The sequence below is a fragment of the Equus asinus genome, chromosome 22 (assembly GCF_041296235.1).
Source record: "Equus asinus isolate D_3611 breed Donkey chromosome 22, EquAss-T2T_v2, whole genome shotgun sequence".
NCBI lineage: Eukaryota > Metazoa > Chordata > Mammalia > Perissodactyla > Equidae > Equus > Equus asinus.
This window is the reverse complement of record NC_091811.1, coordinates 53701256-53839558: the sequence shown is the minus strand read 5'-3', so window position 1 is coordinate 53839558 and position 138303 is coordinate 53701256. Positions and strand designations below refer to the sequence as shown.

Below are 138303 nucleotides of genomic sequence, written 5' to 3'. Positions count from 1 at the left end.
CAGAATGGACAAAGACCGGACAAAAAGATTCATGAACTCTGGGCTCTAGGACTATTCCTTAACAGGAAAGAAGAACCACGGTAAGTCTCCTCTGGAAGCCTACATTGCAAGTTCATTCTGCCTGTTCCCCCTGTAGTGCGCCAACCTGCAGACTGCCATTGCTGATGCTGAGCAGCGTGGAGAAATGGCCCTCAAGGATGCCAAGAATAAGCTGGCTGGTCTGGAGGATGCCCTGCAGAAGGCCAAGCAAGACATGGCCCGGCTGCTGAAGGAGTACCAGGAGCTGATGAATGTCAAGCTGGCCCTGGACGTGGAGATCGCCACCTACAGGAAGCTGCTGGAGGGCGAGGAGTGCAGGTGGGTAATTCACACAACCTTCTAAACATCTGGGTCCATCTCCAGGATGTCCAGGCAGTGAGCAAGGTTAAGGCACTCTAGTGGTGGCCATAATTGCTACTCTCGGAGAACTATTTAAAGGCATTTTCCCCACTGACTATGCTCAACACCAAGGCTTCCTTCACTGGTCCAGCGGTGGCTCTCTGAGGTCTCATGCCCTCTGTCTTTCCTTCCTCCTAGGCTGAGTGGGGAAGGCGTTGGACAAGTCAACATCTGTAAGTACTTTTCCTTGCCTCCCTCCCTTGCCTTTGTATTCTTCTGACTGGACTCAGGCTGCCAGAATGAGCTCACCGAGTCTTGTGTGTCCTTGTCCCTCTCCCGTCCACAGCCGTGGTGCAGTCCACCGTCTCCGGCGGCTATGGCGGCTCCAGTAGTGTTGGCGGTGGTGTAGGCCTGGGTGGAGGCAGCAGCTACTCCTATGGCAGTGGCATTGGAGGTGGCTTCAGTTCCGGCAGTGGCAGAGGCATTGGAGGTGGCTTCAGTTCCACTGGGGGCGGCAGTTCCACCATCAAATACACCACCACCTCAACCTCCAGCAGGAAGAGCTACCAGCACTGAACTTCTGGCGCCGGCTCTCGGTCCCACGCTGTCTCAGGCCCCTTCTCCAGCTGCACTGTCCCCTCCTCACGCTGCTTCTTCTCTCCTGCTTCCTACGTCTCTTACTCCTTCAGTTAGAACTGAAGTTGCTGAGCACCCTCCTTCCTCCTCTCTGCCTACACCTGCTCCTCCTGAGCTCCCACTGCTCACCATCAGAAGGTCACTGCCTGGGTGCTGCTCCAGAGCTGGGCCACTGCCCCTGGCTCCCACTGGCCCAGGGAGTCCCCGTCTTCCAAGTGTTGAGTTCCTCCCTCACTGTGGTCATGAAAGCACAAGTGGCTAGTTCTGTGATGTACAGGGCCTGTCTCCCTGTGATGTTTCCTCTGCTCTTTCCTCACTTGTAATTGCTAAATAAAGCAGATTTATAATATAATGCAGTTTCATATTGCCTTACTTGGTTGCCAGTGGGTCTTGAGCCTTTCATCTGAGGAATGCTGTTTCCTGAATGAAGGGTATTCCCACTCCCCACGCGCTCACTCCCCTCCTGTAGACAGCTTCAACAAACATCAGTTGGCATCCTGATGTTCAGGATTCCTCCCAGATCAGGTTCCATGAAAATGTGGCAAATGGAGTATGAGGGTTCTAGTCCATCTTCATCGCAAAATCTGTTTTCTGACAGTTCCAGGCACTAGCACCTTAGTCTCTCAGACTTGGTCTCTAAGGCTGTTTCTTGTCCTGCCCCAGTGGTCACCCATAAAGCCCAGAGAAACATATTACTGTCCAATTAGAGTAAAAGAACATTTACAAGAGAATAACATATTTGATTTGTACTTACAATCACCCTCATCACCACGAAACTTGCCTGACAACATGTGTCCAGAGCAATTAACTTGTGCACACTCCTGGGCTGACGTCATACTCCCAGAGATGTATCCTGAGGAAACTGTACAAATGCTGAGGGTGTCTGTGAATCCCAATAATCTTGATAAGATGGAAATATGGGAACACTAGACATGGTCAAATTAACGATCCAAAGACCCAGGCACAAAGCTCAGATGCTGATTTCTCGAAGTGTGAAGGAAAAATAGGAATGGAAATGTCTTCCTTCTCACACCGTAATCCTCTCACAGTGACTCAGAGAGGCAGAGTCCCTGTTGCTGCGAAGAGATGGTCCCACATCGTCTCTCAGGTGCGCCCTGGCCCACTTTGACTTCTATGCATGAGTAACGGAAAACTCGGGATACCGTGCAAGGATGGTCTGTCCATTTCTGCTTCCTGAGGGCCAGCCACTGTTTCCAGTCCGTTTTCTCCATGCGTCTCTTCCCCAGGCTCTCACCTCACAAGAGAAATGTTCATGAATTGATTTACAGAAGGTGTTTCTGGATCCTGCTGCATCAGTATCCTGCTGTGTTCACCTCTAAGCATCCCCCCAGGAACGTGGGCAGCCTCTCACCTTGGCCCCTCTTCACTTTGTGCCCAGAATTTCCCCAAGAGCAGACGGACGTGTGATGAGTATTGTCCGAAGTCTTAGCCCACTCACCACACATACTAATGTGTGTCCATGAGTAATAATTGAAAGTCAAGTCACTGACAAGGAAAATTATCTAGGATATAGAAATACACAAAAATGAGGTTAAAAACAATGTATGTATATATGGATATAAGTTAAATTAAAATCTTACAGTGCATAGACATTATAACTATAATAAGGGAAAACTACAAATAACTCTATGCTGACAAACCTGATAAGTTAGATGAAATGGGTCAAGTTGGAAAGACACAAAACTACCAAAACTTACACTAGGAGAAACAGATCATCAGAATAGCCCTATATCTCTATCAAAGAAATTGAATCAGTAATATATGACCTTCCAAAAAAGAAAGCACCAACTCCAGATATTTTCATTTGTTAATTTTACCAAACATTTAAGAAAGAAATGGGACCAATTCTTGACAAACTCTTTTTAGAAAATAGAAACAAAAGGAACACTTTCTAACTCATTCTGTGAAATCAGCATTATTCTAACACCAAAACCGGATAAAGACATTTAAGAAAGGACATGTGGAGTCCAATACCTCTTAGGAACGTACACAGGAAAATGCTCAGCAAAATATCATCAAACTGAATCCTACAATGTATAAAGAGAATTATCCGCCACAACCGAGTGAAATTTATTCCAGACACGCATGGCTGGTTCTACATTCCAAATCAATCAATGCAATCCATCATATCAAAAGACTCAAGAAGAAAAATCATATGATTATACTAATTAATGCAGAAAATGTGTACAACATAATCCAACATCCATTTGCGATTTATAAAAAACTCTCAGCAAACGACAAACACAGGGCTACTTCCTCATTTTAATAAAGAACATGCAGAAAGAAATCCTATAGCTAATATCACACTGACTGGTGAGAGACTGGACCCTTTTCTTCTGAGACTGAGAACAAGACAAGCATGTGCTCTCCCTCCACTTTTATTCAACCTTGTGCTGGAAGTGCTAAGTAGCGCAATAAGATAAGAGAAAGCAAGAAAGTTATACAGATTAGAAAGGAAGAAATAAAACTGCTATTTATTCTCAGATGATATGATAGTCTATGTAGAAAATCTAAAAGATGTCATCAAAAACCTCCTGGAATGAAAAAGCCAGTATAGCAATGTGGCAGGATAAAAGATTATTAAACAAAAGTCAGTTGCACATAGATACGAACAGATTAGTGGTTACCAGAGGGCAAGACGGTTGGCGGGGAGGCTGAAAGCGGTAAAGGGCACATATGTACGGTGATGGATAAAAGCTAGACTATTGGTGGTGACCACGATGCAGCCTCTACAGAAAGTGATACATAATAATGCACACCTGAAATTTATACAATGTTATAAGTCAATATTACCTCAATAAAATAATTTTTTAAAAAGTCAATTTCTTTCTTATATGCTAGCAATGAAGAACTAAAAGTTGAAATTAAAAAACAATCCCATTTACAATAGCACCAAAAGATTAAATATTTACACATAAATCTAGCAGAATACTTAGACAGTCTATATATGGAAAATTATAAAGTACTGATGAGAGAAATCAAAAGCGTAAATATATGAAGAGATATTCCATATTCATGGGTTGGAAGATTCAATATTGTTAAGATGTCAATTCTTCCCAGATTGATATATAAATTCAATACCATCTCATTGAAATTTCATCAAGCTCTTTTATAGATATCAACAAGTTGATTCTAAAGTTTATACAGAAAGGCAAAAGACCTTTGCAAGGTTACATAAGTGAAACACAAGGGGATTTTTTAGAGTGGTGAAACTCTTCCGTATGATACTGTAATGGTGAATTCATGACACTGCATTTGTCAAAACTCATAGAATTTGTAGCACAGAGTGAACCTTAATGTTTGAAATTTAAAAAAAAAAATTAGGAGGTTGAAGGATCCCAGAATGGGAAAAAAAATAATCTATCTGTATTACAAATGCAGGAAACAAGCTCACTGAAGGGAGTGGAGAGTTAAAAGGCTGACCCAAGTAACTTTGGAAATGAGTGAAATCTGTAAGACTAAATACAAAAGGACCTGTACGTTAATAACACTGCACTCTAGCTGATCAGGTTGTTTCCCTGGGGAGATGGCCTCAGAATTCTGAAGCCACTCTACACATATACTGAGATTGAAAAATTAAGCAAACAGCTGGCAGATGGTTGGAGCCAAGTTTATCACTGTTGGTATGTGAGGTGACAGATAAGCAAAGGAGAAAGCTAAAATGATCCCTACGGTAATGAATTAGAGTTGTAGACATCAGCATGAACTTACGTTTTGGTTTGATATAGATACAGGTGGTTCCATATGGGAATATTTATATATGTGTGTACATACAGAGGCTAAAATATACACATAGAAATTTTTGTTCTATCACTTAATGGTGCCTAGAAACCATGACACCTCAATAGCAACAAGCATATCTTGCACCCAGATCTTGGTTTCTAATACCATTACCCAACATTAGTGTGATGGTTAATTGTATGTATCAACTTGACTGGGCCACAAAGTGCCCAGATGGTCAAAATTATTCTGGGTATTTCTGTGAGGATGTTTTCAGATTAGATGAACCCTCAAATTTGGAGACTGAGTAAAGTAGATTGCCCGCTCTAATAAACGTGGGCCTCATCCAACCAACTGAAGGCCTAAATAGAAAAAAAGGCTGACATTCCACTAAGTAAGAGAGAATTCTCTTGCCTGATTTTCTTCCTACTATGACACCGGCACTTCCCAGGTCTGCAACAACCTCCCAGCCTTCAGACTTGAACTGGGTCATCAGTTCCGCAGATTCTGGCCTTGCCAGCCTCTAAATCACATGAGCCAATCCCCAATAATAAATTTCTTTCTATGTACATCTGTCTTCCACTGGTTCTGTTTCTCTGGAGAACCCTGACTAATCCCATTAGGAAGGAAAGCTTCTTTATCAGGAATGAAGGAGAAAGGACAGATTCTAAGAATGGGGCAGGAAATATATATGATGAACCCTGGAGCTTCTTTCACTGCCAAAAAGTAAGGAAATAGTCCAAAAAACTCACTGAAAGAGCTCCCAATGGCCAAATTAGAATAATTTGAGCCATAAATTAAAAAATAGATACAGTATTGGATCATAATCCAAAGCATAAAATAACTTTTCATGAGCCCATATGAATAAATGATTGAACAAATAAATTAATGAGGGAAGAAAGGCACCTCTCACGCAGAAGAATTCCCAACTATTTACATAGGTGCACCCCTCCTCGAGAGGTAGAGAATAACTCCTCCCCTTAACTGTGGGCTGTGTGTAATGACTTCCTTCCAAAGAGTACAGTGTGAAAAGGGGGTGGAGAATAACCTTACGGTATTGAAATCTGACAAACACTCCCTCAGCCAGTTGATCAAGGTTAACATCAACAGCGATAAGTCATGTTGATAGCATGTACCCTTCATATGATGTGATGAGAAGGGCACATTTCCTCTGTGGTCTTCCTTTCAAAACCCCATAACTCCAGTCTAATCCTGAGAAAACGTCAGAGAAAGCCCAATTGTGGACATTTACAAAATACCTGGCCACGGTTCGTCAAAACTTTCAAGGTGCTCAAAACAAGGAAAGCCAGACAAACTGTCTCAACCAAGAGGAGTCTAAGGAGGCATGATGACCAAATGTAATGTAACATCCTGGATGAGGTCCTGGAACACAAAAAAGGCCCCTGGGTGAAAGCTAAGGAAATCGGAATGAGGTATGGACCAGTCGGTAATAATATATTTATATTGGTTCCTTAATTGTGACAGGTGTACCACACTAAAGTGAAGAATTCATAATAGGAGAAATTGGGCGTGTGGGGTACAGACGAACTCTCTGTACTGTCGTCACAATTTTTTTGTAAATCTAAAACAATTCTAAAATAAAAAGTTTATTACAAAAAGTGCTTAAGGTATGAGGCTCAAAGTGACATCTGTATCTTCAACTAACACTAATTTTGTAAACAAAATTATAAAACAACTAAGATTGAGAGAGAGAGACAGAGAAATAATTGGACACATGCTAAAACAATAATGTTGGTTATCTCAAGTTGCTGTAGACCCAAGTAATGTATATCTATTTTAAGTTGTGTACTTTCTGAATTTTTAAATGTTGAGTATGTGTGACTTTCATCACTAAAACATTTTTCAAAAGAGAAAGGAAAAAGAATTCTCCCGATATGTCATAATTATTGGACAATTGAGAGTAAACGTGGTTACACCTTTTGGCACAAAGGGACAAAACATTTAACCTCTAGATGTAAAGCCCATGAAAATAAAACACTGAGGGCTGAATAGAAGCAATAGATTTCTTTTGCAACAGCAAAGACTTGTTTTTGAGGCAAGGAAGGAGTGCTCTATACCAATGGTGGTTAGATAGTGGATTTGACTCCTCAGGAGGCTAGCCAATTGCCCTCTCCAGTACAGAGTCCAGGCATCTGGAAAAGACAGGAAATACATCTTTTCAATAACACCCTCAAGTAGAAGAATTTATTGCTAGTTAGAAGCCATGTCCAAAGTCCACCTTACCTGAATCTTCTGTGATCCAGCATGATCGCTGGTTAGTCGTCCAGTGTAGACTCTAGCCACATTGGCTAGAATCCCAAGCACACCCCAAAGCGCAGAATCACATCTCACGGTGGGAGGAGTGGGGTCAGCACAGTCAAGGAGGAAAAATTTCAAAGACGTGCTGAGAGCCGGTTGCTCTTCCCTGTCCTGCTCCGTGCCCCAGGAGGCAATCCCTATGGACTTCCTCGCTAGCTAACTCTTCACTGTATTTGGCTTTAAGAAAAGCTGGCAGTAGATCCAAAGATGGGAGGACAAAGGGGTTGAGGCATCCACTTCTAGCAGTAGGTGTATCCCTCTTTGACCATGACTCCTGTGGGGCAGTCCCTTCTCCTCAATGCTATCACTTCCCAGACGCCAGGGTCACCACGGTCCTTTTGGCACTAGAAAGTGGGTGTGGGGCAGGAATATCTTCCTCTTTGGGATTGGAGGTGAGCCCACTCAGAGGTGCCATTTCCCCCAATACTCTTACTGTCCCCAATCTCCTCAGACTCTGGTAGCAGCCCCCTTTTTAAGGCCACTGTCATCTATGCCCGTGCACCTCTCACTTAAGAAACTCTTCTCCATCAATTGTAGTAATGGATAACCTCACTTCCTCTCCCGTTTTTAACTCCAGCCTAGAATGTATCTGGATGCTCATGAAAATTTTCCTTCATCCCCTGTTTCTAACTCTCCACTCCCTTTGCCCAATTTGTTTTCCTTCATGGCACTTGGAGAAACTAGCCACAAAGAAATAATAAACTGCATTCAGTAGACCTATTTTTAACAGTAATGTTGGTATTGATGTTTTGATACTATCATAGGTATGTTCCAGGATAAAGCAAACAAGTAATAGGCTTATGTCATTCGGAGCCAAGCTTTTCAATGTGACAAAAATAAATACAGGTAAAAAATCAGCCTGTGATCTTCTATTTGAATTCGAAATAACAGCATAAACTTCTGTGTTTTTTTTAGTATACCTTAATTTTTTCCTAGCTCTGTCTGCTGAAAATGCTTCAAAGCAAAGACAACCCAATAACAATGAGCAGTCTAGCATCCAAATTCTAGTTTAGGAATATCATTTCCGAAGAAAAGGACCCAGAGCTAGTGGGAGCTATGGCTGATTCCATGTCTGTTGCAAGATAAGGACAAGGTACGCTTGAGACATCTCGTCCCAGACAGAGAAGCTTTCAAAGCGAACAGGGTCCCATCTAGAGGATACAGAAGCCAATCTGAAGAGCTCCCAGAGGCCTAAAATGGGACAATTTACACACCAAAAGGATTAATGATGGCAACGGACTGAAACATATCTAATGTATTTTGTAAAAACTGTGAATTTATAATTATACCAAAAACAAATGACCAAACAAAACACTTCCTGATTACCTTCAGAAATTGCTAGGGTCCCAATCCACTATTCTGAAAAGTGGTAAATAAAGGGGAAGAATCAAGCACTTATTCTGACTTTCCTGTAGGAATTAAATATTAGGTTACTTAAAAAGTAAACGATGAGGAGTCCTTCTTCACAGACAGCTCCCAGCTGATGAATGTAGACACAGGATGGTAAAATCGGAAAGTTGCCATTTTGCAATCCTTAATGAAATAATACATCTGAGAATTGATCAATGGATATTAAAAGCTTAGATGAAGTTTTATTGTGTACTATTTAATGGAGAGATAGGGCTGAAACCATAGAAATTCCCTGACTAGTTTTAACATCACTAAACACTGGGCAACTAGCATTATGTACCTCACGATACGATGCAATAGGGAGTACAGAGCACCAGCTAGTACATACTCCTGCCTGAAACAATGGAACTAAATCCAGTCAACACTAATACAGCCACCAGTACACAGGAAAACTGGGCATAGAAGAAGTTACGTGGCACCAAGAGGAGCCAATGAGCCAAATCTAGAAGACAGACATTCTATAGAAAAAAACAACTTCTCCACAAATCAACGGTATAAAAAAAGAGGAAGGAAGCTGTTAAGAATAAAGAACCTGAAGAGACATAGCCATCACATGTGTGACCTAGTAAGGATGTTGCCTCCAAAAAAACCAGTAAAAAGACATCTTAGAGATAATCAGGGAAATTTGAATATAAGTGAGTACTAGATTTCTTTAGGAAGTGGCTGGTGGTTATAATAGATATAATACTGTTGGGAAGTTAGATTTGAAAATCAGTGACCCTGGCGGTATTTGAAATACTAGTGGCATAGGGTTCAGCATCACAGTCACAGTATGACAACCAATGGACAATTGACTGACGGGTGGTATGGTTCCCTGACCAGGAAATGAACCTGGGCTGCGGCAGTGAAAGCACCAAATCTTAACCAGTAGATCAGCAGGGCTTCTCAGAAATTACCTAAAAAGAAGAACAAGAACAAGAAACATAAAAGTAAACTCCACTCTCAACCAGCAAAAGCAAAGGATCTTACAATCCCTAAACCAAAAAACTAGAGGGATATTCTCACAGAAACAGAGACATACTAACACAATGGTTAGTTGCCCTCCACTGCAGATCTCAGAAGAACCCAGGGAAGAACATTCTCACAGACAAATCAAACCAAACAACATGGCGACCACAAGGAGCACCACACAAGCTGACACTGAGAGTCACCACACCGGCCTCTGCTGACTCATGGAACTCCCACCAGTCAGCGGAAAGGACAGGTCCTCAGGCGCAAATCCAAGAATCACTTGTTTGCACCAGTCAGAGCTGGGTGTGTTGGCTGGAGGCAGGACCCCATTTGTCATGAAGTTTCTAGAAACAGTGAAGGCAGGGTTAAATAACAAATCAGAGTCAAGGCCAATGTCAGCATTTTGTTAGTGAAGCAAAGAAAGCTGAGCTGAACTGTGAGCCACTAGGCAGCAATCTTTGTTGGTTTAGCTGAGTTGAAGAGTAAAAGAATTATTCACACAGCCCTGTGTCATACGGAGAATCCTGTTAGCCTGGATATGGCCTTGGCTCCTCCTCCAGAATACTTTCTTCAAATGGCAGGCCCAGAAGTTGCTCACTTTATTCAAGGATGAGCACGAGTCACAAAGGAACCATTGCAGGACCCACAAAAGATATTTTACATTAAAAAATGCAGGGAATAGGAGAAACAACAAACATGTAAAAAACACTCAACAGGAAAAGTCACAATAAAACAGCATCAAAACTTTAAGGAGGGGCCAGCCCCATGGTGTAGACATTTAAGTTTGTGTGCTCCACTTTGGCAACCTGGGGTTTGTGTGTTCGGACCCCGGGCGCGGACCTACACACCATTCATCAAGCCATGCTGTGGCAGCATCCCACATACAAAATAGAGGAAGACTGGCATAGGTCTTAGCTCAGGGCCAAACTTCCTCACCAAAAGAAAAAAACATTCAATGAAATGAACACACTGTGATAAAATGAGAGAATAAAGGGGCAATGTAGTGAGACAATAAAAGATTAAAACATTAGCTTGAAGAGCCCAGGAAAGGAGCAGAGAAGGAAAAAAAATCCACAATAGAAATGAAGGCTAAATTGAAAACAGCACACAGTGGAAAACACATTGCTGAGTGTGCAATAACGGGCCCACATGTGCAGGTGGAGAACAGCAGCAGTCATGAAAGAGCTGTCACAGCGTGGAAGAGACCAAGAGAAACACAGATACGGGGAGAAAGCAGATACAACACAAGAGTAGTGGGAACAGAGAATATACGTGTGCGTGATATATATGCATAAATATATACATACAATATTTTATGTACATTATGTATGTAAAACACACACACAAACACAAACACACACACACCCCCATGCCAGGAAAAGCACCGAAATATATCCAAGTGAGGTGACAACAAGGACACAAGAAATTGGACACAGCTTGCCTCCAGATATGTAGGAATTGAGTGGCTGGAGAAGTGCCTTGAGCATGTATTTTGTTGCTTAAACATATATTACTTTTTAATTTTAAAATAGTTAACTAACTGTGTATTAACAATATTCAATATATAAATAGGCATTCTACTCCATCCGCATCTGGAAAGTTTAACTATATAGCTTATTAAGTTTCTGGTTGAGCTCTCAGTTTACAGGATTGTGAAGGACACAGTAACGTGTTGTGACGCACCGTAAGCACGCAATTAGAAAACTCCAAAGTACGAAAAGCAGCACGGGACAAATAACCTGGTTTTTAGAAAAATAAACTGCAAGGAAAAGAATGAAGGTGAATTTAATGATTTAAAATACAAATTATGTTAAAGTTATGTCACCAAAATACAACATATATGGAGCTTATTTGGATCCAGATTTAGGAAATCAAAATCTGACAGATAAATAATGCAAATAGCAATATCTGGGGATTAAATACAGGCTTGTTGATGTTAATGAACATAAATTTTTAAACAATAAAAATGGAATTTGGTTGTATTTTTTAAGAGTCTGTCATGTACACATAAATAAAGAATTCTCTACTAAAGAAAAGATGTGATCTGCGGATTGTCATTCAAATAAGTTAGCGTTGGTAGAGAATTGGGTGGGAGTGTGGAAGATGTGAGTGTGGCCATGAGAGATTTTTTAAGGCTGCGTGATAGGTACTCAGGGCCCATTATGTTGTTATTACACTTGTCTATCACTTCTTTTATTACATAAAAGGAAAAAAGTGATATTCAACTTTCATACGTGATGAAAGAGGCTGAGAAGCTTTCTGTTAAGGCACATGCCATCCATGATTTCGATCTTGAGCTACTCTGCTGGATGAAATGCCAGCTGGAGGGAGAGCCCTTCGTCCCTTCTGACACACAAGCATGACATGTGGAACTTCTGTCTGAGACAGTGACTAACTCTGAGCTCAGTTAATGGACAATAGGCTTAGGGTGCTGAGAACAAGTAAAAGCTGGAAGGCAGGAGAAATTTTCCCTGACTAAAGGAAGCCAAAAATGCAATCTTCATACTTTCGTGTTAATCCAGATGTGATCTAACTATTTGTAAAGCCCAGCCCTTCCCAATCTGCAAGCTCACCTTCCAAGACTGAGCCCAGCCCATTTTCACCCTATATAAATGGCTGCCGGGAGGCTTAGCTCACACATCTCCTCCCCTCAGCTCTACCCTCCAGCCTCTCGCGCTTTCTAAAGCCTTCTCATCTTCAGGAACCATGTCTAGCAAATCCATCAGGAAGAGCCAAACCATCACCCACCGCGGCTTCAGCGCCGGCTCAGCCAGACTCCCTGGGGCCGGCCGCTCTGGCTTCAGCAGCATCTCCGTGTCCCGCTCCAGGGGCAGTGGCGGGCTCGGTGGAGTGTGTGGAGGAGCTGGCTTCGGCAGCCGCAGCCTCTATAACCTGGGGGGCTCCAAGAGGATCTCCATCGGAGGGGGCAGCTGTGCCATCAGTGGCGGATATGGTGGCAGAGTTGGAGGTGGCTTTGGCTTTGGAGGTGGAGCCGGGAGTGGATTTGGTTTCGGCGGTGGAGCTGGTGCTGGCTTTGGGCTCGGTGGTGGCGCTGGCTTTGTTGGTGGCTATGGGGGCTCTGGCTTCCCTGTGTGCCCTCCTGGAGGCATCCAAGAGGTCACCGTCAACCAGAGCCTCCTCACTCCTCTGAACCTGCAAATCGACCCCACCATCCAGCGGGTGAGAACTGAGGAGCGGGAGCAGATCAAGACCCTCAACAACAAGTTCGCCTCCTTCATCGACAAGGTGAGCCGGGAGGACCCGCCCTCCAGGAGGATTTCAGAGTCCCCAAACTAGAGAACCACCAACGTCCTACAGGGGGAGACGATGGGAGAGGGTTGAGGGGACCCAGGCTAGCTGTTCCTGGGGATGCCAGGTGGGCTCTGTTTTGAGCACAGGCAGGAGGTGATGGACATGCTCTAGAGATACTGAGCCTTTAAACGTCCCTCATTCCTGCCTAGAAAGAATTCTCAACTGTTGATAACCTTGAAGCAGATATGGGGAAATGAGAGAATGCAATGGGCTGGCTTTACCTTCTGAAGAGTCGAAGAGGTTAAGAAGAAAATTACAATGGAAAACTGGCTAGAGCTCTAGACAAGAGGGAAAGAAAAACAAAAAGAAAATACTTTCTTGCTGGATTAGAAGAAAAGAACTCAGAAGCATTGATAAATCCATAGAAATACTAAACTAGTAGAACCAGAATATGGCCATTGAGGAAGTTTATTTAGAAGACACTAGGGCGCTAAATGGAGAGTTAGATTGGAATCCACTCATTAAGTAGAAAGGAATTTAAAATCATTAGATTCTAAAGATTTGACATCCCTTTAACTAAGGAACTCTCTTAAAAAAATTTCATATTATATCAGGAAAATATTTTTAATTAAATTTGTGATTTAACTAGATTTGTGATGGCACTCAATAAGAGAGAGAGATGAGATGTTGAAGGGCACTGTAGCTTCCATAACTTGGAGGGCAAGGAGTAGATTCAGGTGTAGGTTTCATCAGTGAGATCTGTGGGGGGCAAGGAAACGATGTGGGGCACACGACCTGTCAGCCTGAGCCTCTGTACATGCTCTGTAGAGGCCCAGCATCGCGGTGACCACCAGGCCTGCTTGGGGACCTGATAACTCACATCTCTTGCTTCCTTCCTTTGTCTGGCAAATAACCATCTTGTCTTCCTCCAGGTGCGCTTCCTGGAACAGCAGAACAAGGTCCTGGACACCAAGTGGACCCTGCTCCAGGAGCAGGGCACCAAGACCGTGAGGCAGAACCTGGAGCCTCTGTTCGAGCAGTACATCAACAACCTCAGGAGACAGCTGGACAGTATCCTCGGGGAGAGAAGCCGCCTGGACTCGGAGCTCAGGGGCATGCAGGACCTGGTGGAGGACTTCAAGAATAAGTGAGTTCCAGGAGGGACATGGGCTCAGTTTCCTGAGGCGCACAGTTCAAGACTACTGGGTGACCAGGTCAGGTGTGGGCATGAATCCTAGAAAAACATGTCCATGGACATGAAAAACACAGTTATTGCCCAAAAGCAAACCCCAGAGGGCCAATGGGCCATATAGGTGGATGAGGAGAGTAAAGAGGAAAATATTTAAGGACTCAAAAAATCATCCTTTAGGCTCACTGGCAGGAAAGCTCAATTTGGGTGTATCCATTGTATGGAAAGTTCAGATTCTAGGCTGTTGTTTCAGTATCATCTTCACCACCAGCTCAATTACGCCTCATCCCTTTCTAATTCTAGATATGAAGAAGAAATCAACAAGCGCACGACAGCAGAGAATGAATTTGTCACTCTGAAGAAGGTGAGCTGCTTGAGGTCAGGCGCTCATGTTTGTTTGCAGAAAGAGAGGACACGGGGTCCCTGCCCACATCAGACAGGAGAATAGTAGGGAGACTAAAAGATGGGCAGACTGGGAAGGAGAGCTCAGCTGACTCAACTGTTGGCTTATTCCATAGGATGTGGATGCTGCCTACATGAATAAGGTTGAACTACAAGCCAAGGTAGACAGCCTCACAGATGAGATCAACTTCTTGAGAGCCTTCTATGACGCAGTAAGCATCTCCACCCCCTTGGATTTACCCTGTGGGGCTCTGCAAAGGGTGCAAGACCTTGGGTTGGGTCCCTCTGTAAATGTCACAGGAAGAGATGATCTGACGATCTCGTGTTCCGCAGGAACTGGCTCAGATGCAAACCCACATCTCAGACACTTCTGTGGTCCTCTCCATGGACAACAACCGTAGCCTGGATCTGGACAGCATCATCGCCGAAGTCAAAGCCCAATATGAGGAGATCGCTCAGAGGAGCCGGGCTGAGGCTGAGTCCTGGTACCAGAGCAAGGTGAGCAGTGAGTTGGCAGCTGCTGAGGAACCCTTCTGCCCCCTCTCTCAAGACCAACCAGGCTACAGGCTCGATGGGGAAATCGACTTCAAGGCAGCTGGAGTCCTCTCACAGGATATGTTCCATCCACTCATAGGGTAGACATCTACAGAATTTATGTCCAAGTCTTGTAAGTCAAACCAAATGCGGAGGAAAAGCTACCATAGATAAACAGCTAGTGATCTCTACTTTACCTTCACCCTGATGCTGGCTCAGAAACAAAGTACAGACCCTTGCTGGTCCCAAAGAGAACTAGACAGGCAGTGGTCCCATAACAAAGATGGCCTGAGATTGGTGTACAGGATCCAGTGATCTTATAATGTCAACTCTTCCCAAAATCCCTGGTAGAGAAGGCATTAGGTTCAAGTTTAATACATGTCTGATTCAGAAGTGAAAGTCACCTTTAGTGTGTTAAAGCCCATATACACCGCCTTCTCTCCCTCTGGACTGCAGTACGAGGAGCTTCAGGTCACAGCAGGCAGACATGGTGACGACCTGCGCAACACCAAGCAGGAGATTTCTGAGATCAACCGCATGATCCAGAGGCTGAGATCTGAGATCGACCACGTCAAGAAGCAGGTACGCTGGGGGACTGTGGGGAAGAAAAGCATCGTCGTCTCCTTAGTAGACCAGCAGGCACTCTCACCATCACTGGGAAATTCCTGGGCACTGAGGGAACTGCAGGGAGCAGAGGGCACGCAGCTCCTCCTTAATGAGTTCCCACAGGTTAGGAGAGATGGCTGCAAAGACTAGCGAAAGATGAAGTCACGTGGCAGGACCAATCCCGACTGATCAGAGATGTAAAAATATAGTCTAGAGGCATTGAGAAGAGATTATGTAGGAACTGTTGATTTGGGAATACAAGGAGCAATTGAAAAAGGAAAGGGCAGACCAGAAAGTGAGGAAGATTGTTGCACACCTTCTCGAGAGTCAATGTGAAGAAGACAGTCAAGTAAGAACACAGGATGAAGATCGTTGTTACCTAAAATTGTGAGGTGGAAGGAAGTCAAGGTCTCGACTCTTTGATGTGAAACTCATCACCGCGCTGAGGATGTTTGTAGTTTCTATAAGTTAGTGTGGCATCCATATGAAATGTGGATGTTTCTAAAACTGTCACATTCAAAACGAACCAGTGAGTCCATTTCTTCCAATGTCCCCTGGTCTTATGTCTGCTGTAGTAACTTCCACCAGTCGCCACTCACATCCTCATGCAGGCTGGTTAACACACAGAGGCATAGGTTTTCTCACTGGCTCCCAGACTAGATAGGTTTACAGAATGGACAAAGACTGGACAAAGAGTCATGAACTCTGGGCTCTAGAAACCTTCCTTAATGGAAAAGAAGAACCAGGGTTAGTCTCCTTGGAAGCCTACATTGCAAGTTCGTTCTGCCTGTTCCCCCTGTAGTGCGCCAACCTGCAGACTGCCATTGCTGATGCTGAGCAGCGTGGAGAAATGGCCCTCAAGGATGCCAAGAATAAGCTGGCTGGTCTGGAGGATGCCCTGCAGAAGGCCAAGCAAGACATGGCCCGGCTGCTGAAGGAGTACCAGGAGCTGATGAATGTCAAGCTGGCCCTGGACGTGGAGATCGCCACCTACAGGAAGCTGCTGGAGGGCGAGGAGTGCAGGTGGGTAATTCACACAACCTTCTAAACATCTGGGTCCATCTCCAGGATGTCCAGGCAGTCAGCAAGTTTAAGGCACTCTAGTGGTGGCCATAATTGCTACTCTCGGAGAACTATTTAAAGGCATTTTCCCCACTGACTATGCTCAACACCAAGGCTTCCTTCACTGGTCCAGCGGTGGCTCTCTGAGGTCTCATGCCCTCTGTCTTTCCTTCCTCCTAGGCTGAGTGGGGAAGGCGTTGGACAAGTCAACATCTGTAAGTACTTTTCCTTGCCTCCCTCCCTTGCCCTGTATTCTTCTGACTGGACTCAGGCTGGCAGAATGAGCTCACCGAGTCTTGTGTGTCCTTGTCCCTCTCCCGTCCACAGCCGTGGTGCAGTCCACCGTCTCCGGCGGCTATGGCGGCTCCAGCAGCGTTGGCGGTGGTGTAGGCCTGGGTGGAGGCAGCAGCTACTCCTATGGCAGTGGCATTGGAGGTGGCTTCAGTTCTGGCAGTGGCAGTGGCATTGGAGGTGGCTTCAGTTCCGGCAGTGGCAGAGGCATTGGAGGTGGCTTCAGTTCCACTGGGGGCGGCAGTTCCACCATCAAATACACCACCACCTCAACCTCCAGCAGGAAGAGCTACCAGCACTGAACTTCTGGCGCCGGCTCTCGGTCCCACGCTGTCTCAGGCCCCTTCTCCAGCTGCACTGTCCCCTCCTCACGCTGCTTCTTCTCTCCTGCTTCCTACGTCTCTTACTCCTTCAGTTAGAACTGAAGTTGCTGCGCACCCTCCTTCTTCCTCTCTGCCTACACCTGCTCCTCCTGAGCTCCCACTGCTCACCATCAGAAGGTCACTGCCTGGGTGCTGCTCCAGAGCTGGCCAACTGCCCCTGGCTCCCACTGGCCCAGGGAGTCCCCGTCTTCCAAGTGTTGAGTTCCTCCCTCACTGTGGTCATGAAAGCACAAGTGGCTACTTCTGTGATGTACAGGGCCTGTCTCCCTGTGATGTTTCCTCTGCCCTCTGCTCTCTTCTCATTGCTAAATAAAAGCAGGTTTGTTATATAATGCAATGTTTTATTGCCTTGATTTGTCTTCAGTGGCTCTTGAGCCTTTTCATCCAGCAAACACCTGTTCGGATATGATGGATATTCCCAATCCCCATGTGTTTCACTCCCTTCTTGAAAGAGGCGCGACAGCCAGCATTTTGGCATCTTGACACTCACTCTTCTTTCCCACCGCACATTTCATCTCAGCCTCTGTCAAGTGGAGTGGGAGCAGTCTGTCCACCACTGTTGTATACTCTGCTTTTTATTGACGGTAGCAGATAGTAGTGGCTTTGTCTCAAGTCCTTCATCTCTAAGATCTCTCCCCACTTAACCCAGGGAAAAACCCTAAATGCTCAGTTGGGGACACATATCTCTTTCCAATCAGAGTGAAAGAACACTTAATAAGGGATAAGATATTTGATTTCTACTTAGAATTAGCTTCATGATCAAGAAAGGTGCCTGACAAGGGATGTCAAGCGACATTGATATGTGCATAATTATGAACTGGAATTATACTTCTGGAAATGTATCCCGAGGAAAGAGGACAAATGCAGGAAGACGTATGAATAAGGGTGTGAATCCCAACAATCTTCACAACAGGGAGAAATTGGCAACACTAGAGGTGATCAAATTAAGGATCCAAAGACTCAGGCGCAAAAAGCAGACGCTGGTTTCTTGATGTGTGAAGGCAAAACAAGAATGGAAATTCCCGCCTTCTCGCACCTAAGACTCTCATGGAGATGGATGAGCCTGAGCCCGTGGCTCTCAGAAGAGAAGCTCGCACGACTCCTCTCTGGTGTGCCCTGGCGTGGTTTGACTTCTATGCACGGGAAATGAAAACTCAGGGTACAGTGCAAGGCTCATCATTCAACTGGTGCTGCCTTTTGGCCACACCTGTCCCTGCTTCCTCATGAAACAGCCCCCAGGCTCCCACATTACAAGAGAAAATTTATTGGCTTCAATAATATAGAGAGAGTGCCTCTGGATCCTGTTGTATCAGTATTCTGCTGTGTTCACCTCTAAATGTTCCCCCAGCAACATGGGCAGCCTCTCACCTTGGCACCTCCTCACTCTCTGCCCAGAACTTCCCAAAAATAGATATGTGATGAGTGCGTTCCAAAATCTAAGCCCACTTAACATTCATATTATTATGTCCCCATGAGGAATAAGGCAAAGGAAGCAATTGACCGGTACAATAATATAGGATATTGCATTAAACCAAAAAGCAATTTGCAAAACAATATGTGTACATGGATTTATTTAATTAAAATCTTAGGGTGCAGGTGATGATAGCAAAAAGGCACACTAGGAAACTCCAAGCTCTCCTTCTTCCACAGAAACACCAAACGACAACCAGAAGCTAGCTGAACAAACTTTGTAGGAGCTCTGGAAGATAGTCAAAAGTTTACAACTAAGCAAATACCTAATCAAGAAAATCCATCTTCAACATTACAGGAAGTTGTGTGACATTTTTCTTAGCACTTGTCCTCCCCTCTACCTGGTGCAGTTGTGGTCTACAGCAGGCAGCTGCCTTGTTCCACACTCTTCTCTGACCCCCTTCTCCCCCTCCAGCCCCCTCACTCTCTCCCCACTTCTAACTTCCCCTCCCACACAGCACATGCACCTTGAACCAAAGAGAGAGTTGCAGACCCTGTTTGCAAATTACTGTGGAAGTTTCTCCAAATATATCTGGGGGATTACCAAAGAACTGATGCAAGGTTCTCATCTTTGTTTTACATAAATCCTAATGCAGGCATGAGAAGCAGGAGGCACAGCTAGGAAAAATGAGAAGGCAGACCACAAACCCACAGAGTCCCAGGACCAGGAGACACACAACAGACCATCTGACCATCTACTGTCTATAGGTTAAGCTGGAGTGAGACTCTTGGGAAATTAGGACATTCAAAAGCAGCTGTGTATATGAGAGAATTTAGAAAGCCGTGCATATGTCCAGGCAAGACACATGCTCAGAAGACCCTTGAGAAGATCTTAAGTATTCACCCAGTGCCGGTCTCTGGCTTCCGAGTACGCCTAGCTAAGTGGTAAAGGAGTGTTCCATCACAGGGGCAATGTGCAAACACAGGGAAGGGCAGTTGTTCTCAGTTTTGTTACTTTGGTTTCTTGCTTGTTTCAGCTCCTGGCATACAAGAAAATCTCTGTCAAAACAATAACTGAACACAGGCTGAAGGAGAAGCCTAACCTTGAGGTTTTACTACATGTCAGGCCTTGTTGACCATTTAACACAACTAAGTCAATGGAAAGCACGGGTCCTTGGGTGCAAATCCAAGAATCCCTTGTTTGCAACGGTCAGAACTGGGAGGGTGACCTGAGGTAGGACCCCATTAGTCATGAAGTTTCAAGAAGCTGTGAAGGTAGAATTGAACAACAAATCAGAGACAAGTCCTGTTGGTAGCTTTTTGTTGGTGAGAGAAAAAAAGCAGAAAGACTGTGAGTTGTAGCCCGCTCTGCAGCGATGTATTGGGCTGGGTGTTTTAAGGAAGAAGAGAATTATTCACACAGCCTGACAGCCTGCACATGGCCCCAGCCCATCCCCTAGAATACTTTCTGCAAATGACAGGTCAAGAAGGAGGTCACCTCATTCAAAGGTGAGCATTAGTCAGAAAGATACCAGGTCCCGCAAAAGGTAATAAACACTGAAAAATGAACGGAACAGGAGAAACAACGGGCAGATAATGATCACTCACCAGAACAGAATCACTGTAAAATATTGCCCAAAATTAATAAAATAAACCCTCTATCAAATTAGAGAACAAACATGGAATGAGATAATAAGAAACAAACATTACTTACAGAAGTCAGATATGAAGCAGAGAGAAAAATAAAGCCCCCATGGAAATAAACGTCAGATTGCTATCAGTACAAGGGTGATAAACACACTGAATGCACAATGAAGGACCCACAGCAGAATTTCGAGAAAAGAGGGAAGCGTGACCTGGGGGTCATAGAGTGTTAGAGGAGAGTCAAGAGGACGTACAGATAAAGAAGACAAAGACCATCCAACGTAAGCATAATTGGAACACTTAAAGGAAAAGCATATACACACACAAACTCATACGCACTAACATTCCCCAAAAAGCAGAGAAACATCTTCAACTCGGTGGCTGGGGATTTGCCTTGAGCATTTATTCTGATAGACAAATGTGCTTTACTTACTGATTTTTAAATATGTAAATGTGGTATAAGTAACAATATTCAATCTTATACGCTTTCAATTACACTTACTTCTGTAAAACTTTAAATACATAATATAAACTTAATAGCCTCCTAGACTTAGGCACCAGTTTACAGGAATAAAGAGGAGAGAGTAACCTATTAAACGACAGCAGAGGATCTAATCACAAAACCCAAAGAGTAAAACACTCTATGGGACAATTAACCTAGTTTAGTTAACAAGTTGCAAGAAAAATAAAAGATGAAGGGTTAAGTGATTTAAAGGACATGGTATTGAAAGGATATGTCACCCAAATAAACACTGATGATCTTATTTGGATCCTGAATAGAACAAACAAGTTATGAAAAATAAATAAGAATACAGGGAAATTTGTCCACAAGACACTTCATGATGTTGAAGAATTACTGTTTAATTTTTAAGATCTAAAAATAGTATTTTGGTCTTTTATTTTTAGAGAGTCTATCATTTAGACAGAAATACTGAGTTATTTACTGATGAAATCGTTTCATCTTCTGGAACATCCTTTCAAACAATTTAAGGTGGATGAAGAAAGCGGGTGGAGTTATGGATGAAATGAGGCCAACATTGAGATAACAATTGAAAAAACTGGTGACGGGCATCTAGGAATCTATTATGTTGTTCTTATGCTTTTCTATCTGATCAAAATGTTACATAACAGGAAAAAGAAATCAGACTTAGCATATTTGAAATCGTTGGGAAAATGGAAATCTTTCTGTTAGGACACAAGCAATAGATTGATTTTCTATTTCTAAGTTCTCAGCTGTTACAAAAGAGGAGGTTGGAGGGAGAGCGCTCCGCACGTTCTGGTACACGAGCATAACATATTCAACCTCTGTTGGAGACAAAGTCGAACTCCTAGCCTCAGTGAATCGAGAATAGTTCCACTGTATTGAGATCAAACCAAAGATCAAAGCTAAGAAAAATTTTCCCTGGCTAAAGAAAGCCAGAAAAGCAATCTTCACATTTTGTACCTCTTTTAATAACCTAGGTGAAGTCTCAACATTTTTAACGCCTAGTCCTTCCCAACCAGCAAGCTCACCTTCCAGGAGGGAGCCCAGCCCATTTTCACCCTATATAAACGGCTGCCAGGAAGCTCAGCTCACACATCTGCTCCCCTCAGAGCTGCCCTCCAGCCTCTCGTGCTTTCTAAAGCCTTCTCATCTTCAGAAACCATGTCTAGCAAATCCATCAGAAAGAGCCAAACCATCACCCACCGCGGCTTCAGCGCCGGCTCAGCCAGACTCCCTGGGGCCGGCCGCTCTGGCTTCAGCAGCATCTCCGTGTCCCGCTCCAGGGGCAGTGGCGGGCTCGGTGGAGTGTGTGGAGGAGCTGGCTTCGGCAGCCGCAGCCTCTATAACCTGGGGGGCTCCAAGAGGATCTCCATCGGAGGGGGCAGCTGTGCCATCAGTGGCGGATATGGTGGCAGAGTTGGAGGTGGCTTTGGCTTTGGAGGTGGAGCCGGGAGTGGATTTGGTTTCGGCGGTGGAGCTGGTGCTGGCTTTGGGCTCGGTGGTGGCGCTGGCTTTGTTGGTGGCTATGGGGGCTCTGGCTTCCCTGTGTGCCCTCCTGGAGGCATCCAAGAGGTCACCGTCAACCAGAGCCTCCTCACTCCTCTGAACCTGCAAATCGACCCCACCATCCAGCGGGTGAGAACTGAGGAGCGGGAGCAGATCAAGACCCTCAACAACAAGTTCGCCTCCTTCATCGACAAGGTGAGCCGGGAGGACCCGCCCTCCAGGAGGATTTCAGAGTCCCCAAACTAGAGAACCATGAATGTCCTACCGGGAGGAGACGAGGGGAGAGGGGTAAGGGGATCCAGGCTAGCTGTCCCCTGGGATGCCAGGTGGGCTCCATGTTGAGCACAGGCAGGAGGTGATGGACATGCTCTAGAGATACTGAGCCCTTAAACGGCCCTCATTCCTGCCTAGGAAGAATTCTCAACTGTTGATAACTCTGAAGCAGATATGGGGAAAAGAGAGAATGCAATGGGTTAACAATTACCTCTGAAGGATCTACAGTGAGATACAAAGGCCAGTCACAACCTGCCCTGAGGCTCTGGGTAGAAAAAAAAAGAAAGAAAGAAAAACAAAGAGAAGAAAGAAAAATAAAATTCTTTGCTGTCCATATGAGACAAAAGAACATTTGAGATACACAAACATGTATAATCCATTTAAAAAAAAGAATTTATTCTAAAAACAGAGCATGATGATTTATCAAGAATGTTTTGGAAGAGATACGTGCAATAAATAGGAGCTTAGATTAGAATCAAACCATCAGATAGTATTTAACACCTCTTTTACTGAGATCCTATGCAAAATAAAAGCTTTGTACAACATATCTGATAAAAACTATTTTAAATTACATTTGTGACTCTGCTTGTCAAGAGAGGGAGAAGAAGTGATAAAAAATCACCAGTAGGCAGGATAACTCATAGAGCAGGAATAACACAAAAGCCTGTGGGGGAATTTCATGAGTCTGTAAGTTGAGAAGGAAAAAGATTCAGGGGAGGGCGCCTCCTGATCTGAGCCTCTGTAACATTCCTTACGCAGCCCAGCACCATGGAGCACATCCTGGTCTGCTTGGAAACCTAATAACATAGACACTTCTTACTTTCTTGCTATGTCCTGCAAATAACCACCTTGTCTTCCTCCAGGGGCAATTCTTGGAGCAGCAGAACAAGGTCCTAGACACCGGTGGACCCTGCTCCAAGAGCCTCAGGCTGCCTCCTTTGAATCTTTCGAGGCTGAGTCCTTATACAGACCAACGTGAGCAGTCACCAGCAATGGGTGAGGCATCTCTGTGCCCCCTCCCTGATGGTTATACTCAGCTGCACCAGCCTCCTGCAGCCTTTGAATAGAGTCTGAAGTACAAAGACACTGGACAATTTCATAGGAGGTCCATCAATGCTGTTTTCAAGTAAACAGCTAAAGAATTTACAGTTAAGCTATTGAGTAAAAAGAAAAAACCAAAGGCAGAAGGACTTTAAGGACATTGCACTACCAGGCTTTGCCTTCAGCCTCTTCTTGACTGTGAATCCCGTAGCTATCATGAAGAACATCACTAGTTTATTGAAAACGCAGGTGCTCAATGATCCTACAGAAATATTCAGTTGTACAGAAGAAAATAATGCTGTGCCCTTACTTTTCCTAGATGAGATGTAACACCATTTGGTGCAAGTTTATTAAATGACTGGGAATTGAAAGCCATTGTTCATGTGTGAAAGCCTATACACACTGCCTCTCTCCTGGTCTACAGGATGAGGAGCTGCAAACCAAGGTGGCCAGACGAAGGGACAACCTACACAACATCAAGCAGGAGACTGCTGAGCTCAACCATGTGATCCAGAGACTGAGATCTGACACCAACCGCACCCAAAAGCAGGTTTGATGGAGCAGGTGGGGGAGGGATAGTGAAGAGAAACATCATTTCATTGCCTGACCAGCAGCCAGTCATCAACCATCATTTGGACACATTCCTGGGCACTGGAAACAACCAGGGAGGAAAGGACATGTTGCCCTTGGTGGGCCCCACTGGGTGTCTCTGGGAGGGTGGGTCCAATCCCAAGGGCGTGATCAAAGGTGTGGACAGAAGCATCTCACTGTTCACAGGGGCGAGCATGGGCTGGAGGTGTGGAAAAAGGATTGGTCTAAGAGGAATAGCTGGATTGGGAAATGCAAAGGAACACATGGAAGGAAAGGCAGCCCGTAGAGTTGAGGAAAGATGTCGTAAATCTGCTCGTGATTCACGAAAAAGAGAGAGGAGTGAAAGCAGAGCACAGTGCTTCCCAATGGTGTAAGGGGCTCTGTGGTGGGAGAGGGCAAGTTCTCAACAGTCTCGGGAGAAAACGCACTATCTCAATGGACCATATGTTTAATATTGTACAAATTTAGCTGTGGTCACACAAGACACGATGGACTATAGTCCAGGTTTGACCTTGAAGACAACACTCAAAACAAACCACTGATCCGTTTCTTCCAATGTCCCCTGGTCCTGTGTGCACTGTAGGGTACCATATCAGTCACCACTCACATCGGCATGCAGGTGGGTAACACAAAAGGCATAGAGCTGTGATAACCAGCTCCCAGACTGGAAAAGGTTCCCAGGTAGTCAATCAGCTAGACAGAAAGATTCATCACTCCCTCTCCCTCAATTCTACACTCTAGGACTCTTCCTCACTAGGAGGAAGGATCACGGTTGGTCTCCGCTGGAGGTCCAGATTGCAAGTTCATTCTGCCTGTTCCCTCTCTAGTGTGCCAACCTGCAGGCCGCCACTGCTGGTGCTGACCAGTGTGGAGAGATGGCCCTCCAGGATGCCAAGAATAAGCTGGCTGGTCTGGAGGATGCCCTGCAAAAGGCCAAGCAAGACATGGCCCAGCTGCTGAAGGAGTACCAGGAGCTGATGAATGGTCCAGCTGGCCCTGGGTGTGGAGATTGCCACCTACAGGAAGCTGCTAGAAGGCGAGGAGTGCAGGTGGGTAATTCACACAACCTCCTTAAACATCTGGGTCCATCTCCAGAATGTCCAGGCAGTGAGCAAGTTTAAGGCACTGTAGTGGTGGCCATCATTGCTACTTTCAGAGAACTATTTAAAGGCAGTTTCCCCAAGGACTATGCCTAACACTGAGGCTTCCCACACTGGTCCAGCGGTGGCTCTCCGAGGTCTCATGCCCTCTGTCTTTCCTTCCTCCTAGGCTGAGTGGGGAAGGCGTGGGACAAGTCAACATCTGTAAGTACGTTTCCTTGCCTCCCTCCCTTGCCCTTGTATTCTTCTGACTGGACTCAGGCTGCCAGAATGAGCTCACCGAGTCTTGTGTGTCCTTGTCCCTCTCCCGTCCACAGCCGTGGTGCAGTCCACCGTCTCCGGCGGCTATGGCGGCTCCAGCAGCGTTGGCGGTGGCTTAGGCCTGGGTGGAGGCAGCGGCTACTCCTATGGCAGTGGCATTGGAGGTGGCTTCAGTTCCAGCAGTGGCAGAGGCATTGGAGGTGGCTTCAGTTCCACTGGGGTCAGCAGTTCCACCATTGAATACACCACCTCCTCAACCTCCAGCAGGAAGAGCTACCAGCACTGAAGTCCTGCCATCAGTTCTTGGTCCCCTCTTCGTCTCAGGACCCTCTCCAGCTGCACTGTCCTCTCCTCCAGTTTCTTCTCCTGCTTCTGCCTTCTCTTGGCCTCTGAGCTAGAACTGAAGCTGCCTAGTCCTCATTTCCTCTGTCTACTCCTGCTGCTCCTGAGCTTCCATTACTCACCATCAGAAGGTCAATGATCAGCGTTACGCAGACAAGTAGACATTCCTTCGATGTTCCCATCTTATTATCAATTACGTCAGTCTCATGATTCTGGGAAGAAAAGACCCATGCCCCTGTTGAACACTGAAACTCCATCTGGATCATGCTACAGAATGGGGGTCTTCCCTTTGCTTTCTGGCTGTCCTGTCCATTATAGCCTCACTCAAGAGCTTCCCATAGGACAAGTAGGTTGTGATCTTCCCGTGCAGCGTCCCGAAGTGGTATTGACACAATCCTCTCACCTGCAGAGTTATATCCCTGCATTGCCTTTCTCTGCTCTCTTTGCTTTCTTTTCTTGTGTTGAAGAAAGCAGATTTCGGATATAAGGATTCTGTGTTAGATGACAGTCCTGTCACGTATTGGTTCTGAAAATTCTCATCCCACACACTGATCCTCATCTTTGGAGAACCATCTCTCAGCCCCACTGACAACTTACCCTGCTTCATACCCAACTCTGCCAGTCCATGTTATGTGATGCTGAGTTATCCTGCGGGTGGATGACAACCATTCAGCCCTCTGCCACTCAGGACTCTTTCTCAAAATGGTCTTTAAAAAGCATTAGGCAATGGAGGCTGGATCAGTATAGTCTGATAACTGAAAGGTTTTGTTTTTCCACCTCCATCCTTTGGTAGCTTAGTCCCCACGCCGATCTCTGAGACTCCCTCAGAGACATCCCCACGGCCCCCTCCCACCACCGGGGAAACTGCACTGATCCAGCAGAACAGAGGCGAGTCGGTAGGGAGGCAAAATGCTCGATTCCTCTCTATGATAATAAGGACTATTGCCACAGAGTTGTTGCTTTGACACAACATCTGAGATGTGTCGGTCAAACCATTTGGTACAGACAAGGAAAATCCCCAGATCTTGGTGGATGGAGTTAAAGCAATGTAGTCCTAAATGAGTTGGAATGGATTTCCTTTGCACCCAAAGACACTTGGGTTCCACTGAGGGACATCTCTTAACAAATGCCGGTTAAAATTCATACAACTGTACACCTAAAAACAGTGAATTTGGCTGTCTGTAAATTACATCTTCATAACCTTGAAATAAAATGAAGCTGTCAAAAAGTCAATAAAATGAATTCAGAAAACTTCCAAACAGTGCCGGTTAGAGAGTTTATTTTGAAGTGCTGTTGGCAAAAAGATGTGATGTTGACAGATGACCCTCAGATGAGCAGAGGGATGGCTCTGGCTGGGAACCTTCTCCTTTTGTGATAGGATATCCAAACACCAGTTTCAGTGGAAACTTTCATGCAAATTTCGACAAGGATAAATAGATGTCAGAGGTTTATTCGAATCTTCCCAGATACCAGTGTCAAGGTTATAATTTTGACTTTGGGACAGAAATGGACTCTCTACCTTTTAGGTCATGTTTATACAAGCTTATTGTAGAATTTGGCTAATCAGGCATTCCATACCAGGTCTTACCAGCATGCAAAAGAAAAAGAAGCAAGGAAAAATTCCACAAGATCAACAATAACCAACTCAGTTATAATAATATTTTGCTAATTTTAAGCCACAGCGGAGACCCTCTGCCCTGGGTCACAAATCAAGTTTCTGTCTAGCCTTATTCCATGGTTGTCTGCAGGTGGGCCATGGTCGTCCTCTGAGCAGGCCACTAGGCAGCAGCTTTGGAGCTTGGGGAAGCTTTTGAGGATTAGTGACCTCCCTATCTTCTGTTATGCAGCTTTAGAATTTGAGATCAAGGGAAGGGTGGAAGCAGAGCTTAGGCCCTGCCATGCTGTACAAAGTCCCAAAAGCTGATGGGGAAACTCCCGATGAGCCAGGCTCAGACTCTGGTTCCTCTCCCCACAGGACAAGCTCCACGACCGCAGGCTACCCACAGGCCTCCCTCTGCACCCTTGAGTGGAGGCCAGACGAGTACCCAGTTCTGTAGAGGCCAACTACACGCCAGCAGCCTTGATACTCAGGGCAGGCATTTCTGTCCCCATCACCAATGAACAGGGCCACCCAGACAAACTATAGGACACTCAGTTAACTTTGAATTTCACCTAAATGACAAAAAAAAAAAAAAATTAGTATAAGTATGTCCCAAATATTGCAGGGAACACACTTATACTAAAAAATTATTTGTTGTTTATCTGAAATTCAAACTGAACTGCACATCTTGTGTTTTTATTTACTAAATCTGGTAGCCCTGCTTACAAAGCAGATCTGCCCTCGTATTGAACTACAGACAAGGGCCGTGGTGGGTGGGCTGCTGTTCCGGATCTCTACTGTAAAGGAGCAGACAATACGCAAGGACAAACTTAAGACCCTCCCCTCCAGAGCACCCCCTCTCTGCGACCTCAGGCCTCAGCTCCAGGTGGCAGCGACCCACCTGCCCCGACACAAATCAGCTCGAATGGCCTCGGGCTCCCCTGTGCTTTCCCACAGCTTTGTGGTCATCGTTGGTACTTCCTAGCATCCACGGCTTCCAAGTGTCTCTATAATTTCTCAGGATTGATCCTGGGGGAGGGCGACAGCAGGACCAGCTGATTGGCCAACTTAACAGGAACTTGAGTCATGGATTGTTTTTAAAGGAAATTGTGTTTACTTTTTATGTATGTGATTTTTTTAAGAGATGTTAACATGGAAAAAAGGGTGAAAGCAAATAAACCAAAATATTAATAGTGATGGATTCTGAGGAGTGGGAATTTGGGTAATTGTTATGTTCTTTTTTGTAATTTTCTGCTACATAAAGATAAACATCCTCACTTCCCTTCATTGAAATATCACTTTTATTACATGCCTAATTCAGACATTTTCTTTTGTGTTCCATTGACCTCATTGTGTGATCACACCATTGCAGTTACTAAAGCTGTCTATTCTGTGTTGGTTTCTGATACAGCGATTCTTCCTCATTGTTCGTTTGCTGTCGATGTTTTCTGGTTCTTCTTGTGCATTTTGTCTTCTTCTTCTTCTTCTTGCTGCTATTGAGGATCCTTAGGTATCTGAGAGTTTTTTTTGTTGTGAATCAGAACCCTTTCTTTTCTGTCACATTTTCTAATTACTGAAAGGCAGTGCATGGGAATTATTGATTTCTGTACCCAACCACCTCACTAAACTTTATGCTAGTTATAAAGATTGAGGCAAGGAAGAGGCAAAGCCAGGATCCAAGGACTCATCCGCCTCCTTTCGGGATCTGTGCTCTTTCCCAGGGCTCAGGAGCTGTGGTCTTGCCCGTCAATTCCCTGTCTGGCCATGGGGAGAGGTGTAAGTGTGAAGGAGGAGGGACTGGCCTGTCCTGCCCCCACCACTCCAGCCCTTCTCTGCTTTAACTGCCCTCTGGTGGAGATAGCACAGCCCTGGGGTTCAAGAGCAAAAACAGGAGTGGGCTCCTCGCCTAAATGGGGCATCTGCTGGACAATGACATCAGCTAGTGACATAGCCACCTAACAAGGGCAAACGCCAAGCAGTGTTGTCCCTGAGCTTGAGAATCTCAGCCCACACTGGGAGGAAGAGGAGTGACTGCTTTTGCCCAAGCTGGCACAGCGTACGTGCTCTCCTCCCCCAGCTCTGGACCTGATCCGAGCTCCACCGTGTCTTTCCTCTTCCGGAAAGACTTTACTAGTCTCTGAACCTTGTTTTCCCTTCTCTGACTTTTCGTTTATCCTTCAGTGATGAGGGAGTGATGAGTGGAACGTAACTGTCTTTAGCCTGTATTACCTTCGCTTCAAAAAATGCCTACCAAGCCTCATTATTTGCTCATATATGCCCTCTGTCACTCAGCAACCCAGCAAAGTCACTCAGCAACACAGTTTAAGACCTGTGGCATAGCCGGGTTCTGCAGAAAATTTAAAAGAAGTTAGGTGCATTACTAAGTGCATGTTGGATTCAACTGAATTACGTGCGCACCCTTGAAAAAAATTCCTCTTACCTGGCAGAGCCAGAACTGCAGCCAGACACACACACACACTCACCACACAAATTAAGAGGCAAGGGCAACGCATGCAAAGTGAGAAGCAATGGCAGGTCCAGCTTCAGAGAGGCTAAGAGAGCGTCAGTTCCTTCAAGGGGACATTTTTAAAGAAGTAGAGAAACCGCATTTTAGAACTAAATCCATGGAATGCTGTGATGCCCAAACAACCTCACCAGGATGGAGAGCACAGGTGCTTAACTCACAGACATTACATGCTCCGGAGAAACAAACAAGCAAAAAGAACGCCATGTATTGCAGAATGACACCCTCTAAGCCATTCCAGAAAGAATCTATAGACATCTCACGACTCCCCTGGAAAGAGAATGTCCCTGTTTTCCATTAGACCGTAGACGCCCCTGGATACTGAAGTGAATTCTCCCTGCTGGGTTCAAGTGTATTCTTGTCCTACAGCAACAAGGGAACAGACTGGTCTCCTACCATCGTGCCCTTCCACACACCTCCTGTTTCCCAACGCCCTCGTCCTTTTCATTAGTCTCTGGGCTCACTCCAGGTTGGCCAACTCTTGCTTAATAAACCAGTGCTTGGGGTGAATGAAAAGCACTTTGAAGCATTCCTTTAAAGGGAATGAGTGTCTCTCATTGGCCAGATGGGAGCATATCCAGAATATCCACCGGAGGGAATCAGGCAGAGGGCGCTGGGGCATCTGCCTGTGGGAGCATACGCCATCTTAGCCCTATTCCAGAAGGGGAGTGTCCTGGCTGCTCGATGTAACCTGTTTTGTAGACAACATGCTGGTCTGTTCAGTGGAAACAATTTCATCCCACCAGATTCCAGAAACATCTCTGGTTTTGCACCCTAGAAGCCCTCCTGCCAAGCTGCATAGTAATCAATTGCGCTTTGAGTGCACACAGAGAGCTGGCTAACTGAAAGAGTGCTCTGCTGAGCAGCGTCCTCAAAGAGACAAATTGTTTGCAATAATGAGTCACAGCCCCTAATTTTTCATCCCTCTGTGTCTGGGCTTTCGAATGTTTACCGCTCTTAAAGCAGAGCACACAGAGGTACCCATTCTCCAGTTACCTTGAGTCAATCACTTCCAGATTAATGGCTCTCAGTTTCCCAACTTCATTGTCATTGTCACCATCCTCATCATCAGTGTGTGCTCACTCGGTGCCCACAGGTCAGCTGGGCATCAGACAGCTCAGCGTGACGCCCAGCATGAGGCACGGACTCCCAGGCCAAGGCTGGATGCCTCCTGAGGATGGTGGAAAACACAGCCCCATAGCCAGAAGCTCCTGCCAGTGGAAGCATCCAGGTAAATGATGCACCACTGGGATGTCTCAGACAGGGACGCAGCTTCACAGACAAGGTGGGTGTGCATTCAGCAGATAAACACAGGCGCATCTTGAGTATCTGTGGATGGATTCACCCTGTGATTTATCTGTGAGAAATGTTCAACCCCTTCAGCTCCCCAGCCTCTCCTCCCATGCTCAGGAGGCTGGTCCTCCTGTTTGGGCCTGAAATGTGGCCCTTGGAGCCGACAGGAAGAGCAAGGATCACCTGAAGCCCTCCAGGTCCATCCTGGGATCAATCATGCCACTCACTGTCCAAATTTCAGATTTTTAAATTCTGTTATATGCCATTTTATATGACTTTTCTTGTTTCCTATGTGTCAGTTTTGTGTTCCTCACGACCCAGCAGGCCACTGGGGGTGGGAATCACACAAAACAATGACTTTATATCTGGTGTACCAGGACTGCTGTGACATGGGCACAAGCTCTGTGCCAGGGGACGGGAAACCACGGGCCTAGCTCCAGCTTCACTCTCAACTTCTGGTGGGACTCTGGGCCTCAGTCTCCCCATCCGTAAAATAGGAAAACTCTGTAACGTGCACTTGGTGAACTCTTCTGGAGCAGAGGCGAATAGCAAGGGCTTGGGGTCCAGACCCCAGGGTCACAGCCTGGCCTCCGAGGAGGAGCGCTCCTGCCAGGAGTCTCAGAGCTCCCTGTGCCCATCCTGTGCCTACTCATATCCATACGGTGACACCCTGTCGTAATGGTCCATTCCCCTGAAGCAGTGTTGGTGACGGGGCCTCCATCACTGTCATATCCCAGTGCCTAGCACATCGTAGGTCCCAACAAATATCTGTTGAAAGAATAAGTAAAAGAACAAACAAATGCACCTTGTTTGAAGGCGCAGCTCAGCAGTGCCTCTCAGATATAACTGGGGGTGGGAGAAAGACTAGAAAGTGGGACAGAGGAAAGACTTCCGATGATGTCCAAGTTCACGAGATCCAGAGGCGGTGCCATGCCCAGCATGGGAGTGAGGCTACCACTTCTGGCTGTTACTTCCCAGCTGGTGACACACACCCAACCCTTGACAGCAACCCCAAGCCCGGTACCAAGCCAACGCGATGGTGTAAACAGCCTCCCAGTATCACCCAGCCCACCCAGCCTGAGCCCAGAGGCTATGGCTACATGCCATGTGTGCCTCGCTGGGGTTTCTGGGCACTGGGCTCCTCTGTGTACAGAGGGCCTCTGGGTCCCCGCCTGCCAGGAAGCGCCACAGGGGCTCCCCATTTCCTCCCCCCTCCTCTCCCAGCAGTGCCCCTGTTTGGCAGTTCCTCTTCAGCACCAACCAGAGAGACTCAGGGAAGCACCTCAATCCTGGGAACAAATGAGGCCATTAACATCGTCAGAGGTGACTGGCCAAGACACACTCGGAATCCTTTCTTGTCTAAATCCCTTCAGATGCTCTTTGTGGGGGAGCACGGCAAAGGTCCTTGAGATGCTGGCATCAACCGCCCCCGCCCTCCAAGAGAGCACCCACTGTGCTTCCCAGGCCACAGGGGGCTTTTCTTGCCGGGCTCTATGATATGAGGGATGCTCGAGGCAAACGCGGGTGTCAGAAGGAATTAGGAGCCCCAGCTCGGCCACCACATGGCTGTACGGCCTTTGAGTTCTTGTCCTGGGGTCATCCTCTCTAGGGCTCCTTCAGCCTCTAAAGACAAACTCTGCTCCTTCACTTCACTTCTCTACCCTGACACACCCCGTCGGCACCACATTCTTCTGTGCATAGTCTGTCGTTTTGCGAATCTTTTTAAGACGTGCGTGTCCCCAAGTCGGTACTTTGCACGTGCACATCTGTTGGGTGTGTCTGCAGGACCTGATCAGGGCGGGAGGGGGTTCTCCATCTGGCTTCTCTCAAGCACAGTTTGAACGAAAAGAGCAACCTATTTTGTTGCTAAAATTGACTGAAGGGGACTTGCGGGCTGCCCATCCAGATGCACGAGGCTCTGCACCTGCCCGGCGGATCTGGACCCAAGAGAAACACCTGGCGATGTCGGCAGTGAAGGGAGCAGCTCAGGTGAGATCTGGCCGTGTGCAAGGAGATGGCCCAAGTCCTGAATCTTCGTGGCTTCTTGAGATCAACTGACACGTTTGGTGCCTTTTGGAGAGCAGTTGTTGGCACTGAATGCAGGAAGAAAGGGGGCCGTAAGGTGGAGGCGGGCTGGGTGGTGCCTACTAGAGATGCCAAATATGGAGGAAGTCGCCTGCCCCGGCATGAACAGTCAAGGTTGAAAAGCGTTCCTGGCTGGGATGTCTCAGGTTCCACCACGACAGAATTATCCTGTCTACACTCAGCCCCTAGGAGTCATAAGCTGGGACACCCCGGTTGTGACTGCAACTCCAATGGCCTCAGCTCCCCTTGCACTTTCAGTATAAGCTCCTGGAGGGGGCGGTTGTCTGCTTTGTTCACTGCTGTGTCCCCTGTGCCTGGAGCAGTGAGCCCCTGGCACACAGTCGGGCTAGTAAGTAGTTAGTAACTAAAGGTGGGACTCCTGAGCTAGTAGGAGAGCTCTGTCCAGGAGGGATCTAACGTGTTGAGGGATTGGAGGTGGGTGGCTGGGGCCTGGGTCCTCTGACACTGTGCGCCAGGCCAGCCTGCTCCAGGGGATTGCCTAACCCACTCTGCCCCCATCCAGCCTGTCCCATCCAGCCTTCCCACCTCTCACCTCGGCCTGGTTGGAATCCAAAGCTACTGGTGCGCCCCCTACTCCCTCAGCCGTAGGAGGCCTACCTCCACGCCTTCCCCTCCTCCTCCACCGACCTCCACAGCCCTGGCTGCCACTCCAGCCCAGTGTCCTTGAAATCCACCACAGCCAAGGGCCTCCGTGTCCCTCCGAGGATGGGAGAGACCTCTCTGAGCAGGACAGGCAGAGGACAGGGAAACAGAGAGGTTTGGCACTGCCAGCCTGGGGCACCAGAGCACATTCCATAGCTCTTGAATCCACCACTCCCAAAACCTCAAGAAAATTCCTCCAGACAGACCCAATAACCCTGAGTGGGAGACACTCAGCAGATTTGAAAACAGAAAGGAATACGTAGCTCTTATTGAAATTAGACAACCTGTGTTGGCTGAACTTCTGCAACAGTTCCACGAAGGGTGCCAGGAGACAAGGCTGGGGCCAGGAGAAGCACCCCTGACCCTCAGAGGTAAAGCGACACCCAGAGCACCAGAAAACCAAGCAGGTGGACAAATACACTGACGTGCAAGCCACACACAGGCGTTCACAGGGAACAGGTGTAAGGGGGTTGATACCTGGACACAGTTTATCTCGGAGGGCTTCTTGGGGGAGAGTTCTAGACAGAATTACAAAGGAAGTTAAAATAAAAATAGAAGACCTTCCTTGGCAGAAAGGAAAGAAGAAGGTGTTAGCAGTCTCGAAGCGTTGAGGTTTTAAAGGGGGTGGTGACACAGGCTGTCAGGGAGGCCAGAGAATCCTAGGCATTCATATAGACATCATCCACCAGGGTGAAGGTCACAGAAGAGGGAGTGAAGGAGGAGGAGAGGTGAAAGATTTCTCTATTTCCATCTATCTCACCAAAGTCAGTGAGTGCGACAGTCCAGCTTCAGAAACAAGAGCCCAGGTAGAAAAATTAGAGAGAGGAGGGAGGGAAGGAAGGAAGCGGGCAGCCCCAGACAAGAGGTGAGGGCTGAGAGGAAACAGAATGAGACGGCAATGCCTGGGACCACGGCTCCCGGGAGAGGGTGTGGGAAACGCCTGGCCCCAGCTTGAAGGAGACTGGAGCCAGCTTCCTCACCGAGCCTGATGGGAGAAAGCCGCGGTGGGCCCCACTCCCAAGGGCGTGCCCGCGAAGGCGGTCCCCAGGCCTTGACCCTCCACCAGCCTTTGTTCCATGGAAAACTTCGAAGGGTTTAGTCGGCACGGCTCAGGAAACAAGTGTCCCTTCTTCGGGGAGAAGGATTATCATGCAATGAGTGTAAAACACAAAGACAATTATTCTTCCCACCCCAGCCGCATGCACCACCCTAGCCAGGACACTGGCAACCAGGCGAGAGAGCTCCAGCACTCCTCTTGGCCTGTGTCAACAAAAGCCATGATTCATAGGTTCCCTGTGGAAACTGAGACTCTCAAACAGTCTCTGGATGGAGGAGAGGCCCACCTCCTGGCCTCAGCCCCAAGGAGGAGATAGCTCTGAGAACAGAGAACCACCGGTCCAAGCGCCATTCCAGGCAGGTGAGCATCCGCCAAGCCATTGGTTCCCCATGTGCCTGTGAGGAGAGACCGCGGAAGCCAGCTCTGCCTCTCACTAGCCAGCGATGTTGATCTACTTAGTGTCCCTTTCAGGGCCTCAGTTTCCTCATCCACAAGATGGAGACGAATACATTTCAGCTCCTCTCTCACTCTTCCATCCTTCAAAACTGCAAGAAGCAAAACGTCGCCAGGCGGAAGAAGATCTAACAGTTTCTCTGTCCGGCTGCCCCCACGGGAAAGGCGGGGAGATGAGATGCAGAACCAAGTGGACGAGGAGCTTGTAGATCCATACCAGCTTTAGACTGATGGGGGATGTAGGGCACGGCCCACAAGACGAGGGGAAAAAAGGACTCCTCTACTCAGTGCAACCACTGGAGCTCTTTCCACGAAGGACTCCAGGGTTGGGGTCCCTGGCCCCTAGCAGGTGGGGTGGCTGGTCTGGGACTTCTGGGGTATGGCAGCCTCCCACAGAGTGGGGAGGTAGCACTTTATCGTATACCACCCTTCCCTAAATTACATAACAGGCTTCAGTGCTGCCTTCCCAAGACGATCATGAGCCCACCAGTAAAGGAAAAACGTGTATTGCGCTTCTTTCAAATCCCCACAGGACTTGCCACGGGATGGACACACTGCTGGCGCCTCATTCATACTCGCTTGATGGCATCAGAAGGAGAGAAGATGAAACAAACACTCAGTGCTCACATGTCCCCTGGGCATCACGAAAGTCATTCTCCCACATGAATACTCCTCACCAACCCCACTTCACAGACACCCAAACTGAGACTCAGAGAATTTTCATGACTGGCCCCGGGTCTCACATGGCAGGGCTGGGATCGAGACCCCTGTCCTCCCACCCTCATGGCTTCTCCCCACAGACAGAGGGCCTGTCTTGAGAGTCACGTGAGATTGGAGGAGACAGGACATACATGCGCACACACCCACATGCATGCACATGCTCCTGCTCCAGAAAATCAGTGTCACCACAGAGATGGAAATGTAAGAGTCAGAGAAAGGGGCAACCAAAACTGGATGGATTCCTAAGGAAGATGAGCTAAAGCAGGATTTTCAAGATCTGGAGGGACAGCGTGGGGGGCAGGGGACTGGGCAGTCACTGCCAAGAACACGCTCCAGAATAGGAAGCTCATCCAAGGAGCAGGAAGGGGCAGGAAACAGGGAATCGCAGTCTCTTGTGTTGACACAAGATGTTTGGACAGGAGAGAGTCGGTCCCAGGCCTAAGAAAGCGGCGTAGAAATGAGGCAGTGTTTTTCGAGTCCATTATAAGACGCAAGATTAGGACATGACTGAAAGCAATTAACGTGCTTCTCATTCGTCTGGTGATCAAGTTGCAACTAGAAATGTGTTTCCACATGGGGGAGGGGGGGAGGGGGTGCTGGGGAACCAACCAGCAGCTTTCATCATTTACAGAGGGGAGGTGAGTGTGAGCTCAGGTTTGGCGAATGCCTAGGGGATGCCATCAGAGGCCTCCATTAGCAGTGCCCGCCCCTCCTTGAGGCCCATAAAAGCAGAGGGGCCTGGGGCTCCCCAGATGCCCTGTCCTCTCTATCCGCCTTCTCACGCACCCACCTCAGGAGCTCTTCTCGCCAGCCTTTCTCAGCCACCATGTCCAGGCAGTCCACCATCACCTTCCAGACCAGCGGCCGCAGGGGCTTCAGCACTGCCTCGGCCACCACCCTAGCCACCGGACGCTCCCGTTTCAGCTCCGTCTCCACGACCCGCTCCACAGGAGGCAGTGGAGGGCTGGGAAGGATCAGTGGCGCTGGCACCAGCTTTGGAAGCCGCAGCCTCTACAACCTGGGGGGGACCAAGCGGGTCTCCATGAGTGGGTGTGGCAGCAACTTCCGAAGTGGCTTTGGTGGCAGGGCAAGCGGCGGGTTTGGGGTCAGCGGTGGATTTGGCTACGGGGGTGGGGTCGGAGGGGGCTATGGGGGCTCTGGCTTCCCCTCCTCTGGAGGCATCCAAGAGGTCACCGTCAACCAGAGTCTCCTGACCCCTCTCAACCTGCAAATCGACCCCACCATCCAGCGGGTACGGAAAGAAGAGCGGGAGCAGATCAAGACCCTCAACAACAAGTTCGCCTCCTTCATCGACAAGGTGAGCCGGGAGCTGCCTCTCCTCCATTGGGTTAGGGCGGCATGAACTCTTGGAGAGGCCCTGGCCCAGAGGGCGAGCAGTAGTAACGCAGTGGCCTCCCTGTGGGGAAGCTCATCTGCTCGATAAGTACCTCCCAGGGGCTGAAGCGTTTTCCAGCTTGTCCCACAAGACATTGTGGAAATTTCCCCTCATCCTCCTCGGGAGCCATGCAGCCCGGGTCAGTCAACACCAAGGGAAGAGTTAAGTTCTTCTCCACAGGAGTTTCCTCTGAGCAACCTGACCTACCCCAGAGCAGGCATTGTCGAGACACTCAACCCAACAGCAGAGGCTCCCCACAGAGGCCTCCAAGCCCCACCACACTAGCTCTATGGAAACCCCCAAGAGTTCCAAGGTAGCTTCAAGGGCTTTCCCATTCTGAGCTGGAGTTGTCAATACGATAGTGGACAGATGGGTGTCAGGTGAAAAGTATATTTTTCTTCTCTCCCTTATTCACTGGAGCATCTGGCTCTGCCTCCCTAGTTTCTCAAGATTTCATTCTCTTCTTCCCCCTTCCAGGTGCGCTTCCTGGAGCAGCAGAACAAGGTCCTGGAGACAAAGTGGAGCCTCCTACAGGAGCAGGGCTCCAAGACGGTGAGGCAGAACCTGGAGCCCTTATTCGACACCTACATCAATGACCTCCGCCGGCAGCTGGACAGCATCACCTCCGAGAGGGGGAGGCTCGACGCCGAGCTGAGGAACATGCAGGACGTCGTGGAGGATTTCAAAGTCAGGTGAGTGGGAAACGGGCAGACACATAGTCTGGTGACACACAGTCCTCCCAGGGCTCCTTTTAACGAGGACCAGAGAGATGCAAAGGACCCAATGCAATGTCATCGGGAGGTTTGGAGCCTGCCATCGTTATCCCGTAAGAGGAAGACAGCGTGGTGTGGGTGACAAAGGGACCCTCATCTCATGCCTCACCATTAACAAGAAGCCTATTCTTTGTCTGCCTCCATGACTGCAAAGGGATATCTGTATCATCTAACAAAAGCTTGCTACTCTGGGAAGTATAATATGATTTCACGTTCAGCATGTTATTTAAGTCTCTGGATGTGGGCTGTATTGCTGAGATGGCTTACATTTCCAGGATGTGCACTAGAGTACAAACAAGACAGTCTGGTCCTCCTCGGGGAGGCGAGCTTTGTGCATCATCTGGGCTGCAGAGCTGAGACATCCAGTGGAAACCCCTTAACTGGCTGACCCTTGGTTTCTTCGTTTGGGTTCCACCTAGCTACAAAAAACACACTGCTCAATGGCTGCCCTGAGGTTCAGAGAAAATATATCAAAATCTACTGGGAATAGTGTCCTGATGGATAGTTTACCCCACTGTTCAAGCAGGCGCTTGGGGCAGCAAAATTTTTTTAAGATTGGAATTGTGCATCTCTAAGATAGAGTTGCATAAGTACATATTTCTATTCTTGTAAGTTCCACGCTCACCTTCTAGTCTTACAAAAGAAAGAAGAAAAAAACTTCTGGCAGAAGAAATGATTCCTCTTTTATAGAGGGGGAGATAGAGGTTAAGTGAATCACTCAAAGTCACACGCAGGTCAGGGAAGAGCTGAGAAGGATCTGAGGTCTCTTAAGTCTTCCTGCAGTCCAGTCCATCCTCCTCAGCCTGGGAAGAGTTCAATCGAACCCTTGCTCAACCACACGCCCCCTCTCCTCTGTGCTTACAGGTACGAGGATGAAATTAACAAGCGCACGGCTGCTGAGAATGAGTTTGTGGCCCTGAAGAAGGTGGGTGGAAATGTCTCTCAAAGGAGAAGATCCAAAGCTGAATCTTGGAGTGTGGGGTGACCTGACCCTGAGGCCACCCAAGAAATGTGGCATCAACCTTGAGAGTATCTAGAGAGCTTAAACCTGTCAAAATGCTCCCTCGGTGTTTACGGTCCCACTGACCCTGTTGGCGTTTCTGTAAGACGGGGAACTCAAGCCCCCAGTCCCCAGCAGTCATCCACTCCCGACTGCAGTCCCCAGACACAGAGTTGGCTGAAATCCAACCTAGAAGGGCCAGGGAGGAGCTGCCCAGCTTCTTTTGGACTCACTGCTTGGGGTCAGGGTCTCAGAGGAGCATCCTGTGCTGTCGTTCCAGGACGTGGACGCCGCCTACATGAACAAGGTGGAGCTGGAGGCCAAGGTCAACTGTCTGACCGACGAGATCAACTGCTTCCAGACTCTCTTTGAGACAGTAAGAGCCTGCGAATGCTCGTGTCCCTCCTAGGTCTGGAGCCTGGGAAGGAAAGGGTGCTGCAAAGAGTGCCATCCACGCAGGGCCCCTACCTGACATCGCGTCCCAGATACTCCCAGCTGGGGGTTGGAGGGTCCTAGGAGAACCACTTGAAATCTTGCCACAGTAAACCCTACCCCAGCTCTGAGGCTTCTCCTCCCCCACCGTGGCCTAGCAAGGAGGGAGAGCTGATTCCCAAATTCCAGGTCACTGGGTAACAGTCCCAAGGAATCGAGAGTCACCTCTCCCTTCCCTCTCCTGGAAAAGATCAAAAAGGCACGCTCCCCCTCGGCTCATTGGTCAGGGCGCGTCGTGCCCTCTGAAGATGCCTCGTTCTGGGCACTGCCACACTGAAGGCAGAGAGCCGGGTCTGTGGAAAGGGAGAGAGAGGTAGGGAGTGGTGACGTCATGCTGTGTGGGAGGGCAACAGGGTCCTAAAAACCACACGATCCTGAAGAAATATTTTGTGCTGGCATAGGAATCGACATATGTCGTATTCAAGTCGATGTAATTTGGATCAGAGCACTTTTTCCCATCCTTCCCACTCAGGGAAAGCACAGAGATGGGAGTCTTGGGAAGGACACTGGGGGACACACTCCCGTCACACTGATCTATGACCCAGGAACTTCTCAGGGATTGGCATGAGACCCCCTAAATGGTTGGGAGTGCCCAGGGAAGAGCTAGAAGAATCCTTGCCAGGGATGCCAAAGGGATTCCTGACCTAGATGGCTAGTCAACCGTGTGATTTCAAGATCCCTTCTCTTTATGCCTCGGTGACGCTGAGTTTACTGGCTCTGCAGGAGCTGTCCCAGATGCAGACACGCATCTCAGACACATCTGTGGTCCTCTCCATGGACAACAACCGCAGCCTGGACCTGGACAGCATCATCGCCGAGGTCAAGGCCCAGTACGAGGACATCGCAAACCGCAGCCGGGCAGAGGCGGAGTCCTGGTATCAGACCAAGGTGGGTGTGGGCACCCCCGTGATAGGTTCCAAGGCTAGTGCTCTCTGAAGCCCCAAATCACCATTTAACCATTCGCTACATGCCTCAGGAAACATGCAAGCATTTCCATTTCTTGCATCTTGGCCGAAGCATCTTTGATGCTGTGAAAACTTAGCTTGAAATGCATGTGGAAATCCAACCGTACATACTAATACATGGCCACATGATCTGGGGTGCTCAGGACAGCCACAGTGCCTGTGGCATTTATGATCTGGTTGGGAGCTGGGTGAGACTCCAAAACAACCAAGAAACAGCCACACAGCTATTTCTAAAGGGCTTATTTATTCAATGTGTGTTTACTGAGCTCCCGCTGGACGCCAAGCAGGGTTCAGAGTCGTAAATAAACAAACTGCGAACAGAGACTCCAAGGTCTGGGAGGCCATGAAGTAAATAGACAATCATGGGAGGGAAAAAGACAGCATTACTAAAAACCTTCCAAGAAGAGGTGGGGTTTTGGTCCATTTTGGAAGCAGCAGGGGACAAAAGATTGCCAAGGAGGGGGGAGGTGTTAAGGCTGAGCAGGCAGCCCTTCGGGGCTCGAAGGCAGAAGTGAGCACTTTGCCAAGCAAGAGAGTTTGTATCAGGAAGAGTGAGGAGCGGATGACCATAGAGAGCTGCTGTCCACAGGCGCAGATGGCCAGGAGCCCTGGCTCTGGAGGGTGCGGGCAACTGGAGAGTCCAGCCCCTGGGATCACCTCCCTGCCACATCCAGACCCTTCTCAGGGCAGCTGCTCCCCTGCAAGCTGGCTTCCAACCCTTGTCCTGCTCTGTGCACTGCCTTAGTCCCCACCACTGCAGTGTGGGTGTCAGGGGCCAGGGTGACCAGTGCAGAGCAGCCCCTTGACCCCCAGGTGGAGTGCTTGAAGTTTATAGGGAATGATTCCTTTTGCTGGCAAGGCTGTTGCTCCCTTTAACCATGTGCATCTAGAAATACAGAACCTGAACTAGTCCACACTTTCAAAACCGGGCACATCTTCACTCCGGCGGGCGCTCTGCTTCCACTGGGAGAGGTGTAGGTGTACTCCGTCTGCGGGAGGAGACAGGCTGCATTTATTTCTCCTAAATGAGTGTATCTTGGATATGCGCCATTAGACAAAGAGCTCCCTGAGATAGAGGATTCTGTTATGAAGTCTTCAGAGCTGTGTCCCTCGGCTCCATCCAACGCCGTGTCCTTGCATCTCCTCCCTGTTGCCCCGGCCCTGGGGTCTGGAGGGCTACCGAAATTCATGGTCACAATTGGTCTGGAGGTATGCCCTGTGATCAGGAACTCCTCAGGGACAGTGATCAAGTCACCTCTCCCTCCTAGAGCTCACCATGTCCTTCCTGCCCCACACAGGCCGTTTCCTCTGCCTGGAATATTCTCTCCCCGAGCCGGTCACTTAGATCATTCCTTCCATCTTCAGAGCACAGCTGGAGCACCTCCATCTCTGGAAGGACACCCATGACCCCACCCCCCCAATTCCATATTTGAGTCAGATTCCTTTATTACACTCTCGTAGGACCCTTTTCGTTTCCTAAGAGGTGCTATCTTGGTTTGGAACTATAAATTTGATAATATGCTAATTCGATTAATGTCTATCTCCCTCCAATAAACTGCAACAAGGAGTCTGATTATGCTTTTCATGATTTTCCCAGAGTCTAGTACATGCCTGGCAAGTAGATGTGCTCAAGAAATGTCACCCGAATAAATGAGCAAGTGTAGGCGTGAATGATTGTGCGTGGATATGCCTGCTGTGGCACCAAGGGCCAGGCTGTGTGCACAGGGAGTGCCCAGGTCAGGCGTTTGATGCGGGGACTGGGTCTGCTCTGGTTCTCTCAGTACGAAGAGCTGCAGGTCACGGCAGGCAGACACGGCGATGATCTCCGAAACACCAAACAAGAGATCTCCGAGATGAACCGAATGATCCAGAGGCTGAGAGCTGAGGTCGACAGCGTCAAGAAGCAGGTAAAGTCATGCCAGGGTCATGAGCTGCTCACACACTCATTACTCTGGGTCATTCTGCCATGCTTACAGGCCTCAAGGAGCACCACACCTCCAAGGGCGCCCATAAGGCTCCTGGCTTCCTCCTCTCCCTGCAGTGTTCCAGCCTGCAGACGGCCATCGCCGATGGAGAGCAGCGTGGAGAACTGGCCCTCAAGGACGCACGGGCCAAGCTGGTGGAGCTGGAGGAGGCCCTGCAGAAGGCCAAGCAGGACATGGCCCGGTTGCTGCGGGAGTACCAGGAGCTGATGAACGTCAAGCTGGCCCTGGACGTGGAGATCGCCACCTACAGGAAGCTGCTGGAGGGCGAAGAGTGCAGGTGAGGGCAGAGGCGCTGACTCCATCCTGGCTCCCTGGGCTCAGATTGCTGCAGCCCCCTCATCATCTGGAAAAGGGAGCAAGATGCAGGTGGAACTGGGCTATGACAAAGTACACAGAGCAATTTCTTTCCAGGCTAGTAAATCATTATCAGATTCCCATATTTGAGGTATAACTACTTTTAGCACCCCATGGAAATCCAGGACCTGATCAGGTCTAAGTAATCAAGTTCTATCAAAGGAGATGTTTGGTTACATAGCAGGACTGGAATGTGGTATGAAAGGCTCTGGACTGAGAATAAACTGCCCTAGGATGGGGGCTTACAGGTCTGCCACTAACCAGCGCCGTCACCTTAGGAAAGTCAGTATCCTCTCTCCAGCCCTCAATTTCTTCAACAATGGAATAAAGAAGCCAGGTCACATGATCCCCAACCTCAATGGGAGCTTTGAGCTCTGCCAATTACCCGCTGTATGACCGAGGGCAAATTACTTAGCCTCTCCACTCCTCAGTGTCCTCATCTGTAAAATGGGTATAAGCACAGTTTCTATCTCACATGTTTTTAAGAGGGTTGAAATAATGGAATATACGTGAAGCTCTTAAACTAACGCATGTTACCCAAGTGTCCATCAAATGTTAGCTATCCTTCAGTTTAGGGGCCAAAGACATGGGTTTTGGAGTCAAATGAATCTGGCTTCAAATCCAGCTTTGTGATCACGGGCAAGTTAATTAACCCCTCTGAGATTCAATTTTCCCATCTGTAAAACTGGGACAATAATACCTACCTAGTGGGGTTGTTGAGAGAATTAAGTGGCACAAATGTAGGGAACAGGTCCTCAATAAATGTTAGCTCTTATTAAGGTTCTAGGTATGTGTTTATGAACGAATGCCAGTTCTGTCCTCAAGATGCTAAAACAAAATTACTCTAGTTGCTTCCACAAGAATAGACCGATTATTGCTATTGTTACATTTATGACTCAGAGTCTCTCCACACCTGTAATAACTCAGCGCTGCCCAGTGCATGACAACAGTCCATTGTTGACAGAACCCTTCTTGTTCTAGAACAAGCCCTGGCTTTCCAACTGAGACCGGCGTACGATTCCTTTAATTTTCCTAAGCTGTCTACCTACTTTAAATCAAAACTTCCAAGATTACAGGTTTTACTCCTATGAACCTCAAACTCCATATTATTTCAGTCATTAGATTATTATTTTTAATACTACTAGTATTTAAATATTTCAACCTCCATTACTCCTGCAATAAAAATAATAACGGGTTTTTAAGTGAATTTAAAACAGTTACAAAAATGTCATTTCAAAGGCCCGCAAGCTGCTGGACGCAATAGTAACCTTCTTTCTCCCCCGTCCTCCCAATCAGGTTGAGCGGAGAGGGCGTTTCTCCAGTCAACATCTGTGAGTATGACAGCCCCCTGTGCCATTTGGAGTGTATGTGGTTGGCGGGCTGGGAAGGTGGTGGGCAAGCCAGAGGGTGGAGAGCACACATGGGGCCTTGGAGGGGATCCCACTGGTAAGGTTCATTTTGAGAAGCTTTGAGGTTTTGGATTCTTTAAAAAGAGAGCCATATGGGAAAGAGTATTTAATGTCACCATTCTGACCTCTTTGCAAGAGAGAGCACCACAGAGGGGCCGTGGGAGGTTTGCTGTAACCCTTCTGCATGGGTTTAGAAGACCCATGAGCCACACCTCCCGCCACCCAGGATGCCACACCTTTCTTGCTGGGGCTGCAAGTCCAGCTCAGAGATGAGCGTTCAGTGTCGACAGGATTTATGAAAACTCCCGGTCGGCCTTCAACCTTTGGAGGGAGGCTTCTCAGTGGACACAAGAGCATGGCCGACAGGCCAGCCCCTTCCCAGGACAGTGTGGGGAGAAGCCCCACTGCTTGCTAACTCTCAGAGCATCACTGCAGAAAGTCACCAAGGGTTTGCAAGGCAGCGAGGGCACCATGAGACACAGCAGTGGGGGCAGCTGCTGGAAACGGGTGAGGAGTCAGCAAGCTGGCCCAGCCCCGAGCCAGTAAGAGCAGAAGTCGTCACTCAGAGCTCAGCGCTGGCATCATGAGGCCGACAGAAAGGACTTTGCAACTTACGCTCTACAAGGAAGCTTGGTTTTCTCAGCACAGGCTTCATAATAGCAATGGCTACATTAACTGAGGGTTCCAGAAGGCGAAGGCCTCTGAACCACCCCGGTGTGGTGTCCTCCTTCACTGATATCCCTGTCTAGTGGCTCCAGAGATCCTCACAGCTAATTTTGGGAATAGATAGTATAAATTCTACAGTTTCCTTTCTCTTAAAGCACCTAGAAGTCAGTACTCGCTCCCTAGGCTGCTGCAGCAAAGGACCACACCCTGGGCGCCTGAACACAGCAGCAACGTCTTGTCTCCCAGTTCTGGCGGCTAGACATCCAAAATCGAGGTGTCGGCAGGGCCATGCTCCCTCTGGGACCTGCAGGGGACAGTCCTTCCCTGCCTCTTCACAGCATTGGTGGCAGCTGTCCGTCCTCGAGGCCCTCGCATTGCATCACTGCAATCTGCCCTGTGATCACGTGGCCCTGTCCCCGCGTGTGTCTTCACGTGACAGTGTCCATCTTCCTCTAGGGCGCCAGTCACACCGGCTCAGGGCCCACCCTAATGGCTTTACCTTAACTTAATTACATCGGCAAGATCTTGTTTCTAAATAAGGTCCCATTCACAGGTATTGGGGGTCAGGTCTTCAACGTACTTTTTCGAGGACACAGTTCATCCCATAAAAGAGTCGCTTTCTCATTTTTATTTTCCTTCTGAAAAGCCCATCTAGGGTACTAGATGTTTAAGATGATGGGTGGTGATAAAAATTAGGAAAAGAGCAGATGGAAGGGGAGAAAAGGCATCATCTATCACTTGGTCTATTAATATTCCAGCCTCCCTCTGGGATTCAGAGTGCGGAGGCTGGGGGACACCAAGGGAAGCAATATGTGCCCTGCTATGAGCTTTCAGAAGGAAGGGAGACACCAGAGCCAGGCCCACAGAGGGAGATGGGGACAGAGCAGCAGGGGAAAGGGTGACAGGATGAAAAGGGAAGGCAGGTGGACCAGAAGAGCTTCCTGAAGGAGAGAGTCCCCAGGAAGTTCTGGAAGGAAAAGAGAGGCACCCAGTAGCAGAGGGGAGGCAAGAAGCCATTCCAGACTGGGAGAATGACGGCACTACAGCACAGGGAAAACCAGGCTGGGACAGAGGACAGTGACCTCACCAAGTGGGTGGGAAAATTGAGAAGAGGCAAACAGCTGCCCGACAAGACCATCCTGGCCCCACGCCACGGCCATCAGGGCCCAGGCCCTGACACCACGGGCATCTTCTGTCCTGCCCTAAATTCTGACCACGTCTCCTCTCTTCCGGCAGCCGTGGTCACCTCCACCGTTTCCAGTGGCTATGGCGGCAGCAGTGGCATTGGAGGTGGAAGCCTGGGTCTCAGCGGGGGCAGCGGCTACTCCTTCACCACCAGCGGCGGGCACGGCCTGGGGGCGGGCCTGGGGGGCTCCGGCTTCAGTGCCAGCAGCAGCCGGGGCCCCGGGGGCAGTGGTTCCAGCGTCAAGTTCGTCTCCACTACCTCCTCCAGCCGGAAGAGCTACAAGCACTGAGTACAGCTGCCTGCTCCCTCACCCCTGCCCTGAAGCCAGCTCTGCCCGCTGACCTGGCCTGTCTGCATCACCCTGGACACCTGGGTCCTTCCCCGTCTTCTGCCTCCACAAGGCCCACCTGTGCTGCTGGGAAGCCTGGGGTCCTGGCTAAACCCCATCCCCACCTAAACCAGCCTCTGCCCTCCTGACCGTTCCTGACACCCTCTCTGTGCCAAGCCCGCTGTCTTTCAAGATTCACATTCAGCTTGTCTTGTGGGGACTCTCCCCTTGGCTTCTCCTCCTCACTCCAGATGCACAGGTGGGGAGCCTGTGTCTCCCATCTCACTGCCAGGTCGGCAGCCCGCCTGTCTCACGGTGCTTATAAGCTGTCTGCTGGGAGTGAGGGCTCCCCTCTTCCCTCCCTGGAATGTGTCAATTAAACGCATGTGTAATGTGTTTGGTGTCCGGCCCTCTGTTTGGAGGGGTGATGTTGCACAGAGAAATTCTTCTTCTCCTGGTCTCCTCCCAGCACAGGGCCCCACACAAGGAGAGCTCAGAGCACGTCAGACCTACCCCCTCCCTCAGAGCTAAGAAGGCGGGACTGGGAGATGAGAGGGACCCGAGGGCAGACTGCCAGCCGTCCTCCCTCCTGGAGCTTCTGCCCACTTCCTCCTACCTCTCTGTAGGATGCCTTCTTTGAGGAGCCCAAGGCCCTAGGCAGAATCTCTGCCCAGCCTCCCCACTCCATATGTCATGCAGGTTGACGCCGTCCCCTCCCAACGCCAGACTGTGTTCCGAGGACACTGACGCAGGGTGGGCGGCCCAGCCCTCCTCCAGAAAAGGGGCCGATTGTTCCCTGGCAGCTTCAAACTTGCAGACCTAAGCAGAGAAATAACAGGCCAGGAGAGGAGTTAAAAGTCAGCCCTGGGGGCAACGCTTGCGCCAAGCAGAGGAGCCATTTAGGCCCATAATTGCAGGCAACAGTGAGACACCCAGGGAGCTCCCATGTTCCTGAGTCCACAGTCTCCAGAACCCCTCCCGTAAGGCCTGAGCCCCAGGCGGTGCCCCGGAGGGCCTGGAGGGAGTGAGTTCAGTGCTCAGGACCAGGCTCGCAACTGGTGGGAACCAGGGATCTGAAACACAATTGTCCAGGGTGAAGGAGTGGGAAGTTAAGTGGCAGGGAAGGCACGGGCCATGAACCAGGACGAGAGAAGATGAGGGTAAAGCCAGGAGCTAAAATTTGGAAGGGTTGGGAGAGAGAGGATGGCAGGAAAGAGAGAAATGACACTGGGGACAATTATTAAACATTTCTTGTCCCTAGGGACGAGAAGAGTAGCAGGAACAGGAATTTGGAGTGAAATCTGAGCCTGCCACCCTTGGACAACCTCTTGTTCTCCATCACATGAGCTGTGGAGATGTGAAGGGGGAATCTGCAGTCAGACCACTGGGCCTCACATCAGCCCGGCACTCACCCTGTGGCGCCTCCACCAGGTCTCTTAGCTACCCTATGCCTCGACTGCTTCTTGCGCGAAACAAGAATAATGATAATAGCCACCCCCTGGTGCTGCATACAGATTACTGAGAAGATGGGTGTAGAGCAGTGACCTGTCATAGCTGCTCAGTAAATGTTGGCAATTGTTATTACACATGTCACTGCCCACCCCCAATGTCATTATGAGAATCAAACGATATAATGCCCGCAGTGGGCCTGCCACACGGTCTGGCACACGGTCTGGACCTCAGTAAATGGGGTTTCTTTCCTTCATAACTGCCCGCGCTGGGAGGGGCATAATCAATGCCCGGGTTCGGAGTGCAAGATCCAGGAGTCGAGAAGAGAGGAGTGGATGAGAGGCAGTGGGAGTGCCTGCAGCATGAGGCTGAGAACCTGGGTGGGTGGGGGGCTTGGCCCTGTGGCCTGCCCCAGGCCCGAATCCCCAGGCCTGGTCCTGCCCTGGTAGGGTGTTCCCCGGCATGATTAGCGGGGCAGAAGATGGGCCGTGGCCAGACATGCCATTGGAATGAACTCAACAGAGTGGCCTTTGATCTTCTCCGGACAAGCCCAGTTCTCGCAAGGGATAAAAGTCAAGGAGGGTTTGGGAGAGCTGGACTGTGAAGGCTCCTCATCTCTTTGACGTCTTCGCTCCTCTGACACTCTGGCACCAGCTCCCACCATGACCCAACGGTCCTCTGTCACCATCAAGTCCGGGGGCACCCGGAACTTCAGCGCTTCCTCAGCCAGCCTCCTCTCAGGCTGCAGGCCCAGCTTCAGCTCTTTCTCCGTGTCCCAGGGCGGGAAGAGCTTCGGAGGTGGCTTCGGGGGCGGCTTCGGGACCAGGAGCCTCCACAACCTTGGGGGTAGCAAGAGAATCTCCGTCAGCGGGAGCTACCGCTCCAGCCGTGCCGGCTTTGGTGGAGCTGGCTATGGGCTGGGTCTTGGGGGCACAGGGTACCGAGCCGGGGGAACCTGCAGTGGGTTTGGATTTGGAAGTGGGATGATGTCTGGCGCTGGGGGCATCCAGGAGGTCACCGTCAACCAGAGCCTCCTGACCCCCCTCCACCTGGAGATCGACCCGTCTCTCCAACGGGTGCGGAAGGAGGAGCGGGAGCAGATCAAGACTCTCAACAACAAGTTCGCCTCCTTTATCGACAAGGTGAGAGGCAAGTGGGGTCCCCACCATGAGAGCAGGGGGCTCCCACGGGGATCTCTGCTTTCTGTGCTTTTCTGAGGTCAACTGTGATTTGCCCAGGACCTGCGATCCTGGGGGCCATGCAGACTGCTGATGGGGTGGGGGGGATTGGTTTCCCACCTTGCTGAGGTAGGAGCAGAAAAATGTCTATCTCCAGACTCCAGAGCCATCTGACCCACTGCAAGGACACAGCTCTTTCCATGGATGATGATCATGTACAGGGCTTAAAATTAGTCAGCGGAAGGGACCAGCATGGAGGGAAGGGGATCAAAGAACGAAAGGTTATGAGTTTTGTTCACAGCAACGGGCTGGGGTCCCATTTTCCTGCCTGGTTAACAGGGGCACGTCCTCCCGTGGCAACATCCCTTGTGATTTGGGTATCTGGGAATCTGGGTGGTTGGTGAGGTGGGGGCTCAAAGTGTTCCGCACTTTTCTTGTATTGAGAGGAAAGCTGTGACATCAGTCCTGAGGCCACCCTGCTGTGTGGCCTGGAATCCTGGGGATTTGCCCAGTTCTGGCGAAAGAAATGATTCTCTTTTTGCACCATCACCAGTGCACACCTGAGCTGGTTGTTTTTTGCCTGGGAAGAAGCAAATCAAAGATCTGGATCATTAAGGCTCCATACCTGGGATCTGGAAGGAAGAGGGCAAGCCTACGAGGCCACCAGCCTGGGTTCTGTCTTTGGCTTTACTGCTAGGAGCAGCCATAGCTGCTCGGTCCTCGGTTGAGTCAGACAGATGGACTCTGAGGTCCCTTTGCAGATCTGACGGGCTGTGAAATGCCTCATCCCATGCACCCAGCTCTTCGAGTGGGTAAACCTAACCCACAGGACAGCTGAGGCGCTGGTTCCTCACCTTTATCCCCCATGTCGCCCCACCTGGCCTGGTGTTTGCACCAACAGACGCGAGATTTCCAGGAGCCTGGCTCTGAGGAGAAGATGTGGGCCCTGCCTGTCCTTGGTTCATCTGGAGGGGACCTAGGGAAGGAGGGGATGTGACTAGGGAGGGACTCGGAGCCAGGACTGCCTTCCTTCCTCTGACAATGAAAGAGAAAGCTGGGGCCCCCGAGGGGGTGTTGTTAAAGACCCTCTGTAGGCACTCTGCCACCTCCAAGGTCTGGGAGTCTCTGTTCCCTCGTTCTCTGAGGCTGTCGTTTCAGCTTTTCCCAATGGTAGGACTTTGTTTGAGGAGCAAGATTTTGCATATCCCCAAGGCTGCCTCCCAGACTGAGGAGCAGATGAGTGCAATTCGAGAAATTAGCAGCACAAGACCACAAGGGACCTGAGAGAGCAGAAAAAAGGAGGGGCTTGCCCCAGGCCACACAGCTAGTTGGGGACACAGCTGGGATTGTGCCCAGGTCCCCTCAATGCGACTCCAGAGTGACCCATTCCAGCAACCCTGGAGTCTATGGGCAACCAAGTCCAGATTTTAGATCCAGAGAAAGCACGGCAGAAGGAAAACGCCCATTTAACGGGAACCAGAATCTCACCTGGTAATGTGATGGCCCAGTGTTCTTTTCTTCAGCTCCCACACCTCGACATGGTTTGGTGTATTCAGATGGTTTCCAGCCTCTGTGGCCCTCCTTGCTTCTACCTACAACCCAAGCCACCACCTATCTCCCAAGCCCATTGCACCAACATTTGCTTGGCATTCTACATTCTAGGCTCCTTCCGGGTGGAGGAAGAGGAGGAGCCTGCCACCTGGACTCTGAGGCCTCGCAGGGCCCCACTGCACTGTTGGGGGTCCTGCATCCCAGAGCCCTACGGGAGGCTGCTGCCGGGAAGCCCTCACAGTCTCTCACCTCTGGCGGGGGCAGGTGCGGTTCCTGGAGCAGCAGAACAAGGTCCTGGAGACCAAATGGAGCCTCCTGCAGGAGCAAAAGACCACCAGGGCCAACATCGAGCCCATGTTTGAAGCCTACATCAGCAACCTGAGGCGGCAGCTGGAGGGGCTGGGCGGAGAGCGGGGGAGGCTCGAGACGGAGCTGAAGAGCATGCAGGACGTGGTGGAGGACTTCAAGAACAAGTGAGTGGATGCCCAGCCACCCCCCTGCAGGGCCTTCCCTGAGGCGCCTGGGGCCACTCTGCTCTCCGGAAGTGCCCCGTGCAGCGAGGAAATCGGTTGCACACTTAGGGCATGGAGGTGGAGTCAGAACGAGCACTGGGACCCTGCAGTGGAGGGGAGGAGCTGGGTTACAGGTGCCCATAACTCACATGGGCACAAAGAACACGTTATACACAATGACCTCGTAAACTCTGCAGGTGAGGAAAGTGAGGTCTGAGATAGCAACCCGTCGTCCAAGGTTATACGGTGGCAACAAGTAAGTTAGGAACTCAACTCACTCCCACATTGTTCAGCTCAGTTCCATTGCTGCCTTACACGGTGTTCACGCATCCACCCCAACCCTGGCCAAGGGGCCGGGAACAGAGGAAAAATACACATATTTGCTGCCCTCTCCCTAGAACTACACACACACACACACACACACACCCCACTAATCATACAATTATGCTTGTGCCTGTAGATGTGAGTAATTTCTTATTTTTATTGTTCTAATTTATTTCTAATTGTCTTGATCCAAACAAAATAAGTAACTAAAGAAGGAGTGTTGGTTTCTGTTTGTATAACATAGTAAGAGTTTCAGGTTTGAGAGCTGTGCTAACAAGTAGTCGCTAGCCACATGGCTATTTAAATTTAAATTAATTGAAATTAAATAAAATTTAAAACTCAGCTCCTCAATCGCACTAGCCACCTTTCAAGTGCTCAGTCACCACATGCGGCTAATGGGTCCCCTAGTGGATGCAGAAATAGAGCATTTCCATCATCGCAGAAAGTTCTAGAATTTAGAATCTTGGCTCAACCCCACTTACTAGCTGGATGACCTAAAGAAAACTAGCCTCTCTAAGCCCCAGTCCCTTTGTCTGTTAAAGGGGGTATTAATAGCACCCACCTTATAGAGGGGTTGAGAGCATTAAATCAAAACTTAGATGTATAATACTTGGTGGGGTGCCCAGTGCCTGGCACAGAGGAGATTGTTAATAAGTGCTGGCTAATCTTATTGTATTGATGATGAGGTACATGCTTGTAGTGACGCAGACACAGACAGGAGAAGCAAGCACAGACAGATAATTTATAATATGTATGCAAACATGGAGTAATAGTGTTTCAGTCCAAGAAGGCTTCCTGGAGGAGGAGATGAAAAGTCAAGGTTGAGAAGGAAAGAGGCACAGAGAGGACTATGGGGGGATCTGTCGGAGAGCGTGCTCCGGTCAATGGACGGCAACGTTCCTGTGGCAGGCATGTAAGAGGCCTGTGCAGAGCCACGTGATGCTTGCCCTCTGGCAAAGGGCCTGGGAGCTGGGGAACATAGGAGACAAGGACAGGTGCATGGGATCAGGTGACAAAAAGATTTAACAGAAAGGCGACAGGAGGAGACAGTAAGGAGAACCAGGTCAGTTTTCCCAGAGAACGTGGCAGAAGGCCCAGGACTGAAGACCCAGTGGCAGGAAAGAGCCTTTCTCAGATTCTAGTGGACAGAAGAGCAACCCAAAGGCAGGAGAGATCCTGGCTGTGAGCGTCATGTGCGACAGTATTGGTGGTTTTAAAAGAATATGGACAGGCGGCTTCATAGATGGGAAGGGGCTCCGAGGTTAAGTGACCGCCCGGGGGACGCAGCTGGGCGGTGAAGGAGACGAAGCCAAACCACAGGTGTCCCGAGCTGCTGAGGGGGTGGGACTCACGGACACTCAGGAGGGTTGGATGGGAAGCGGGTCACCTGGAGCAGAAGGGAACCTTCCTTCTCAGGGATCAGTGAGCAGGGGGCACCTCCACGTGCCCCTGGGGGCAGGGAGGGCGTGGGGTTGCTAGGGACCTGCACACTCTCAGGAGCACAGCCAAGGAAACGGCCTCAGAAAGAACAAGGGTGGTCCTGCGCTGCTGTCCTTTGGGGTGTGGGTTTGTCTGGACAGAAGGGGTTGCTTGATTGATTTGGGATGGGGGCGGGCCCACACGTGCCAAAGGAGCCAGGCCATCCTCGCACATTTTCCAAGTCTGCTCTGGAGACGCACCATCGCCTGTCCACTCCAGCCCCTGCCATCTGCCCTCACCCCCAGAGCTCCACTCCTCACATGGGTCCGCTTCTTGATCCCCCCTGCAGGTACGAAGAAGAGATCAACAGGCGCACAGCGGCCGAGAACGAGTTCGTGGTGCTCAAGAAGGTGAGGGGATGGGGATGCTCCCTCCTGACTGCAGGGCCCAGGCAGCCCTACCTGAGTGACAGCTGCCACTTAAGCCAGGGGCCTTGCGTGCAAGGCTTCATTTAATTTCCGGAGCAATCTTGGAGGCAGGCTTTCCATTACAAGTGAGGAAACTCAGGCTCAGGGAGGCTAAGCAAGCTGCCCACGGTTACCCAGATAATCAGGAGGGAGTGAGGATCCAGGACTCCAGAGTCTGAGCTGTAAATCACAACCCCAGCCGCGCCCCACACGGAGTCCAGTGCGGGGAGAGGGAACCAACTTGGCCTCGTGCAGAGTGCGTCTCTGGAGGACAGATCGGGACAGGACAGGGATCCTTCCTGCTTAGCAGGCTGGGCCAAGGGATGGGGAGAACCACCCCCCGGCTAAGCTGGAGGAGGAGGGATGGAGCAGCAGTGGGTGACTGGGAGGAAAGGGCGGAGTGTGAGGAGCAGGGGAGGCCGCGGCCGGGAGAGGCCAGAGGCAGCAGAGGACCAAGTGCCCAGGATGGGGTCATCCTCATCACCGGGAGGGGACATCGGAGATCTCCCCAGGTGGCACCAGCTGATGAGCAGGCGGCATTCCCTAAGAGCTCTAGTCCTCACACCATTTGGACCCCCTGCAAGTCCCACCCCATTGCCTGGAACAGAGAAAGGCTCTCATCCGCGGTTCCTGGGTTCCTGAAGATCTCTCGCCTCACTCACAGACAGAGGGGCTGGTTAAGCGGGAAGGATGGGACCCAGAGTGACAGCTTGTTCTGTGCCCAGGACGTGGACGCTGCCTATATGAACAAGGTGGAGCTGGAGGCCAAGGTGGATGCCCTAATGGACGAGATCAACTTCCTGAGGGCTTTCTATGACGCGGTAAGCGGTGCCAGGTGCTCCCCCTCAGGAGGGCTGGAGGCCGAGGGGCCTCACTGGGCACAGAGGCTCCCGGCTCCTTCCCTGGTCTCCCCGCAGCTCCTCACTCCATCCCTGAGTTGGAAATTCATGGAGAAGATGCTGCCTCTCCTACCAAGGGAGACAATGAGGGTCCCTGGGGCAGCTGATGGGTCAGACCAGGGGAGAAATTCAAACTTGACCGCCTGGACCAGGCATATTCTGTTGGCCAGACAGAAGAACCACCTGTCATTGAATTATGCACGGTTTCCGCAGAACTATCCAACCTACCTGGCTCACCAGGCCTGCTCAGACTTACCTGCTCCTCTTCTTAGAGCAGCTGCAGGGTGAGGCAATTATGCAAACTGAGGCAATTAGTGAGCCCTCAGGTGCTTCTCAAAGTACACGACACAATTGCCCTGCTCTCCTGAAGACAGGTTTTGCCGTGTGCCTCTGTACGCCTGACACTGTTCTCGGGGCTGTGAGTACAGCACTGAGCAGAAGCAGTCAAGCCCCCAAGGTCTTGGAGCTTCCATGACGGTGGGAGGTGCAGGCCGCACAGAGAGAATCAAATAACCACACCATTTCAGGCACTGTAGGGGCGACGGAGAAAAAATACAACAGGGGGCAGAGGCAGGCAGACGGTGGGTGAGATTTGAAGAGAAGTCTGAAGGAATTGAGGACTGAGGAATCCAGAAGGAGGCCCAGGTGGCTGGAGTAGAGTGAGGGGAGGAGATGGGGTCGGCGATGTTGCGGCTGGGGCATAGGTGTACCTCCAGGCAGGCCTGGTGAGGACAGGTGATATGCCCATGGGGTTACATATGTTTGGTGCCCAACAGAGGTGGTCATGATCCAGGAGAAGGGGCATGGGCTCTGTGTCCTCGGGTAAGTTCAGTGACCACCCCACTGCCACCTGGGGCAGAAAAGCATCACCTCCTCTGCTTATTCACTTCAATGCTGACAACCAGTGTGGTGCTGGCTCCTAATTCCGAACAGCAGGCCTCTGGGCTGAGACCCCCTCCAAGCCAGGTCAGCTACTAGGAAAAACTACTCGGGGAAAACAAATTGCCACACAACAACAACAAAATAATTTCTGGAAGCAGGAAATGCGTGAACCAATTGCTAATACAGAAAGGAAAGGGACATTTTCGCTTAGATGTGTGATTTGGACCAATGATTCTCAAATTTTACAGCTCATCAGAATCTTCTAGAGGGCTTATTGGAAAACCAGTCCTGATTTAGCAAGTCTGGGTGGGGCCCAAAATGTTGCATTTCAATCAAGTTCTCAGGTGATGCTGACACCGCTGGTCCGAGGATCGCATCTTGGGAACCACTGCCTTAGGTGACTCTGATAAGTGATTATTAACAAATTAACTGTGGGTTTACCATCTCAACAACCATCTTATATGGCCATGAATTTATTTGATCCTCATAGAGAGCACACGAAGCAGTGATATGACAAGTCCCCTGGGACCCCGCGATGCTATCCAACCCGCTTGGCAGATCCAAGACTTGAATTTTTCGGTCTGGCGCCCTTTGTGCTATTTCCAGCTGATTTCCATTTCCCATGCCCAAGGAGCAGGGAGGAGCAAAGTCGGGAAACAGGACTGGGAGGGAGCAGAGCTTTGTATCTCCTTCTGACTCAATTTTCTTTCACAAGATGATTTCTTCATTTGGTGTGAAAGTCTGTGTTTTCTCAGAACACGAGACATCACGGCATTGACAGGTCACGGCAGGGTGCACTTCCTCAACAATGGGAGTGACTTCTGGAGAATTCTGGCTAGAGTTACCTGTGTTGCTGCTCCCTCTGTGCAGATGACGAGACGATAAAGAACGGAGTAAACTCTGTGACCTCTCTAATGTCCTTCCCAGCCCTTTCAGACCTAAGCAGGATGCCCCACCCCAACAGTGAAAGTGAGACCCTCGATGTCAGGGTCTGTTCCAGCAGCCTAGTGACAGTCTCTCAACATGCATGCACTTGCACATCCACATGCATACGTGTACACACGCACATGCACACCCTGCTTCAGCTCTCCTGTCTGGGCCCCGTCACAGGAGCTGGCTCAGCTTCAGGCCCAGATCTCCGAGACCTCCGTGGTCCTCTCCATGGACAACAACCGCAAGCTGGACCTGGACAGCATCATCGCCGAGGTCAAAGCCCAGTACGAGGACATTGCCAATCGCAGCCGGGCGGAGGCTGAGTCCTGGTACCAGATCAAGGTGAGGTGTCAAGGCCAAGTTCATGAAATAATCGTACAGAAATGGGATTTCAAAGGCAAATTAGGTAAGAGCCTTGTCCTCTCGGACGTCCAGTCTGATGGGGTCGAAGAGATCTGAGTTCAGCTTGGGGCTCCCCCTGTTCTGAGTTCTCCTCGAGCAGTACCGTCAGGCCCTGGGGGAACAGCCAGATGAAAGCAGGAGGTGGCCAGTCCTTCTCCAGGGGGAGGGTGGACACACCTCCAGTGCCCTGTAGAGGAGAGAGGAGGGACGGTACCAGCCATCAGTGCCAGCAGGAGCGAGAGAGGGAATGTGGGAGCAAGAGGAAGGTGTAACCTCCTGCATCCAGAGAAGACAGGTGGAACTGGCTGGGGCGGAGGGGTGGGGGCAAAGGCTGGATATGGGGCACACGGTGAGAGTTTCCAGGTTAGAGCAAACACTCTGAGCTGCGGGGTCACTCGGGGATATGAGATGTGATGCCAAAGAAAACAAACACGAAAGAGCTTTAAAATCAGAAAGCGACAGGCATCCCTGCATGATGCTGAGTTTGTGAGGGTGAGATACTGGTGTGGAGGGAGAAGGAAGAAGGACCAGTACAATTAGAGTCTGGCTGTGAGTGGAGCCTGAGGACACAGCCAGGGGCAGAGCCAAGAGAAAACGCGGAGGGATTTGATGGAGGGGGGCACAGGGAGGCGTCTCCATGCAGCGCCTTGGCAGCCTGTGGGCCCTGGGAAGCCGCCGCCTTCTCTTCTCTGGCCTAACCATCGCTGCCTCCTGCTTCTCCTTCACTCCAGTACGAGGAGCTGCAGCAGTCCGCTGGTCGGCACGGGGACGACCTCCGCACCACCAAGATGGAGATCTCCGAGCTGAACCGGATGATACAGAGGCTGCGTTCTGAGATCGATAACCTGAAGAAGCAGGTGGGGCTGAGCTCCCAGTGCATCCCATCCGTGCCCCTGTCCCCGGGGCAGAGCTGGGCCTTGTCCTAACTCAGCCCGTACAGAGAGAAGCCTCCCCAGATGAGTGACCCTCTGGGAATGGAAACCTGCGGTCTCCCACTTCACCAGGGAGGTCAGGACCTTCTTTCTGAGATCAGTCCAACATCATTCCCTCTAGAAAAGGTTCTGTCCTCTGGACGCATACAGGGGCAAAACGTTGAACCACTTTGCTTCCCCACTGCCCAGAGAAGTTCAGCATTGAAAAGGACCCCCAAAATTGTTCTCTCCATCCTGGCTACATCTCAAATTATCCAAGGTGGACAGAGATTAATCTTATTTTTAAAGATGATGAAGCTCTGACCTCCTTTGCGTGAAATCCATTTCAGGAAGTTCTTCCATATTGTTAACCCAAAGCCCACATCGTACTGCATTCCCTCTGGACAATTTCACAAACTCTTGTGTCCTCCCGGCAGTGTGCCACGCTCCAGGCCGCCATCAGTGATGCCGAGCAGCGTGGGGAGCTGGCCCTCAAGGACGCCAAGCACAAGCTGACCGAGCTGGAGGACGCCCTGCAGAAGGCCAAGCAGGACATGGCGCGGCAACTGCGCGAGTACCAGGAGCTCATGAACGTCAAGCTGGCCCTGGACATCGAGATTGCCACCTACCGCAAGCTGCTGGAGGGCGAGGAGTGCAGGTGGGCAGCCTTCTCTCCCAGTGTGGCTCCAACAGATGCCACCAGAGCACTAGCAATGCCGCAGGGCCAGAACCCCACAGTGTCAGGACCCAGATGGAAATTGCAGGGGCGGAAATGGAGTTAAAATGCAGCTGCTGCCTAGAGGCGTCCAGCAGTTGCAGACACTCCCATAGCTCCTGTTGGACCCAGGGCAGGGGGCGAGAGGAAAGCTGTCAGGGAGAGGTGGCCTGTGACTACCTGGAAGGCCATAAGGGCGTTTCTGCCCAGACCCTTTGACAAAGGAGGCCACACTTGGGACGAGCCTCAGCGGCTCCTGTTTACCCAGAGATGCCTACCCTCTGACAGTCCCTCTGCACCTAATGAGCACGGTCCCTCTCCCCATTTCTCTGTTATATCTTGACTTGATCTCTCTCTAGATGTCCCCTCACAAATCCACAGTAGCTTCCTAAAGCTAATGAGGTGGACGAAACCCTCGCCAAGCACAGAACCCGCACGCAGTCAGCACTCAGTGCTGGGTGCTTCAAACACAAAGAACCCAGGGCCCTTTCACTTCTCAGCAAATGAAATGTCCCTTTCTCTCCCCACCTGCAACAGACTCACTGGGGAAGGCGTCGGACCCGTGAACATCTGTGAGTAAATGTCTTGGGATGATAGAAAAGTGGGGGACAAAGTGGAAGCTAATAGCGTCACTAGCAAGGATTTGGTGAATGATAAAGCACGAGCTGGGCAGGGATGGCACTAAGACCTTCTTAGGGGTCCTATGGGGACCCCTCTCTTCCTTGGCCCTTCCTCCCAGTGGGGTCAAGAGAGATGTGTGGTGACCCCTCACCCCCAGGGCCAGTCCCAGTGGGGTCACATGTCCACAGGAATGACTCCACCCTGGCCCTGGAGGGTTGCAGTTACAGGACGGGACTACCCACAGAGCAATAGGTCCCCAGTCCGAATGCCTGATTTCTCAGCTGGTTCTGGCAGGAATCCAAACTCAAGTAACTAACAAGAGGCTATCAAACAGGCTAAAATGTACAGACCCGTATTTAGAATTGAAGCAAATTAATTGAACAGGTAGAGTAGCAACTGATCCGGCTTGGCCTCAGCTCCCAGGGGAGCTCCCCGTCTGGGGAGGAGTCATCTCACAGATTACCCAGCAGGACTTAGGTGGCATCCGTGGGGCCCCGAGTCCTGGGCAGGGGAAGGAGAGGCCCCTGGGCCCCATGGGGGTCAGAGCACGTGAGGGAGGCTGGAAAACCAGGATTAGGGAGAACCTGAAACCAATGAATAAGAGAAACAGGAGTGCCTCCCCTGGGGAAATGGACACTGAACGGGGCAGCTAAAGAGCCATCTTGGAACATTTGACAGGCTGCGGAGAGCTATGTCCCGAGGTAGTGAGCTCCCCGTCGCTGAAAGCATTGAGCAGAAGCTGAGTGATTGCCTCTCAGGGATGCAGTCAAGGGGATTCCAGCCCTGGGGGAGGGCCATCTGGACGGCCTTCGGGCGTCTTCCAGCATGGGAGTCTGTGATCCCCGCAGAGATGTGAGGCCTCGCGGTCCATCCACTATGAGAGCCCCTGGTCTTAATGTGGAATGAACACAGCATAGGAGCCTAAAGCCTCAGTTCCTGGCAGGTGGTGTGACCCTGGGCGTGTCACTTGCTGTCTTGCACGTCCGTTTACCCCTCTATAAAATGGGGGTGATCTTAGCAACGGGTCCTCTCCGGCCTGTGAGATCCTTGTGATCACAGCCATGAAAGTGCTTTGAAAGTTGCAACGTCCTGTGTGCGATGCTCACATTGAGGCAGCGTGGGATGGGGACGGGGAGTCCTCATCACCCGCTCTGACCCTGGCCCCCGGGGACCGTGGAGATTCCTGTTCCCTGAGGAAGTACCATGGAAGGGAACCGGCCTGGGTGGGAGATCCAGGGAGGGTGGCTCTTGGGAAATCAGAGGAGCCTGCCATGCCCCTGTGCCTTCTCTCCACAGCCGTGGTCTCCTCCTCCGGGGGCACAGGCTACAGCGGGGGCGGCGGCCTCTGTGTGGGCGGGAGCGGCTACAGCGCTGGCTTCAGCTCCACCAGCGGCCGCAGCATGGGCGGCAGCACCTCCAGCATGCGCATCATCTCCAAGACTTCGACCAAGAGGAGTTACAGGAGCTAAAGGCCCCACCCTTGCCTCGGCCGCCTCCCTGCTCAGGCCCCCAGCTCCCAGCCCTAGGGCCTGCCGCTTTGCTGACCCCCCCACGCACAATCAATAGCAGGAGGCACAGGGAGCGGGGAAGTGGCCTGTGAGTTCTCAGGTCACCTCGTCCATCGCTCTGCTTCCAGACAGCTCCCCACAAAGGTACCCCACTCGCTCCTCATCCCAGACCCTCCAGAGTCCACAGGCATCCATTCCAACTAACACTGCCTTGATTGCTCTGTGCCAAGACCAGGGCAAGGAGTTGGCCCTTCCAGAGCGTGGGTACAGTGGCCTTCCTCTCTCTGTCTGACCCCCATCCACTGCGGCCAGAGTGCTTCACTGAGGGGTGGGGGGTTAGAACAGACCTAGTGCCCCTAAAGAAGTAGGCGCAGTCTACGCTGGAGCCTCCACCTGTGTGGCTTCTCATGCAGACAGAACGCTTTCCTACAGGTCGCTCAGGCCAGGGAATGTTGCAAACCCTGCCTCCATATTGCCTCCTCACGTCCTTCTTAGTGTCCTCACCCGGGCCCCCAGCCACTTCCCCTGTCACCTCCCACCAGCAGAATATTTGATGAGAAATCAACGCCCTTCAAAATAGGACCAACTCGATGACTCAGACTGGAATGGAATAATTTTATCAAGAACTCGAAAGTTCTCCATGGCCTGGGGCTGCGTTAGCTGATAGTTCGTAGCCAAATTCCTTCCAAACTGGCCCCATTTAAGCCAACATTAGAATTACTGTCCCAAACCAAAATTCCCATGAGGAAAGGAGGCCACGTGAGGGCGTGTGGACGGCTGCTCTGCACCAGACGCCTGCAGCAGAGGCACCAGGAAAAGGACCCCCCTTAGCCTGTGTTAGGACCCCGTGGGAGAGTTCTCCTGCAAAGTAATCAAGGCTCAGGACCTGTTTTCTTTCCTCTGCAGTAGCCACGTCTCTCTTCTGGAAAGTTCCCTTTCCTCTCTACCTCCTCGTCCTCCTCTACCACCCAGCGTCCTCTTGCAGCCCCTCTCCTTGCCTTTATTTCTCGCCTTTCCCTCTTCCTTTTCTTCCTCTCCCACTCATCTGTTTGGCAATGTTATTTCCTGCTCTCTCTCCTGACCTTTCTTTTTCGATCTGCCTGTCTCTGAAATGTCCGCGGTTTGGATTTGCCCATCCCCACCAGCCCTAGCCAGAACGGAAACTCTTGAGGGCAGTCCACCGGACTCCCTGCCCCACAGGGAGCCAGCTGGGAAGAGGGGCGCTATCTGTTCCTCGCACAGAGCGGTTGCGTTGCTCAGCCCCGTGAAGGAAGCAGAGGTGGGGGGTGGAATAGGAGAGTGGGGTAGGCCGGAGACCTTTGTGAGGCTGGCATTCACGGGGTGATTTCCTTACTTAGTCTGAAGAGTTAGAAACCCTCAAAACACCTGCCAGGCATCAAGATCAGAATGCGTGCCAAGGGCAAGTAGAGACTGGCGCCATGCTGCTGACGTGAGGACAGGAAGTTCACTGCTTCAGAAAAATGTCCCTCCCATGTGGCTCTGATCATTTCAAACCCTCCTGAACTGCCCGCTCCCTGTGCCTGCCTGTTTCCTGAAATAGCTTCAATAAAATGTCACCGAGCTTTCTGGGTCTTGGCTGCGTCTGTCCTGCCTCACCCTCAGAGGGCAGCCTTGGAACTGGTGTTCTCCCCGAGCAGGTGCCTTCTGCCCACAAGCCATCCAGTGAACCGTCCAACATCCACTCACAAGCTCTGGCCCTGGGCTGCAGGGAGCCCAGCACGATCACTGAGACCACCTGCCAGCCCAGGTGCAGTGGGGGAGGCTCTGCTGTGTCCACATGGCTCCCGTGAGCCCTGGCTCACAGCTCTGCCCGCTGTCTCACCCATTCCCTCTGGCGGGAGTCTGCTCTCCGGTCTGGCTTCTTAGGGTCACCATCACTGTTAACACCGTCTCCTGGGCCCACTTCTGTGATGCTTACTCCAGAGGGGAATGAGAATCGCCTTCCCCTTGGGGCCAGGGTGGCATAGTGGTTAAGTTTGCACACTCCACTTTGGTGGTCAGGGGTTCGCAGGTTCAGATCCCTGGGGCAGACCTACACACCACTTGTCAAGCCATGCTGTGGCAGCATCCCACATACAAAATAGAGGAAGATGGGCACAGATATTAGTTCAGGGACAATCTTCCTCACCACAAAAAAAAAAAAAAGAATCACCTTCCCCACACCATGCACCAGGACCCCACCCCTCTCCACCTCTGCACCCCCCCCACTGCCCTTGGTCTCATGTCACACCCCTTACCTCCCCAGGTCCCAACCTTCCCTCCAAGCACTCTAGGACCCAAAGTCAAGACTCTGTAAAAGGGGTCAGTGTGAAATGTCACAAGTAGACTGAGAATTTCCAAGCACAAGAAACTTTTGAGTTCCAATCTCCTAATCTGCCGGCGGGGAAGCCGAGGAACAGGGTTGACGTCATGCATATAGGCGGCAGACCCCCGAATCCTAGTCCAGGCTTCTCTCCACGGGAGCAGCAGAGTCTGGTGACATCAGAAAGAATGAGACTGAATCCCAGCCTATCAGGGACAAGCTGTGTGGCTTGGGGAGTGACGGCCTCTCACTTATCTGTAAAATAGAAACTACATCATAATGTCATGAGAATTAAATGAGATAATGGATGGAGAGCTCGGAGTGGTCCCCACCCAGAGTAAGCACCCAATAGATGTTACTATTACTATTATTGCCTTGATTTTGACCTGGAACAAAGTCACAGTGTGGAAGGGAAAGACTAGGCGGCCACAGCAGAGGTTTCACGGATGGGAGTGATGGAAAGAGGGAGGGAGGAGAAGCGGAGGGGGAGGCTTCAGCATCTCCAAAGAGCTGTGACCCAGGTGCTGGGGAGAAAGCCTGTGTTCTGCACCCACCTGAACAGTTCCAGAGGGCAACGACTGTCCCCAGAGATGTCCTCGGGCCGGAGCAGGCTCTGTCTACCTCCAGGAGGCTCGGGATACAGAAGAAAGGGAAAGGAACAGTGACGTGGAACCCCAACCTAGTGGCTGACATCATCGCATGTTTTGGGCAAGCATCCCTTCTTCTTCGTTGCTCAAGCACAAGGCATCTCCTCTTGAGGCCCCTGCAGCTATTTTGGACCAAACGGGCTCTGGAGACAAGTCTATGTCTGGAGCCTCCTATCGCAGGAGCCCTAGCGAGACGGGGGTGGCTGAGCCAGAGCCAGGACCCCGCCTGGCCTGAGCAGGGGCAGGGCCCAGCCTGCTTAGGGAGGCTTCTCCAACCCCAAAAGCCTTCCTCCCTGGGAGCTTCTAGGATCACCCAGGAGCCCGTGGAAGGCCCTCGGGTCTGGAGCATCTGCAGAAAAACATAAAAACAGCCTTGGGGAAACAGAGCATCCTCAAGCTTGTCTAATTTAGACTCTAGTCCGGAGCAGCAGGGTGTATAATTCATGCTCCCCACCCCATGAAATGGCACAAAGTCCCAACTCTCCCTTTCCTTGAGGCCGAGCCACCGCATACACCCAACACATCTGCCCAGTTGGCCCCTTTCATCACCCCCATAAACAAGGAAGGAGGACAAATGGGCCTTTTATAGGGCCCACCGGCATCAGCCACTGGTTCCTTCCCTTTGCTCTTCGCTACCCTAATTATCCATCTTGGTACTTAGCAGCTGCCAATATCCCAAGCTCATAAACCTGATTTAATGGTGATTTGGGGGTTGACCCAGCTCAGCCCTCTATCCTCTACCGGATATAAGGGTGGAAGCCGAGCTGCCTGATAACTCAGCCTCCCGTTCTCCCCCCAGGCCCGGTCTCTCTTCTGCGCTCCGCCATGTCCTGCCGCTCCTTCCAGCAGGGCTCCAGATGTGGCAGTCGGAACTTCAGCTCAAACTCGGCCGTCCTCCCGCGGATGGTCACCCACTACGCAGTGAGCAAGGGGCCATTCCAGCTCGGAGGCAGCGGGGGCCTCCGCGCCCTGGGCTGCCTCGGCTCTCGGAGCCTGTGCAACGTGGGCTTTGGAAGGCCCCGGGTCGCCTCCAGGTGCAGCCTGCCTGGCTTCGGGTACCGACTGGGGGCCACCTGTGGACCTTCTGCCTGCATCGCCCCCGTCACCATCAATGAGAGCCTGTTGGTCCCACTGGAGCTGGAGATCGACCCGACCGTTCAGCAGGTGAAGAGGGACGAAAAGGAGCAGATCAAGTGCCTCAATAACCGCTTTGCATCCTTCATCAACAAGGTAAGAGGGAGCGCCCAGTGGTCGAGGGCTGGGGGTTGCAGAGAACGCCTTTTGTCTGGTCCAGGGGGCCAGGAAGAGACAGCCATGGAGAAGCCACATTGATCATTGGCCTCTCCCGTACTCCACAACTGCTAATCGTTGAAAGCTGGTCAGATCCGGCTCAGCACTAAACCTTTCTGCTGGCTAGTTGTTTTTTTTTTTTTTTTTTTCAGATTTTATTTTTTCCTTTTTCTCCCCAAAGCCCCCTGGTACATAGTTGTATATTCTTCGTGTGGGTCCTTCTAGTTGTGGCATGTGGGACGCTGCCTCAGCGTGGTTCGATGAGCAGTGCCATGTCTGCACCCAGGATTCGAACCAACGAAACACTGGGCCGCCTGCAGCGGAGCGCGCAAACTTAACCACTCGGCCATGGGGCCAGCCCCTGGCTAGCTCTTTTTTAATATGTCATCTCTCTCTGCATGTGATCTGATAAAATCCCCAAGGTTGCCTAAGGTCAGACTACAAGAAGAACTTCCAAAATAGTGATAGACACTGAAAAGGAACAGCCAAAGACCTTCCCAATGAGACTTTAACAAAAGAACTGCCTTCTGAGTGCATGAGCTGTGGCGAGACCCTTGGGCCTGGGCGTGGGGATGGGCGCTGTGACCCCCAAATTTGCCATTGGCTTAGACCTGGGATGAGGAGAAGGTGGAGCCGTCAGAGCCAAGGACATGTGGCCATGAGCAAAGTCTTACGCATGTCAGCCCCAGAGCCACGGCTCTGAGAGGCTTCGTGGAAGGGGGATGTGTGGTCTGTGGAAGGCACTGAGATGGCCTGTCACCCTCATCTGCCTGTCCCCACCCCCCAGGGAGACCCTTGGGGTCAGAATACCTGCCACGGGCTGAGCCAGTGTTTCCGGTGACCCCAAGGTTTAAGGCAGAGTCCTGGGCCGGAAGTCAGGAGACCTGGGGCCTGGCGCTGGCACCACCCCTGCCTGTTCCCCTGATGCCCTGTGCAAACCCCTCACCCCCTGCCTCAGGGACCCTGCTGCCCGTGGGGAAGGGGTGATGCTGATGGAAGAATTAAAGGAAGTTGTATATGCAAAAGTGCTCCAAAAAGGAATTTGTTTTAGTAAATGGGAACTGTTACACTCCGGGTTTTGTTTTGGAGGTGCATTAAGTATTGATTCTAAACTCACTCTAATGACGTGGGCCCTGGTTGTCAGGTGTGTCACGCCACCTTCCTTGAGGCTGGGAGCCTCCTGGGGACGTGGCCATTGACCAGAAGTAGGGCAACGTCACTTCCTCTGCAGTTTTCTTGAGAGACGACGTGCCATCTGGGGAATCCCAGGGCGAGCCCTAGAGACTGTGCTCCCTCTGCCAGTGACCAGCTAGGGGTTCGTGGTCACCTCGCCCAGCTTCTCGTAATCTGGGTCCCCAGGCCACGAAAACGGAGGAGGTGGGCCAGCCGCTCTCCATATTGCTGTGACAGGGACGTTTTTTGGAGGCAGCCACGCAGGACTCAGCAGAGGGGGTGAAAAGAGCTCATAGTGCCGAGACAGAGCCTTTGATCTGCCCTTCTCCCCTGAGGGCCCCCGGGCCCGACGCCCCAGTATAACGCCACTGGTTTACACTAGTAAAGTGTTCCCATACACCATCCCAACGAGGAGCTGTAGGAAGCAAAGCGAGGCTCGAAGGGATGTGCTGGCTCCGATATGGTTACAAGGCTGCGGGGAGGCAGGCGGGCAGGGCTGGAAGGCAGACCTGCCCTGGGCTCTTCGGGCAGCACACTCTTTCCACTATAACATGTGGACCCCCCTGAGGAGAAGATCGGGTCCTATAAGCTCCCCCAGGCAGGGGAGACCCAGAGACACATCCTCAGGTGCCAGTCTATGCAGAGACTGTAATCTTTGCAAATTTTAGCACATAGGCAGCGGTGCATTGAGAGAGACAGCACAAACTGATTCCATGCCCCCACCACCATTTGCTCTCTCCCAGCCATGGTCCCCAGGGTCGCTGCTGCTCTGTGACATCCCATTCTTGGCTGCAGGTCCGGTTCCTGGAGCAGAAGAACAAGCTGCTGGAGACCAAGTGGAACTTCATGCAGCAGCAGAGGTGCTGCCAGAGCAACATCGAGCCCATCTTCGAGGCCTACATCTGTGCCCTCCGGAGGCAGCTGGACTGCGTGGCCGGGGACCGGGCCAGGCTGGAGTCGGAGCTCTGCAGCCTCCAGGACACGCTGGAGGGCTACAAGAAGAAGTGAGTCTCTCGGCTTTCGCCCCACCAGGGGATCTAGGGCAAGCCATGTCAACAGTCTTGGCCTCAGTTTCCCCATCTATAAAACAGAAAGCTGAAACTTAGTTGCTTAGGTGGCAGAACAATTGGGTGGGATAATGCAGCAGCGCATCGAGTGTACTGCCCGTCTGGCACACGGTAGGAGCTCTGAAATTGTCATTTGTCTTCACCTCCCTTCCCATCACCCTGGCTAAGCAGGCCCCTCGCCCTCTCTCTCAATATAGGACAAGGTCTTTCTCCATCATTTGCGGTGCTCCAGGGCTCTGCTCCAAACCACCTGTTCTGCCTTATTTCCATCCATCCCTTGGCAGATCCTGAACTACTTCTATTCCCAAAACAGACCCCCAAACCCTCTTCCCTCCAAGCTTTTGCTCCCACTGTCCCTTCTTCCTGGTGAGCCCCTCTCAGCATCTCTTCACGTTACATCCAGGCTAACATGTCACATCCCCCCGTCACAGCAGGAAGTCATCACCCCTCCCCTCACTGTCAGGGCTCTGTCTCCCCGGCTCCCTTCCCGGTTCTTTGTGGCTCAGGTGCTGTAGCTGCTAGACTTGTCCTCGCTGAGGGCGGCTCCGGGGCCTGACTCACAGGGGAGAATGTAATTGATAAGCATGTACTAACGCAGAGCTTGCAGGCTAGTAGATCCAGGGCTTGCAAGAGGCTGAGACCCAGATAAATTGCCTCATGGTCCTGCGTGGGTCTCTCTGACCCAGAGTCCCATGGAGCGCACGTTGGTGGGGAGGGTTGAGAGAGACAGTGACAAGAAATAGTGTGATTTGCTGAGAGCAAGGTTCATCAAGGATGTGGGTCAGTGGAAGGGAGCCACGTGGGTGTCACTCACACTCCAGGTGTCAACCACTTGCCTACTTGGTGCCAGACACCAGGCTCGGCCAGCTCCTTCCCTCCAGATGCCTCCATCCAGGAAGCACAGACCTCCGTGCCTGCACACCAACAGCTACAACGTGGTGCAGGGCAAAAGGGGAAAGGAATTCCAAGAGAGTGAGCAAGCACAAGGGGCCCGGGAAGGCTTCCTAGGGGAGGTGTCATTTGCCCGGGGTCTTGAAGGATATGTTTCATTCCAGTTGCTTCTTATTAAAGAGGAGTCCAAAGTAGACTCTGGAAAAGGGGGAAGGGACAGGAACAGGTGACAAGCGAGGCCAGCATGTGCCAACTGAAAGGGGACAACCCAGGCAGACTGTGACAGGCGAGATGTGGCAAGGCCATGGGAGGGGTGAAGGCCAGCCCTCTCAGCAGAAGCAACGCCCTTCTGATCGCATAAGATCCAAGATGATCAGGAGATGCGGTTTGCAGCTCAAGATGAGGACTCTGGATTTTAAACGTGGGGCAATAGGAGAAGGAGGAGATCAATGGTATTTTAACAACAGCCAACGCTTACACAGCACGTACCCCGTGCCAGGCCCTGGCCCAGTGCTTGGCAGACGTTAACTCATGTGACACGTAACTCACAACAGCTCTACGATGAAGCAGCAGCACAGAGAGGCCAAGCCACTTGCCCAAAGTCACACGACTAGCGCGTGACGGAGCCGGGATTCAAACGCCAGCGGTAGGTTCCCGCGTCCAAGGCCGGTGCACCAGCAGAGTTCTTCTGGCAAAAGGAAGCATGGGCGTCAGGAAGCACAGTGCAGGCTTTAATGGATCAATGTCACTCATCAGACTGAGTCATTCCGCCAGACTGAACCCCCTGACGCTGATCCCGCTGCCTCAGGGGCAGTGTGTGGGCGAGGAGCTCCCTCAGAGCCCAGAGGAAAGAGCCGGGCTGTCTCCGTGGGTCTGGTCAAGTGGGTAATTGGTACCTCTGCCAGGGAGCTGCCGTGGAGGCCAGGGGCCGAGCTTTCCCGGTGAGGAGGGACGTGGGGTCAACTCAGAAAAGACGGCTGTGCCAGTGACAGGCAGCCAGCTGTTTACCACCTTCCCAGAGGAAACGGCCAGACGAAGTGGGTTCCTTAGCAGCAAGACAGAGGAAGGAGCCTTAGGAGGACTTCCCCGAGGATAATTCATCCGGGAACAGGCTGCTGGGGGGGAGGGGGGAGTTGTGCCTGACAAGAGGCTCTGATCGTGACCATGTTTCTTGAGTGGTTGGAGGAGCTAGAGGTGTCCAGAGACCTGAGCCGGCCCTGCAGCCTCCTCAGGGCATTCGTCACAGAGGCCAATTAGCCCCCAGGCCCCTTCCATCCCTACAAGCCCACTGAAACCTTTGTTTCTGGCCCTTTCCACCAGATACGAGGAGGAGCTGGCCCTGCGGCCCTGCGCTGAGAATGAGTTTGTGGCCTTGAAGAAGGTGAGGGAGGGCGGCCCTTCCGGGGGAGCCCCAGAGCTGGCCCGGCCGGCCTCCGCATGCTCAGCCCCACGACTGTGTCCAAACATCCCTGCAGCCCCTGCTCCCGCCAACGGGTCTCTCAGCCCCCGGACCCCCGCGCTGCCCAGGGGACCCCAGGAGAGAGGAAGGCCAGCCTCCCCCCATGCCTTGCTAAAGGGCGATGACCCACCTGGCCTCCGCCTCCCAACTCATGTGGGCCAAACCTGGTTAAGGGTTGTGTCTACACCTGCCTAAGGAGCTGGAGATGTGGCTAATGCCAAATCAAAAACAAAAACTCTGACTCAAACCCCAACAGGTGAAAACAATAGTGAGGATTCCTAGACAGATAGGGAGGTATTGACGGCCCGAGCTCCACACGGTGAGCTCTGAGACGCTGCACTCAAGGCGCCTTCAAACGCCACTCCCTTCAGATCTTTCCCAGCAGGGTGCAGGCCAAGGCATGGGGCCCTGGGGCTGGGGACCCCTCCCTCCATCCTCGGCTCTGTCACCCCTTCACTTCCACGTGGGCCTGAGTGAGGAAAAGTGTGTCCCACACCAGCCACCTCCCAGGCAAGCTGGTGGAGGGGATGGCCCGTGCACGTTCCCCAACCCCAGGTCGTGACTGTCACTGGTCTGGCCGCAGGACGTGGACACAGCCTTCCTCACGAAAGCCGACCTAGAGACCAACGTGGAGGCTCTGGTCCAGGAGATCGACTTCCTGAAAAGCCTGTATGAGGAGGTACCTGCAGCCACGCCAACCACAGGTGGTCGGTCAGGGGCCAGGTCCGTGGGATGCTGGGCGGGGAAGCCCTGGCCAGTGGACGCGTTTCAGGGCGAGCTAACTTAGAAGTGAGCCCGGGAAGCGATCAGCATGGGACAGCGGCTCTCAGGCAGTGATGCCCCAGGAGTGGGGCCACCTGGACCTTGGCTCTTGGTCTCTGTGTAACTTCAGGGGGCGGACGAGGAGCAGGTTGGGGATGCAAGGCCTGGGACAGCTATGCAAATCCCATGCGAAGCTGCTCTGGGAAGGGCAGAGCCCACTCTCCCCTGTCCTCCCCACTTTATCCTCAGAGAGCTCACCCGTTCTCCCCTGGGGCCTCTCCCCCAGGAGATCTGCCTGCTCCAGTCTCAGATCTCAGAAACCTCGGTCATTGTGAAGATGGACAACAGCCGGGAGCTGGATGTGGATGGCATCATTGCCGAGATCAAGGCCCAGTATGATGAAATTGCCAGCCGCAGCAAAGCCGAAGCAGAGGCCTGGTACCAGTGCCAGGTGAGGCCCGGGCGGTGCTGGGGGGGGGGACCCCAGAGCCACTGTCCCCCAGGAAGTGGGTGAGGAGATAATGACAGAGCTGTGCCCTGCCACAGCGACAGAGAGCCCCATAAACCTCAGCGCCTGCTGCCTCTGCCAGGTCCCTGTGGAGCATGTGGGAGGGGACCCCACAGACATCCCAGGCCTGTCATCAGAGTGCCAGGTGCCTGAGCTTCATTCACCCACAGACTCCCTGGAAGTGCTCCCCTAAGCAGCACTCAAGGAATACTAATTGGCAATGATGGCAAAGAGGGCTCTGGGCGTCGAGGCGTGGGAGGAGGCTAATGGCACAGAGTGGTTACAATGGTGGAGCAGAAACGGTGATTAAGGTGGCCCCAGACTTCGGTAATTAGGGGCTTGCTGGGAGAGCAGTGGGTGGCCCCAAGGGCAATTTGATTTTACAAACATTATCATCCCAGTCTCACCTGGCCTGTCTGCGAAAGTCACCATGCATTCATTCATTCACTCATTCATTCATTCATTCAACAACTGTTTACTGAGCACCCATCATGTGCCAGTCACCATTCTAGACGCTGAAGATCCAACAGGGAACAGAACAGACAGCCATCCCAGCCTGCATGTCACTTTCGTTCTAGAGCAGGGGCCGGGGAGGGACAGAGAGCAGACAAGGCGAGTGAGTGCGTGTGTGTTGGATGGTGACGGCGTGCTGTGGAGAAAACAAATCAGGTGAAGCCCAGGGAGTGTGCAGGAACGTGGTTTGAAATAGGGTGGCCAGGGACAGATGTGGCACCAGGAGGATACTGAGTCGACCATCCCTGTCCTCAGGGAGGTTACAGTCCAGGGGCAGAGAAACATGTAACCAACCAAAGAAACACAAGGCAGCGTGAGACGATGGCCGAGGGCAAGGGCCGACGGTGTGTGGGAGGGCAGAGGCAATGGCATTCGATCTTTATCTCAAAGGCCGAGTAAGATTTCAGTAAGCAGAGCATGGGGGAAGGAGGGTCAGGTGAGGGGTAGCGGGGCCGGGATGAGAAGCTTGCAGGGCAGGTGCCCGGCGTGGAGCCCTCTGAAGGGGCTGGGCCGGAGGGCTGGCATCAGTCAGATAAGGCAGGTCTGCAGAGCCGTGCTGAGTACTGTGGAATTGTCCTGAAGGCAAAGGGTCCCACTGCCCAGGGAGTGTCCCAAGCAATGCTCTGCCCATTTTCTGGAGATCCATGGCGGGCAAAGGCATCAGACCCTGGCCCGGAGTCAGCTCCTGGTGACTCAGTCTGTGACCCATCCACGGCTGGGTTTCACCCCGCTGATGCCACCTCTGGATGCTGTCCTGGGCTGCCCATCAGTCAGGTGGGCTCGGGGAAAACCACCTCAGTTTCCATCCTCCTAAGTCAGAACCAGAAACACAGCTCTATTATTTAAGGATTGTATTTAGTTGTAAAGATCAGAATCAAAAGAAAAAATAGTTGAAAGATATTCAGTTTTTACTTTTTTCTCAAATAACTTAAAGTACAGAAATATAGTGCCCCTGGATAACATGGGGGTTCTGTCACCATCAGGGACACATGCTTCTTCTAGCCCTCTATTCTGCAATCCTTAACACATGGCTTTAATCCTGATGGTTGCCTCATGTCCCAAAATGGTTGCCATACCAGCAATCTCACATGCTCATTCCAGGCAAGAAGAAGAACAGAGGGCAAAAGAAACATGCCAACTGAGTCATCCTCCACTTTCCTGGAAGCCCTACCCAGCAACAGCCATAGATCTCATTGATGAGAAGGCTGAAAAATATTCTCTTCTCTGGGCTCGTTGCCACCCCACATAAAAGCAGGATTCTGTTTGAAGAAGAGGACAGTGAATATTGATTAGGCAACTAGAGGCTTTCCCACAATAACCAGATAACAGAAGAGCCAAAGAGAGTGATTTGTGCCTATCTCCTGTTTTGTACTTTCTATGGCAATGCTCCCACCCATTATGTGCAGGAAATCTAAAGTCGGCTGATTTTTTAAAATCCATAAATGTAATCTACAACACACTATTCAGAAATTGGATTCAGAGTGCAAAGCTTGTATTAAAAAGTGCCAAGGTAGGAAGTAACACTGCATTTTGTTTTCAGTTATGTCGAAGGAGAATATACAAATGTACTCACCATGGTGGGCCGCTGTAGTCTGTCTGTCCTTGGTCTGTCAGGCATTCCAGGCCGAGCACAGAAACCCCCTGCAAGGTCCAGAGCGACATCTAACAGGGAGGGAGACCCTGGGGCTCTGGGGCAGAGAGAAAAGGATGAGACACAAAACAGCTAAACAGAGAGGAGGGGAGCTTGGAGCTCGGAGGAGAATTTAACAAGCCTGAAGGTTCGGGGCTGGGAGGTGAGAAGGGCGTGAGAAGCCACCCACAGAGGACTCCAAAATGGACCTGAAATGGAAAGGGGATGAGGACAGAACAAGTGTCAGAATCCGGAGAGCACGTGAGCTAGGAAGTCCCAGGAGGAGGGGGGGATCGTGCGGAAGGGAGCTGGTGTGGGTGCCGGGGTTCTGATCTCTCAGTCCCGCAGTATGAGGAACTGAGGCTGACAGCTGGGAACCACTGCGACAACCTGCGAACCCGCAAGAACGAGATCCTGGAAATGAACAAGCTGATCCAGCGGCTGCAGCAGGACATTGAGAACGTCAAAGCCCAGGTGAGGCCAGGGGAGACCTGGCTCTGAGGGCATCTCACAGGCTGAGCCACTGTCTGGTCAAGTGGGGCGGCCCCCTCCTCCCTGGGAGCACTGATGAAGGGGGAATAAGCTGCCTCACTTAAGAGGGAGCAGGCCCTGTCTACAAAACAGGTGAGCCACAGCAGGAGGGGCTGCCTCAGGAGACAAGAGGCCCCAACAGAGGCTGGGAGATCTGCTGTCAGAGACGACAGAGCAAGGATGCTTCACGAGAGCGGAGCATTGAAAAGATGGTCTCCACAGTCCCTTCCAACCTGGAGACTGTAATTCCATGATCCTGAAATTTAAGGTGACACTGAGGAGTCCATAAAATCAGGCCCGCTCTGTTCTCCTAGGCTGGTGAAGACCAGCCAGACACTTAAAATCTCTCAGCCCCGAAGAAATTGCTCAGCCTGTCTAAGAGGAAACCCTCAGATCTCCTCGAGGTGTTGTAGACAGAACTGGTCCCGCTTCTCTGGAGGAAGGGCATGTCACAAGCCTAGGGTGAAACCTACAGCGGATTTCATCTGGCATCTAAACACGACTGTAGGAAAGCTCACCCTTCCTCCTGCGTCTCTCCTCTCCTCTCACATTGCCACCACACCCACAACACGTCTGACACCAGACGGGTGGGGTTTCCCACACCAACCCTTCTGCCGCACCACCTGGGTGTCCTACAGTTTAACTCGATTCTGACATTTCTCTACCTGGAGATACTGTCAGAGCGCACAGGTTAAGGGCTCAGTCCCACAAAACTGCCCCCATTTCAGACGCCAATCCCAAGTCCAGGTTGTCACCCGTGCTTCTGACCGATGGGCTGTGAATCTGAGGTTCCCACAACCCCCTCCTCAGGTTCCATTAATTTGCTAGAGAGGGTCACAGAACTCAGGAAAGTACTTTGTTATTTAACAATTTATTATAAAAAGATATGATAAAGGGTACAGATGAACATCCAGATGGAAGAGAGGCACAGGGCCAGGTAAATGGGAAGGGAGGCAGCGTTTCCACGCCCTCTCCAGGCACCAGCCTCCCAGCACCTCCACGTGTTCACCAAAACCCGGGAGCTCTCTGAACCCCGTACTATGGGGGTTTTATGGAGGCGTCCTCACTTAGGCATGGTCAATTATTCACTCCATTTCCAGCCCCTCTCTCCCCTCTCTGGAAGTTCCAAGCTTCTAATCATGGCTTGTTCTTTCTGGTGAGCAACCCCGTCCAGGAGCCCACCGAGAGCCACCTCATTAGAACAAAAGACACTGACTGCTGTAATCAGGAAATTCCAAGGGATTTAGGAGCCCTGTGCCAGGAACTGGGCACAGAGACCAAGATATATAGTTTCTATTATCTTACAATGACAATGTTCTCTCTGTTCTTCTGAGAGTCCACCTAGGGCTCCAGGGACCCCCAGTAATGTCTCTCTATGCCCTCTCCCCCAGCGCTGCAAGCTGGAGGCCACAGTGACCCAGGCGGAGCAGCAAGGTGAGGCGGCCCTCACCGATGCCAAGTGCAAGCTGGCCGGGCTGGAGGAGGCCCTGCAGAAGGCCAAGCAGGACATGGCCTGCCTGCTCAGGGAGTACCAAGAGGTGATGAACTCCAAGCTGGGCCTGGACATTGAGATCGCCACCTACAGGCGCCTGCTGGAAGGTGAGGAGCACAGGTAAGTCGAGTGTGGGCCAGGTACGTTTATTCACCTGACCCCTGCCTGCTACTGCCATTGCCCATCCTGTGGTTGTGGAAAATCCAAAACAGCGTGCGGTCCACAGGCCCTTCTCACTAACACGGTCTGTGGTGCGGGCGGAGGGGGCAGGTGCCACACGTGTGTCAGCCTTGTTCTCTTAGATGCCGTCATCTTGCATCTTCTTTCTCCTCTCACCCCCAGGCTGTGCGAAGGCATCGGGCCCATGAATATCTGTGAGTAGATGAGCCCTCCCTGAGGGTTCTGGGGTCTTGGGGGCTGATCAACCCAACACAGACCACACCACCCCTACCCAGACCTCGGCATGCCTCCCCCAACCCAAGGAGGAGCTGTCTGCCAGGAGCTCCTAGTTGGATGGAGACGCTCTCCCCAGGGCTGTCCGAGTCTTTGGGAGTCTGAATGAGGAGCAGATGTGCAGCCTGGTCCCAGTGCTTCAGGGCCCAGAAGCTGCCAGGAACAATCCTGCCAAGAGGATGCTTTTCTGGAGAAAGAGGATTTGCAGCAGGTTCAGACAAGCAGAAACTGAAGAAGGGGAAGGAGATCTCAGGCCCGGCCTTGCCGAGGCTCTGGGGAAAGAGGAGAGACATTAGGGAACTTCTAAGCACTTTCTGTGGCTGGGTGGGAGACACAGAAGCCGGTAGCTGGGATGGAGGTGTCCTTAGAAGGGAGTGGTGGTGGCAGGTGGGGGGCGTGTCCTGGCTGAGACGTGTCAGGGCCACACAGTGCAGAGCCCTGAGCATCCTTCCTGTCCCCACAGCCGTGAGCAGCTCCAAAGGTGCCATCCTGTATGAGCCATGCGTGGTCAGCACCCCCGTGCTGAGGACCGAGTACTGCCCAGGGGGCGCCGGTGTCCTCAAGAGCAGTGGGAGCTGCAGCATCGTGGGCACCGGTGAACTCTACATCCCCTGCGAGCCCCAGGGACCACTGGGCTGTGGGAGCAGGCGAGGCCCCAGCACGAAGCTGGGGGCTGGGGGCAGCTCCTCCTGCCACAAGTGTTAACACTGCCCCAGCGGCTGGAAGCCCTGGGTCAGGGCACCAGCCTGCAGCCTGGATGTTGCCCCCACCATCAGGGCTGAAGACAAGGATATTCCAAACCCCCACCTTCCTGTAGTGATCCCAGGTGTCCCTTGGGTTTTCACTGGCAGTTGCCCCTCAGGTCCATCCATGTCTTCAAGAGTCAGCTTCAGCTTAGCTGCATGCAGACCATCAGCTGGGCCCTGGGGGTGGGGGTGGGAGGATGCAAAGAAGGAGAATGAGTCGCCATGTCCCCTGGACTGCTGACAGTCAGGCTCTAGAATGACCAAGAGAAGAGCAATAGTCCCCAACGGCTTCTCTTCCGGATGAGAAGGCCAACTGGGCGCATCACAGTTCTGCTTGGTGGATTATCCCAAGGAAGTTTCCCCACAAAGCCGGCGTCTCCCTGACCCCCAGAGGGTCCCCGCCTCCCTTACCTCTGGCTCTCACGCCCCTAAGAAAAGTGAACTTTTAAGAGCCACCTCAAACACGCCTCACTGCAAATATCAAAAGGAGACATTCCGAAATCCCATTATGAATTCCAAAACCAAAGGCCAGGATTTCGGGGTCACTCAGGGCCTGTCCGTGTTCCTCCCAGTTAGCACACAGAATCAAGAGGTGGTCTTTGAGCGGTAGACCCACTTGCTCAGGTGTGTGGAACTCACGCTACAAAAATACGTCTTTTTCCTGAGCTCACATTGGCAGCTGCTGGTGGGAAAACGGACAGAACAAAGGCAGGGAACATGGAGCATTTACTGGACAGAGGGACACTCAGGAGCTGACGTCATTCGCTCAATGGGATCGAGCCCCGCCCCCCCCCTTCTGTACATAGCTTCCCTGATCCTACTCTCTCTCCCTTTAGTTCTCTGGCTTTGGGTCTGATGTGAACATGTCTTCCTGAGTACAGTGACGTGGGGCTGCCCCTGTGGGCTCCGAGGCTCTGGCTCGGGGTCTGTGAGGGAGGAGCAGGCGCTGGGCTGACCCCACCTCCCCAGAGGCCCCGCCCCTCGTGCCACGTCCTGCAGAAGCCATACCCATGCAAGGGTCCCCTGTCTCTGCCGTGAGCCTCTGGGCTTATCTCTTCCCAATAAACTGACTGTTCACAGGCTACAGGAATCAGGATTATTTACCGTGCTCTGTGGGGTGCAATAAGGCTGAGGGGGGACCGATGAGCAGCCTTTGGGGGCTGCGGGCTGGGGACCTGGGAGTAGAAATGAAGGTTATTACACAAATGAGAAAACTGCATATGAATGATTTGTAAGTGGCCTGTGGAATAAATAAATTTGGATCCATACATATCACACTTAAAACTTGCACATCACACTCCAAAAGTTTGCAAATCACTTGCCGTGTTAAAAACCACAGGCCTGCTCCCCACATGCCCCCCTGCATACGCCCTGGAGAAAGTCTGCAGGACCCCCAACACATCTACACTTAGCAGCCTCCGAGCCCTGGGCTCTGCCTCCCCGTCCTAGACCCCTCTCAGTGCAGGACAGGTGCAGCCTGGGGAAAGCACTGAAGATGGGCAGCCAGCCGGCCAGGGAGGTGGACTCACTAGTCTCCTCTCCCTCTCAGGGGGCCCCACCCCTGGAGGTGGGACTTGGTAGCATCAGTTCCCCCCTCTGCGGGGCCCCGATGCCCTCCCTGTTGCTTCATTGATCCCCCGTAACAATCCCCCCACCACAAACTCCACCTTGGGGCTCCCGTCTCCTAAGCACTGGGGTGCGGCTCCTCTTCCCCCACAGGCCCACATGGAGCATCTATTCTGTGCCAACCTCTGCATTAAAAGCTGGTGATATAGAGCTGAGTAAGACACCTTCTTATCCCCGGAGGGACTCTCGGCCTCACAGAGGAGTCATAAATAATGAGAACCAGAGAGTTTGGGAGCAACAAGAAAAAGCTGCTAATGATTATGCCGGGAAGGGGGGTCAGAGGGAGGTTCTCAGAGAAGATTGTAAGGACGGAGGCTGAATGGAAGTCTGGGCTTACAGATTTGTGGGCGGCATATTCAGAAGAACCCACCCATTCACTTTTTCACTCACTCAATACATATTTATCAAGCATCTGCTATGGGTCAGGCCACCCAGGGGCTGGCAGTGACCGACGGTGATAGACAAGACAACCCCATCAGGGCGACTTACCCAGTAGGCACAGTACCCAGAGCCCATGGTAGGGACTGTAAAATGGTGCAGCCACTTTGGAAACAGTCTGGCAGTTCCCCAAAATACTGAACATGGAGTTACCACAAGCAAGACCCAGCCATTCCACTCCCGGCTCTACACCCAAGAGAAGTGAAGACACGCATCTGCACAAAAACCTGTAGGTGAATGGTCACAGCAGCACTGCTCACAGTAGCCAAAAGGTGGAAACAACCCAAATGTCCATTGACGGATGACTGGATAATCGAAATGTAGTATATCCATGCAGTGGACTATGATTCAGCCCTGGAAAGGAATGGCGTGCTGACACGGTTACGACACAGACGAACCCGAAAACACTATGCTGAATGAAAGCAGAAAGACACAAAAACCCATACTCTGCGATTCCCTTCACATGCAAGACCAGAACAGGGAAATCTGCAGAGACAGAAAGCAGACCAGTGGTTGCTTAGGGCTGGAGGGAAGGGAAGACAGGGTGAGGTAGAGGAACGAGGTGATAGCTCAGGGTTTCTCCTCAGGAGGATGATGACTGTGGTGGATGGTTGCACATATCTGGGAAAATACTAAACCACTGAATTGTACATTTTCAATGAATGATATGGTATGTGAATTATATCTCAATAATGCTGTTTAAAGAAGATGGGGCCAGGGGCTGGCCCCGTGGCCGAGTGGTTAAGTTCGCGCGCTCCGCTGCAGGCGGCCCAGTGTTTCGTTGGTTTGAATCCTGGGTGCGGACATGGCACTGCTCGTCAGACCACGCTGAGGCAGCGTCCCACATGCCACAACTAGAAGAACCCACAACGAAGAATACACAACTATGTACCGGGGGGCTTTGGGGAAAAAAAGGAAAAAATAAAATCTTTAAAAAAAAAAATAAAGAAGATGGGGCCCTGGCCCCTGTCCATACTCATGAGGCTGACAGCCCTGCAGGGAATACAGACCTGGAACAGGAAATTACAGGTGCGGGGACAGTTGTGAAGGGGGACATAACCGAGGGTCCCACCCTAGTCACGGGCGTCAGGAAGGTCCCCAGGAAGGGGGGCAGGCCAGCTGGGTCCTGAAGGACAGCAGAACTTAGCAGAAGGAAGCAGGAGGTTCCAGGCTAGGGGATCGGTGGCTGTGAGCCAGAGTGCACGGTGCCTGCCCCGGTGAACATCCGTGATTCCAGGGCTTCAAGTCCACATGCAGGGAAGGAGCGGGTGGAACAATGGGGCCTCACAGCCTCAGCTCCCACTTGAAGCTGGGTCACTCTGGACCTGGCCCTGGAGCCAGCTAAGTTCCTTGCTGATTAATAACTCAAAGCTCCGAAAACTACAAGGATGCTCTGGCCCGGGCAAAAACAGAGAGATTCCATAGACCACCCAGTTCTGCCCCACAGATGACAACCTGAGCCCGGAACAGCCTATGGGATAAAGGAGGAGAGGGAGGGAGGATCGGCTTGGCCATGAGCCCTGCAGAACTTCCCGTTTCTGAGTGTCCAGGCCCTGGGGAGGGGCGGCTGTCTGGAACCTTCCACTAGGCATGACTCATCCCAACAGTGGGGGCGCCCCAGCTCCATCCTGGACACAGGCTCAGGGGCCTGGGCACCCCCCCTCCAGGGCTTCCACCTGGGGATCCCCCTCCTTTCTGGGCAGCAGTGCCCCCATTCTCCCTCCGTCCCCAGGGAGGAGGTGACTCGAGGCAGGCGGGACAAAAGTGCCTCCTGGTGGTGGCCTGGTTCACACTCCATTCACCTGGGCAAACATCCCCTGAGCTCCTCACGAGGCCTGCCCCACGCCCAGTGCTGGGATCCAGGGAGGGGCATGGTCAGGCCCGGCCTCCTGGCCTTGGGGAGGAAGGGAGACCGTCTGCCTGAAGCCAGAGCCTCAGTGCCTTCCGCTTCATCCAAATCCTGCCCCTTCCAGAGCGCCCCCGTGAGGACAGATGAGGAACAGCGAGGAGGCCTGGGGAAGGCTGGAAGACCCGGCTGGGACCTCCTTGTTTCTGTCTCTCCCCGCAGAATCTCTCCCATTTCCTCGTCCCTCTTCTGACCCGGGGCCTCTCTTCTCCCCGCGTGGCTCTTCTTTGCCGCACTGCCCTCTCCCTCAGGTCCCCTCTGCCTCTGCCCCCAGAGGCCCTTGGTCTGCGGGATCCCTTCCTCATCCCAGTTCCTTCAGTGGCCCCGGGCGCACCCCCGACTGCCACTCTCCACTCAGGACTCAGATTGTGGGAAACGGCTTCAGAAATGGCACTGTGGGCAGAGGAGGGGGCACTTAGCATCGCCGAGTCTGAGAGAAGGAGAGGGCTGCGCCCCAGCAGCCGCCCCAGCATCTAAATGCCACACCGGGCACCCATCGGCACCCAAAAAGGTCTGTTGAAGCAAACAGACCTTCCCTGTTCCAGGAGCAAGATTTTCACCCTGGACAGGTGACGGCTGTGTGGGCAATGCGAGAAATTTAGGTTAAACCTGAAAAAAATCATCCTGCCTGGAAGGGTGGGGCTGGGCCCAACAACTTTGTCCGTCCTGGGACGTGCTGGGATTCCATCCAAGCGTCATTCGTCCGAGAGGGCAGACGGCTGGAGGGCCTACGCAGGGGTGGACTCAGCCTCTCCCCACCGCCCCCCTCCTTCTGGGGACTCCGGAGCTTCCCTTCCCCAGAGACAGGTCTCAGCATGAACACCTCCCAGTGAGCGCCTCTCTCAGCACAGACTTGTCCCGGAGCAAGACGGAAACACTCTGAAGAAGGCGTCCTTTAGGAAAGCCTTCTCTCAGCACCTGGGGTTTCCTGTCACTCTCCCTCCTTCCCACGGGTGCGCGCGCGCGCACACACACACACACACACACACACACACTCGCAGCCACAGCTTTGTGCCCGGTGTTCCCAGACGCTGCTTAACCAACCAGGACAGGGCCCCGCCCCCACCCCCGCCTCCCCGCCCCGCCCCGCCCCTCCCCTCCCCACCCCTCCCCTCCCCTCCCCTCGTCAGCCGTTCTTCCTCCTCCCCGCTAGGCAGACAGCATCCCCATGAGCCAGCAGCTGTCCTGCGGTGGCCCGGTGAAGCCTGTCGCTGGGCGCAGCCGGCAGATCTGGGGGTGACAACAGGAAGAAGAAACTGTCAGGGCAGCAAAACCTCCACCCGGTGTTTCCAGGGCAACTCCTTCCCCCTCCCCACCTGCCACCCCTAGTAAGTGACGGTGCTATGCATCACCTGGCGAAATAATGCCTCAGAACTGAAAACTGCTGATGGTGGTGCCTCATCCCAGAGCAGAGGTTACGCTTGACTGGTCCCAATTACCCAGCCTGGTCAGGGTTGGAGGAAACCGAGACAGGTTAGGGACAGCCCCAGGAATGGCTGATGGGTAATGAATGCCACAGCTGCGGGCTCAGGAGGGAGGTGGGGTGCCGGAGGGGAGCAGGGCCCACTGCTTAGAAGTGAAGGGAGGGTTGTGCACAAGAGAGGGGAAGGGGCAGAGAGAAGGAGAGAGGGAGGGAGGGAGGAAAGAGAGCGAGGGGAGGAAATGGACAACAAGAACCATGCCAGGCCCACGCAGTGTGCACCGCAAACACTTTCATAGTTAATCCTCACTGTACAGACGTGGCTCACTTAATGACAGGCTACGCTCTGAGAAACGCATCGTTAGGCGATTTTGTCATTGTGCAAACATCATAGCGTGTACTCACACAAACCTGGATAGTCTAGCCTCCTACACAGCTAGGCTGCACGGTACTAACCCTATGGGTCTACTGTCGTATGTGCAGTCCCTCGCTGACAGAAGTGTCGTGCTGTGGCGTGTGACTGTACCTCGACGTAGGTATCATTCCACTTTACAGACGAGGAAGCTGAGGCTTAGAGAAGTTAAGCAGCTCCCCCAGGTCATCATGTACCGTGGAGGGGAGCGTTTGCTGACTAACATTGTTCAGAGGGGCTGGTGCACAGTGATAATGAAAAGCAGACCGATGTTCAGTTGGTTGTATTATTGTGTTTAAATGCTCTCAGACAAGCCCCCTTATCGCCTGTGCCCAGAGCAGAGCCCTGACACCACCCTGCCGTCCAAGGTAACCCTGCTGGCAGGTAGGAAAACTGGGATTGAACCCGGTCCGTGAGACTCAGAGGGCCATGTCACTTCTTCCGCCCTCGGCCAGGCACACTCCACTCACTGGAGTTCCTCCTGCTCCCCTCCCCCTTCACCTCCACAGGGGCCTTGGGGCCCCTTCCCAGTCTCCTGGATCCCCTTGCCTGGCGTTGGTGGAGGGGATGCCTTTTCGTCCAGCAGCCCAAGAGGCCAGAGCTGGAGGGCAAAGAGGGTTGGTCCTCTGTGAGCACTTGAGTTCCTGCACCGCGATCATCCTCAGGCCCATTCCTCTCCATTTTGGAGACTAGAGACTTCTCTTCCCGAAAGATCTGTGAAACCTAGAGCCAGAATTCCTCTTCTTTTTCATCCCTGCTCCTTTCTCCCCTTTTCCCTCCTGCTTTTAATCTTTGCAGTGTGTTCATTCATTCAGTAAAGCTACATAGCCCGCCCACCTCGTGGCCCCGCTCTGCTGAGCACTGGGAACACGGGAAGAACAAAGCACACAACCATGCCTGCCTTCTGGAGCCTGTGCCCCAGCCGGGGAGGGCAGGCAGGGAACAAGCAAGCGGGCAGGAGAGGCTCTCTGATGGCGAGAACTGCTAAGAAGGGGAAGAAGCAGGGAGCGGGATGTGGGGTGTATGGGGGAGGGGCTTTAAATAGGGGGTGACGTATGAACGAAGACCTGGAAGAATTAAGGGACCTGGGCTTGCAGTTATCTGAGGAAAAAGAGTTCCCAGCAGAGAAACCAACAGGTGGGAAAGTGTCCCGGGCAGGAGTTCTCCTGCCCGTCTGATGGACAGCCAAGCGCCCAGGGTGGCTAGGGTGGGGTGACAGTGGGATGGATAGAGGTGAAGGGAGGGGGGAGAGACTCTGTCGAGTCCTGTATGGCATTTACTCTGAGTGAAATGGGAAACCCCTGGAGGGGTTCGAGCACGGAAATGACATGATCTAACGTGTTTTAAAAGGATCACTCTGACTATGGTGTTAAGAAAAGACTGAAGGGGTAAAGGAGGAGGCAGGGCACCTGGCTGGAGGTCACTTGAACTGCCCCCATGAGAAAGGAGGGGCTCGGGCCAATGTGGTAGCAGTGGGGGTGGTGAGAAGCAGTAGGAGTCCAGATACCTTTTGATGGTAGGATTTTCCAGTGCAGTAAATGTGGGATATGGAATAACAGGAATAAAGGATGACTCCCAGATTTTTGGCCTAAGCTACTGCAGGGATAGTGGCAAGTGGAACAAACTTAGTAGGAACAATTAGGAGAACGGTTTTGGATCTGTTAAGGTTGAGATGCCTATTTGACATCCGAATAGAAATGTTGATCAAAATATACATGTGGAGCACAGAGGGAATGTCCAGGATGGAAATATGCCTTGGCAGTCATCAGTGGATAGATAGTATTTAAAGTCATGAGGTTGTACGATGTCACCAAGGGAAAGAGTGTAGATAAAGATGTGAACAGGTCCAGGGGCTGAGCCCAAGGATGCTGTGGAGTGGAGAGGTTGGAGATATGAGGAGAAACTGGCTAAGAAGACTGAAAAGAAGCAGCCAGTAATGGCAAGAAAATCAGGAAAGCAGGATGCCTAGAAACCAAAAAAGAGGGTGTTCCAAGGAAAAGGAAATGATCAACTAGTCATGTCAAATAGTCAAACAGTGCTGATCAGTTAAATGAGGGCTAGAACAGACCACTGAATTTAGCAACATGAAGGTCACCGGTAACCTTCACAAGCAGTCTTCCCTTAATATCATTTTTCTACTTCTTCCCCCTTTAGACATACACCTGATAGCTGGGTCTATGAAAAATAGTAGTAAACCAGGAACAGAGGGAAACTTCCTCAACGAGTATCTACAAAACAACCTACAACTAACATCATACTTAATGGTGAGAAACTTGAAGCTTTCTCAAGAAATCAGGACTAAGCGAAGAGGTCCCCTCTCACCACTGCTTTTCAACATTGTCCTGGAAGTCCTGGCTAATGCAATAAGACAAGAAAAGGAGATAAAAGTTATAGAGATTGGGAAGGAAGGAAATAGTGAAGATGTGAGCTGATCCAAAGTACTCATCCCCTTCCAAGGGTCCAGTCAAACACGAGCTCCCCAGGCACAAGACAGGTGGGACGAGCCACGTCACACACTAGAACAGAAAAGGTAAACAGCAGCCTGCCATATTGATAATACCCAGTTACTTAGAACTTTTCGTTTTCTATCTGCTTTTTGTCTCTCTATCCTAACCAACAATTCATCAACAATTCAAGGAACCTACATAGACCAGACTACAGATCAGCCCTAAATTGTATGTGGGGTGCTCAAAATCATGTGGCTAACTTTCCACACAGACACATGGCCAAATTATTGACACGCTTTGGCCCCAAATTATGCCACAAAAGTGTTGAGTGGCAGAAGTCCTCTGGATTAATATTCCGCCACCACCGTGAGGATAGAGACTCTCGTTTTTATCTCTGTACCCTCAGTACCAGGCACAGTGCCTGGGACAGAGTAGGCACCTGATGATTGGTGAATGAATGAATGAATCTCCTTTGAGTGTCTCAAATCAGAGATGTGTCTACAGTAACCCAAAGAGCTTTACTGAAGATTCAACTCTTACATAAACAGCCAAAGAAGCTCATGGAGGATAGATGAAACACTGCCAAAGGTTTCTGGATTTTTTAACCCATCTACAGAGATGCATTAAACTGTATTCTCACCATATCATTTCTTACTCAGAGCTGTGCAGGCCCCGTCCCTCTCCTGCACACCCTCTATCTATTTAGGGGGTTCTATCTGTAGATGCGTCCTTTGCTAGCCTCTTGCTGGAGCTGTTACCACCCTAACTTTCTGGTGGTTAGCCACACTTGCAGTGAAAAAATCTATTGGATTTATGGCTAAAGCAAATTAACGTCCCCATAATGGCAATTGTGGTGGACTTGTGGGAAACAATAGGACCATAATATTTATGTGTTTATGTGTTTTTAATGTTTATAGGTTTGATGTTATAGCCCTGATCCTGAGGAGTATAGGTGTGTCTGTGATTAGCTCATTGCTGAGGAGGTTATAGGCTTGAAGAGTTTCTGCTAACTCCCCAAGCTCATAAATGCTGCCAAATGGCTTTTTTCGTTTTTATGGGGCCAGTCCTCAGGTCCCCACACACATAAAAGGGGTGAGAGGGATCCACTAGCCTCAGAGGACTCCCAGCTCCCGCTCGCCCCACTCTGCGATCACACCTCTGCTCTCATCCAGGAAGCCACCATGTCTTGCCGCTCCTACCGAGTCAGCTCTTGCCGCCGTGTGGGCAACTTCAGCTCTTGCTCAGCAGGGACCCTCCCCAACCTGAACCGCTTCCAGGCCAGCTCTGTCTCCTGCAGGAGTGGGCCAAGCTTCCGGGGCGTCGGCGGCTTTGGCAGTCGGAGCGTCATCACCCTTGGATCATGCTCACCCCGGATGGCGGCTGTAGGCCCTCATCCCATCCGCTGTGGAGTCGGCTTTGGTGCTGGCAGTGGGGTGGCCTTTGGCTTTGGTGATGGCATTGGTGCTGGTCTGGGGTGTGGGGTCAGCAGTGGCCTTGGCTATGGCTTCGGCGGCCCTGGCTTTGGCTACAGAGTTGGAGGATTTGGCATCCCGGCGGCTCCATCTATCACAGCAGTGACTGTTAACCAGAGCCTGCTGACCCCCCTCAACCTGGAGATTGACCCCAATGCCCAGAGGGTGAAGAGGGATGAGAAGGAGCAAATCAAGACCCTCAACAACAAATTTGCCTCCTTCATCGACAAGGTACCTATGACAGTTCAGTCTCTGGATCTGGATGATGAGAGCTAAAATGTACTGGGGTGCTGGGACATTGACCTTGACCCCAGATCCTTCAGGTGTCAACCAAAGGCGTTGCAGTATGGTTTCTGGGTGGCTCTGCTGCAGAGCAAGGACAAGCCTGAGGAGAGGCTGTGCAGTGGGATAGACTAAGACAGTGGTTGTGTCTTCTGGAGGAAAGCGGAACACCCATCCAAGTCTGAGGGTCTCCGGACAAACTAAGACCCGCCACCTAGTCACTTAGAAATATCCCCCAAACAGGCTAGAGACATTAGGACTTTGGCCAGGTGTTGGCTGGGATATGTTTAAAGCTTTTATCCTTGAGGTCTTCATGCTTTTCTTGAGGTTTTCATAGTTTCTGAGGTTGGGTGGCCACATCTGTTCAGGCTTAGGAAAGTGGTGAATGGAGCTGAGTGATTTTTGTACAAAACAAAGAATTCAATCACCCAAGATTCAGCTAAATTGCCTGGAATGAGGGAAAGAGTTAGGCACCACCTCGGGTAGTCCCTGATCTTCAGGCTGATGAGAAGACCAGTGATGTGGAACTGACGTCCCACAAACCACGTCTCCGTGGGGCAGGAATGTGGTGATTGTGTCAGAGAATAGAAACTAACCTTTGTGAGCTTCAGTTTCCTCATCTATAAACGAGGGTTGGAGCAAATGCTCTCCAGTTTCTCCTCCAAGCCTACAAGTCTCAGCTGACGGAATATCTGGGATGGTGGGGATGACTTACGAGCTGAGAATTCCCACTCCCTAATGCCGCATCCCACCCCATATGTACTTTACTCTGCTCCTCATTCCTGCCAGGGATTGTTGACATCAGCTTTTAGATAGAGGCAAAACCCCAGCCCAGGCAGAATCAGTCTCTCCAACTTCGCGGTGAACTGGCTTATACCCTTCTCAGAAGGTAGAAGGGGAAATGGTACTGAAGTGCTTTGGTTTGAAAGGCTCTGTTTGTAGCTAATCCTGGCTGAGCATGAGGAGGACTCACAGACCTGCTCTTCCAGCTCCTACTGGAGAGAACGATGTCAACACACGGTTGAGAGTCATCTCTAGCCAACTCAAGTACAGGTCAATATGTAGATGACCCTATCAAGCTGTTCAATCACTATTTCTTTGCCCCCGTGGATTTAGGTGCGGTTTCTGGAACAGCAGAATAAGCTCCTAGAGACCAAGTGGAGCTTCCTCCAAGAGCAGAAATGTGCCAAGAGCAACCTGGAGCCCCTCTTCGAGAACTACATCACCAGCCTGCAGAGGCAGCTGGACGTAGTGACCAGCGAACAGGCCCGGTTCGAGGCTGAGAGGAACCACCTGCAAGATGTCCTTGAGGGTTTCAAGAAGAAGTGAGTGGCATCTAACTGCCCTGACCAAGGACGGGCATGGGCTCCTCCCCAAAGCAGCAGCCAAGCTCAGAGGAGAGGAGCTGGAAGGATCAGGGTTGAATGCGGGTTTCAGTCCCCAGCCTGGAGACAGGGGTGGGGGCCGTGATGTGTGGAGGAGGAGGAGAAGGCTGTCCATGGGTCCTGAAGAGAAAGGAGATTTGCAATTGGGCATTGTTTGTCCCTAATCCTGCCTGTGGGAATGGGTAGTTGACCCCAGAAAAAGGAACCCTTTGATTTTGAGAACACTGCCCAGGTTCAGCAATGAGTTGGGTCCTGCTTCCTCTATGGTCAAGCACAATGACCCTAAGTCTTCTCCAGCAGAGGAGCATAGCAGTGGTCCAGATTTTCAGACCCCCACATCCAGTTGGAGAAAGTAAAAGGGATTTGGAGAAACTGAGGGCCACTGGCTCATAAAGATCTTAAAGATGGGACAGAGCGGAGGATAGCGTATAGGTGGCAACAGGGCGCCATGCTTCTGGGTGGGGCAGAGAGGGCAGAAGAGGCTCACTGTGGAGCTGGGAGTAATTGGCTCTCAGTTCAGGGCAAGAACCCACTCTCTTAATCCTTGTCATCCAGGTATGAAGAGGAAGTAGGATTCCGCGCCAATGCCGAGAATGAGTTTGTGGCTCTGAAGAAGGTAAGAGAGAGCGACAGAGCCGATTAGACTCCTCCTCCAGACAGGCAAATGTTCTCAAGACACCCAGGAGACTGCCCGGGAAGCCCTGTGGAGTCTGGGATCACTCACACAGAGTGGAACCCCTAAAAGCACAACAGGCTCCCTTAGAAGTTCTGATTCAACCTCGGATTATTTAGGATCAGATCTTCGTGAAGCAGAGGTCTGAAGAGAGGACATTTTAAGAATCTTGGATTATCCAGATTCTCCTCACCTCTAAATAAGCATCAGGGAATGTCCAGCAGCCCCTGGGGGAGTTTTCAAGCTGTAGTGGGGAGAAGAACAGGAGTCACTAAGCTGCATTTCCACCCAATGCCTTCACCACCCATCCCAAAGCTTGGCCTGGCCCTGTGGGGATTGGCCTGATCTTCCCACCCACCTCTGGACCCTGCCAATGGGGGACGGTGAAGCAGTGCACAGGTAATGAGCACTTCATCCTTCTCTCTCTCATGCAGGATGTGGATGCAGCTTTCTTAAACAAGGCTGACCTAGAGGCCAACGTGGACACCCTAATTCAGGAAATCGACTTCCTGAAAACCCTCTACATGGCGGTAAGGGCTCCTCCCCTCTGAGCCATCCAAGGAGATCAGTGCTTGGCCCGGACACCCGGGGAGCTTCCTCTGGACTGGCCTGTTTTCTAACATTTGGTGTCATGCATCTTGCCTCCCACCCAAATCCATGTCCCCTATGTGTCGATGTGTCTACAGGTGGAGAAGTGAGGTAAGCAGGCTTCTCAGCAGCCTGACTCAGGTCTATGAATATACTCCTTGGATCTATGATCTGCCTCCTTGCTGGCCAATCAAAGACTGGAGTCTAGGAATGTCTAGACTTCCTATCTGCTGAGAAGACTCTGGAAAACTGATTTGCTAGGAGATATAAGAAAAATTGCATTTGACCTGATTAGCCAAAAGAACTTGCTCTCTTTTGCTCCCTAAGTGGTCCGTTTGGTCTGGGGCAGACCCTGCCAGAGTTGAATGCCTGGCTCTGAGTGGAAAGGCTGAAAAAGCTCCTCTGGAGCCCTCACCTCACAGGCCAGTTCCAAGACCCCCAGTTCTATTAAGGACTTGGGATATAGGAACTCCTAGACCACCATGTCCTAAAATATTGTCAGCTCTCAATGATCTATGACCAGCACAGCCACTTTGAAGATAAGCCAAAGAGGAGTTTAAGCCCCAGCATGGCTCTCATCCCTCCTCCGAGGCCCCAGGCCCGCCTGGCCTTAATAGTCACCTAAGCAAAGTTGGGGGTTAAAGCAAGGTCTCCAAGTATATAAGAAATGTTTAAAGTCAAAGAGAAATGGTTCTCCGTCATCTCTTTCTTTGCCCTGGGTTTGGATAGTCTGCTCCATTGCTTTGGTCTGAACAAGTGAGCAATGCTCTCTGCTCTTGACACTGCATCCTGGGGACACTATACAGAGTCCTGGACACTGAGGGGATTCTGAGTCCCTCTCTCTTGCTGATCCTCCGACACAGGAAATCCAGTTGCTGCAGTCACACATCTCAGAGACATCGGTCATCGTGAAGATGGACAACAGCAGAGACCTGGACCTTGACGGGATCATTGCCGAAATCAAGGCCCAGTATGAAGAGGTTGCCAGGCGAAGTCGGGCTGATGCTGAGGCCTGGTACCAGACCAAGGTGGGCAGGGGCGCTGGGAAGGGGTGTAGCAGCCCTGGGTAAGACTCGAGTACTGCGGAGTGGACTCAGTGAAGGTCTGAGGCCCCCAACTCAGTTGGGGATGTAGTCTTGACCCAACCTTTGAAACCTCGGAACATCTTCTCTCCCCCCCAGTATGAAGAGATGCGGGTGACAGCTGGCCAACACTGTGACAACCTGCGCAATACACGGGATGAGATCAATGAGCTGACTCGCCTGATCCAGCGGCTGAAGGCGGAGATCGAGCACGCTAAGGCTCAGGTGGGCAAAGGAGAGGAGAGAAAGCCCCAAAGGGAGGACAGGCAGGGCCCCCAAGCTTTGGGGAGCCCCAAGTCTGAAGACATGGGGAGACCACCAAGACCCAGGATCAAAGGAATTGAGGGATTAGTCCAGGAAGACTTCCTGGAGGAGGAAAATGTGAAAGGGAAGGAGTCTCCCATATAGAAGGAAAGGCTGGGGCCAACTTAGAGAGGCAGGTGAAGCAGAAAGAATAGCTTTACTCTCTGGACCCCATGGGTCTTGGAGTAGCAGAAATCAGGAAGTATAAAATCAGTGGGGATGGAAACAGCAGAAAAGCAATGCCCTACCCGCTAGCGACCTCGAACTATAGCATCACAATCCCGCAGAAAGCAGCCACCGTGGGCTCCATCCCTGTCTTGGCACCAGGCTGTGTCCCCACCAACAGAGGCCAGTGTTTCTAGCCTCTCCCCCCACCCCCCGCCCCCGGGGTTCCCCTAGTCCCTGCTAAAGCCCACCTGCCAACTGCCCCCTCCCCCTGGCAGCGGGTCAAGCTGGAGGCCGCGGTGGCCCAGGCGGAGCAGCAGGGTGAGGCAGCCCTCAACGACGCCAAGGGCAAGCTGGCAGATCTGGAGGGAGCGCTGCAGCAGGCCAAGCAGGACATGGCGCGGCAGCTGCGCGAGTACCAGGAGCTCATGAACGCCAAGCTGGGCCTGGACATCGAGATCGCCACCTACAGGCGCCTGCTGGAGGGCGAGGAGATCCGGTGAGCGCTCTCAGGGCAGCGGGAGGGCTAGGGGTCAGACTCAGACACCGCGAGAGACTAAGTGGGGGAGGGGCCCAGGTGAATCTCTGAAATAAGCGGTCTCTGGAGGTGACAGTAGCTTTTCTGCCCTTGGCAGGGTTTTAGAAGAATGCTGGAGGTCTGTGCCTGCTGAACCCAAGTTTGAGGACAGGCTGCCCCAGAATCCTAAGGAGTTTTTCTTGATTGGTTAGCTGATTAGAAATAATAGTAATAACACACTTCCTGAAATATCTTGATTCAACAGCTTTGGGGTAGGGTCTAGGAACACGTAGTTTTTCAAAGCTCCCCAGAAGCTTGTATGGCCAGGGGTGAGAGCCACTGGTCCACACTGTCCACTCAGCGGAAAAGCCCTTCTGAGAGCAAGCAGGTTTCCAGGGAAGAACCCCCACTGTGAGCTGACTTGTTTCTTTCTCTCTCCAGGATCTGCGAAGGTGTTGGACCAGTAAACATATGTAAGAAACTTAAGTCTTTTCCTCTTCCCATTTATCTCCTGGAGCCCTTCCAATTTCCTTTAAACTCAGGCCCACCTTGGGATCAGGAGCCCATGGCTGGGCTGGCTGTGACAGTCAGGGGAGCAGGGACCACCTTGGGCCCTGGACAGGGAGCATCCCCTTAGCCCAGGTCTGAGATCTCCGCAGAGCCCGCCTTCCCCAGAGCTAAGCGATGGCGAGGGTTTGCAGGCTTATTGGTGGGAGAGGGTTCCGGAAGAGAGGCAGCCTTTTTGCTTTGAGTGGCTTTGCCCTTCAAGGGCGAAGGCCAGGGAGGGAAGTGAAAGGCCTGTGCCAAGGAGTTCCCCGACGCCCACCCCCTGAGATGGCGAGGGATGGGACAAGGCTGAGCAGAAGTCCCCCGGCTGCTGCCAGGCAGAGCATGCTGTGCTGGGCACTGCCGGGTGGGGACACAGAGAAGGCGAGCCCCAGCCCTGCTCCCTAGAATTGCAGTCTTCTTGATAAGATGAGTCCTATCCATTGTCTGCCTAATCCTCAGAGCCCGGAGGTCGGGGTGGGGGGGGGGGGGGGGGTGCCTAGGCATTGGTGCATCTCCCTTTTGCTAATTCGGAGAAAATACGGGAATTGCCAGAAGTCGCAAAGCTAGTCAGTGGCACAGCCAGAAGTCAAACCCAGATTTCTGACCCCAATCACAAATATATGCAGATGTGTGGTGAAACTGAGGCCTAAGCTGGGTGGTTAGATGGTCAGAGCTTCATGTGGTCAGAGGACAGCACCACAGAGACGGGGAAGCCGCAAGGAATGGCTTTCTGCAGAAGGTCAAGCTTGAGTGGAGGTCACAGGTGGCGAGAAGGATTCTGGGAAGAAGAGGGGGGGCCCCTCCACAGGCGGGGCATGTCTAAGCGAAATTTAGTCGGATTAGGGTCCCGAGGCATGGAGGTGTGCCCAGTAGAGACCACAGGGCTACAGAGCAGAGCCATCAGCGGCTGAACAGAACTGACGAGGACTCTTGGAGGGGCAACGTGGGGAGCACCAAGGGGCTCGATATAACTGGGAGAGAAGCCCGGGGCTTTACCCGGGCTACTGCTCCAGCTGTCTGGAAAGTCCAGCTCAGGCCTCCCTCAGACCACCCAGCCACAAATAAATGATAGTCAGCAGATAGCTGTATGCAAACACCTGGGGAATTGGGTGAATTCTTCCATTTTAATCTGAGTGTTTGACATTACTGGAGTCACAGCCTTTGAGGCACCGAGACAAGAGAAGGGAAAGTAGGCACTGACTGTGTAGAAATAAGGACCCCCTGGGGCCACCAGTCCTGCCTCCCCTCCCCCGCAGCAGGGAGCATGGGGACATGGCAGCCCCACTGATGGTTTCTTCCTCCCGCAGCCGTGAGCAGCTCCCGGGGCGGCGTGGTATGCGGGCCTGAGTCCCTGGTCACCAGCTCCACCCTCTCGCGCAGTGGGCTCACCTTCTCCAGCGGCAGCAGCATCCGGTCCAGTGGCGACCTGCTGAGCACTGGCTCCCGGGGGTGCTCGGTGCTGGTGGGCGACGCCTGCGCCCCCAGTGTCCCCTGCCCGCTGCCCACCGAGGGGGGCTTCAGCAGCTGTAGCGGGGGCCGCAGCAGCCGCAGCTCCAGTGTCCGCTTCGTGACCACCACCACCTCGCGCAGAACCAAATATTGAGATGCAAGCCCCAGCCAGCCACCGCCCAGAGAAGAACCAGCTCAATGTCTCCTGCTTCTGTCCCCAAAGCGCCTGGACTCTGAGCCCGAGGGGTCTCCAGCTACCCCCACTCCTGCCAGGAAGTCACATTCAGCTCTCCTTCCCCGCCCCAAGGGCTGCTCTGCCTGGCCACCATCCTCTGGGGGGATTTTGTCGCCAGCTAAGCACTCCATCCACAGCACCCCCTAGACGGGCTTCTCCCTGACTCCCAATTTCCTTTCTTTGGATCACTCCCCACCATCCAGCTAACAGCATCAAGAAATGCAGATTCAATACAATTACCAAAATCAGGGCGCCAGGGGAAAAAGGAACCGTTCAAAGCCAAAAAGAATGTGTTTGGGCACCACCACCATCCATGGCTTTGGAGCAACTTGGAAACTGGAGAGTTGACCGTCCACACCGCGGGCACCCTTAGCCCACTGTCCTTTGCTTCCTTCCTCTTCCTTTCCTTGGCAGGAGAAGGTTCTTTCCTTCTCTTCCTGACCCAGAAGGACCCACAGTCCTCGGTGGCCCAAAGGATCCCTAAGTCCCCTGAGATGGTTCTTCTCCGAGCGGCGTATGTCCTGGCTGCTTCTCTTCCTGGGTTGTTGGCTTAACTCTGGCATGTGTGTCCACGAGGCGGGTGGCGTGCTGGTGGAGAGGTGGGCTCTGCAACGCTCGGGCTGCCCCGCCCTGTTGTGGTGTGCGGGAGGCCCAGCCCTGGCTGCTGCCGGAGGGTTTCTGTCTGTACCCTCCAGGAAGGCCTGGGGTGGGTGAGGGGCCTGTTTGTACTGCTCTCTGTGTTCCTGGGTTTTCAATAAACTTGCCAAGCTCACATCGCTAGGACTCCGGTCTGTCCTTCTGGATCACACTGGGAAGGGGAGAGATTGCCTCCTACACTCACCAGGCCACCCCACTGGGGACTTGCAAAGGGCAGAGGCTAGTGTCCTGGGCACCGGGGAGGCGCTGAGGAAAGAGGGCTCAGGCCCCTCCCCAGAGGGGCTCACAGTTCAGCAAGGGAGAGGAGGCACAGGCAAAGGCTCTGAACAAGGGCTGAGCAGCCACCTTCTCTCCAGACACGGCCCTACACCCCGTAGGTACCCTCCTCCTGACCAAGGGAAACCCTTCCACCTGTTCCCCAGGTCCCACCTCCCCCTACCCAGTTCCACTGGGATCATTGCAGGCGCCTCCTCATCTTTCTGTCTCCACTCTTGTCCGCATCCAACTCATTCACCATGATGCTGCTAGAGAGGTCTTTCTCACACAGAAAACTGATGATAGCTCTCCTCTGCTTAGAGCCCTCAGTGGCTCCCTATTGCCTTCCAGAAGTAGCCCAAACTTCTTAATATGCCATATGAGCCCTTGGTGATGGGCTCATGCATTCCCACCCCCTGCCTTCCCCACCCCCACCATGCACCCCGCTTTCGGCCTCTCACCCTTTACTCGTTCATCCAACAAACGCTTGATTAGCACTTGCTGTATTAGCCAGGCATGATGCTGGGAAACTGCAGAGAGTAAGACTGGGTCCTTGCCCTCAAAGAGCTTAGACTCAGGCCTGATGGACATGCCAGTAAACAAGCATTTATGACTTGATACACTAATTGCTGTGTTAAGAGTAGAATCAATGTGAGCCAGCCCTGAAGGCCTAGTGGTTAAAGTTTGACATTCACCGCTTCAGTAGCCCAGGTACATTTCCTGGTGAGGGAACCACACCACCCATCAGCCAGTTGCCATGCTGTGGCAGCGGCTCACACAAAAGGACTTACAGCTAGGATATACAAGCATGCACTGGGGCTTTGGGGAGGGAAAAAAAAAAAAAGAGGAAGACTGGCAGCAGATGTTAGCTCAGGGTGAATCTTTACCTACAAAAAAAAAAAAGAATTAAAAAAAAAAGAAGAGTAGAATCAATGCTGCTGTGCACAGAGGAGGCCCAACCCAGATGTAGGCATCCTTAAAAGCTTCCTGGAGGATGTGATGTCACCGCATAGATGTGAAGGATAAGGAATTAGCCTTACTAAGCAAAGGGAAGTGTCCCGGGCAGAGGCAACAGTGTGCCTAGAAACCAAGAGGTTGGAGAGAGCATGCCCAGCTTGCTCCTTCTTAGAAAGGAGGAAGCCCATCTTCCGTCTTTATAGATTCTGCCTTGCCCAGGCCTCAGCCAGCAACCTGAGATCTTACAGGGTTCCTCTGCTCACGGCCTAAGGCCTGCCCGACCCTGGACTCACCAACCACCTGCCCTCCCGCTTCCAGAGGCTCCTGGCTTCCCAGCTCATCTCCCATGTGCAAAGTCCCACACATCCCTCAGGTGGTGGCAACATCAAGGCTGCCTCCATCTGGCCTTGGTGCCTCTCCTCAGCCAGACCCACGTCTGCCTGTGCTAGTTGTCGATTTATTGCCTCCACTCCAAATTCACCCTTATTGCCTACTCTGTGGAAAGGGATCTGATCCCTTTAAATAATTTCTTTTGCCAGTTGGCACATTAAGCCTTGTCAGTAGGCATTTCCATAGACATTGGAAAGACCTCACGGGAGTAGGGGACTTTGCTTCCAGTGCCCTCACTCAGCGGTTTCTCTAGCACCTGATTGCTGCAGCACAGGTGGCCTCTGTGTTATCAGGCCCCTGCAGTGCGCAGCAGCAGCAGCAGCACCTAGCAGCTCCCCCAGCATCCCCCTGGGGCAGTTTCATAGCAGAGGGCTTCCAGCAAGACACCTCCTTGTGAAAAGCTTTCCCCGGCAACCTAGAGGGTGGGCTTCAGGTCAGTTCTGGATGGAAGACCTCCAGCAAGCTCATTTGGTGTGGCACCACATGGCTTCTCCAGAATCCAGTGAGCACTGGCTGTGCCCTCCCCAACGAGGTCTGGACCTCAGCTGTGGCCTTTCCACGGGGCCTCGATCCCAGCCCTAGGGGTAGTGGCTGTTCCTCACATCGTCATCTGTATCCTCTTTAGAGTTCTCTGTGTTTCTCACTAGCCAGCCCCTCATCACTCCAACCCCTGATATTATCCATATGAAACTTTCCCTGTTCAAGTTACTGTGTGCCACTGTCCCCTCATGGGACCCTGACTGACACGTGCCCCCTGGACGGTATTGCTTCCAACCTCTTGCAACAGACATGCCAACACTGGACTCCTCAGCTCCCGTCATCAGATTTCTTCTCTTCCCTCTCCATGCTACCCTGTAGGTGATCTCTCTCAGTCAGTCTTGTGTCTTTCAATGCCCTCCCTATTCCAGGAACCCCTGAGCTTATGGCTCCAGCTCAGACCTTCCATTAACTGCGAGCTGGTATATCCAGTTTGCTCATGGACATCTCCGTGTGTGTATCGAATGGGCATCTCAAACTAAACATGTCCAAAAACAAACTCATCTTCCTTCTTCCCTTCCTATGCTGCTCCCCCCCATAGTAATGGCAATTCCGTTCAGTTGCTTAAGCCAAAAAAAGCCTTGGTGTCATCCTTGCTCCATCTCTTTCTCTCACATCCCCACATGTAATCCATCAGCAAATCTTGTCCTTTTAACCTTCAAATGATATCCAGAATCCAACTGCTTCTCACCACCTCCATGGCCACCACTGAGGGCAAACTGCCATCACTCTTGCTCTCTGCTTCTCCACTCATCCTCCTTCAGTCTGTCCTCAAAAAACAGCCAGGGGGTCCTGTTAGAATTAAGTCGACTTCCAGTTCCATCCATGTTGGAGGAAGCCGATTAGAACCTGTCTCTCCCACTGATTACAACTAAAAACTCTGGATAAAATTTAAAAGCAATGATTGGAAGACTCTGAAAAGTAAGCAAAAGCAGGTAGATTGTAGCAGAAGGACAAAGCACGAAGCAGTGACCCCTGTCTTTTTTTTCCTTCTGCGTACACGGCTGTGAGCTGAGGGTCGGCTCCAGTTGTGGGGCTGTGAACCATCAGCACGACCAGCTAAGACTCCAATAGAAAGCTCATCTTTCTAACCGGAGGGAGCAGGAAAAGGGACACCTGTAAAAGAAAGCAGACGGGGGAGAGGAAAGTTGGAGGAGGGGATCCCTCTGTGCATAAATCCACACAAGTCCTGGGCTCTCCCTGGAGCTGTATGTGCATGAGAGACCCAAAGCGGTGTGCCAATGACTTTGAGAACTGCAATGAGATTGAAACCATGGCCCGAGTTTCAGACAAACGCCTAAGCGGGATATGCACAGAGCAGACACAAAGCAGCAAGCAAAAGCTTGGGCAACTGAGCTGAGTGTGGAACCATTGCCCACAGAAGAACTTTCAGTCGGAACCTAATTAGGCTGATTCCCACTAAAACCAAACAAAACCCATCTGAAATTTCTCCAGAGGATTTAAGCAGGACTGATACTCTACACAGCACAATATTTTAAATGCCAAGGATATGATCTAAAATTATTTTGACATTCAAGAAGCCACGAAAATGCAGCCAATTCTCCAGAGGAAAGAAAATCAACAGATGTCAATCCCGAGATGATACAGTTGTTGGAATTATCACACAGAGAAAAAGCACTGTTATAATTATGTTCCATGAGATAGAAGTAAACACATTTGAAGTGAATGCAAAGACAGAAGTTCCCAGCAGAAAATAGAAACCACAAAAACAGAACCAAATGGAAATTTTAGAACTGAAAAATACTATATTTGAAATTTTAAAAATCATCTATGGGCCCCGTAGCAAAAAGCAGAGGACAAAAGAAAGAGTCCATGACTTAGAGATAAGTTAATAGAAATTATCCAGTCTGAAGAATAAGGAGAAAAGAAGATTGGAAAAAATATTTTTTAAGCTAGAGAAAAATGACAGTATGCGTAGGAGACAAGTATTCAAATTACTGCAGATTTCTTGTTAGAAACTATGAAAGACAGTGGACTATGACAGAAGGCTATGAAGACAGTGGAACAACATCCCTAAAGTGCTGTCAACCCAGAATTCTAATCCAGCAAAACTATCCTTCAGAAATGAAGGCAAAAAAAGAGAGAGAGAGAGAGAAGACAAAAATTAGCAATATTAGGAATGAAACAGGGGACATCTCTACAGACACAACAGATATTAAAAGGATAATAAAGGAATATTGTGAACAATTTTATGCCCACAAATTTGGGGATCTAGATGAAGTGGATAGATTCCTTGAAAGACACAAACTACAAAGCTCATTCAAGAAGAAATAGATCACCTGAATGCAGGGCTGGCTCCATGGGCGTGTGTCCCATGCTATCACACAGGATCCTATACCACAGACAGTCCCCAGGCATGGTATAATGACCATTTTCAGGATCTTGAAATTCTTAATAATTTTTTTTTGAGGAAGATTAGCCCTGAGTCAACATATGCTGCGAATCCTCCTCTTTTTTCTGAGGAATACTGGCCCTGAGCTAACATCCATGCCATCTTCCTCTACTTTATATGTGGGACGCCTGCCACAGCATGGCTTGACGAGCGGAGACATGTCTGCACCCGGGATCCGAACCTGCAAACCCCGGGCCACCAAAGCAGAACGTGCACACTTAACTGCTGCGCCAATGGGCCAGCACCAAAATTCTTAATAATTTTTGACAAGGGGGCTTGTATTTCTGTTTTACACTGAGCCCCACAAATTGTGTAGCCAGTCCTTCGTGAATAGCTCTATATGTACAGAAAGAATTGAATGTGTACTTTTAAATCTTCCAACAAAGAAAATGTCAGGCCCAAATACCTTCACCACTGCATATTACCAAACTTTTAAGGAAGAATTCAACCAGAAAATGTAAGAGGAGGGAAAATTTCCCAACTCCTTTTATGAGACCAGCATTACCCGGATACCAAAACCAGGCAAAGACATTATAAGAAAAAAAGACTACAAACCAATATCCCTCATGAACATAAACGTAAAAATCTTCAACAAAATACTAGCGAATTGAATACAGCAGCAAATAAAAGGATAATGTATCATAACTAAGTAGAGTTTATCCTAGGAATGCACGGCTGGCCCAACTTTTAAAAAATCTATTAATGTAATACATGATAGCAACAGACTAAAGAGGAAAATTGTATGATTATCTTAATAGATGCAAAAAGACATTTGACAAAATTCAATATCTACCCCTGATAAAAACCCTCAGCAAACTAGAAATAGATGGGAACTTCTTTAACCTAAAAAATGGCATCTATGAAAAAAAAAAAACCCTCTAGCTAACAGCATGCTCAGTTCAGTGAAAGACTGAATTCTTTCCTTCCTGGGACTGGAAACTAGATAAGGGTGTCTTAGTCAGGGTTATACAAGCTGGTCTAGCCTGTGAACTCAGGCAAAAAGAAGAAATAAAAGCCATATAGGTTGGAAAGGAAGGAATAAAACTGTTTCTATTTTCAGAAAACAGTATCTTCTACATAGAAAATCCCAAGGAATCTTTTTGTAAAAACCTGCCAGAACAAATATGTAAGTTGAGCAAGGTTTTAGGATACAAGGTCAATATATAAAACTAATTGTATTCCATATACTAGCAATGAACCATTGGGAAGCCAAAAATTTTTAAAATATCATTTACAATAGCACCCAAAAGATGAAATACTTAGGTGTAAGCCTCAGAAAAAGTATGTGAAGAAGGATCTGCATGCTGAAAGCTACGAAACGATAAAGAAAGGAATTCAAAAACTACTTAAAGAAACAGAGATATATACTATGTTCATGAATGGGAAGACTCAGTATTGTTAAGACACTGATTCTCCCCCAAAGATGACACAGGGGTCAGATCCATGGACTCTGGTGTGGGCAGAGCCCAGTTCAAATCCGGATCCTCTACTTACTAGCTGTGTGACCCGTGGTCACAATAGGCAGCAGAATACTTCGCGTCGATTGAACTGAGCAGTGTTCCAAGTGCTTTTCATCCTCTAACTCACTTGGTTCTTTCAATAACCTTATGCAGCAGGCATTTTTCTTATTTCCCATTTCACAGACGACAAAACTGAGGCCCAGAGAGGTTAAGTAGATGGTGGAAGCAGAGCCATTCTGACTCCAGAACCCACATTCCTCACCATGCTGCTCTGCCTGCCACTTGCTCTCAGTAAGCCTCTTGCTTCATCTGTAAAATGGGAAAATGTTTCCTACTTCAAAGAGTTGTTGTGGAGATTACACACAATGGCATAACTAAAGTGCTTAGCACGTAGCGTGGCACACAGTAGGTGCATAATAAATGATTGTCATTGTTTTGATGGTGGTGGTGGTGGTGGTGGTTCTAGTTTTATGACTGATGGAGGATATCCGTGTTGGGCAGCTCAACCACTGCAGTACCAGCCACGGGTGGAATGCGGGAGTGTCAGCAGGCTGTTTCCAGCATCTGTATCCAAGCTCTGGAGGCCTGAGCCCCAGCCAGGCAGCTCCACCTGCTCCTGCAACACTGAGCCTCCACCAGGCCAGCTGTGGGGCTTTGCTGCCCTCTGCTGGCCACCAGCTTCCGAGGAGGCACTGCCACTGGGGATTTTCAAAGTAATTCAGTGGGAGAAGGAGCTTAGAGTCCTTTAAAACAATTTTTTTCCTCCAAAATTGTGTTTAGGACACAAATATTACAACATGAATAGCAACTTTAAAAAGAAACCTACCCCCTCTCTCACCAGCCCAACACAGCACTGTTTTTACCATTCTGTGTTTCTATCAGTCTTCCTTCCCACAGATGCTCAGGAAACCGCAGCCTCGACGCAACAAAAGACCAGGGGGGGCTCGGAGTTTTCAACTGGTTTTAAAACTGGGTATGCTCCAGGGCTCAAGGGCCAGGGCCTCCCACAGGTGGCATTTTCCACCAACCGTCAAATATCTAAAGTATCCAAGATACCCATTCGTGCACACATTCCATCAGTCAGCAGATGTTTCCTGGGCACTCACCACAGTCCCAGCACTGTTGTAGGTGTGGGGAACCATCAACGAGCAAAACACCAAGTCCCTGCTCCCACGGAGTTGGTTTTGGGATGAGAGGAGAGACTGAGAATAATCAATAAGTAGAATCAATCAATCAGTTGTAGAGTGTGTTAGTAGGTGTTAAGTGCTATGGAAAAAAGAAATAGAGCAAGGGGAGCTGGATGGAGAACGCCCTGGGGGGGCAGAGCAAGAGGCTCTTTGAGAGGAGTTACTTGAGCAGAAGCCCCACTGGCCAAGGAGCAAGCCATGTGGTGAGGGAAGAGCATTCTGGACAGAGGAGACAGGCAGTGCAAAGGCCCTGAGGCAGGAGTGTGCCAGGTGTGTCTGCAGAGCAGCAGGAGGCCAACATGGCTGGCGAGAGCAAGGAGATGAGGTGAGAGAGGTGACCGCAGGGACAGGCAGTGCAGGGCCCTGTCGGCCATCCCTAGGACTTCATCTTGTACTCTGAGTGACATGGGGAATCCGCGGGCATTTGAGCAGAAGAGTGAGACAATCTGGTTCTAAGGTGATCCCTCCACTGTGTTGAGAATGGAGCAGAGGGGCCAGGGCAAGCAGGGGACCAGCATGTCACTCTCATCTGTTTTTATAACTGTGTCTATACAGCTCTGTGCCCCAGAAGCAAGACCTCGAAGGAACTCCTTGGCCATGCCATCCTGAGCAGTGCTGGGAAGCCTGCTGCTGAGTCATCTGGGAGACGGGACTCGCACAGAGGCCCTGTGTATCTGTCCGGCACTGGGCCACAGGGGTCTGGTTCAAATGACCACTCCTACTCCGCATCAGTTAGCTGATAGCACCCACAATCAGCTTTAGATAGCTGTTTTCCTCCTAAGAGTTAGGGAAATGGTGCTAGAAAAAAAATTTCAAAACCATTAATACGGTCGAATTCTGAAATTAGAGGCTCTGTGTTTACTGAGCATCTGCTCTGACCAGAGTGGCCATGGGAAACAGCAGAGCCACCAGGGACCTCCACCTGCAGGAAGGTGTGTGGACACGGTTCGGGAGGACACTGCAGTTTCTTGGAGCTCCTGGTGGGGAAGCCCGTGAGAGGGAGGATTGGGCAGCCGGGGGAGCGGCCTTGCCAACAGATGAGGGGCACGGCCCCAGAGTTGCTGGGGAGGATCCAGGGTCCATCCAGCTCCTCCCTGTGGCTCAGACCTCCCTCCTCTCACATGGGGTCTGAGTCATGCCCAAGTTTGAAAAAAGCCAAAGAAAGCATCACAGGGCTAGAAGACCCTTCAAGAGCTGTGTCCTAGCACCGGGGAGTGGCATCGACTTGGATACGTAATAAAGTGTGGGGAAGACCAGCAGAGATGATGGGCGATGCCCAACTTGAATGAGCTGTGTGGGCAGCAACCAAGGCCGTGCTCAGGACAGGCCTTGTCCGTGGGGAACCCCTCAAGCTCAACTCTTGAGAACCAGCCACCAGCAAAGACAGCAAGAACGTCCACGGGAGCCCAGGCAGATGCAAACACAAAACTGCGAGGGCCGGCAGGCAGTGCTCAGACAGACGGACAGACAGGGCAGGGCGGGAAGGGGTCAGCGCTCCCTTCTCTGGGGACAAATCCTGACAGACTTCCTAGAGGCAGGGGAGTCAAGCACAGGAGAGAGGGCAGAAGTGAAGGGAGGTCGTGAGCCGCTGGCGTGAGGAAGAGAAAGCATGGCCCCAACCAGCATCCAGCTTCACATGCAGGAGGGGGACGGACCATCGTGGGTGGGCATGAGTGAGTGATGTGGCCTCTGGGGAAACCCCAGGAGATGGACTCCAGGAAAGGAGCAGAGTCGGATGGAGTGGAAGTCGCTGGGGCACCAGGATGGGGCAAAGAACCTTTCTCACCCAATTAACTCTTGAAGGCTTCCTGGAAGAAGTGACCTCTGGGGAGCATTTTAAATTACAATATGGACATGGGTTCTTGAGTGGACATTCCCGACACTGGGTGTGGCCTTCAAAAGGTGTGGAGGCAGCAGGGGACAGGAGCGAAGGCGGTGGCAAATGACAGCGCCAGGACAAGGGTGTGTGGAAGGGAATAATTGGAGTTACTTGGGGAGCCCCGGAAATGGCATTTTATGAGCTGCCCACTCAGAGAGGGAGGAGGAGAAATCACAGCCTCCCTCTGACTAGTTCAAAAGCCTTCTTGGGAGAGGTGGCCTGTTGTTCTGGGACATTCCAGACAAAAGTGTGACCAAGGAGAAGACTTGGGGGAGAGAGAAGCGTTCAGGGAAGCCATCGGGCACAGGAGGGCAGTAAATGAGGAGGAGGCCAGAGCAGAGAGGTCCGGGGCCAGTGCCAGCACCTGGACAATGATGTGGTCCCAGGGGGCAGAGTGCTTGGGTGATGGGTAGAGACAGGCATGGGGCTACGGGTTCTGTGTCCCTCCCTTGGGCAGACCAGACTGCAAAGGCTCAGATTCCCTGGGTGTACCCAGACCCTCCAGGGAGCTGTGCCAGACTGGCCTGGTCTGTGAGGTTCTCACTTGCCCTGGTCGACCTGGGAACAGCCCATGAGGACTCGACCTCCCTCTCCAGCCAGCCCCTCCAATCCAAGCACCATCCGGACAGCCATCCTGAGCGCGCCCACCAGCCCTGGGCCCAGCTGCATCTGCAGAGACACAGACTTCACCCAGCGCCCATGAGTACCTCCCTGTGCGGGCTGGGCCCGTCCTCACTCTCCACACACCTGCCCAGGTGCTCACACCCTTGTCCTGGATGGTTCTGCTGGTCCTGGATGGGCATCTTATTTCTGAAAGCAGTGGGGTTTCTCCCAGGTCTCTTGAGTCCCCTGGACCCACTTGCTCATCCTCAGTTCCCAGGCTCAACTCAGGGTGGAGGAGGGGGAGGGGTGTGTGTGCGTGTGTGTGTGTGTTGGGGGCAGGAGGAAGCAGCTGACACAGGAGCCATTCTACAGGAAAAGGCTTCCACTCCCTCCTGTTCCCAAAGAGGGGCAGAACTGGGTCTGCTTCCATCCTCTTCAACAAGCTGAAGGAAGCAGAGGCTTGTAGGAGTTGAGAAGAATGTGGGCCCACCCATCCTCCACCTCCCACTCTTGCCACCCCCTCTACTTTCAAAAGGCCTAAATCCCTCTTGGCCCACATCGCACCAGTTCCAGGTCTACACAACTGTCAGTCAATGAGCTCACCGTCCAAGGCACCGGAATGCAGCCCTGGACCCAGGCCAGCAGAGCCCCTGCCGAGGGGTGCGGGCTGGCCAACCATCCCCTGTGCTCCCCAACGCAGCCTCCCCTCTCCACCCCCAGATTCCCCCCAAATCCTTATACTACTGAACTCAGGTTAAAGAAAACATTAAAAGCAGCCTTGAAAGGGTAAAGAAGTCATAAATGTGCGGAGGAGGCGAAGAACAGAGATGGGGCGAGGAACAGGCCCACTCTGCCGGCTGAGGGGTGCAGGGGCCGGTGGGGTGTTTCTGATAGGAAACAAAGAGTCCCTTTCCTTTATTCAGAGTTTTCTGGTCCCCAAAGCACATTCTTGTGTATTATCCACTTGAGCCTCCAAACAACCCTGGAAGGTAAGGATGAATCTCACATTACAGCCACAGAGATGGAAGCTCAGGGAGATTAAGAACTTCCCCAAAGCCACATTGCTAAGAAGGATCCAACCTGGCACTTGAACCGGGTCTTCCAACTTTGATTCCGCTGCCCACGTGCTACGTCTCAGCTGCTTCCGCAGGGGTGACTATGATCCGAAGATCATTTGGGGCCAGCTGGTGAGGCTAGCTGCTCCTCCCCCGCCAGCTGCCCAAGGCTCTCCGTCCTACTCGGAAGAACAGGCGTGGGGTGTGGAGGTAGAAACCCATCAGCCTGTGCTGGGCGAAGCCCTGTGGTAGGCCCGGCGGTAGAGACAAGGGCAGAGCCAGGATGGAAGGGACGACTCAGGAAATGGAGGCCCGGCGGTGGCAGCGTTTGGTTCTGGGAGCCTCCCTTGAGGGGTGATCACTCTAGGAGGAAGCTCATCTCTCTCCTTCCTGAAGTTTCTAACACCTCTGGGGCCTGGTCAGAGACTACAGCCCCCAGGTCTGTGCTTAATGAACGGTAAAAGAATAGCAATCATTATCTTAATAAGTGGCCCCAGGACACACAGGGAAGCAGGGACTTAGAAAGAACCAGAATCCCAGAGCCCCAGGGAGCCAGAAATCAGCGTCTTCAGAAGAGAAAAGCCACCTTCCACCCCCATCTCTGAACATTCCTCAGGGGTGGTAGTCCTGGGGCTGGCGAACAGGATGAGTACCTCCTCTGGCTGGTGGTCTTGGAAGGAAGGAATGCTTACAGGACCTGTTTCTTCTTCAAGAGCCAAGGGAAGGTGCCCAGAGCAAGTTCACAGCAGCCCGGTTATCCCAGGATTGGGTTCTCCCATCCTTTTGGCCAGTGGAAGACAGTGCCTAGGGGGAGGCCTCCCATTACCCACAAGTGCCTGTCATTGTGGCCACCAAGAGTTGAGTGGCTTGCAGTTTGGGTGGGTGAGAAACAAAGGGCTTTTGGGCTGGAATCCAGAAAGTTCTAAGAGGCCATGTGCTCCTTCCCCGTGTCGTGCAGGGAGCTTGGTCAAAAGGGCCCCTCTGGACCTGAACCACCATCCAGGCGATGCCGCCTGGGGCAGTCCGGACTAACCGGATGCATCGGCCCCTGAAACACAATTACTTGAGAATGTGTCCTGCATGGAGCCAGGACGTCAGAGGTAACGACCTCTCGTGGTCTCACCCAACCTGGGACCCTGGAAGTTCTCCAGAGATGGTGGCCCCAGCCTCTGCCCCAAACCCAGCCCCTTCAGACTGTTGTGGAGTTCAAACCCGTCTCCAGGTGTGGGTTGAGGCCCTCTCACAGGGCGATTGCGAGAAAATTAATTACTTAATGTATGTAAACGAGCTTTGAAGATGAAAAGTGCAAACGCACAGTGTCCCTAATAACATCCTCAATACCTTTACGGAGTCCCGGAGTCGCCGCTGAGCTCACCTTTAAGACGAGTCCTTGGGGAGTTGCTGGCAAACTCCCCAAGCCCATAAACAACATAAAATGGCTTTTCACTCCTTTTATGCAGCCAACCCCAGCTCTCCCCACCAATAAAAGGACCAGGGAGGATCAGAGAGTCCAGAAGGATCCTAAGCCGTGCACCCCGCAGCCCTCACCATCGTCCGCTGTGCTCACCTCTGCTCAGACGCACAAGATGTCCTGCCGTTCCTACAGGATCAGCTCAGGATGTGGTGTCACCAGGACCTTCAGCTCCTGCTCGGCTGTGGCCCCCAAAACTGGCAGCCGTTGCTGCATCAGCGCCGCCCCTTACCGGGGGGTGTCCTGCTACCGGGGGCTGACGGGCTTCAGTAGCCGCAGCCTCTCTAACCTGGGCTCCTGCGGACCCCGTATCGCTGTGGGCGGCTTCCGGGCCGGTTCCTGCGGCCGCAGCTTTGGATACCGCTCCGGAGGCGTGTGCGGACCCAGCCCGCCCTGCATCACCACGGTGTCAGTCAATGAGAGCCTCCTGGCGCCCCTCAACCTGGAGATCGACCCCAACGCGCAGGGCGTGAAGCACGAGGAGAAGGAGCAGATAAAGAGCCTCAACAACAGGTTCGCTGCCTTCATCGACAAGGTCAGTGAGGCCCAGGATGGTCCAGAGAGGGCCGCAGCCCTGCCCTCCCTGGGGAAGATCCCAGTCTGTCCCGGAGACAGCAGGGCAGCCACATTTCAGACAGCAGAGAGAGGGAAATGCATACCAATAAGGGCAGAAGGACGGGTTTTCATCCTCCAATTCCAGCAAAGTGTATTGAGGGCCCCCAGCAGTCCAGAAATTGAGTGTGTGGTCTAAAGTGTGTGTGTATGTGCGGAGAGAAGACAACACGGGAATATCAGAGCTGCTCCTGAAAAACTGGCCTGGGCCCTGGGTGCTGGAAGAGTGGGAGTTAATGGGAAGAATAAAAGGCACGTGGCCTGTGGCCTAGGCAGCTCAGGAAGTGTCGGGGGCGCCGCTTGGCACCGTGTTGCCTCCCCCATCCCTGCCCTGGCATGTGGGACCCCGGCATGATACTCGTCTGGCTGACGGAACTGGCCTCTGTGCTTGTTGTGGGGATTGGTGGGTTCATGCAGGAAAAGTGCTGGCACACAGTAAGCACTCGATAAATGCTAGCTGTTAGTATTATTTTCCAAGAACGGTAGTGGATGGGGAGGTGTGACAACTAACGAATCCAGATTTGGCAGCCTCCTTCATGGGTGGGGGGCTGGGAATGTGGACGGCAAGGTGGCCAGGCTGGCAGGAGGAGGCCCAGTGATGCAGAAAAAACACCACTCTGCTGCGAGCCTGTCCCCCGATAAGGCCTCCTACACTGCTCCCTTCACTCCTGCGTCTGCGCGGCCTCACTCCGCAGAGTAGATGGGACCAGCCTCTGGGGTCTGGGGTCCGGGGTGATGGGGATGGCAGGACTGACCTTCCTGTCATCACTTTCTCTTAGTTAATCCTCGAAATGCCCCAGTGGGGTAGGTATCATTATCTCCATTTGTCGAATAACAAATTGGAGTTGAGAGAATTTAGAGGAGCTACTTAGACGTATGTGGTGGGCAGGTGAGGGGACCCACAGGACAGCAAATCCTGACTCCATCACCTGCTGATGGGGTGACAATGAGCTAGTCATTTCACACTTTGCGTCTCAGTTTTCCAGTCTGTACGATGGAGGGAATAATATCTCCCCCCAAAGGATTGTGAGAATTGAATGAAATTAAGAGATAGATACAGATACAGATACTGATAAAGATATTGCACTGCCTCCCCAGGGGCTGGTACCCAGGCTCCTTGGGTCCCAACGCTCAACCCCACGGTTCAGTCCTTGGCTGGTCCCGGCGGTTCAGGGAGCATCAGGCTAGAGAGGGCTCCGGGGGACCAGGCACCTGGCCGACTCCCCCTGAGTCTTCTTCCTCCACCCTGAATGGCAGGTGCGCTTCCTGGAGCAGCAGAACAAGCTGCTGGAGACCAAGTGGCAGTTCTACCAGAACCAGCGCTGCTGCGAGAGCAACCTGGAGCCGCTGTTCAGTGGCTACATCGAGACGCTGCGGCGGGAGGCTGAGTGCGTGGAGGCCGACAGCGGGAGGTTGGCCTCGGAGCTCAACCACGTGCAGGAGGTGCTGGAGGGCTACAAGAAGAGGTGAGTGCACACAACCAGGGGATCACTGGGAAGCGGGAAGGCTCCGCCCACGACCCTCTGGAAGCAGCATCTTTAAGATTCCTGCCTGGCAACAGGGGCTGCCTGGAACCCGAGGACATGTCCAGTAGTGGTTTAGGTTTCTGCAGATTCTTCAGCTCCAACTCTACCTCTGGGAGGCCCGGTGGGTCTTAGAGCTTCAGGGGAAGTGAGGAAAAGAATGCCAGTGTGGTCCTACAGCAATCTTTTTTCCCTGCTCCTTCCACTCACCTTTACGACACAGGCTCTGCATTCTCCCTGCCTGTGGCACCAGCTCTCTTTGCATCTAGGAAGCAGGGATGATTTTAGGCTTGGGGGATAGAGCGTGCATTCCTTGATCTCATCCCAGAGACTGCAGGACTGGGTGGAATAAGCCAGGCTGGGACGAGGGCTAGCCCATGAGAATGCACAGAACAGGTCATGGAGAGGATGACATTTGCAGGGAGTTAATCCCTTTGGACTTCCGGAAGAGCTTGCTGGGGAGCTGGGATGGTCTCCAGGCCCCCGCCCTCAGCTCCGGCCCCTCTCTCCTATACCCAGGTATGAAGAGGAGGTGGCTCTGAGAGCCACAGCCGAGAACGAGTTCGTGGTTCTAAAGAAGGTGAGGGGGCTGGTCATGGAGCGGGGAGGGAGGGGGACCCATCTGTGCAAACTCCAGTGGGGGGCCCGGTCACCACAGGGACCACAGAGGCACCCTCCCTGGGCCTCCTCCCATACGCACGCCCTCTCCTCTTCGCCTCCCCCCCACCCCCGCCACCACCAGGACGTGGACTGCGCCTACCTGAGGAAGTCAGACCTGGAGGCCAACGTGGAGGCCCTGGTGGAGGAGTCCAGCTTCCTGAAGCGCCTCTATGACGAGGTGAGGGGCCCCGTCAACCCTCCAGGGCAGGTGGAGGGGAACAGGGGTGGCCTGGGGGAGATGGACGAGGGTGCGTGTGTGCACGTGTCCGCCCCATGGGTGATGTAAGCATGAGAAGAACATGCACACACATGCAAGAGGGGCATGTTGTGTGGCTGTCATGTGTGTGTGAGCCCAGGGAGAGCCTGGCATGCGTGTCTGAGGACATGGAGTGCGTGTTGGGTCTCACTGTCGTGAGTTCCTCTGCGGGTTACAGGTGTGTGTCTGCGTACACATCGGTCTATACGCGGATAGGAAAGTGTGTACGTAGGGGTGGGGTCAGAGTAGGTTTCCAGTTAGAGAGGGCTCTTAATTAACAGACAAATCACTGGTCCTGACATTCAAACCCCAGGCCTCTGCTGAGCGACTCTGAGTCAAGCCTTTTCACACACAGGGCTGCAGTTTTCCCATTTGTTAAGTCGGGGGCATCCCCAGCTGACCTCTAGGGTCCCCTCCAGCTTTATTGTTTTATCACGTACCCGTGTGTGAATGGTGGGGGGCGCAGCATGTGGACAGCGGTCATGTAACGTGCCTGACCAGAGACCCCTCCAGGGAGTGGACCTTGTCCCCAGGCCTAGAACACATGGCCCAATGTGGGCACCAGAACCAACTGCACTGGCTGTTGGCCCCCCAGGAGATCCGCGTCCTCCAAGCCCACATCTCAGACACCTCGGTCATCGTCAAGATGGACAACAGCCGGGACCTCAACATGGACTGCATTGTGGCCGAAATCAAGGCTCAGTACGACGACATCGCCAACCGCAGCCGGGCCGAGGCCGAGTCCTGGTACCGCAGCAAGGTGAGTGGCACGGAGCACCTGCCTCCTGACACAGCAGTGGGAGGGATGCGAGGTGGATGTTAGCAAGGCTTCTTTTTTCGGGAGATTTTGATCTTTAGGGATGGTAAGAGAAAGGCAGACAGCTCTCAGTCTGGGTGGCAGGGCAGGGCTGCCAGGTATGATTATGCAGGCTGAGCACTGTACAACCTGCACTATCATCTCTGCTGTCCTGAATGGTGGGATGTCCCATCCTGAGCCTCAGGAGCCTCTCTGCCTACCCCCAGTGCGAAGAAATGAAGGCCACGGTGGTCCGGCACGGGGAGACCCTGCGCCGCACCAAGGAGGAGATCAACGAGCTGAACCGCCTGATCCAGAGGCTGACCGCCGAGATCGAGAATGCCAAGGGCCAGGTAGCATACAGGGAGGGCTCCAACACCCAGCACAGGCAGACGGCAGCGCAGGGCCCTTTGCCCCCAGGGTGACAAAGGCCTGGCCCCTATCAGGCCTCACAGGGTGCCCATGAGGAAGCAGGGACCCAGAGCGAGGGCAGGGGCTCTACCACATCACGCAGCACTCAAGCCACGATGAGCTGCATCACTGACATCCCCTCCTTGGCCCCCTCATGACCACCGCCAAGGAGAGATGGTGCTCCCATGCCCTTCCCCATGTTCACAGTCCCATTAACTACCCGGTCACAGGTAGCTAACCCACCTTCTCTTCTCTCTGGGACCCCTCTCCCTGCCCCAGCTCCATCGGCTCAGCTGAGCCAAGCCGGCCTTCTCTCTCTCACCCTTGTCCTCACATCTCCTCCCCCGTAGCGGGCCAAGCTGGAGGCCGCTGTGGCCGAGGCCGAGCAGCAGGGCGAGGCGGCCCTCACCGATGCCCGCTGCAAGCTGGCCGGGCTGGAGGAGGCCCTGCAGAAGGCCAAGCAGGACATGGCCTGCCTGCTCAGGGAGTACCAGGAGGTGATGAACGCCAAGCTGGGCCTGGACATCGAGATCGCCACCTATAGGCGCCTGCTGGAGGGCGAGGAGCACAGGTGGGCTAAGGGGGACCTTGTGGGTATGGAAGGTAGAGGCCCTGGTCCTTGGGAGTACATTTCCCTGAGCCCAAGTGTGAGCTACATAGCTGACCACTGCTAGTACAGGTCAAGCGTCAAGAAGAAGAAGAACTTATCGAATACTTATTATATGCAAGACCCATGCTAGGTGCTCATTTTAATCCTTGCCACCCAATGAGGTGGGTATCATTTTTTTAACCAAAGACAAGGAAAGAGGGCTCAGCATTCAATGACTTTCTCATAGCCACGCAGTTAAATGCAGGAGCCAAGTCCTGCATGTATGTCTCCTGTCTCTGAAATCTGTTCTCTTGGACTAGCTTGCTACACGAGGCTGCAGCTCGGCCTGCCGTGCAGCCTTACGTGTTATAGGAAATGCGCTCTCTGCACGCCTAGCTCTTCACTGGCACGGAGCCCTTCCACACACACAAGCATTTCACTCCACTCTCCTGTTTGTGAGCCTGATGGAACCACCCAGAGTGGGCAGGGCCACTCAGAATGGAGGCGGTGGTGGAGTTCATCACCTCCCCCATCTCTGCCGAAAACCACAAGACCTTGTCTCTGTGGTCAGAGAATGGTTACAGAAAGACAGTGAGCATTTCATACGGACTTTGGGGAGCCCTTCCTGCCACTCAGGGGTAGGATCTGTACACAGGAGGGCCCTCTGTCCCCGAGCCACATCCACCTCAAGGATGACTGCTCAGCGGCCGGGGCTAACGGAGTGTTCTTTCCCCGTAGGCTGTGCGAAGGTGTGGGCTCCGTGAATTTGTGTGAGTATCCGCTCAAAACCCCCCTAGAAAAATGGCTTTGTCGCTGGGCAAAGTTGAACCCGACAGCCTAACCCTTTGAACCTGGAATGTTCCCCAAATGGGAGGTGGCCTTTCAGCCTCCCCTGGCTCCTCATGAGGGAGCCTTAAGGGGGGTAGGAAAAGCAGAGGTGAGCGCCCTTCCCTGGTGGCAGTGTGAGCTGCAGGCCGTGGAAATGGGGCAAGGTGGCTTTGCCCCTCTGGGTCCGGGGTCCTGGCGTCTTGCCCCGGTCCCCTGGAAGGGCTGAGATGCTGAGAGGAACAGGGCCTGAGTCATGAACTGCTAAACCCCTTTGAGGAGGAGGAAGCTCCTGCAGTGCAGAAGCCCTTTAGGGCCTGTTATGGGGTTGGGGAGTTCACGGCAGGCCACTCACCCCTCCCTGTCCCCTCTCTCCCCACAGGTGTCAGCAGTTCCCGTGGTGGAGTCTCCTGTGGGGGCCTCACGTTCAGCACCACCCCGGGGCGGCAGCTTGTGTCTGGCGCCTCGGCCACGGTGGGCAGCATCAGCGTGCTGGCCCCCGACGCCTGCGCCCCCTGTCAGCCCCGCTCCTCCAGCTTCAGCTGCGGGAGCAGCCGGTCGGTCCGCTTTGCGTAGAGTCCCGGGGTCGCCTGCATCTGCCAAGCGCGGGATGGTGTGTGAATGGAAAATGTGTGCTTGCTTCCAGAATCTTCCACATGTTCCTACAGAGGGAAAAACCCTGGGGCCACTCTCCGTCCCCTCCTCATTTTAGGGCGTTGCTTCCTAGCTCTCCTCAGCTTCAGTTAGACAGTCATTCCCTGCCTTTCGCTTAAGTCCAATTTGACTCCAGAATACCTGTGGCCAATTCGTGTTGTCCATCAAGCTCTCCGGGACACTACTAGTCACCCAGGGTGCCTGGACATCATGGAAGCTTGGCCTTCCCCTGGACAAGGAATGAGCCCAACTATCCAGCCGCGTCTCCCACCACCTGAGAACCAAACAGAGAGGAAGCCCCCCACCCCACCTCCGGCAGCTGCCCTCTCCTGGCTGGGGAGGTCTCTGCAGGAAGCTTTTGCCAGGTGGTTATTTCGTGTTTTGCTTGTCTCTCTGACGGACTGCCTTCTTCTGGGCTAACGTGTTCCAGCCAAATTCCTCATGTGACCTCCCAGTTAAGGGGCCCATTATGGGGGGAATCCTTTTGATTTTGGACAGCTCTCGCTATTCAGTGCACCTTTAAACATTTCAGAGAAAACTCCGTGGTTGCTCCAGATCTCCCCCTGCCGGTGCAGGGGCGGGGTCTGTCCAGTGCAGAGCGGGTGGGATGGAGAAGGTCAGGCCACTTCCTGGGTCTCCCTCTGGTTACGACTGTCTGTGGGTGCCTTGCCTTCTGGGTTGTCTCAATCTGTGTTTCAATAAATGCTGCTGCCCTGCAAGGATATGTGATCTTGTGAACGACAATGTCTCCGTCGCCTCCAGCGTGTCCCATGCTCAACTCCCTCTTGCCCCATCTCCAGCTGGCCAGTCCCTCCCAGCCCCATGCAGTGTTTCCTCAGCCCCCCAGTGATCCTGCCTCTTCCTGTCCACTCCCGTAGCCTGATTCCGGCTCAGCTTCCTCGGTCCCCTCAGGCCTGGATTACAGCCCCAGCTGCCCCCGTGATCGCTTTCTCCCCGGCCCCACCCCACACACCCCCAGCAGCCAGAACCCCATCCAAACTCCTTGCTCTCATACCCTCCCGCCTGGTTCAAACCAGTTCCCGCATAAATGTGTGCTCCTTAAGCCAGATGCAGGCTCCTCCAGTCTCTTCTTCCCCAGCTGCTCCTCCACCCTGTACAGCCCCACCACCCAGCCCTGATCCTCCCAGATGTGGGCTCCACCCCATGGAGACAAGTCCACCCTCTTCGGCTGCCCAGGACCACTCCTCGGGGACACACAGACTGCCTCACGCCCTCCTCTCATTTGCCTTTGCTCTCTGCTCCCCCTGCCTGCCCTCCCTCCCACTCATACACATCCTCCTCCCCACCCCCACAGCGTCTAGAACCCTGAGGGTCTCTGCTTCTGTCTTTGTGGCTCGGAGCCAGGGATGTCAATGTGTGTTTCCTGAACCTGGATCAGGCTGGAGATTCCCTAGGGGCAGGAAGTGTCTCCTCCTGGCTCGGAGCCTCCACTAAGTCCCAGGATGGGGCTCCAGGACATGTCAGGCCTGGCACAGTTGGATAAACTCAGGCAGCTGGTAGAGCAGGAGGTATAGACATCAACCCTCTTGGACTCACTTCTTTTTCTCTGTTAGGAGAACAAATTGCCTGTCACTATTCCAGGCAGACATCCATCTGCCAGCCCTGTCTGCTGCCCCACCCCCTAGCCTTTCCCTGGGAGAAGAAGTTAAGGCCCTGTGCCTTCTGGTGAATCCTCAATTCAGGCCCAAAGGGGCTGCTGGCCTCTTCTGAGCGCCTGGGCTGCTGCCGTTTGAGCTTTGCCGGCTGACTCCAGACAGGCCGTGTCCAAGTTTCTTGCCTGTCCCTTCCCTTCTCCCACCTGTCTGGGCCTTGAGGGCGTGGTCATAATCACAATGAGCCAAGGTTCAATTTAGGGCCCATCTTTCATCCACAGGAAAGGTTACATCTCTCAGGGACTGAAAAGTCAGGAGATGGACATTTGGGTATCAACACGCCATATCTCAGCAAGGCCCCCAGGCATTGGGCGTCGACCCCGGGGGTCTGAGCTGAGGGGGCTGAGCCCTTTCCAGCCCTAGCACCCACTGTGGTTCTGGATGCTGGAGTGAGTCTGTGCTTAGGGAAAACAACTTGATGGTACCATGGTCTGGTACCAAGCATAACTAAAATGCCAAATCGAATAACCAGAAAATACAACACCATGCCTTGAAAAGTCAAACAGCCAGGAGCTGGCAGACATTAATAAGCTTTTTAATAAGTTTCCGTGTTTTGTGTGCAAAGATGAGTCAAGGGACTTGCCATCCCCAGGTGCCTCTGGCTTATGGGAGGAGTCCCCTCCCCAAGCCGTCCTCACAGCCCACAGCAAAGATCCAGAGCGAGCTCTTCTGGATCAAAGGATCCTGGGGCTCCCACAGCCCTGATAAAAGAGCTATTCCCGCAGAGAGCAAAGGGTACAATCCAGGGGTAACTAAGGATTAAAGTTTTATTAGTAAAAAACTTACAAAGGAGAAGTCCAGGTGTCTGAAATGGAGAGAGCAGGGAAAAGCCGGAAGAGCGAGCGGCCCCACACTCAGGTGGGCCCATGCGAGGGGTTCCTGCCTGGCGCCTGTTTCCTCCGAAACTCCACAAACCAAGCTGAGACCTTCGTCAGAGAAAATCAGACCTTCTGTCTACTCTGCTCCCATCTGAATAGTCAGTGTCCCCCACAACGTACACAGGATCCCGAAAGGGTTAGGAAGTATGGAGGATGGTCCTTTCAAAACATCAGGTCAGCCCGCGTTTGGAATCCTCTCCTTTCATCTCAGAGGCCACAAGCAGGCCTCCACAAAGTCTCAAAGCCCCTGTGCCTTGAACTGTCCTCACAAATTCGGACCCACTCCCAGCCGGCTCCTTCCCCCGGCCCAGTATCTCCAACTGCTCCCTGCTTCAGTCTTTGGGAATCTCAGAAAATACAAATTGGTGTCATTCCTCATTAGAGCCAAGCATAGTGAGAAACTCAAGCCAAAGTGTGTCCCTCTTTGCAATGGACATGGACCTCGGAAACGACCACCTGGGAACTGCCCTTTGTCTGCATGTTCACACCCCTGCTGCTTTCTGAGGATACAGACATTAAGGGGTGACTGTACTGAGTGTTTTGTTCATTGAGAATTAGAGTGATGAGGACCCCTGCACTACGTTTTGCTCTCCTTGGGTGGGGGCACCTGCAGGGGAAAGAGGCTCAGCTCACAGCTGCCTCACACCACTTCCCTGCCCCCCACCCTCCCCACATCCCTTTGTGCTCCTGGAAATCCCTGCCCATTTCTGCTTTGTTCAGAAACAGAGAGGTCCCCAACGTGCCCGCTCTGACTCCCTTTGCGCTACTGGACGGGGTGGTGAGAGCTGGGTAGCAGGGAGTGGAGTTGGGGCAGCACTCACAGTGTGAGCTTCTGCATTAAAAATGGAGACACCACCAGGCACAAACATGTAAACACACCCTCCACCACCATCTTCAGAAGGAAGTGCAGACCCCACCCTCCGCCTCCAGGGCAGCAGGTGCCCCGTGGGACCCATTTCCCTCCTCAGAGCAGGGCTGGTGGCGCCTTGAACTTAGTCCTACCCCCACTCAAACTTGGTGGGATCCAGACGGTGATGCACTCAGGATGTAGCCCCTGGGACCCTCTCCGTCCAGGAGTCAGAGAGGAGGAGAGCACTATACTAACAAGACCTTGGTTCTCCTGGGACCCGGGGGCCGATGTGCCCCCTGGGGACACATTCTGGAGGCATCAGACTACTGCATTGCCAGGGGCAACTGCTCAAAGGGTTTTCTAAGGCTTGAGATCAAATATGTATTCTTGTGGCAAAATACCTTCCACCCAGTCAGGTTTTTTTTTAAACCTTTTTTTTTTCTTTTGCCCCAAACAAAACAAGATGGGAAAAGTAGAGTTCTTCCTGTAAAACAGGTGAAAGAAAGTTGTCCTTCAGAAACCCCTGTCTCCACGTCCTCACACCCAGGGGGACACGCTTGCATCAGAGAGGTCTCTGAACAGACTTCTCCAGGTGGGACTTGTTGGGGATTGTCAGTTCCGGAAGAGGACGAGACAGAGTTCCCCACTCGATTGCCCCCGTCCTAGGCCATCAGGGGAAATCCACTAGCCCTGAGTTTTAATTCTGGGTTCCCACATAAGAGGCCTGTATTAATTGCTCCATAATAAAATCGTCCAAGATTCTTGACGAGCAGAGGCTTTGGGGAGATGTTTCTACAAATGCTTCCAGAAGGTTCCTTTATGTCACCTCCATCTCTTACCTGTGAAGTGTTAGACTCCCTCATCTGGGAGCGTCTGATGAGCTGGGATGCTTAGTCTGAAGGAATAGCTGGGGTAAGGCAGCAGGAAGTGTGTGAACATTGGCATTCCCCAGATCTCAGTTTGGATCCTGGACTAGCCGTATGAGCTTAGCAACGTTACTTAACTTCTCTGGACCTTAATTTCCTTATCTATAAAGTGAAGATAATACTGTTGCTGTGAGCAATGAATGAAATACACATATGATGTGCCAGCCACTTAGCAGGTGCTGTGACTACAGGCTCCCTTCTCCTCTTCTTTTCTATCTTTGGCCCCACTCTGCCCCGGCATGGGTGGCCCAGATGGGTTCTGATCTTTTGGCAAAGTCAAAGGAGAAATGCAAAGAGATGATGTGATCCTGTGAGAATCAGAGGGAAAGTCACCTCCACGGCCAGAACTTTCTGACCCTCCTGTTCCCTTGGCCCATACGCCAGTGGTTCTCAAACTTCAGATCCTGTGGGAATCACCTGGGAGCCCGTGTACGTTCAGATTCCTGTGGTCACCCCTAGAACTTTTGATTCAGTAGTTCTGGATGGAGCCCAGGATCTGCATGTGTGACAAGTCCCCCCAGGGATCCTGACGTGGGTCATAGGTCGTGGTCCGTGGACCCCACCTGGAGAAGCACCGAGATAATCAGGGCTTTGGGTGGGCTGGGAGGACAAGGAAGGAGGCAGGCACACACCTGGTTACCAGGAGAAAGCCTTTCACCATCGACATTTAATCGTGCGCACCAAAAACGAGAGAAAGAGCCACAACGTGAATCATCCAAATACAGTAAAATTCCAAACCTCCACCAGCAGAAACCTCAGCCAGTTACCCTCAGTCAATCTGTCCATCCTGACATACGAATAGTTGGGGGACCCTCTGGGAACACACAATCTCTAAGACTGAGTGACGGCCTCCTGGAGCCCCAGCGCCCCTGCAGCCCCCTCCACGGTGTGGCGGCGTGCACAGCCCCTCGTCCGAGGGCAAGCACAGAGGTGCCCCCATGCACCGCCATCCCGCCACGGGGCTCCCTTCCCAGAGGGCCTGGCCCACGGTCAGTACTTAGTAAGGTCTGCTAACCTGAATTAGTTGGGGAAGAAAGTGGCTAAGCAGTTTGTATCAAAAAGCCTTTAGGTCCCTTTCCCGGACCACAGGGAGGGGAGAATCAACAGAGGCGGCAGAATGCCAAGTCCAGGGTTTGCACTCAAAGGTTAAATTGTAATTCCAGTAAGAAGAAAACTGGACTATTAGCTCCGGGTTCCCAGTAACGGGAAATTACTAAACTAATATTGGGGCCTGGGAGAGACACATTTCCCCCTCCCGTCCCCCTCCTGTCCCCTCATCAGACGCCATCCATCCCCCCACTATGCAAACCGCACAGATCTTGCCATGGAGCAGGCCCCCACCCCAGAGGGGGAGCAGAGGGCACCGCTGCTGACGGTTACGCCCCCCAGGCCACGAGAAACGGTCGAGCTGAGGTCCCCGCAGGCCACAGCACCGTGGGAACGGCTCACACCTGTGGACAGAGACACCGAGTGAGAATTCTGTTCTATCCCAGACGTGGTATGACCCAGGAATTTTTGGAACTAATGATTAATTCTCTTCACACTCCAAGGGACCAGCAACATGAATCTTTTAAAACTACAGTCAAACCTAAACCCATTGCCATCTGCTTCTTGAAGGAATGGAGTTACCAAATCGCACACCTAACTTTACTTGAACCAGACTAATGTTGAGAAGTGTTTATACATCTTCGAGCAAAAACTGATGGATCACAAAAGAGCCACCATCTGGAAATACGGTTGCTGGAAAGGTGATGGAAATAGATAGACACCTAGCCTAGGGGCTGCGTACACACTGGATTATTAAAGATACAGATTTCAGAGTTGCCTGCAGGGGCCCCAGCTGATCAGAATGTACACGCAGTGCTTCTTCTTACTGAAACATCGAGCCTCTTGAGGAGTATTCTGTGTGTCATTGAAAGACTTAGGCTCTATCTGCAGAACAATTAGGAGATCAGAATTTGCCACATTCATTTGCTTAGGCTTCATGGATGTTCCACATGGATCCATGTAGGGGGCAACTTGGGGCCATCTTTCTCTCCAGATCCCAGAGACTTCAGCTCCTATCTCCCTCGCCCAGTGCCCCATGGACAGAGGTTCAGTTACCAGTGAGATGCAACCCAATACTAAGACTATGGACACCCAGAAGAACCGCGCCCACGCACACACCCGACTTACAGATGTTGACTGAGCCCACGCCTTCACACAGCCTGCAGGAGAGAGGAGAGGGTGAGCCGTTAGAACTGAGTCCTTCTGCCCTTGTGGCAGACCTACTCTGCTCCATCCTGAAGGAGGGGAGAGGGGGTGAGGGACTGGGCGCACGCTGCCCGCCTGAGACACTGAGATAGCCTCAGTGTTGGCCCTGCTCCCCAAGATCCCAGAAGAACAGGGGAATGTTAGGTTTCAGGACCCAAAAGGCCACCTTAGGCCTTGTTTGCTTCTCCGCCGTGGAAACATGGTGGACTGAAAGGGAGAGATGGGGTTGCGGTGTGGGTCATCCTCCTTGTCCCTCAGCTGGAAATTTGAGCAAAGGCAAAGAAATAGGCTATGGGAGTAGCAATTGCCTAACTGGACACCCCTGGCAAAAACTTGCCTCTCGTCCAAATTGATCCATTTTTTATCCCACAATTTTAAGTGCTACCCCAGACGTCCACTTGACTTGATAAATGCTGAGGGAAGCTAGAGGGTGCAGTGGCTGAGAACCTGGACTCTGGAGCCAGGCCAGCTGGGCTCAAATCTAGCTGAGCCAATTCCCAGCTGAGTGACCTTGGGCAGGTCACCTAAATTTTCTGTGCCTCAGTTTCCCTAGTTGTGAAATGGGGATGATAAAACCCGCCTTCTAGGATTGTCGTAAGCTCTACCTGGAAAGCGCCCACAAGCAGAGACTAACACACAGTAAATCCGATGAGAGAGTTTGCTACTAACACTATGAACATCTCGTTAATGAGGGGACCTTTATACCCCTACGGGGGCTCTCCTTAACGCTCCTCCTCCCTCACACCCACTGCACTTTCTGGTCTATGTCTCCCCTTTCTTAAACCCCAGCTTCAAACCTTTCCTCCAGGAAAGCCCTAGTCGCTCCCACCCGACCTGGCTCAGAGCCCTCCTCCGCGCAGCAGCCTGCAGTGAGGACGTGTGCTTTGGGCTCCCTTTCCTGCCGTGTGAATCGGGCTTTGCCGCAGCCTTGGCACTGTGCCCTTCCAGAAGACTCTACCCAATACCCATCATGGTGCCTGTTGAGCCACCATGCTGGCAGCAGCCGTATCCGAGTCGAGTGACAATGGCTGTTTTTATTTTCTGTATTCCCTGCAATGAGCATTGCTTGTGCAATCCAATTAAATGTGTTAAATACCAAGAGGAGAAAGTCTATTAAAAGATCAACAGCCACAATACGAAGGCCCAGTACGCTAAACCTCCTTGCAGATCTCACGGGGTGGGGACAGTGCCTCATTCATTATGTGACTGAGTTATGAATACACGAATGATCATTAGCACAACGAAAATACTTCTCATGGTACAAATGCTGGGTCCCTCACTGGATGCTGGTGAGTGGGTTGGGGGCTTATAGGTGCAAAGTCAGAGACAGTCACTCAAAGGCCTGATGAAATAGACAAAAAGTTCACCTGCTTGGGTCAAGCATGGTGCAAATCCAGCAGCACGGCCAGCTGCCGGGAATGTCACTCATGTCAGGTTTCTAGCACTGACCAGGTTAATAAGGAACCTCTCCATGGCGTCGGCCCGCCTCGCTACCCTGGATGGAGGGGTTCTTATTCTGATACCAACCTGCTCCTGCTTGTGCTTCCTAAGTTCCATTAATTCGTTTAATCCTTGCACCAGCCTAAAGTGCTGGGTTTCATGATTATCCGTTTTACAGCTTAGGACACTGAGTCTTAGAGGTTCGTAGCTGGTGAGTGGTAGGGCTGGGGTTGGAGCCCAGGTGGTCTGGCTCACAGCCCATGATCCTAACCTCTATAGTCTTCTGCCCAGTTTAGCCTGTTCCCTGCAATGGGACCCAGCTGGGAGGCAATAACAATCTGGCTTCCTCAAGGCTGGAGGCCCGTGCACTGCTCCCATGCTGACTGCACCTGTCCCGGATTCTTGGCACAAACAGTCCCCTTTCTACCCCCTCAGCTCTTTATCTCCTCCTCTGAGAGCCTCGACAGCCCCCTGGGGCAGTAACCCCCGTCACCTGCAGGGTGGATCGATGTCTGCCCCATCTTCCCCTGCGAAGCAAGGACCCGAGCTGCTCATTTCTGTTTGCTGGTCTGAACACCAGACAATGTAGGTTGACAGGATTCCTTGTCTGTGCATCCCAAGTCAAACGCCCTTTACTGAATCTTCTGAGTGACTCCAGCTTCTAGAACCCACCCAGATGGGATTGCAGAAACATCCTTTCAGACAACAAGGTAAAGTGGTTGCCTTGGGATGAGCTCTAGGTGCAGCTGGAGGGTCACTAGAGTGCTAACCAGAGGCTGGTGTCATTTTGGCTTTACCACCAACTAGCTGTGGGTTTGGACAAGCCCCTTCCCCTTTCCAGGCCTCAGTTTCCCTATCTGAAAGTGGGGAAGTGGTTGGAGTGCGTGATTCTAGAGTCTTTCCCAGTCTGAACGCTCTCTGCCTGGAGGATGATGGTCCAGCGAGGCCCTCTTCTAGACCTGAGAGGGCGTGTGAAACGACCCTGAGCCCCATCCTCACCGGATTTCTTCCCCTTCCAGCAGTTTGCGATAAGTGGCGATCTCCACGTCCAGGCCCAGCTTGGAGTTCATCACCTCCTGGTACTCCCTGAGCAGGCAGGCCATGTCCTGCTTGGCCTTCTGCAGGGCCTCCTCCAGCCCGGCCAGCTTGCAGCGGGCGTCGCTGAGGGCCGCTTCACCCTGCTGCTCCGCCTCAGCCACGGCCGCCTCCAGCCTGCAGCGCTGTGGGGAAGGAGAGGCGGAAGGAGCTGGAGAAGGATGCAGACTGTGGCGACCCCAGCGAGTCATCCTGTTTCACCTCCATTCCAAATGGTCAACTGTTAAGTAGGCAGGGACATAGGCATTTGGGGCTTTCTTCCTTCATTTCTGTACCACTTTATTGCAAAACTCAAGTCCATGGTGAGGCATTAGAGGGAGGAAATGCTGGCATTGGAATAGGACCGATAATAATTATATTATCTCACGTTTGTTTACCGTTGCTGGTTCACAAGTCACTTTCACAGAGTGATCTTATTTGCACTTGGAGTTACTCTATGAGCTCATCAGAAGAGGTGTTGTTATTGCCACTATGCAGATGAAGAAACCGAGACTCAGAAAGGCTGTGACTTGCCCTAAGCTACCAGTTAATCGGTGCCAAGCCCAGGTTTTCAGAGGTCAATGTACGGGGTCTCGATCTTTGGTCCACGGAGATCAGCGTGCCAAAAGAAGTTCCCACTTACAATGCCAACACACTGACCACGGTTCCTCCTTTCTGCCCCACTTAGGGAAGCATAAGGAATGCCTCCAATTCAATGGCAAAAAAAAACTAATAACCCAATTTTAAAAGTGGGCTGAGGACTTAAATAGACATTTCTCCAAAGAAGACATATAAACAGCCAACAGGTATATGAAAAAATGTTCAACATCACTGAGTATCAGGGAAATGCAAATCAAAACCACAATGAGAATCACCTCACACCTGTCAGGAGGGCTGTTATTAAAAAAACAAGACAAGCATTGGCGAGGATGTGGAGAAATTGCACACTGTTGGTGGGAATGTAAAATGGTGCAGCGGCTGTGGAAAATAATATGGAGCTTCCTCAAAAAATCAAAAATAGATCTACCATATGAACCAGAATCCCACTTCTGGATATTTCTCCAAAAGAATTGAAATCAAGATTTCTAAGAGATATTAACATTCCCATGTTCATTGCAGAGTTATTCACAATAGCCAAGATGTGGAAACTCAGGTATATGGCGGAACTCAGTACTGTGATAGAAGCGGTATCACAAACGAGTGAGGAAAGGATGGATTACACAATAAATTTTCTTACTATATGTAGAAGAATTAAATTAAAACCCCACTCACTGTATATAGAAAAAATAAAGTTCAGATGAATAATACGTAAATGTGAGAAGTAAGGACAAAAATGCATGAGGATTCCACTGTGCCCACAACTTTCATGAGCATAAACCGTTATGGTAAGAACTGATGGAGCTGGCCACACCCAGGTTAAAGATTTCTGTTTAGTAAAGGACCTCAGACAAGGTAAACAGACAAGTTAGTGATTGAGAGAAGATTCGTTGCAACGTGTATAACTGACAAGGGGCTACAGTCTGGAGAGAATGGACGAGGGTGTGCTGCAAATCACCAAGAAAAAAGACAAGAATTGCAATAGGAGAATGAGCAGATGACAGGAAAACGCACATGTGTAGTCAGTGAATGAGGAGACATTCCACGTCGTAGTTAACCAGAGAAATGAAAATGAAAATAACAATTGCCTGCAGATTTACAGCTATTAGATCCACAGGAATTTGTAAGTCCCATAACAGCGTGTGCTGGGGCAGAAGCCCTCCCGTGCAGATTCTGGGAGCGCACGCCGGCACAGCACTCCGCTGGTGTTTAGGGAAAGTAAATACGCCCATGTCTTACAACCCTACAGTTCCACTTACTGCGTTATACCTTCAAAACGTCTCCCATATAGGTGCACATGGAGACACATATAAAAATACATACAACTGGTTGTTGTTGCAAACACTTGGAGGCAAACTAAGTACGTATCAAAAAAGGAATGAATAGGAAATGATGGTCTATGAATATTAGAGAATTCCATGCAACAGAAATCAGGAAACGGCCATTTAGAGTAACATGCATGGATTTCAAAGACATAATGTGAACTCGCAAAGGGAGGACTCAGAATGACATTTATGGCGTAATATCACTATGTAAATCTAAAACACTAAAAATTTTATATAAATATAAAGCCTATTTATGCATTCGTGTAAATATATGTACGAAAGATGGACTACAAGGACGTACACTAATATGAGAGAATGAGTGCTGGGGATGGGGGGGGAATGGAACTGAAGAGGAAGAATAGACAATTTCAAATTACAGAAACGCACAAATGGGGGTAGTGTGCCCTCTGAACAGAGTGGTGTGTGGTCAGTTCAGGTCCATGCACCTCGAGTCCATCAAGAGAGGTGGGGAGAGAGAGAGAAAGCGGGAGACCATGTTGTCTGAGGTGTGTTTAGGGGAGAGAAACGGTGAAGGGATATGGAGGGAGCTAAGAGCAAGATTCAGAGATGGTAGACAGACCAACGTTCTGCCTCAAATGTTTTGTGCACTGTTGGTCCTTCGGATGCAGGTGGTTAAACTAGAAGCCTCCCCAAAGACTGCAGGCAGAAAGCAGATCGGAATCAGCAGGTGCATGGAGTGGGGTGTCCGCGTCCCTCACCTGCTGCTTGGCATTCTCCACCTCCGCCGTCAGCCTCTGGATCATGCGGTTCAGCTCGCTGAGCTCGTCCTTGGTTCTGCGGAGATTCTCGCCCTGCCGGGTCACTGTGGCCTTCATCTCCTCGCACTGCAGGTTGGGAGACAAACAAGCAGAAACAGCCATTGATTGCAATGTAGCTAGAGAGGGTGCGGGGATGTCCCTCCGGAGAGCCAGCCCACTGCTCTTCTGCAGTAGTCCTGCCTCCTTCCCCTGGTCTGCTCGACCTCCGCTGCAGCCCCACTGAATGCATGGGTACATTTCCCGGGGAAGCTCCAGGTTCCGGCTAGCCTCCTTGCCCAGCCCAGCCCACCTTGGTTTGGTACCAGGATTCGGCCTCGGCCCGGCTGCGGCTGGCGACATCGTCGTACTGAGCCTTGATCTCAGCCACGATGGAGTCCATGTTGAGCTCCCGGCTGTTGTCCATCTTGACCACCACCGAGGTGTCGGAGATTTGTGACTGAAGGAGGCAGATTTCCTGTCGGAGACAACAGCCAGTGTGCTCATCTCCAAATCCTGCTCCCATTCCCATCTCCTCGGGTAATCCCAAAAACAGTCCCAACTCCCAAACTTTAGGAAATAAATTAGAAAACTACTGGCAAGTCAGGAAAAATTTTAAAGTGTAGCTTTCAGAGGAAAAGGCTAGAACTTGGACCATGGCCTCAAGGCCACGAGTAAGGTGGCATTCCATTAACACCTGGATCAACAGAGGCCGATGCCTATGCATAGGGACAGACCAATCCCTCCCCTTGGGGCCTGAACCATCCAGATCAGCTGTGGCTTTCCTATCAACCCAACCAATCGGATTTAGAGTCCGGGGTTTTCTAATTGGGTTTTCACACTTCCTGAATTAATAAAATATTACCATATCTATATACCATCTTTACCTATATTGTCAAATCTCCACTTCGTGTCGTGCTGTGTAAACAGGCAAAGAACCACAGTCTTTCTTTTTTTTTCCAAAGATTGGCACCTGAGCTAACAACTGTTGCCAATCTTCTTTTTATTTTATTTTATTTTTTTCTGCTTTTTCTCCCCAATCCCCCCAGTACATAGTTGCATATTTTTAGTTGTAGGTCCTTCTAGTTGTGGCATGTGGGACGCCGCCTCAGCATGGCCTGACAAGTGGTGCCATGTCTGCCTGCAGGATCCGAACTAGCAAAACCCTGGGCCGCCAAAGCGGAGCACGAACTCAACCACTCGGCCACGGGGCCAGCCCCCACCCCCCACAGTCTTTCAAATCATTCTAAAGGAAAGGCATCACCCATTTCCATTTGAAGAAAGGCCTGAACAGGAGAAAATTCCCCTGCTCACAAAAGGAAAAGATGTGAGGTCCTGGAAGAATAAGGAGTGGACAGCTCTCCCCAGAACCCGGGCACCAGGACAGAACACCCTCCTGCGTCTGCTCCTTCACTGGCTCCTCCAGAGATGGGAAGAGACTCACCTCCTCGTAGAGGGCCTGCAGGAAGCCTATCTCCTCCTTCAGAGCCTCCACATTGGCCTCCAGGTCAGCCTTGCGCAGATAGGCACCGTCTATGTCCTGATGGAGGCAGACAGGAGAGGGTGGGACGTGGGTCATTCAGTGTCCCTGGACCTCTGCGTGCTCCAGGGGCCCTGAGGCCATCTTCTGGCCCAGCTCTCTGACCATCTACCCTGCAATTCCGAGTCTAAGCTGGACTTCTCGTCTTCACCTTCAGGGCCCCTCTAGGAGGCACAAGGCCTTTGTTGTCTGCCACCGACCTTACCTCCCATCACATAAACATCAGTGGGACCACCTGGGATAGGAAGTAGAGAGAAGTCTGAACCCCACAGACTTTTCTCCACTTCCATCAGAATTGGGAACCTTGCTAAAGCAGATGACCTAGTATCACAGCCCGAAACATCGGGTTGCCGCTGCTGCTGAGCCAAACTGGCCCACAGAGCGTGACCATGTGGCCGTCACAGAGCCACGGGCAAACCTCTCCCGCAGGTCGTCCTTGGTGCCCAGGTTAGGCAACGCTCAACACCCAAACAGCTGACTTCGCTGCCTGAGACTAAGTGGATTTTCCTACCAGCCCTTTCTCCATTCCGTGATTGCTCACAAATAAGGTGTCTGGCAAGCACATTATTTGTTAAAGAGCGTTAGTATACCTGGCAACTCACCAATTTGAAACCAAAGAGAAATCATTAGCAGTTTTCCCTCTGGTTTTTTCATCACCTGCAATTGCACTGAGTGAGGGCCGCGGCTCACAAGAGCCCCAGCAAGCTGAGAACCAGCACTCCCCCATCGGGGATGATGGCAGGAGGCAATGTCCACGCGAGAGGGAAAAGGATTTAAAAGTGACCATTTCAGCTAATCAGGGAGTTTACAATAATGCAAACAGTGCATGATGAGGTTTTCTTTCTAAGAAGCTTCCATCAGCAGGGTCTGGGTCCCTGCACAGGGGCCAAGGGGACTTCCACAGCCTGACCTGCTGACCATCTCCCTCCGCCAGAGGACTCGAGTGCTCAGCCGCCACAACCAGACTGAGGCGAACTTGGCAAGCTGCTCAGTCTCTGAGCGCCCAGCGCACAGGATTTAATTCCTGCCCATGTGGGAAGAGTCGCTCACCTTCTTCAGCACCACAAACTCATTCTCTGCCGTGGCCTTGAGGGCCACCTCTTCTTCATACCTGAGGAGAGAGGGCACAGGTGAGGCCCTGGGGATGAGGGCCCTCGACTCGACTCTCTGTGCACCCTGGGAGGAGACGCTTGGCCCCTCGGGACTTCTATTTCTCCGCCACAAAGAACTCATCAAAAGGGCCCTGGACATGGAGTCCAAGCCCCTGGTTGCTGGTCCAAGCTTGGACTGAATTTGCTGCAAAACCTTAGGTGAGGCGTTTACTCTCTCTGCGCCTTGAGTCCAATGGCCTGGGTGGGGTGTAGTAAGGCCCTCAGTAAATGTTTGTGGGGTGACTGAAAGACACTCCGGGGGCCTTACAACCCTAAAACCATCCAAAACAGAAAGTTCCGTGGAGCCACCCCTCCCCCAGCACCCCAGGACTGGAAATCCCGGAACAAGCCACCATGCCCGGACTGTGGGGGCATTCCCACCACCCTCCTCCACTGGCCTGGCCCATCCCTTGCTCTTGTCCATGAGGTCTCCGCCCCAGGGCAGCCCTGCCCCAGGTGAGAAGGGGGCCAGAGTTCCCAGAGCGGGGTTTCACAGCTTTTTAATGACAGGGTAATTTGGGCTGCTGTAAACCGTGAGCCCTGTCATTACCGGCCCTCACACCCCCAGACTTCGAGGCAGACTTTGACACCTGCGAACAGAGTCGTGTCTGAATTTGCATCCCCCCAAGGGAAGTGAAAACCCAGTGCTGGGTCCCTCTGGCTGGGAAAACCTGATCTTCCAAGACAAGAATTCTAATTACTTCCAATTAGAATTACCAGGACCAGTTACGTCAAAATCACCCTTCACTCTGTCTGTATCTACCAGGTAAAGAGGGACAAGCTAACAGTGACCTGCTGAGTTTAAACTAGCTAATGGTCAAAATTAAGAAGTTGCGTTACAACGGAAGGTTTATGTGGGCCTTTGAATTGTGGAGCCTTGCACAAGAGCCTGATGATTTATCTGTAAATAAAAGAATTATCCAAGTTCATCAGACACCTTGAATGGCATCGGCCAGATCACCTTCAAGAATTCCTCCAGGGACCTTCCTTTTCCACCCATCCTAGCGCTGACTGCTCCCAAATTCTACTCTCCAGCCCTGTCCATCTCCATCTGCCTGTTTCATTTGTTCCTTTCCCTCCATCTCTGGGTCAGTCTGTGCCCCGGCTGTGTGCCCCACCCCTCCCAGGCTGGGAGCTTTTCTCTCCAAATCTTCCCCCAGTTCCCAGGATGGGGCCGCAAGAGCTGGGAGCCAAGACAAGATGGAGCAGATGGACAAAGCAGAGCCTGGAAGGACCCTGACCTTCAGCTGTCTCCACTTCCACGAGAGTTGTGCCAAGACCTACTCCATGCCTATAACCACACCCAGCCTGGCCGCCTCACCTCTTCTTGTAGCCCTCCAGCACCTCCTGCACGTGGTTGAGCTCCGAGGCCAACCTCCCGCTGTCGGCCTCCACGCACTCCGCCTCCCGCCGCAGCGTCTCGATGTAGCCACTGAACAGCGGCTCCAGGTTGCTGTTGCAGCACTTGCGGTCCTGGTAGAACCGCCACTTGGTCTCCAGCAGCTTGTTCTGCTGCTCCAGGAAGCGCACCTGCCATTCGGGATGGGGGAAGGAGACTCAGGGGGAACCCTAGGAGGTGCCTGGCCCCCCAGAGCCCTCTCTGCCCCTGGGGGTGGCCCCTGACCTGCAGCAGCCTGTGACCTTCTCTCAAAGGCCAAATCATTTGGCAAAGTCTGAAAGTGTGGGTCACAACCGTTCCCCAGGTGACTCCCCCCGCCACATCCTCATCTCCCAGAAAGGGCACACAATTTATGTGTGATTTGTTTATGCTGCACAGAACAAAATAACATCTGATTCTGAAAAAATACCCCAGCTCATGTGTGGTATACCAAAAATGGCCCCTCAAAAATGTCCCATCCCTGGAACCTGTGAATATATTGCATGCCATGGCAAAAGGGACCTTGCAGGGGGAATTAAAGTTAGGGACCTAAAAATCAGGAGATTATCCTGAACTGTCCAGGTGGCCTCAAAGTAGTCACATAGGCCTTTAAGTGGAAGACGACGACAGGAGGGTGAGAGAGATGCTCAGAAGAAGCAGGCAGAAGAGAGATTTGAAACATGAGAAGTACTCAGCCACTCTCATTGGCTTTGAAGATGGAAGGAGAAGGGGTCGTGAGCCAAGGAATGCTGGCGGCCTCTAGAAACAGAACCACCTCCAGCAGCCAGCCAGCAAGGGGACAGCGATCTCGGTCCTACAATCACATGGGACTCAATTCTGCCAGAAGCCTGCATGTCCCAAAAACAGGTCTCCCCCAGGGCCTCCAGAAAGAAGCGCCATCCTGCCAACACCTTGATTTCAGCCTCAGGAGATAATAAGTTTGTGTGGTTTAAAGCTGCTGAGTTTGTGAGCATGTTTATGGCAGTGATGAAGAAATGCACCCACCGTGACTCCCCCTCTGATCCTGGGGCACAGGAGCCCCGGAGGGGACCCTGGACCAGGAGCTAGGAGCTCTCTCACTACCCAGCTCTGCCACTATCCAAGCCACTGTGCCTCCTTCTCTGTGGACCTCACTGCAAACTGAGGCCGTGGGAAGACGTCAGCAAGTGTACACTGAGCCCCCAGGCCCTCTCTGGCCCATAGGCATGGTTTATTTGGCCTGCATGCTGTTTTATAAAAATCAGATTCATCGCCAACATTTCGTAATTGAGAGATTTCAGGCCAGACTCCTGATTTCCTGACCCTGACAGACAGGAATCTCGAGGGATACCGGCCTGCATCTGGCGGTGAGTCGCTGTGCTGCCCCTCTAGGCGGGCGTGCCTCTCAGCCTGGCTTCGTTCGTGCATCCTCTAGGCCCCACACAGCTACCAGCCCTAAACTAGGTGATCTCTTCTCAAGCCCTAACCTTAGGGAGTATGAGCCTGGCATAAAGCGACTCTCAATTGTCCATGCCTGTGGGAGAAGCAACCAAAACTCTGATTATCCCAAAGGCACCTGCCTTGGGTTTTCACGTGCAGGCCCAGGCCGTGGAGGCAGCTCTCTGACTTGCCTGCCCTGCAGCCTTAGCCCCAGCACTGCAATGCTGTTTGCACACCTGGAGCTCATCTCCAAGGAAGGATGCTGGGAGGAGGTGGGTGGCTGTCAGCAACCCCAAGGGAGGGAAAGCCAGCCGGGTGCAGCAGTGTGAGTCTCCCTGCCCAGACCAGAACTGACCCCTCATGACAGAGAGGGCAGCAGATCTGGGTGATGCCCAAAAGGCCACGTGCAAAGAGCCCAAGTCTGCACCCTTTTGAGCAAATTAGGAAAAGGCGCCCCTCCAGGCAGACGCAGCCCCCTGCCAGGGCTCACAGCCCAGCAAGCAGAGCCTGGGCTGGACATCGACCTCCCCCACCCTGGGGGGTGTCCTTGTGCAATGAATAACCGCATGAGCCTCAGTCAGCTTCTCTGTGCCAATGGAAGGGAAAAGGGGCTTGGACAGCAGCAGCACGGTAAGAAAGCATGCACAGCGCCTTCGCTCACAGCTAGGCCCACTGCTGGTGGCGGTGTTTGTCTGAGAGCAAAGCTCGCACCACCGTCACCCTGGCGCGCGCCTCTCACAAAGGCCCAGGGTGGAGATGTACAGGCCAGTCAGGCCTGGAAGAGGAGCCTTTCCTCCCTGGACCTCAGTGGCCGGCCTCCCCCAGAGATCAGACTGTGGGCTCTCAGAGAGGGCGTCACTGGGTCAGAGGAAAGCAGAGCTGTGTATCCAACCAGAAGGCGCGGGGAGACGGCAGCATCAGAGAAGTGCAACTTGACAGCCCCTCCAGTCTCTCAACTGAGGTCTTTAATCCCTGTAAGTGTTGGGTGGGGCGGGCATCTGGGGCAGGGGTCCTGGCAATTCACAGCCTTCCTACCATGTCCCCACCAGGGGGGAGCAGGAAAGGGGCTTCTGGCCCCTCTTCGTCCTGGCTCCTCTCTCACACTGGGGTTGGTGGCATCTCCTAGGAGGGGATCAGACGCCAGCCTATGCAGAGATGCCTACCCAGCCCCTCTCACTGTGTGGTGGCTGAGATCCAGAAGATGGGGCCACAGACACACAGTGAGCTCTTGCTGGGCAGGTTACACAGCAGTGATAACCCATGCTGTTCTCTCTGGGGCTTTCACTTCCATTATTGCATTTAAAAACCAAGACCCTGATTCAGCCACGCTCTCAATGCCACGTCCTCATCGTTAGCAGGGCTAGAACTCAGAGAATTTGAACCCAGCCCATTACTGGGTTCCACACCCCTTGCCCCTTCCTAATCCACCGCCCTGGGGAACAAGCCCACAGGCCCACCTTGTCGATGAAGGCAGCGAATTTGTTGTTAAGACACTTGATCTGCTCCTTCTCCTCGTGCTTCACGCACTGCGCGTTGGGGTCGATCTCCAGGTTGAGGGGCGCCAGGAGGCTCTCGTTGACTGTCACGGTCGTGATGCAGGGCGGGCTGGGCCCACAAAGGCCCCCTGCCCGGTAGCCAAAGCAGCCCCCGCTTCGCAGGGGCCATCCACAGCTCACGGCAACCCGCGGGGACCCCACTGCACACAGGCTCCGGCTGCCAAAGCCCCCAAGGCGCCGGTAGCCCGGCCCCCCAGGGCTGCCCCCACGGGAGGCCAGGGCGCTGGTGCCGCCACGAGCCCCAGGCTTGGGCACAACAGCTGAGCAGGAGCTGAAGTTCCTGCCCCCGTAGCTGGAGCTGGTGCGGTAGGAACGGCTCGCCATGCCGCAGCTCTGCAGGGCAGCTTGGGGCAGTGGAGAGGACTGGAGGACGCCGGGTCTCACCCGGAGACCTGTCGTGCTCCTGCCTTTTATGGGGTAGACACAGGCCTCCCGACAACATAAAAGGCAGGAGAAAGTTATTAATGCCCTTTATGAGCGTGGGAATCTCCCGCTGGGCAGACTGAGAGGAAAGCTGAAACTTGCCCCTTTAATAGGCGTATGGAGGAGACCCTGCACCACACGGACCTGTCCCCTGCCTTCCCAACCCTGCAGGCCTGGACACATCTGTTCAGCCCCCACTTTCCCTCCCACCCTGAGAGCAGACCTGGGGTCATTATCCCATGTAGGCCAGTGGATGCTCGGGCCAGAGTATTCCTGAGGCTTGAAGGGTCCCATGTCCCACCAAGGTCCCACTGGCCCTTCCTTCCAGGTAGATCTCCTGCTTCCCTGAAGGCCCATCCTTCCAGGGTGAGCACACGTGGAGCGAGCCTCTTCCAGCTTTGCCTGTAACTGCTCTTAACCACATCCCAGCTTACAGAGGAGTGACTGGGGGTGCCCCGGCCCCCGGATTCAGAAACCATGCCTTATCTACTCTTACATCCCCCATGGCCACCTGCACCTAGTAGGTCCTCAGGCAGCATTGCTTGGATAGACTGCACACAGGAGGCAATGGCCAATGTGTGGAGAGCTTCTTCACCTAGTCCACAGCTTCTGGTTGACCCTCCCCTGCGTGCCAGGCCCAGGAGCCGGCCTCAGGGAGCTGTCCTGGAGGAGGCGCCTTCATTGACAGGCAAGGGCTAGGTCCACCCAGAACAAGGCCTTCATCTGGATGCTGAGGGAAATCAAGCCTGTGGACAGAGCTGGCCCTCCGCGGAGGCCACCCACTCACAGCAGGTGGAGGTCATGAAGGTGAGATCTGCGGCAGGTCCTAGAGGGTGGTAAGAGTTGGCAGAGAGAACAGAGGCGGGGGTGCCAGGCAGAGCCACCACAAAAGGCTGACAATCATAGAAATGACCAATTCATGAGATCCCTCGCAAGACAGGGGCCCTCGGCCAGGGATGCTCACCCCCCGCCTCCCACCCCATCTTCCAGGGTGCCTCCATGTCACACCCGGAGGAGCAGGATGGAAACGGGACCCAATGGGGAAAGCACCTGCCTTTTTGATAGAAAACCATTGGCAGCCCCGACCATGATGACGCCAAAGCCCCCAGCTCCCCAGGCCCTCGAGGAAAGCTCTCATTACGGAGCATCTCTGTGCACGAAGACAAGAACAAGAACTAATCTTCCAGAGCTCCCTCTTCAGGAAACAGGCTTGGAGAGGGGGCATAAGGAAAGAGCCGAATGGAACAAGAGAGAACGGGGATCTTTCTGCTCTCTGTCTCGCTCTCATTCACACACACACACACACACACACACCCCTCACAGCAGGAAGACACGAGGACAGAACCACATGCTATGTGGGGAGTGCAGGGATGGCCAGAGGGAGCAGGCCCCGCCCAGGAGAGCAGGTCTGAGATGAGGGCCCTGTTTCTGCATCTGGAGGACTAAGCACCAAGGAGGAACCACATCCGGGGGTGCTGAGGAGACACCCTATAAACCGAGTTGCTGCAGAAACGACTGCCTCCAATCTTTTGCTCTTGTGGCCACACGGCTGCCTCACCCCTTGCACTATAGAAGCACAACCCTCACTCTAGCCCTCCCTGGTGGGGAGAAGAGCTGAGTGCACGGGAGGCAAGGGGCCTCCTCCACGGACACGTGGAACAGGGAAGCAAGAGAAACCAGAACTCAAAACTGATGCTCTGGACCGGGCCTGTTTCACGGTGGTCTCTGTTTGTTTCTTTCATTCAACAGGTACCAAGTGCCAGGCTCCACTCTATGAGCCTGGGATGCATCCATGAATAAAACACGCAAAGATATACACTTCCATGGGTTTCCATTCCAGTGGGAGAGATCAACAGTAAACTTAATAAATGAATAAATTATATATTAATGGGCATAAGTGTTACGGAAAGAAGAAATAGAAGAGGATAAGGGGACTCGGGAGAGCTGGGAGGAAGATGGGGTCCAGCTTCAACAGGGTGGCCTGAGTGGCTGCACTGAGAAGGTGACATTGAGCAGATTTTGAGGAGGTAAGGGGGTGAGCCATGTGGGCTGAGGAAAGAGCCAGTGCAAAGGCCTCAGGGGGGAACACACCTGGTGTGCGCCCACCAGGAGCACAGAGGCCAGTGTGGTTTGAGCAGCGAGAGAGAGAGAGAGACAGAGACAGAGACAGAGAGACAGAGAGACAGACAGAGAGGTCTGAGCGTGGGCGTGTCCAGGGGACACAGGGAGGGAGGGGCCACCATGAGGACTTCAGCTCCCACTGAGTGCAGCATGGAGCTTCGGGGGCCTTTGTGCAGAAGACGGACATGAGTGGACGTGTTACATGATCACCGGGATGTGACAGCTGCCAGGAAACCAGACCGTAGGGCGGGCAGCGGAGAAAGGAGGGAGAAGGCTCAGTCTCTCAGGCATCCTGGGGAGCCGGCCGGAGGCTCAGGCCAGGGAGAAGCCCTGGAGGGCAGGGAAAGTGGCCGCTTTGGATGGAATTTCAAGAAAGGGCCAACTAGACTTCTTGACAGATTGGGTTTGGGATGTGAGAGGAGGGGAGGAGTCAAGGACGCCTCCACACCTTCTTGTGGGTTAAACTTGTCTCCGAAACAAAGAGAGGCAGCCGTGCAGGGAGAACGCCCAGGCAAGCACCCCAATTGCTTGTCCTGGCTCTGCTGGTGCACAGCCTGGTATAAGTCACTGGCCCTCTCTGGTCCCCGGTGTTCTCAATGGAACACGCGAGGGTCGGACCAGATGACTTCCGACATTTCCTAGGGAAGCCATGCGGTCTCCTTTCTTCAGGAAATTCTTTAGAGTCTGTCATTTCACTGGCCCATGCTAAGTACACTACATAGATGATTGATAGATGACAGATAGATAGGTAGATAGATAGATAGATGGATAGATAGATAGATAGACAGATAGACAGACAGACAGATAGCCCTGGTGGTCTAGTAGTTAAGATTGGGTGCTCCCTTGCACGACCCGGGTTCATTTCCCAGTCATGGAACCACATTACCACCTGTCGGTTGTCACACTGTGGCAGCTGTGCGTTGCTGTGATGTTGAAAACTTTGCCACCGGTATTTCAAATACCAGCGGGGTCACCCATGGTGGGCAGGTTTCAGTGGAGCTTCCAGATTAAGACAGACTAGGAAGAAGGACCTGGCCGCTCACTTCCAAAAAACTTGGCCGTGAAAACTCTGTGAACAGCAGTGGAGCATGGTCTGATACAGTGCAGGAAGGTGAGAGCATGGTGCAAAAAGACTGGACAGGGTTCCGCTCTGCTGTGCACAGGGGCGCTGTGCACATTCGACTGAATGGCACTAACAACAGATAGATACCTAGACAGAGAGACATAGAGATACATCGAGATACATCACTTCATCAAGTCTTAGCACCACACTTGGGTCTATAACACCTCTTTCCATGCCCTCTTTTCTGGGAATCTTGGTGTAGTCATTGTCCCCACCAGCCAACTCAGATGTGGCAGTCTGGCAGGGAGGTATGACTGTGTAAGGACATTTTTGTTTGTTTTGTTTTGTTTGCAGCCCCCGGTGCAAATCTCCATGGCACAGAACACCATGAAGAGTTGGCAGCATTCTTGGAAGCCTCTCCGGGGAAAGTGAAATGAAACGACTGGGTGGGGTAGGGTCTGAAGCAGGACAGGGAGAGCTGGGGAGTGATGGGAAAACAAAGTCGATGAGGGTCGACTTTGATCTGCAGATGAGTTAGCCAGGTGTCGATTTCTTGCCATCCTTGTCAAATCCACTCAGTTACCCGCCTTGTCCCACGTTTCTGTCTACACAGTCTCAGTCCCGAGGCAGACGCAGGGGTAGATGGCCAAGCTCTGACTGCACTTTCCCTTGTCTACACTGACTACCCTGCCTAAAGCAGCCAGCTCCAGAATTGCCCTTCGTACAGCAAGTCCGCCATTTCCAAAAGTGCCGTCTTCCCGGGTACCACGATCAGCAGACCATCTCTCCAACCTCAGGGCCCCCAGTTGTTCCCCAAGCTCCAAGATTTCTGACAACTGTCCCCCATCTTTTCTACAAGGGCTTTCAGTCTCCTGGAAAGTGATATTACCCGAACCCAAGGCCTTTAAAGAGTTGAGATGCCACCCTGCCATCACAGCCCTGACCTTCAGCTGTCACTTTACGACTGTCTTCTGCTTGTCCAGGGAGAAGAGTGATGGGCCTGTTCCTCGCGGCTCCCCATTCCTTACCATGTGCCCCTGAGCTGCCTCTGGTCCCAAGCACTCCTCCAGGAAAATAAAAGCAAACTTACTTTTTTTGTCTTTGGAATTGAAATTATGCGACTCGCCTTCAAGTTGCTGTGAAAGTAGCTTTTAAAAATCTGGACTGAAATACCTCTCTCTTTAGCAACCTTGATTTCTCTGAATGCCCACCTCTGTCTCTTTTCATTAAAATTATTTGTGACATGGTGACAGTCAAGAAATAATGTACAACTGAAATCTCACATTGATGTAAACTATTAGGAAGTCAATAAAAAAATTATCTGTGACAATATTATTGAAATTTCATTTTATATTCCTTCTTAGGGTCTCTGAGTACATGTGCGTACCAATAATTTCTTGACATTTTTTCCAGAGTCTTGGGAAATGGTGATTGTGTTCAAACATGTTCTGCTGCTATCAAGGAACGGCAAGGGACAAGGTCCCTTTCTCCTGGGTTCGTTTACTGTCACACCACCAGGAAGGGCTTCCTGGACCTGAACCTCGGGCCTCCTGGTTTCCTCTGCCCCCCAGGAGACAGAATTGTCGAGGAGGGACCCCAAGAATCACAGACGCTCTGCTCGTCGCATCTGTGTTCAGGCATCTGGCAGGTGTCCAATACATGAAATTCTTCACCCAACAACATTCAAGTCTTACAGTCGCCTTTTTAAGCTTCCTCTCCACCCTCCACAAGGTGTTTGGCTCCAACCAGTTTTGCTTCTTTTCCTCTTTCCTTTTCTCCTCACTTAAATACTTCCTTCCTTGACTCCAAATGTCTTCTTCGCAGTGGGACTTACTTCCCTGTACTTTTTTTTTTGAGGAAGTTTATCCCTGAGCTAACATCTGCCACCAATCCTCCTCTTTCTGCTGAGGAAGACTGGCCCTGAGCTAACATCTGTTCCCATCTTCCTCTACTTTATATGTGGGACACCTGCCACAGCATGGCTTGACAAGCAATGTGTAGGTCCACACCCAGGACCCGAACCCACAAACCCCCAGCTGTGGAATGTGCGAACTCAACCACTGCGCCACCAGGCCGGCCCCTTCCCCATACATTACAGCTGTTTCTCCTGTATAAAGTCAACTGTCCTTGAAGTCATGAGTTCCATCCCAACAATCGGGGAATTTATCATTATCTCCTTTTGTTAATATTCCATGTTTACTTGGTTAAGTCCCTACATCCATCGTGCTTGTCCACGATCCAAGAAAGATGCACGTCCAGGCAGTTTAGGTGATGGGGATGCCTAGGAGGCTAACCGAGGACCTCAGGGAGGCAGACACCATCTCAGCAGCAGCAGCAAGTCGCTGCAGGATGTGCAAGGACTCGTGGAAGAAGGCTTCTCCTGTTCAGGACCAGCAGCATCTCTGTGACCCAGGCATGGCGTCGTCTGAGGAGCAGCTCCTGCTGCCTCCCCTGAGGGGGTCCTCCTGTGTCTATTCCCAAAGACAGAGTACGGGGTTAGGCTAGCCCATCAGCATCCCATGCGGAGCACCCCTGTTGGGCAGTCTCTCATCAAGCCTGGCTTGCTCCCCAATATCCAGGCTGGACCTGGCCACCTCTGGCCCAATGGGCTTCAGGGTGGGCTGCCCCAAGATGCACCACTCTGGTATGAGGATTATTTCAAGCTGAAGACAATAGAGGCTCAGAACACTCAGGAAGAACATTTGGCCTTCCCCCAAAATGCCTAAAATAATTTAAGATAGAAGGCCTGATCCAGGAGGGAGCTCATACCACTAGATAACTATACTACCATGTAAATTAGGTGTGATAGGAAAGGCACAACAAGCCCATCTTATCAAAATCCCATCTCTGGGGCCACGTTCTCTAGAGGTGGCCCAGTAAACAGTTGTCTAACAGACATTTGCTTTTCCATCTCCATGTGAATGGCCTTCCTCCCCTTTGAAGTCCCAAAGCACTGCCCCAACATCCTCCTTTGCCCTTAGTTGAGATGATATTTAAAGGGGCAACTTTGGCCACTGTGGCGAGTTGCTCAGTTTTGCCTGAGTTTCTCCCACGTATGCATGTCATTGAACTTTGATTTTCTCCCGCTAACCTGTCTTTTAATTGTTTGACCAGCCGTAAGAACCTTACGGGGACGGCGGTCAGGGGTTTGAATTCTCCTTCTTCCCTACAATCCCAACTCCAAACTTCCGGTCTAACCTTGCAGCCGGTCACAGGGCACAGAGACGAGCATCGGGGACCTCTTTCACCAGAAGGGCCTTAGTGCGAGGCAGCCAGGATTACTAAGTAGGGCAGCTGTCCACACAGTTATTCAGGGACCCGGGTTCTGATAAATGTTGCGATTCTCCACCCACCTGGCAGAGACAGAGCAAGCCTGTGGGTGTAGGATGCTGGATCTTCTATCCTAGGACCTAGGAGAGGAGGGCATGTACCACTTGGTCATTCTGTTTGGTCTCCAACTTAAGGATACTTGGATTTCTTAGTGACACCACCAACGTTACGAGGGTGTCCAAAAAATCTGTAAGGAAGGACCTCAGCTTAAACCTTCTGCTATGCTCAGCTCCTGAAGGAAAGTTGGCAATTCTTGGCCAGGTTCTTCAGCTAAACCACTGGGGCTGGAGTCTGGGAGGTCCCTGTCAGCAGAGCCCGCCCGGGCACCCTGCCCGGCATTCATCTTTGGCAGCAAGGCCCTCCCTGGCATGTGAACATGTCTGGCAAGGGTTTCATGGCCA

General features: G+C 52.0%; 8 protein-coding genes, 1 long non-coding RNA gene and 1 pseudogene across 10 annotated transcripts in view; 8 read left to right on the top strand and 2 right to left on the bottom strand.

Moving 5' to 3' along the window:
• LOC123279803 (keratin, type II cytoskeletal 6A) overlaps window positions 1–1366 on the top strand; it is a 6094-nt gene extending 4728 nt beyond the window's left edge. Inside the window, exons 7-9 of the mRNA XM_044755743.2 lie at window positions 137–357; window positions 577–611; window positions 725–1366. Coding sequence (XP_044611678.1) covers window positions 137–357; window positions 577–611; window positions 725–954 — 486 coding nt within the window. The 3' untranslated portion in view covers window positions 955–1366. The remainder of the gene's footprint in view (window positions 1–136; window positions 358–576; window positions 612–724) is intronic.
• Window positions 1367–12070: 10704 nt separating this feature from the next.
• On the top strand, window positions 12071–17486 carry LOC106835250 (keratin, type II cytoskeletal 6A). 2 transcript variants are annotated; one of them, XM_070494104.1, is made up of 10 exons: window positions 12071–12681; window positions 13620–13834; window positions 14180–14240; window positions 14395–14490; window positions 14612–14776; window positions 15269–15394; window positions 16221–16441; window positions 16661–16695; window positions 16808–16915; window positions 16952–17486. In XM_070494104.1, exons 1-10 carry the CDS (start codon window positions 12142–12144, stop codon window positions 17071–17073), a joined length of 1689 nt encoding a protein of 562 aa, XP_070350205.1. In that variant the 5' UTR covers window positions 12071–12141; the 3' UTR covers window positions 17074–17486. The 2 variants fall into 2 exon arrangements, with proteins under 2 accessions (XP_070350205.1, XP_014702950.3); XM_014847464.3 differs by having other exon boundaries at window positions 16808–17486.
• Window positions 17487–21838: 4352 nt separating this feature from the next.
• Window positions 21839–25750, top strand: LOC106835315 (keratin, type II cytoskeletal 6A-like; annotated as a pseudogene).
• Window positions 25751–36929: 11179 nt separating this feature from the next.
• On the top strand, window positions 36930–47151 carry LOC106835252 (keratin, type II cytoskeletal 75). The gene is made up of 9 exons (XM_014847468.3): window positions 36930–37519; window positions 38075–38289; window positions 39235–39295; window positions 39651–39746; window positions 40586–40750; window positions 42609–42734; window positions 42869–43089; window positions 44463–44497; window positions 46478–47151. The coding sequence occupies exons 1-9, from the start codon at window positions 37028–37030 to the stop codon at window positions 46714–46716; spliced, it is 1650 nt and encodes a 549-aa protein (XP_014702954.1). The 5' UTR covers window positions 36930–37027; the 3' UTR covers window positions 46717–47151.
• A 1334-nt stretch (window positions 47152–48485) lies between these two features.
• Window positions 48486–62678, top strand: LOC106835257 (keratin, type II cytoskeletal 5-like). Its single transcript, XM_014847474.3, has 9 exons — window positions 48486–49346; window positions 51198–51406; window positions 53538–53598; window positions 54381–54476; window positions 56547–56711; window positions 57503–57628; window positions 58120–58340; window positions 58935–58969; window positions 60315–62678. The coding sequence occupies exons 1-9, from the start codon at window positions 48867–48869 to the stop codon at window positions 60485–60487; spliced, it is 1566 nt and encodes a 521-aa protein (XP_014702960.3). The 5' UTR covers window positions 48486–48866; the 3' UTR covers window positions 60488–62678.
• A 1532-nt stretch (window positions 62679–64210) lies between these two features.
• KRT82 (keratin 82) lies at window positions 64211–76079 on the top strand. The gene is made up of 9 exons (XM_014847475.3): window positions 64211–64726; window positions 66755–66963; window positions 69238–69298; window positions 69960–70055; window positions 70425–70589; window positions 73138–73263; window positions 74712–74932; window positions 75155–75186; window positions 75729–76079. The coding sequence occupies exons 1-9, from the start codon at window positions 64322–64324 to the stop codon at window positions 75968–75970; spliced, it is 1557 nt and encodes a 518-aa protein (XP_014702961.2). The 5' UTR covers window positions 64211–64321; the 3' UTR covers window positions 75971–76079.
• LOC139041522 (uncharacterized) lies at window positions 75051–77253 on the bottom strand. Its single transcript, XR_011496814.1, has 3 exons — window positions 77116–77253; window positions 76073–76188; window positions 75051–75184 (listed from the first exon to the last, which is right to left on the bottom strand). It is a non-coding gene; the product is annotated as an uncharacterized lncRNA (long non-coding RNA).
• Window positions 77254–83967: 6714 nt separating this feature from the next.
• Window positions 83968–93744, top strand: KRT84 (keratin 84). The gene is made up of 9 exons (XM_014847461.3): window positions 83968–85963; window positions 87131–87339; window positions 87955–88015; window positions 88507–88602; window positions 89524–89688; window positions 89842–89967; window positions 90489–90709; window positions 91169–91200; window positions 92584–93744. Exons 1-9 carry the CDS (start codon window positions 85442–85444, stop codon window positions 92877–92879), a joined length of 1728 nt encoding a protein of 575 aa, XP_014702947.3. The 5' UTR covers window positions 83968–85441; the 3' UTR covers window positions 92880–93744.
• Window positions 93745–105817: 12073 nt separating this feature from the next.
• On the top strand, window positions 105818–112872 carry LOC123275558 (keratin, type II cuticular Hb5). Its single transcript, XM_014847462.3, has 9 exons — window positions 105818–106359; window positions 107694–107902; window positions 108479–108539; window positions 108702–108797; window positions 109471–109635; window positions 109899–110024; window positions 110433–110653; window positions 111410–111441; window positions 111879–112872. The coding sequence occupies exons 1-9, from the start codon at window positions 105940–105942 to the stop codon at window positions 112070–112072; spliced, it is 1524 nt and encodes a 507-aa protein (XP_014702948.1). The 5' UTR covers window positions 105818–105939; the 3' UTR covers window positions 112073–112872.
• A 2496-nt stretch (window positions 112873–115368) lies between these two features.
• Window positions 115369–131420, bottom strand: LOC106835262 (keratin, type II cuticular Hb5-like). Its single transcript, XM_014847480.3, has 9 exons — window positions 130867–131420; window positions 127934–128142; window positions 126512–126572; window positions 125366–125461; window positions 124235–124399; window positions 123886–124011; window positions 121170–121390; window positions 118653–118684; window positions 115369–117928 (listed from the first exon to the last, which is right to left on the bottom strand). The coding sequence occupies exons 1-9, from the start codon at window positions 131287–131289 to the stop codon at window positions 117777–117779; spliced, it is 1485 nt and encodes a 494-aa protein (XP_014702966.1). The 5' UTR covers window positions 131290–131420; the 3' UTR covers window positions 115369–117776.
• Between the last annotated feature and the right edge of the window lie 6883 nt (window positions 131421–138303).

Bases quoted from the DNA above. Each gene is read 5' to 3' on its own strand.
- LOC106835252 (XM_014847468.3), top strand. From the start codon at position 37,028: ATGTCCAGGCAGTCCACCATCACCTTCCAGACCAGCGGCCGCAGGGGC. The intron at 37,520-38,074 runs GTGAGCCGGGAG...TCCCCCTTCCAG, and splicing joins TCGCCTCCTTCATCGACAAG to GTGCGCTTCCTGGAGCAGCA. The intron at 40,751-42,608 runs GTGGGTGTGGGC...TGGTTCTCTCAG, and splicing joins AGTCCTGGTATCAGACCAAG to TACGAAGAGCTGCAGGTCAC.
- KRT84 (XM_014847461.3), top strand. From the start codon at position 85,442: ATGTCTTGCCGCTCCTACCGAGTCAGCTCTTGCCGCCGTGTGGGCAAC. The intron at 89,968-90,488 runs GTGGGCAAAGGA...TCCCCCTGGCAG, and splicing joins TCGAGCACGCTAAGGCTCAG to CGGGTCAAGCTGGAGGCCGC. The intron at 91,201-92,583 runs GTAAGAAACTTA...TTCCTCCCGCAG, and splicing joins TGTTGGACCAGTAAACATAT to CCGTGAGCAGCTCCCGGGGC.
- LOC123275558 (XM_014847462.3), top strand. From the start codon at position 105,940: ATGTCCTGCCGTTCCTACAGGATCAGCTCAGGATGTGGTGTCACCAGG. The intron at 108,540-108,701 runs GTGAGGGGGCTG...CGCCACCACCAG, and splicing joins AGTTCGTGGTTCTAAAGAAG to GACGTGGACTGCGCCTACCT. The intron at 109,636-109,898 runs GTGAGTGGCACG...GCCTACCCCCAG, and splicing joins AGTCCTGGTACCGCAGCAAG to TGCGAAGAAATGAAGGCCAC.
- LOC106835257 (XM_014847474.3), top strand. From the start codon at position 48,867: ATGACCCAACGGTCCTCTGTCACCATCAAGTCCGGGGGCACCCGGAAC. The intron at 56,712-57,502 runs GTGAGGTGTCAA...CCTTCACTCCAG, and splicing joins AGTCCTGGTACCAGATCAAG to TACGAGGAGCTGCAGCAGTC. The intron at 57,629-58,119 runs GTGGGGCTGAGC...TCCTCCCGGCAG, and splicing joins TCGATAACCTGAAGAAGCAG to TGTGCCACGCTCCAGGCCGC.
- LOC106835262 (XM_014847480.3), bottom strand. From the start codon at position 131,289: ATGGCGAGCCGTTCCTACCGCACCAGCTCCAGCTACGGGGGCAGGAAC. The intron at 125,462-126,511 runs GTGAGCGACTCT...TGCCTCCATCAG, and splicing joins AGTTTGTGGTGCTGAAGAAG to GACATAGACGGTGCCTATCT. The intron at 117,929-118,652 runs GTAAGTCGGGTG...CTCTGTCCACAG, and splicing joins CGTGGGCTCAGTCAACATCT to GTGTGAGCCGTTCCCACGGT.
- LOC106835250 (XM_014847464.3), top strand. From the start codon at position 12,142: ATGTCTAGCAAATCCATCAGGAAGAGCCAAACCATCACCCACCGCGGC. The intron at 16,442-16,660 runs GTGGGTAATTCA...CCTTCCTCCTAG, and splicing joins CTGGAGGGCGAGGAGTGCAG to GCTGAGTGGGGAAGGCGTTG. The intron at 16,696-16,807 runs GTAAGTACTTTT...TCCCGTCCACAG, and splicing joins CGTTGGACAAGTCAACATCT to CCGTGGTGCAGTCCACCGTC.
- KRT82 (XM_014847475.3), top strand. From the start codon at position 64,322: ATGTCCTGCCGCTCCTTCCAGCAGGGCTCCAGATGTGGCAGTCGGAAC. The intron at 64,727-66,754 runs GTAAGAGGGAGC...TCTTGGCTGCAG, and splicing joins TTGCATCCTTCATCAACAAG to GTCCGGTTCCTGGAGCAGAA. The intron at 70,056-70,424 runs GTACCTGCAGCC...CCTCTCCCCCAG, and splicing joins TGAAAAGCCTGTATGAGGAG to GAGATCTGCCTGCTCCAGTC.